General features: G+C 39.9%; 2 protein-coding genes across 2 annotated transcripts; one reads left to right on the forward strand and one right to left on the reverse strand.

Annotated features, from left to right (window-relative positions):
* Window positions 1-21,817: 21,817 nt before the first annotated feature.
* LOC145655604 (uncharacterized) lies at window positions 21,818-96,378 on the reverse strand. The gene is made up of 14 exons (XM_081709096.1): window positions 96,289-96,378; window positions 94,969-95,055; window positions 94,404-94,490; window positions 92,921-92,972; window positions 85,759-86,067; window positions 84,816-85,224; window positions 27,626-27,977; window positions 26,686-27,059; window positions 26,009-26,132; window positions 25,593-25,697; window positions 25,390-25,476; window positions 24,909-25,090; window positions 24,609-24,688; window positions 21,818-22,023 (listed from the first exon to the last, which is right to left on the reverse strand). The coding sequence occupies exons 1-14, from the start codon at window positions 96,376-96,378 to the stop codon at window positions 21,818-21,820; spliced, it is 2,544 nt and encodes an 847-aa protein (XP_081565222.1).
* Window positions 96,379-120,818: 24,440 nt separating this feature from the next.
* On the forward strand, window positions 120,819-124,349 carry LOC145655605 (ubiquitin carboxyl-terminal hydrolase 29-like). Its single transcript, XM_081709097.1, has 10 exons — window positions 120,819-120,864; window positions 121,377-121,574; window positions 121,666-121,705; window positions 121,927-122,097; window positions 122,345-122,476; window positions 122,599-122,725; window positions 122,884-123,020; window positions 123,449-123,542; window positions 123,671-123,750; window positions 123,869-124,349. Exons 1-10 carry the CDS (start codon window positions 120,819-120,821, stop codon window positions 123,996-123,998), a joined length of 1,155 nt encoding a protein of 384 aa, XP_081565223.1. The 3' UTR covers window positions 123,999-124,349.
* The last annotated feature ends 19,830 nt before the right edge of the window (window positions 124,350-144,179 follow it).

Genomic DNA, 144,179 nt, shown 5'->3' on the forward strand with positions numbered 1-144,179 from the left:
ATACAGAACCAAAACAATCAACATTAAAATATATAAAATATATAATGTATAAAAATATGGGTATTGTTAAAAAAAAAAAAAAAAAAAAAAAAAACTAACCCTAACCCTAACCAAACCCTAATCCTAACCCTAAACCAGTAGCACAGACGTGTGTCCCAATTTGTCTGGGACAGCAAGAGATAGATAGATAGATAGATAGAGAGAGAGAGAGAGAGAGAGAGAGAGAGAGAGAGAGAGAGAGAGAGAGAGAGAGAGAGAGCTACTTGAAAAGAAATGTGAGCTATGTCCTATTTTCCTTTCTTTACTGCAACACTGTCATGGGACCCAATGTTAATGCCTTTCTTTTGTTCCACTTTCCCACTGTTCACTTTACTATGTTATGAGATGCTATGAAAGGAAAAATTAAACATGCCACAACTACTGTACGCATAATAAAGCACAAATAGAACATGAAAGTCCAAGCTATTGTGATCTTTGGCGTCCAAGAGCTCGTCTGCGACTGCCTCTTGCCGTAGTTGTGACAAGTCACCACAAGAGGTCTGTTAAAGCAAACACACAAAAAAGACAGGTCTTATGTGACCTACGGCATTAATTCTGCTTACTCCAGATACAAAAACAAGTATACAATTTTGCAAAAGGTGCAGTCTTGTATGTGAGATTTGTTTATAGATCTGGGAAATGTCAAAGTATATGTATCCATACCCTGCCTGTTCAGACACAGAACAAATGTGTAAATATAATAGATAAATGCATTTATTATAATAATTTTAACAGAATTCAATACATATATTTTGCATAATTGATGAGAGAAACATTATCAAATAAAACCAAGACAAACAGCTGGAAAAGAATCGCGAGGATCCCTTTTTTAAGTGCACACTGTTCAAGTTCAAGTTTGGTTTATTCGTCACATACATAGTCATACACAGTATAACTGTTTGCACAGACAGCAGTGCAAGCCACTGCTAACCAGACTGGATCTGCTTCTCCAGAAAATTGGTTATTTCAGTGATCAGTAACATATAATTTTCTAATTTAAGGCATATGTTTTGAACAGTTTGCATACTTTTAGGGCACGCACACTGGCTTTGAAAATTACGTGAACTGGCTTTGATGTGGTATGAATGAACAAACAGAAATAAAATGGATCATTAACAATGGATTGGTCAAGGAATGTGCAGTCATGCAACCCGCAGTCCCTCGCTCGCCCTTGGCCAAAACTAGTCGAGGAATAGCAAACCCATTCCTGATACGGTAGGCTTGGACAAAACTCCAGTTGTTTCTGCACAGTCCGAGTTCGCTACGTCTCAGCGCCACCGAACCAGAGACAGTAAATCCCCTGGCACTGCAGGTACACGGGCATCTCGTTGTTCACGGAAAAAGCAGGATGTGGTTACTTTACAAGTTTTATCACACTAGGTTCTTGTCCGTTATCACACTTTGGGCCCTTAACACTTTTCAGTGCATTCCACATCTGAGAGTGGTGTTGGGGAGGGGTGGATTGTAATTTACAGCTTTTATCTGAAAACCATTTCTTTTTTTCCCACCTACACTTCTTTCTTAAAGCCGTGTTTTACGGTACTTCACTCCTTTAGTTCACAGTCGTAATTGTAAGCGATACATCTAAAAACTTTTGTGAAGACCTCTGAATGAACATGGACATGGCTCATCCGTTTTGAACAGGTAAGCAATTCAGTAATGCTTAACTAATTCATGCTATACTTTATATTAGTATAAGTTACTAAAAAGGCTGACGTGTATCTAGTTATTTATTTAGCTAATGGTTGAAATAATTTATCATGCACTGTATGATTTAACTCGGTAGGCCTTAGCGTCATAATTAATTTTTAGGTCTAGATAAAACATACATCTTAACAAACGATCATTACATATTATGTACATTATGTACGTATCTATTCTTTTTGCGAGCTAGGAAAGGATATTATCTTTATTCTGATTATTTTTGATCAATATCAAATATGACCATTGTGTTTTAGAGTACGTGAAACATTTTGATTGACTGAAACTCGATGGCTATTCTTATTCTCATGGCTAGCTATACAGAAAAACTTGAACTTCGAAGTAGGTAATTCTATTTACTTAAATGAATCATTAAATGATGTAACATCTATTTGTTCTGGTAAAGAAGATACCATCATGATGATCTTTTTATGCTCACGGTTTATAATTCTATTTTATGTATCTCCGTAGGTTCACACGATCACGAGTTCCTTGTTCCTGATAACATTGTATGGTGTTATACATGTTGGCAACCTCTGTATGATGAGCTGATGAACAAAATAAACCCGAGTTACAATTTTTTTCAGTTTTAAAGGCCACTAAAGTCTTTTGCAGCTCCTCTTCATAAAAGATCCCATCTATATTTTCCCCATCAAAATCCCGTAATTTGTATACAGGAGGGTCTCTCCTTAGACATTCAGAAACGGTAAAATATTCATCCATAAAGTGATTCATCCTGCTCGTACCCTTTCTCAAAATGTCTTTTTAATCGTGACATTCTGATGGTATCACCGACTTTAAACTTCAATCTTAGTTTTTCCACCTTTTTCGGTTGAAACAACCCATACAAGGTTTTAAACACCGTGAAGGAATTTCCTTCGTTCACTTCAACGGGTTTCATTTGAATGCTTCTGTGAAAGCTGTTGTTATAAGCATGAACCAAGTCTTGTACCACATCGATGTATTTTCTCGTATTGATGGCTGTGAAGTATCTCCACATTCTGGTTTTCAACATCCTGTTGAACCGTTCACACACTGATGCTTTTTGTCCCGTCCCAGTAGCAAATTGATTGACGTTGTTTTTTTCATTAATGTTTTGAAACCTTTATTAAAAAATTATTTCCCTTCATCAGCCTGAAGTTTTTTAGGAACTCTGCCTTCTTTTAGAATTGAAACAAAGGCTTTGGTAACCTGTCTTGTTTTTCATCATGCATACCCAAGCATACTTGGAAAGTATATCTATACACGTTAGCATAAATTTCATGTTCCCGTTATGTTGGTCATGTCCACGAAATCGGCCTGCCATTGTTCATCTGTGTTTTTTTACAATGACTCTGTTTCTTTTAAATTTCACAGAGATTGGTTTATGTAGCATGTATGCATCCTGAGCTGCTAACCAGTTTTTGATTTCCTTATCATCAATCCGTTTACCGATTTCATCCACCACGGACCTTTGCATACTCTTGACCCCTCCATAGGATCCTGGGTTTGAAGGAGTGTAGTAAATATTTTTCAGCAGACGTTCAGTCATGGCGAAATGATTGAAACACCATGAAAAGAGTGCTAGATTGGATTATGGTTTTATTAGCATCTTTTCGGCAAAAGAGGTTATGTTTACGTTACATTCAATTAAAAATGAAAGCATGCAATCAAAGGTTTTATAGACATCAACCTTTTCATCGTTACTTAGTTTCAAAACACATACATCTATTACATATGTGAATATATATATAATATATGCCCGTTTTTACATTCATCGGGTTTTCAAACATATGTGAAATAACATGACATATATATATATATATACATATACATATGTGTAAAGGATAACATGTATTATTGGCTTCCGATACTAGAGAACTCCACTGACTAGACTCACATACTACACACATCAGCTTTTCCAAATTATATGCGGATTTGATATTATCGGTTTACGGTTCTGACTCTATTTTCAAGGGTTTTACAGAACAGCGTGATCAACTTCGTCCTCAGCACTCTTTTTTTTTTCTCGGTTAAAGGACCAGCGCTGGTGTCCATGCAGATTCCCATTTGGCTCAAGCACCAGGGTTCAGGCTTTTGTGCAGCTTCCAGTAGTACTCGACATCGCCGTGTACCTGCTCCCCACACGCTATCGTTTTCATTGTTCAGGTTTTCATGCAGCTTCCAGTAGTCCATGACGTCGTCATGTACCTGCTCCATGCACATGCTATCGTTTTTTTCATTCAGGTTTTCGTGCAGCTTCTAATAGTCCACAACGGCGTCTTGTACCTGCTCCCCGCACACGCTATTGTTTTTTACTATGAACTCTTTGAGAGTGGATTTGATATTCTGTTCTTCCTGCAGGTCGGTTACCACTACCTCAGCGATTGCCTGAATCTTGCTAGAGGATGGAGGTATCTGAATACCGCACAGCTTCAAAGCTCTGGCTAGAGTATGTATGAGCCACGGCTTGAACAGTTTATTGTATCAGCTTAGGTGCGTTGAGGCTGAAATAGGATTCATCCGGAACGTACAGGCATGTGTGCTGACGCTGACTAGGATGGTCAATAGCACACTTTGGGCCCTTAACACTTTTCAGTGCATTCCACATCTGAGAGTGGTGTTGGGGAGGGGTGGATTGTAATTTACAGCTTTTCTTTTTTCCAACTACACTTCTTCCTTAAAGCTGTGTTTTACGGTATTTCACTACTTTAGTTCACAGTCGTAATTGTACTGAGTAGTGTCCTCGTTGCCTGTAGATTGGCAATTAGTGGAAGAGGCTGGGTGGACTACATTATGCTAGTAAAAATAATTTCAAAGGACTCGAAAATCATAACCAGCTTTCTGGTTTTCCTTAGTCACTTAATGGTTTCTACTGCACATGTATGAATAATATCAGATTACTCTCCATGGTCAAGGCTGTCACCTAAATGAGAAACCACAGCCAGGAGTCTGTGGGTGCCGGTGGGTGCACATTCCTGCAACCAACAACTACATCTGTTTTTTTCATACGATTAACTGAAAATGCATCATGGATCGTTGAAACCCCATCTCTGTATTAACAGGCCTCTTTCATTGTCTCTCATTCTGTCTCTGTGTCTCTCTCAGCCTGTATCTCTCTTCTTTTTGGTCTCTCTCTCCTCACCGGTGGGCTTACGTGCTGTCCTCTAGCTCCCTGTCCTTCTCCTCTCTCATTTACTACTGATGGGTTAAAAGAACTTAGTCATTATGGCAGATACTTATACACAGCTGTATTATCACTCCACTGAAAGAAAATGGCACAACTCTACCTGGCTGGGGACTGGAGTTTTCCCCCAGTTTATCGTTTTGCTTTTCTTTTCATTCAGTCAGCATTTTGTAGCTAAAGGGGAATGGGTGGACAGAGAAGTATGTGGGCACGGGTTGATGGTACGAGCTCACCTCGACTGCTGCCTGAGAGAAGCCACCCCAGGAAGGGCAGAGAGATCCAGCTCGGACGGGACGTCCATCACGTCTGAGAGCTTTTGGCCCAGCATGTCAAACCGCTTAATGTGGAGGATGTGAATACTGTTCCAAGAGGAAAAGTGACTTAAGGACTGGAAGTGTGTGTGAGTGGAGGAGGGTGTGTGTGTTGGACTGGTTTAAAACTCATTCTTTAAGGTCATCTACGTCAGCCGAGACTCACCGTGGCAGTGTGAAAAACTTCACCTCTTCAGTTGCCTTGCAGCCTACTTCACACTCACAAAAACGCTCCAGTAGTGTTGGCTGAAAAAAGAAAGAGACCCTTTCATTGAGAGTGATAAAATCAAAATGGCAGCATGTCATAACTGTATTCTCTCCTTTACAACACAGTAATGAAGCGTTATCCAAAGAGGGTGTGTGACGTGACAGACCTTAAAGTAAGTGTGTAGACTGTCGGTCATAGTAGGGCTCAGATTAACAGAGAGGTAGTTGTAGACATCCACTCTGCAGCTCTGCTGTCCACAGCTTTCACAAAATGGAGAACAGAAATATTAAAACATTTGCACAGAAATAACTTGCTGCATCCCTTATACAGTGTGTGAGTTATCACATGCTAATATGCTTGTGTATGTTTTACTAGTAGATAACAGCTTATCTAATGTGGAGCATCAAAACAGTAAACATGTACACTAATGCAAAGCCAGCAGAGCACGTAGAATGCTCAGTCCATGTCAGTTATGTTTTCCCAAACTCACACACTCTGGGATTTGAAAGTTATGTGATGAATAGAAGCTGAACTGGTGAGCATTTTAAATGTTCACATTTAAGTTATGTATGTTATGAAACTTTCATGAACACTTTAAACAGATGTCCGGAGAAAGCGCCTGCTCTCGGTGAGAAAATGTACACTTTAAACAAACACGTTAAGACTGGTTAAGACCAGTCCATTAACACAAATGAGATATGGAACAGTGATACATAATTACCTGGTGCATGTGAGCACAGACTTGATATGAAACTCAAAAGTTTTCCACAGGGCAGATGTAAGAGAAGAAAGAGGCCCCGAGCCTCTCTTCCTCCTCTTTCAGCTGCAGTAACTCAGGAAGTCATGGGCATCCTTTGGAGGACAGCACAGGAGAACATCAGAGGGGGCTTTGCTCCTGGACTTCAACAGCAGTGAAAACACAAAGGTGCCTGTGTTCAGTTCCTGCAGGGTACTGCGTGAGGTTCTGAGGTGTTCTGAATGGCTGAGGGGGCCGTTTAACTGGACCTGATCATAGTCTTCTTCAAATGCAGGGCAGCGGGCTGAAACACACTCAAGCAGGGCTCCCAGGAGCTGAACCTTCTGCTTTGTGCTCCGACTGGTGAGGCAGGACTGCTGCAGATCTGCAAAACATCTACACCCAGCAACAGGGAGACCAAGTGGTTTATATCTCTGAGCTTCACAGCACCTCCTTAAGCACTCATGATTAAACTGTTCATTTAGACCCATGTGAAGCCTCTGGTTCTGAACAGACATGTGTGCTGGTGTGTGTAGACATGCCTGGAAAAGCAGGATGTTCAAATTTATGGCACAGAAATCCAACCAGAGGGTTCTCGATTGGAAGAATGTGGTTGGACCAAATCCATATAAGAGTCTGAAAGTGTGTGAGTAAAGCGCACTCTTGCGGCAATGAAAGTGTGTAAGGCTCACTCTAGCAATGATGAAAGTGTGTAAAGTGCACTCTAGTGACGATGGTGTGCATAGCTTTAGCAGGCCCGTCCAGAGCGCTCTGTATTTGTCCATGACGTCTGCAGTGTGGATCAGCCCTCAAGGAACAGCTCACATCACATCTAACCTCAGCAGAAAACACCAGACTCCACATGCTGATTGCCTTGCGAAAGCACAGACTGCCTGCATGATCCCAGCAATGTTCCTCTTTAGGACTTTGGGAGCAAGTCCCTCCTACCACACAGTAAGTACAGTGCTCCCAAATTATATAATCATTTCTGCATTAACCTTTGAGTTTTAATTGGGTTTTTCAGCAAAACATATTTACTGAGCTTTTGCTGAAATTTAGGATATTCTATTAGTCATATAATGCTAATGTTCTTGTTGCTGTCCTGGTTGCCGTGCTGGTTGCCATGCTGGTTGCTATTCTTCTTGCTGTCCTGGGTGCCATGCTGGTTGCCATGCTGGTTGCTCTTCTTGTTGCCATGCTGTTGGCCGTTCTTGTTGCCATGCTGGTTGCTTTTCTTGTTGCCATGCTTGGCGCTGTTCTTGTTGCTTTGCTGGTTGCTGAGCTGGTCGATGTGCTGGTTGCCATTCCTGTTGCCGTGCTGGTTGCCGTTGTTGTTGCTGTCCTGGTTGGAGTGCTGGTTGCCGTGCTGGTTGTGGTTCTGCAGAACTGAGTCTTTGCTCCTCCATTTCCTGTACCATGTAGGTATGCTCAGAGATTACCCTGTATGCACTTTCAACATCATTTGGTCTTTGCAGCCTTACAGCTACTTCCAATTCATTCCTCCTGATTGGTGTTGTGTATTTTGAATATGCTATGTCTGCTTTTTCCCTGGCAATTTTCTTCATTTCCTGCAACAAAATGCTGTTGGTTGTCTCAGAGAGGAGTGTATCGTAGTGCTGCTTATAGCTGTTCCATTCACAATTGCATTTAAAGCAAACCTAAAGGCAAAATGAGTCGTGAGTAACACCACAGCTGCTTAAGAGGTACCATAGAAACAATCCACCAGCCATGAGGATCAAGCCATACGTCTACATTTTCTCTTTCATGAGCATAATTTCTTTCTCTGTTTATAAACAGTATAATTACAGGAGGTAAAAGCAGATACAGTACTCCATTTACATGTACACCAGGTTTGCAGGAGCAATGAAATTCCATTTCAAAGATGCTCTGGAGGATGTAGAAACTATGAAGATGAGAAAAGCGTTGGCAGCCGTTGAGAGGAGGCTGAATAGTTTCTGTGGTACATGAGGTTACTTCACTCAATTCACTCAGTTCAACTTCAGATGAAGAAAAATTGTGAGAATAAGTTGATGTCCAGCTGCCCAAAAGCCCTGCATCCCGTCTTTAACTTGTGTGATCGCTTTAGAGGTGTCAGCAGTCCAAACAGAGTCTGATTCCAAAGGCGAATCCCTCGGAATGCTTCAATTATGGAATGTATCATGAGGAGGACATTGGGTATCCACAGGTTCCTCTTGGAAATATTTCCAACCACATTAGCAAGTTTCAGTATAAGTAACATATGTTAGAGACTTATTGTTAATTTCATATTGATGTGTAAAATTTCTTTTTGTTTTCAGTACCTATGAAAGATTTTGTCTGTTTTCTTGCTTTTTTTTTACCAAGTTTATTTTTTTGTATGTCATGTTGTTATTAATTCCATTCTTTTCTAGGCTTATTTACATTTCCATTCACGATATTTAGCAGATGTTTTTATCCAGAGTGACTTACAAAAGTGCTTTATCATTTACTCAAGGAATGAATACATCCTAGCCAGTGCAGTACGTTAGAGTCCAAGATACCATTGAACTAGAATACTGTTGAAATACAGGGATCAGTGCTGATGCCTAGAAGTGCAAAATACTCTATAACAGATATCGATAAGTTCGGAAAACAATACTCTATAATAAGTACCAGAGGTTCAGTTACTCAACATAGGTGTAGGATCAGTGCTCATTTAAATATTCCACAAATAGATGGGTCTTCAGTCTGCGTTTGAAGACCACAAGGGACTCTGCTGTCCAGACAGTAAGCAGACATTTGTTCCACCATCTAGGATCCAAGATAGAGAATACTCTCGATACTTGTCTTCCATGAGACTTGAAGCATGGTGTTTCAAGCCAAGCCATACTTGAGGTTCGACGTACTCAAGGTACAGATCGGGCTTTTAACATTGACATCAAATATTGAGGGACATTTTTGGCTTTGTAGGCAAACATTCAGGTTTTAATCTGATGTGTGCAGCTATTGGAAGCCAATAAAGGGAGACCAGTCGAGACCAGTCTTGCTGATGTGTTTTGGACAAATTGTAGAGGTCTGATGTCTCGGAGGAAGACCAGCAAGTAGCGAGTTGCAGTAGTCTAGCCTTGAGATTACAAGAGACTGCACAAGCACCTGGGTAGCTTCCTGTGAGAGAACGGGCCGAATCCTTCGTATGTTACAAAGGAGAAATCTGCAAGACCGTGTTAGATTAGAGAAGAATGTCAAAGGCTGCTGAAAGGACTAGAAGAATCAAAACACATGACAGTTTGGCAGCTTTAGCAGCAAATTTTTCCGTCACTGCTATGAGGGCCGTTTCTGTAGAATGTGCCGGTTTGTAGCCAGACCGATTGATCACTTTATGCAAGTGCATGTACAACCAATGTTTCAGGAACTGCTTAAATATTAGGTTTCATACCTCAAATGTTAATCAAAATGAAGATTTTGAGGAAAATAAGTTTAATATGTAACTTTTCTCTGAAATATACCACCACTTTACTGGATATTATTGTTACTGACTTGTTCACAAACAGTAAATGTCATTCTTTGCAGTACAAATCTTTGTAAACTTTGCAGAGAATTAATTTATTATGATTATTCTTTATGTCTTTGGTTTGGCCTTTTTTGGGGCAAATATTGTTTGAAACTGGATGTTTGACAAATCACATTATTTTTTTTTACACACAAAAGGGTCTCTATACGAAAAAAAAGTTGATAGTCATATAAGGGTTCTTTTGAAGAAAGATGCGCCCATCTACCAGTACCCATCTATCAGCTACTTACTCGGCTGCTGCTAAAAATAGGGATTTCAAATATTTTTTGAACTATTGACTTATTTTCCCAATAACCAAAATGTCAGTGCAGCATTCTAGAAATGTCACAATTGTCACAATGTCACAATGATTATTCTTTATGTCTTTGGTTTGGCCTTTTTTGGGGCAAATATTGTTTGAAACTGGATGTTTGACAAATCACATTATTTTTTGTTACACACAAAAGGGTCTCTATACGAAAAAAAAGTTGAAAGTCATGTAAGGGTTCTTTTGAAGAAAGATGCACCCATCTACCAGTACCCATCTATCAGCTACTTACTCGGCTGCTGCTAAAAATAGGGATTTCAAATATTTTTTGAACTATTGACTTATTTTCCCAATAACCAAAATGTTAGTGCAGCATTCTAGAAATGTCACAATGCATATGACATCACAACAGCTTTGACGTCACTACGAGTATATAAAGGTGAGCGCAAGCATTTATATGTCATTTCACTTGACAGATTTCAGCAGTTATAAAGTTGGAAGACAATAGAGTGAATTAAACCTAATCGTAGGTCAACTTTCCAGAACAAGGTACGGTTGAATAAGTCAATTTTGTAATTACAGAAGGCTATTTTCCATCTAATTGTATGTGTATGTATCTGTCTGTCTGTCTAAATGTCCGCTTAGCTACTATAGCTAGAGCTTTTCTAATTTTATGATGAACGGTCTGTCTGCTGTAGTTTTATATAGTTATGGAATGCATTGACGTTCCACCTGTTTTCTCACACAAGGCTTTATGTCAAGCATAAGCGACTGCTTTTTATGCTATTTAGATTTTGCTGTTTTAAAGGTACAAGACAAGTAATATAAGTGATTAAACCAAATTTCATCACCATACCCGCCCTTTCTCGTCTGCCCACAATTGGTGACGTATTTCGATGTGGTACGTCCACGCTGCAGGTGCGTATAACGTTCCTAAGTGCGGGCAGTTTGAGACGAACAGCTCTACTTAACAGAGAAGAGTCGATCCACAGTAGCGCCCCTCTCTCTGCGTCTACCTCTGTTCACTCACTAGAGAGAATCTGCTTAATATAAACAATTTAATTTGATAATTTTGACCATTAACACTTTGTGCGCTGTGTGAGCAAAAACAATGTATGTATTCTGTGCTTTCTAACTTTCACAGCAGTTGTCGGTTATGTGTTGATTCTGTCAGATGCCCTCACGGTTATAAAATCATTTTAGCGGTGCCGAGCCACAGGTTGAATATTTGGAAGTGACTGTTGGTTAACACGTAAGCTAGTGTTAATGGGTGCGTTTCAGTCGCTGTCATACTCGTCCCGTTGTCTGAAACGGAAAAAAAATATATGTAATAGAATTATCAAAAAAAAAAGGACTTATTACTTGAAGCAGTGAAGCGAAAACGGGTTTTATGTTAAGAGCAAATTTTTTGGCCCTTAACTCAAAAGAGAGTTCCATTTGAGAGTTCCAAAGTCTAGAGTTTAACAGTACCTTGTTAATGGCTATAAATGAACAGTTTAAATGCGTAAAAAGAGCAGCTGACCTGTTGCTTGCCATATGGGCTAGTTAGCTCACCTTCATATGTACCGCTAACCTGACTGGTTACTTATCTTAGTTTGCCTTCTCCAACAGTCACCATTACGTGGGGTCAGATATTTGTTAGCTAATAAGTTACTTCCATATACCCACCAACACATTCTACAGGTCGACACATTCCTGCTGCCCCTTTTGTGTATGTGTCATGACTGTTTACTTAATGATGTTTAAGTTGTTTGTGACCTAATTATTAACCACTAATAAAATCAGTTTAAACCATTCATAAACTTTTTGTATTCAATGCAGTAAGATTTAGCCTTTGGAACTAATGGTTTAGGGATATGCATACCCAGCTGCTTGCCTGTTGAAATTTGCCTGTAAAGGTGTCCTGCCATTCTGATTGCTTTCTTGCCTGTTTTCTGTCCTCCATGAGTGTTGGTCTGCATACTGACAGTCTTTCTGAACTGACTGCCATTCACATGTATAACTGTCTGCCTTCTGATCCTCAAGCCTGCCTGCTTACATGTTAGATTGCTGTCTGTCCACCAAACTGTAAAAATGATTTATGCTTTTGACTTCATATCGCCTTTTCAGAACAAAGTATTCCAGGAGAGTCCTAAGAAAACTTGGACCAGGACAAATGGAGAAACAGAAGCGTCTTTTTGGCAGGAAGATGTAAGGCCTTTGCACTACAATGTTAAAAAAATCTTAGAATAACAATATTAATTTAAAATGATTCTTATTTATATAGCATATTCCTTATAGAACCCAAAATCTCAAGGTGCTTTACACTGCAATGAACGAACAGTATTCAGTAATAAAACATTGATCAAATAAAACAGTTAAAAGTCACAAAATATAAATGTAGAAAATGAAATTAATTGAAACAGAATTTAAATTAAACCGGCTAAACAAGCTGAACAGTTAGATCAAGCTAAACAAGCCACTCTTTAATCTGTATTAAACACCAATAGAGCTTGCACTCTAAATACTTTCTGGACTATTCCAAAGTATCGGAACGATGAAACATGAAACAGATGAAACATGTTTCATCAGCCTTGTTATTTTAAAAGATTAGGAAGTAATGTTAAAGGAATTAGTCTTATTTTCCTTATAATGTGCTAAAGTAGAATAAAATAATTTTGATTGTATTGTGCAATTAACAAAATACAACATGGACCTGAGCTCTATGAGTGATTCATCCATTAAATAGAGAATAAGAATAACAATCTATAAACTTAGACACAAGCTCTCTCAAAATAATTTTATCATGGATTTTAGTTCAGGCTGTTGATGTTTGAAGAATAACAAACGAACAACATTTCCTTATATATTTTTGTTGTTTCCATAGTAAAATTCCTTCACCTCCAAAAGTGGCACGGGCTTCTTCAGTATTTAAAAAGGTGAGTTTAAAATGGCCAAATTTGTTTTTCATCAGAAAATCGAATTGTTGCTAATAAGTGAGATGTCAGCACAGTTGTTATGTTATCCTGATATTTAATTTCTTTTTATTCAACCTCTTCTATGGTTCTCAAAACAAGAGCAAGTCAAAAAGCACAAGACAAGACGAGAATAAACCTGTGAGGAATGACAGCAAAATGCTCCTTGATAGAGCCAAAAAAATCATCCCAGACTTGGAGAAGCTCGATATTGCACCAATCTTGACCCATTTTGTGATGGATCTGACTAATGAGTATGCCATTTTTAAACCTTTTCTTCTTCTTCTTCTTCTTCTTCTTCTTCTTCTTCTTCTTCTTCTTCTTCTTCTTCTGCTTTTTCAATTTATCATTTTTATTTTTGGTATACTTTTGAATGTATGAGATTTTTAGAATAAATATTAATTGTAGTTCTAAAGAATGCTTTTATTCACATTCTTTTAGGCAGTGGACATCTATCCGGAAAGCAATCCCTAGTCCAGTAAGTCATACTACATTGCTTACACATCAACATATTTTAAATGGGATTCATATTAATTCTAAACCAAACAACCAAAACCATTTTGGAGCAATTTTCAATGTTCGCCTTTCTATGTTATCTCTCCTTTCTTTCACAGGAGACAAAGGTCATGATCTCTCATATGGGTTCATTCATTGCCGACATTGTCAGTGAAGTAACTGTGATGGGTCTTCTTTCATCTCTGGAAGAAATGTTAGATGTTGATCTAAGATCAGTGTTGCTTGCAAATTCCAAGAAGGAAACTGCAGATTTGCTGAATGCTTTCCGTACCAGATCTTGTGAGATAAATCATTCAGCTTCAGTCCACGTGAAGGAGGGGACAGCTCATATAGACTCTCTAAGCAGAGATGTTAGGACTGCAGTTATTGATACGCATCGCAGTTGCCTGGATGACCATGAGAGAGACCAAATTGTGATGAAATTCCACTCGACTATGGAAGATACAAATTCAGAAGCAATGAGTGAGCTTCTGATAGGAGATACTGAGAGTTTGACATCGTTATCCTCAGATGTCCATGACGATGGTACATCTAGACCTATAAGTACCATTCCTATAGCTGGCTCTCCGGTTTCGGATATGCTTCAGCGCTTTGATGATGAGATGGAGGAATTTGCTGAACTGTCGCAAGACATCAATCCCCGCATAAAAGGAAGGACACATTTTTTGTCCCGTCATTTAATAAATCCTGACCTTGAAGGGGTCTCATCTTGTGAGCTCTGTGGTATGGTCATGCCAATCTACCTAGAGCAGGATGACTTGAAATCATCACAGGCATCATCAGAGCTATGCACAGATAGTAGGAACACCTCCTCCGACGTCATGGCAAGCCAAGTTATGGAGTTGGTTGTCCCACCCTCTGTGGAGAAGGCTCAAGAGTCCCCCAGTGTACACAATGACTGGTCTTCCCTGTTCAGCATCGATATACATAGCTCTCCATCACTACAGTCTGAGATGTCTGCTAGGTCACCATGTACTGAGCCTTCTCTGGACAATCAGAGCAAAACCATGAAAGCCCAGAAGGGGAGATTGCATTTCCTATTCCCCTTCAGTAAGGTCTCAAAGAACTTAAAGGTAAAACATTTGACTTATTTCTTATTTAGATTTTGTTACATTATTCATTTTTAAAGTAGTGCATATTTGAATTTCATTTCACACTGAATGTGTATATATCACTTTGCATAAATGACATAATTTGTTCTAAATTATATTCTGTTGCATTATTACTGGTTTGTATCTGTACTTTTAGTTATAAATTTACTTATGCTCTGATATTTTTCTACTAAATCATTGTTTTGTTTTTGTTAGAAACTCAAAAAGAAAAGCAAGGAGCACCCTAACACTGTAGCTGCTGCTGCAACTACAGGTAAGAACATATTGCTAGAAACACATATGACAATTTAGTTGTTAGACAGAATATCACAGTTATATCCATTTTTTAAAAATCAATAACTTTTTTGTCTTATGATAGGTAGTGAAGATGTTTCGCCCATCTCGTCACGTTTCACGAGGATGTTATCGTTCTTTACAAGGCAACGCTCAAATCATCAATAAAGCCTGAAACATCAATTTGCTGAAAATGTGCAAAAATGGCTGGTTTTTGATTACATTTACATTTACATTTACAGCATTTAGCAGATGCTCTTATCCAGAGCGTCTTACAAAAGTGCTTTGTCCTTTACTCATAGAATATATCCTAGTACAGTACAGTAGGTTAGAGTCCAACATACCAGTGAACTAGAATACTGTAGAATACAGGGATCAATGCTGATACCTAGAAGTACAAAACACATAAGGTCTATCTTAAACAATGATAAGTGCAATAAACAATAAGTGATAGAGATGTAATGTGGCCATAATTATCATATTTTTACATTTGATATTGTTTTGCAATACAGCAGAAGTTCAAATTTGGTTATGCTGCTGTGTTGGTTACAGATCATCACAGACTGGTCCCAAACAACAAACAACAAATTAGGGCATAGTTCACAACATAATCTACAAATAGTTTTTACGAAAATAAAGCATCTGCAAGTCCTAAAATGTGTTTTATATTTCTGTTGAAACATGAATCATATTAATTGCCAGCCCTTTTAAAGTTTCATATATTTTTTTTCCTATTTTAAACACACAGAATCCCAAAACGATTTCTCTGTAGTAATACAGTTCACTACTGTAGTTGTAGATTTAGCTCCATTTAGCCCACAGTATCCCTTTAAATGAAACAAAGATTCAAAGTCAGAAGTTAAAATCCTATAGGAGTTAAATAAGAGCTTGATGTTGGATGTGAGATGTGTTCTGAACACATACTGCCAGTAAGTGCCAAAGAACCATTTTTAAATACAGTTACACCTCCCATTGAATTCAAAATACGACAGCCATCTTGTTAAACCCAACACTCACACATTGTATTTCAGATACATTTAATAGAGTTTCTCTGCCCAGAAACTACAATAATCAACTTCAATAATCCATCTGATGTTCAATGCAGGAATCCCTCCTGTCTGTCGCTGTTCCTCTTCCTCTCACAGGTAAGGGTACCAGTTGACTTTCCTCCGGCCGAGCGAGTAGGCTGCGGGCCGGTGGTGAAGAACGGAGCCGCTTCCTGACCTATCGTAGGATGACATCACAGACTGCTGGAACTGTGGCAGGAGCCAAGGCAAAAAAAAAATGGCAACAAGATATCGATAGGCATGTCAATATTCCCAGCACCCAGGTGAACTACTGCCTACCATGGGACTGTTGGAAACCTATTAAGATAGTATTGAGATTTTTATTTTAATTTTTTTACAAATCTATAAACTAAAAACAACATTATCTACTGACATACAACAATGTACAAAACAAGACACAACATATAAGAATTTGAATTTTAAAACATGTAATACATATCGATCTTCTTTCAGCCCTACAAAAGACTTCTTGATGAATCAGAAAAGAAGATCGACGGCCGTGGCCCGACGACGGAGGTGGTCGTAGCAGTGGTGTTGGTTCGGGCGGGCTGAGGACTCACACAGTGGCATGCCCTTGAGGTAATAAGGAGTGTTTACAGGCAAAAGAGACCGAACAATGCATTAGACATATTAATAACATAAAACATAAGGGAGTATAAAGATTCTGTGTCCTTTCAGATTGATTTGCGTACAGGGCAGAGGCATCTGCAGGCTTAAGCAAAGGATCCTAGGTAGGCTTTGGTGGACCTCAGGGTAAGATATATGACCTCTCCACCAGGCTCAAGACCATATAGAAAAACAATCTTCTTTAGGATAAGGTCAAGAGAAGCCTTCTCTTGGAATGTGTTGGAACATATTGATTAATGTATGGTTTGTATATAATAGTGCCGAATGCAAATAACAATATGTAAAAGTAGATTTGGTGAATACATTGTAACATTGGTAGTGGGATGGACAATTCTTTGTGCAAGAATGATGTTATTGGTTCATTTTTCTGCGGTTGCATTTAATATCACTATCCTTATGTATTTATATATCGCTTTTTACTGCAGATGTTGTCACAAAGCAGTTTTACAAATGTCCAAGTCCAAGCCCCCAGTGAGCAAGCCAAGGGCGACAATGGCGAGGAAGAACTCCCTAGAGCATGAGGAAGAAACCTTGAGAGCAACCAAGACCCAAAGGGGAAGCCCATCCTCCTTTGCCTGGCAACGCTCACCACAATAATATCAATTTTAAGAGAGAAATAAATAAAAAATGAAAAAATAAGCAGTTAATGTCCAGTCCAATTTGCTAGAGGCCCTAGTCTTGACGCGATGGTGTGCATGTGTCCAAAGCCCATCCCACAAGAGAGCATCCATTAAGGGCAAGGGAGAAGCAGTTGGCTAGGGTGGAGCTGTGGTGGCCTACAGCAGGGCACATCAGGGGGTGGTGGGAAGAGCCATGGCAGCTGAGACGGGTTGAGGCTCAGTAACATCATGACATCAGGAGTAGGTGTACCTCGGCAGAAAGAGAGACTAGATTATTAGGCATGTCCAGGTACAAGGGTGTGTAAATTAGGGAACTATAATGTGCAAAGATGGGCTCCGGCAGAACTAGCTATGGCAGCACAGCTAAAAGGAAAGAGCCAGAAGGAAACACAGGCACGAGGGCACCCTGGAACATCAGCACTCCGCCGCTCTCAGTCAACACACTCGAGTGACAAAAGAGAGGTGAAGTGACAGCATCATAACATCCCAGTTTATCATAACTCTCAAAACCCATGGACCCCCAAGATGGGAAGTAGTTAATAAAATACCTGACTGTACAGATACTAAAAAGAAATCTAGGATTATTTTTGTTATTTTCTATTGGGCTCAAGAGATAAGATGTTCGAGCAGTAATAAGTGTTTTTCTATAGGTGAGTAGGCTCTCCTTCCATGCAAGCTGGAAGACTACGAGCTTAGTGCGGTGCCATTTATGTTCTATTCTTTGAGTGTTTTGTTTTAAATTGCGAATGAGATCATTATACCAAGGTACTACATTTTTGTAGCTAATTTTTTTATTCTTAAATGGAGCAACATCATTAGGTGCACAGCAGAATACTGATTCTAAGCATTCAGTAATTTGATCAAGTTCCGTTGGGTTTGAGGGAATCCTAGGCGCAAATTATTAGTCTGGGAGATTCCCAATAAATCCAGGTGCAGTGGACGATGTGATCGTGTGTCTGGTATGATAGCGAGGCGAGGTTACGATAGTGTGGCTCATGCATAGTTTAAATGAAATTAGGGAATGGCCTGAGATGGCACCTGACTGGGGTAGTATAACTACCTTCTCCATGTCTACACCGTATGGCAGTACTAAGTCAAGCGTATGTTTACATTTACATTTACAGCATTTAGCAGTACGCTGTTATCCAGAGCGACTTACAAAAGTGCTTTGTCATTTACTCATAGAATATATCCTAGTACAGTACAGTAGGTTAGAGTCCAACATACCAGTGAACTAGAATACTGTAGAATACTGGGATCAATGCTGATACCTAGAAGTACAAAACACATAAGGTCTATCTTAAACAATGATAAGTGCAATAAACAATAAGTGATAGAGTTTGTTAATCAACATCATTGTAATAAACAATACCCTACAATAAGTACTAATTTAGTCAGTCAATATGAGAGCAGGGTAAGAATGTCCACCAGAGTGTGTGGGTTCTCTTTGTACATTGAAACCAATTGATTCTAATATAGAACTAAAGGCCAAGCTCAGAGGGTGTTGGGCACTATCAAAGTGAATATTGAAATCACCAACAATAATGGCACTTTCTACTAGAGCAGATCCCTCTCAGTATCTACAGCTAGACAAAACGCACCTGCCACCTTGTGGTCAGTTGAAGTATTTGCTAGTGATTCTAGACAGGTTTTCCAAGTGGACTGAGGCGTTTCCTTGTTCTAAGGAAGATGCCCGCGCTGTGGTTAAAATCCTAGCCAAGGAGATAATACCGAGGTACGGTGCGCCTCGGGTAATAGATTCAGATCAGGGACCCTGCTTCATTTCTATGGTAACTCAGAAACTATGCACCTACCTAACTATTGACTGGAAGTTTCACATCCCTTACCATCCTCAGTCATCTGGCATTGTTGACAAAATGAATTATACATTGAAACAAAGGCCATGATGGAAAACAGGAAAGAAATGGATAGATCTTGTCCTTCCTAGGTCTTCCTAAGTTCAAGACTGTTAACTCAATACACACTTTAAAACACTCAATACACAATTTAATTTTTTAATAATACTTGTTCAGGTTCCACTATTGTTCTCCAAACCATACATTATTCAATGTATGCATATTAATATTCAATACTTACACCAACCGGTTCTTGGTACCATTATGTTCAACCTGAGCTACTTGCATTTTATTTAAAAGGCGATCCTCTTCCATATCACCGGATGCCCATATTGCTTTTATTACCTCAATCTACTGCCAGCAGTGTTGTGTGAGATCAGAATGATGCCCAGTGCCACCACCAAATTGTCACTATTTGAGGTCGTTTTTGGTAGACCATTTACCACCCCATGGGTCAGAGGTAACCCAGGTGTTTCTCAGTCAGGTGACACAGCCATAACTGATGACTGACAGACAAATCCTCTAAGACTTGGCTTGCGTTGCTTTGGTGTTACAGGAAAGGTTTGAAGCCCTTGTTTTTGTCTGTCTGGCATTCAGATTTCCTGAGCAGCCATGTTGTGGTTCCTAATTAGGAACATGTTCCAGCCTACTCCATGCAAGCTGGAGCACTGGATCCACTCTTTAAATGTGCCTTTTTAAGGTGACGGCTTATAAAAGTCATCTCTGATTATTTTTTTTGTTGTTAGCTTTTTAATCTGTCAAGTCTGTAATTTTCCAGATTTATATCCATTAAAAAAACAGATGCTCTAAAGGGAGGGGGTGGACTCCTTCAGTGGTACAGCAGAAGTTGATAACTTCAAAATCATTTACAGCAGCTTCAACCTTGTACTAACAGAACAAATACGGACACAGCATTAACTAAACTATGGCCTGAGTGATTTAAGTAATTAGTGAAACTGGCACAGCACCACCAACCGTTTATTAAAGAAAACGTGTATGACACATGATTATCTTAATTCTTTTAATTAAAATAGTCCCTTGCAAGGCATATTATTCAATTATGTTCAAAGAGGTACATAGAGCATGCTGGCAAAACTGAACCGTTGAAGATACTACAGGAAATAAGAAATTTCCATAATGTGAATGAAACATTTATTTAAATGTATTGAATGTTGCACATCTCAGAGCCTCCAGAGGTGGAAAAGACCAGGCCAGGTGAGCCATAGGTTGAATTGGACCCCGAATCCGAGGGCCAGGGCGTCCCCGCCAGACGCATGACGCTCAAATTTGATCTTCTTGAAGCAATTAACTAGAGTTAATTGAAAGCGGAAGAGGATGCCTGGAGCTGCGATGCCATACCTTTAGGGAAAGATGAAAAAAGGAACACGAATCAAATAAATGAGACTGTTTGTTCTTCGAGGCTCAATGGGATGTGCCATAATAACCTTCAATTACTATACTGGTGTCCAAGCTGAAATTCAACTTGATTACAACAGCCGCAAGCCATGCAGATCTAGTTATGGGCTTTATTCAAAATTAAAACTAAAACAGAAGTAGATTTTAAAAAACACAACCACAATTCTGTGATTTCTCTAATGCCAGCTAGTTAAATTCATCACTTACTCTCTGTTGATTTTCCCACCCTTAATCTTGCAGAAAGAAGGCTCAAGAAAATCAAGCGGATGTAAATCACAATCATCCATGTTGTTTTGCCTCCACATCACCCTGAAAGCGCTTTATTTAAATAATCTAGCTGTGCTGTATCGACAGGTATGAGAAGATTCCCACAGAATATCAATTTACTACTCTATGGATTCTTCATGACTTGGCAGTAAGGTAATAATAACAGGCAGGTGTAGCATCTAAAAGTGGAAAGTCCAAGTGCACGTGTTATTAGCTAGCCAGTAGACAAGATCAAATACAAGGTCACAAATTTTAACCTGCCCTTTATATGGAAAATCTGCAATATTTTATATTTGCCACATCGTTAGTGGATAGGTAGCTAGCTATAGTAATTAACCTGCAAAATGTGTTCTTAATCTGTTGATTGCAACTGTCAAACATTTTTTAAAAATGTGTTGAATATTACCCACTCACAGCCTACAGAGGTGGAAAAGACCAGGCCAGGTGAACCATAGAACAAGTTGAACCCTGAATCCGAGGGCCAGGGCGACCCCGCCCGAACCCGAGGGCCAGGGCTCCCGCCAGACGCATGACGCTCGAATTTGACCCTCTTGAAGCAGACGAGCCCACTAGAGGTAACTGAAGCGGAAGAGGATGCCTGGAGCTGCGATGCCATACCTTTAGGGAAAGATGAAAAAAGGAACACGAATCAAATAAATGAGACTGTTTGTTTTTCGAGGCTGAATGGGATGTGCCATAATAACCTTCAATTACTATACTGGTGTCCAAGCTGAAATTCAACTTGATTACAACAGCCCCAAGCCATGCAGATCTAGTTATGGGCTTTATTCAAAATTAAAACTAAAACAGAAGTAGATTTTAAAAAACACAACCACAATTCTGTGATTTATCTAATGCCAGCTAGTTAAATTCATCACTTACTCTCTGTTGATTTTCCCACCCTTAATCTTGCAGAAAGAAGGCTCAAGAAAATCAAGCGGATGTAAATCACAATCTTCCATGTTGTTTTGCCTCCACATCACCCTGAAAGCGCTTTATTTAAATAATTTAGCTCTGCTCAATTTCAGCTTGATTACAATAGCCGCAAGCCATGCAGATCTAGTTATGGGCTTTATTCAAAATTAAAGCTAAAATAGAAGTAGATTTTAAAAAACACAACCACTATAGTAATTAACCTGCAAAATGTGTTCTTAATCTGTTGATTGCAACTGTCAAACATTTTTAAAAATGTGTTGAATATTACCCAAGTCACAGCCTACAGAGGTGGAAAAGACCAGGCCAGGTGAACCATAGAACAAGTTGAACCCTGAATCCGAGGGCCAGGGCGACCCCGCCCGAACCCGAGGGCCAGGGCTCCCGCCGGACGCGTGATTCTCAAATTTGACCTTCTTGGAGAGGGAGATCCCACTGGAAGAAACTGAAGGGGAAGAGAATATAACTTTAGCGAAAGATGAAAACTGACCACTAACCAAACGAATGAGAGAGATTGTTCTTTGAGGCTGAATGTGATGTGTCATAATAACCATCAATTACTATAAAGGTGTCCAAGCTGAAATTCAACTTAATTACAATAGCTAGCCAGCAGCCAAGATAAAAGGTCACATGTCACAATTTTAAGCTTCCCTTTATACGAAAGAACTGCAGTATTTTAAATTTGCCACATCGTTGGCAGACAGGTACCTAGCCATAGTAGCTAATTATCCTAGCTAGTTCACACTTCATTCTCCCCCAAATGATCCCATTATCGACTGGTATCCGTGCTTAGACATGAAGACAGTTCAGCGACCGAGGACTGACATGCAGCTGTCACAGCTCTTTTAGAGCAATCCGACGGTTAGCGAGCCAATGCTAGATAATAACGTTAATCGCAGCTACAGTAAATAGTTGGCAGTTAATCTGCTAGTTAACTAACGTGCTCCATCGCCATGAAAATTAGAATCTGTTGCCGCAAGAGATGTGCATAAGTAATGTGTGAACTAGCTAAGTTAACCATCTCAAATAGACAGCTTGTCTGCTAGCTAACCTAGCTAGAGAGCCCAATGTTACCTGAGTCGTTGAATTCAAGTCCGACTTGACACTTTAGCCTTTCCCATTAGGCCTCATCGTCTTTTTAAACAAAATTAACATACTATTCATAAAATCCATATAGAGCAAGTTTTATGGATGATCTGCTCAGTGAAGCTGCATTATTTCTGTTATAATACGGACACGGCAGCATTTTCACGGCATGTTTTCTTAATCTGTTTATTGCAACTGTCAACACATACGAATGATTAATAATTAATGTAAACTGTTATGCAGCGAATTAAAGATACTATATTTTCCTGTTTCCCTAGAAATAATCCAAACTGCAGTGTCTGCTTATTTATGCTGAAGCACACTTAAGTGGGTATATTTTTTGTGGATTCCACATATACATTAAAAGGAAAATGTTGCCCAATCATGTCAGAAATAGCAAAACAAAAAAACACAGGCTCCGAGTTACTGAAAGAGAAGTACGCGATGAGGTCCTGGTAGAGCATAGGCACAGGTTGGTCATACGTGTTTATGAGGAGTTTAATTTAAGCAAAATCCTCATCACACACCCAAGAAGTCAAAGCCTGCAAAATCCCCAAGCAGCAAGACTGCATCAAGTTAGCACTGGCTGAAGCAAAAATAGTGCTGTGTCCTGCTCTGTGGCTCATCCACTCTACCAGTCTCTTAGTATTGGGCTTAGTGTGCTTAATTCATCTTGATGTCCTAACTGACATTCAAAAAGAAATGGATGTGAGAAGACAGTGTAGGAGTTCAAATTTGAATTGGCTTGAAATGTAGGTTGAAGTGCTCTTCTGCAGCTGAGCAGCTCATTTTCTGCTGAGCATCTTCACAGCCCTTACAAGGAGAGCATGAAAATGATGGAGGGGACAAGAAAAATCAGAATAATGCTTTAAGGACTGGACACATTTACAGCTTCTCACACTAAACAAAGTACTCCAAGGTAAAAAGTTCATCAAAGTAAAACATGTTTCATCCATCTTTCTGTGAACTGATATTTTAATGACTGACAGACAAATCCTCCAAGACTTGGCTTGGGATGCTTTGGTGTACAGGAGAGGTTTGAACCCCTTTCATTAAAGAAAACGTGTATGACTCAGGTGCTAGGGTATTATCAGAATGTAATTTATTCCAAATGTAAACACATGATTCTCTTAATTAGAGATTCCCTTATAAGGCATATTATTCAATAATGTTCATAGAGGTACAAAAAACAAAACAAAACAAAACAACAAAACCCTACTGAGTCTGGAAAAGAACATCTTTATCAATAAAAAGTATCAAATGACCTGAACACAGTTGTACCACCATTACAAACTCCTTGCTTGAGTCTGCATGTATACATGTATGATAGTAACATATCAGCCAATGAATGATGGACTCGAGTTTGTACTCGAGGAAAGAAAGAAATTTTCATAATGTCATAAAGAATCAAGTGTTTGGAAAACGTCTAGGAAAAGAAAGAAACATTTATTTAAATGTGCTGAATATTGCACAAGTCGCAACCCTTGAAAAACCAAGAAGAGTTCTCGGTCTGCTTAAGTACTGTGTACTGCAAAAACACAAGTAGAATTGAATTTTCCACAAATACACATACAAGAACCATAGAAGAAAGCATAGTGTTGGTCTTATAGAACGAGAGACACAAAAACCTCAGCTACAATGATCAACAATTACACAATGAAGTTTGGATTCAACGGAATTTCGTTTTGAACTACGGTAGAGGGGCCTCTTTATCGGCTACTCGAATACTAGGCAACAACCTGATTCACCATTTGTGGATCACATTTGAGCAGTAACATGATTTGGTAGAACACTTGCATTTGAAACCATTTTTGTCTTCTTTTATAGGTGGAATCGGAGGCCAGTTTGGTGATGTTTTAAATCTACTTGAAGAATAACAAACAAACAAAAAGCCAACCCTAATGTAACATTTAAAAGAAGCACCAAAGTGGGCATCAGATTTACCATCAAACAGGGTCTTGCTGCTGTCGAAGCCTGTGCACTGCCGCTTGCAGATCTCCATGTTCTGCAAGCAAGATTTCACACTGCAGCGAGAGACACACACACACACACACACACACACACACACACACACACACACACACACACACACACACACACACACACACACACAGGTGGGGGGGGGGGGGGTTACAGTACTAGCAGAGAAACTCTGATGCTATTTGGATTTCTAAATTAACACGGTGTTCCTTAAAATGTTTTTGAAACACTGACATGTAGATTGGAAGGCCTGGAGCAACTCACTGTGCACTCTGAGGGAAGTGGAGGAGGTGGGTCATGGTCAGAAACAGGTGGTTCACGGTCTTCACTGGCGTGATCCTTTTGTGAGCGTCTAGCCTGAGCATCTTCTTTAGTAGGTCGATGAACTCCCGCCGGTCGGCCTTCTCCGCCAAGACGTCGGTGCCTTTCAGACTGGTCATATTGACCTGCGAGAGAGACCCATGGGTGTCATATTATTCACCAGCAGAGGGCGGCAATGCACCCAATACGAACGAAGTTCTGCAGCAAATTTCTACGCACTGCTCTGCCCTTCGCAGATGCCGTTCTCCAGAGCGACTTACATGCGCTACTCATTATGACAGCAGAAACGCTCGACCTTTCAGCTACCACCTTGTTCTACCTGCTCTATAATGTGAGCTGCGGGAGCCCTTTGTCACGTTCTTCAATTTCACATCGCAACACTAAAAGAAATGCGTATAGTTACGCGCACAAAAGCCCAAATAACCTGCATCATGTCGTCAAGGCAGTTTAAAATGTACTTCCGAGTCTCTTTGGACTTGATGCCACGCTCCGCCTCATGCTCCGAAGGTGTCTGGAGAAAGGAAAGAAAAAACAAACCATTCAGCTCCACCATTAAGTTACATGAAGTCATTAAGTTACGTCCCTTATAAAAAACACATGGCATTTGGCATTTGAAGACAGGCAAACCTTGAGTCTCCACAGGGGGTAGCAGTAGAAATAGTAGTGCGTCTTGGTCGCTGCGCTCAACATGCACTCTGCTGGTAGGCCCTGCGTCTCGGAGATGTAACGGATCTGCAGAGACACCATACGGCAAAAGGATTATGACTTTATTTTGAGTTAATCCTTTCATTTTCAAAGTGCATGTCTAAAAAAACAGGCCATAGAAACTCATTTATATTAATCCTAAAAATGAGCGGGCCGACAAAGCAGCTAAAAGGTCAAACTATACACACACAAACACACACACACACACACACACACACACACACACACACACACACACACACACACACACATATCACTACAGCCACAAAACCACTACAGGTCTGCACCACTGATGCTGTACGGGCGTTAAGGCACAGCTCAAAGGACCATGTGCTTACCTGATCATATTCGGAGGCTCCGGGATACAGGGGCCAGCCCAGGAACAGCTCAGCAATGACACAGCCCAGGGACCACATATCGATGGCCTCACAGAATGGGAGACCCAGGATGATCTCAGGCGATCTGGACCAAAAACACAGAGATCGCCATCATGAAATCAGCCTCGGCTGATAATTCCGTGGGGGGGTGTTTGTGTTCCTAGACATTACACACCCACTATTCTAGTGTAACATGGAACCAACACTACAATGCACCAACACTACAATAATGTTCTGTTTTGCATTAAGTAAATACAGAGTACCAATGCAGTTAAACACCCGTTACTCAGTATATTACACTGTTAATTAACAGTGTAGCTACAATGTAATAGCGGTTTTGTACAGACTCGCTAAATACTGATATTACCAAAGCCTGCAGTTCAGCGCATCCTAACTAATCTCAGACACCGAAGACGGTTCATTAGGTGTTTTTGCTAAATAACAGCACTCACATGACCCAATAAAAATAAACCACTTATAAATCAATCGTGCTCCAGTTAACTGTAATGCTCATCATAGGCTTTTAATGTGTAGCAGGGTTATTACAACTGTCCACAACATGCAGCTCTACTCTAAAGCACACTCGAGTGCAACAAGTGCACACTTATTTCTAACACGCCTCAGCACGTGTCCCTCACCGGTAGTATCTGGTCTGCAGGTAGCTGGAGCACACGGCCTCGGAGACGTGGCTAGCTGAGCCGAAGTCGATGACCTTGACGCGGTACGGCTGCCTGACGGGGTCCACCAGCATGATGTTGTCGGGCTTGAGGTCGGTGTGGATCAAGCCCAGGCTCTTCAGTTTCATGAGCGCTTTGGCGACCTGCTGCAGCACGGGCCGGATGCATTTCAGCAGCAGTGGGCTGAACTTGCTGCGCTTGAGGAAGTCGTAGAGGCTCTGCCCCAGCATCTCGAACACCAGGCATATGTGCTTCTTGTGCTGGAAGCACTCGTACGCGCGCACGAAGTTGAACTCGTCGGCGTTCTCCCTGCTCAGCCGGCTCAGGATGCTCACCTGAGGAGGAGCAAAGGAGGGAAGACGGAATACGCGTTAAGCCGAAGCTACGTGGTCACAGCTTCAAAGTTTGATACTGCTGACAAATAGCCTACTTATTTTCAATAGCATCAAGCACTTTGTGTACTTCCCTTCAACCATTCACTTCTACAGGATTTGGGAGATGCAATTATGGAAGTGGTCCCTTGGAAATGAACCCATGAACTTGCTTTTGGTACTCAAACAATGCAGATTAATGCTCTTTCATAACAATAACATTTTTAATGCACATCCAAACAGGCATGGCTTACACAACTGAAGCTAAATCTTCTTTTTAGAGTAAGCTTCAAGCTGTCCGTGTGTTATCCGAACTAGTTCCTACTGAACTAGTGAAAATTAGAACTAGTGTGCCAAACAAGTATTTCTGTGCTACCCTGGCTGTATACAAATTCCACAGTGTGCGTTAGCACATCTGACACCAACAGAACATATGTTGTAAAAACTGAAACAAACAATAACAGAATCAGGGCTACAGCTGATTCTAGGCCATATCAATAGCTCATTTAAAGCAGGCACAACTTTCCCACCTCGTTCTGGCCCTGTCGAGCATAGGACGGATGACTTTTCAGGATCTTGATTGCGACTACTTCACTGGTGCCCCGCTTCCAGCACTTGGCGACCTGGCCAAAGGTTCCACGGCCCAGGGACTCCAAAACCTCGTAGCTGTTGGAGACGGAGCGGAGGATCTCGTTCTGCACCAGTTGGTACTCGCAATCGCTGCCCCTGGCCACACGCTTGGACAACCCAGGGGAGGAGAGCTCCTCCAGGATCTGTACACTGTTGCTGCTGTGTGCCTCCTCTCTCTTCCTCTTGAGGCTGCCCCGCTTCTGATAGCCGTCAGCACGCCGCGAGGTCAATGCCTCGTCTCCGCCCTGCCAGCTGGAAGAGGAGGAAGACGACGACGAAGCCTCGTCCGAGGCTCCAGAGGGGGAAAAGACCATGGCAGGTAAGCCATCGATTGAATTGAACCCCGGATCCGAGGGCCAGGGCTCCCGCCCCGCGCAGGATTCTCAAATTTAACCTTCTTGGAGTGGGAGATCCCACTGAAGGAATCTGAAGGGCAAGAGAATATACCATTATGGAAAGATGAAAACAGGACTACTAACCAAATGAACGAGAGAGATTGTTTGTTCTTTGAGGCTGAATGTGATGTGCCATAATAACCATCAATTAGCTAAATTAGCTAAATCACAGAGCTTTGATTTTTTTTAAAACATCTACTGCTGTTTTAGTTTTAATTTTGAATATTTCTGTCTGAAGCAGAGCAGAGCCCTGATCGATGCCATTGTTTTTTGGGCAGGCTTTAGCAAGTGATTGCTTTCTCTTTACACGCTTCTCAGAAAAGACAAGTTCTTTGTCTTGCGTTACTCAAAGGTGGTTCTGTGTGCTAAAACAACATCTTGACCTTTCAGCGATGCTGCCACACTGAAAAACAGAAGGCCAAGAAAAAAACAGCTTCTATTCTTAGACTCTCTGGCACTCTAAGTGCTTGCTGATACCTTGCTGACTGCAGTATTTCCTACACCTTTCCAACTGAGAGGCTCCTGAACTTGCAGCACCTCTGTCAATTAATCAATTGCATAACAAGAGTTCATCCACTCTATAATTGAGGGAGATACCCCCTCTAATCATTAATGCTCATCATTACAAAGACCATTAGTGTAAACTGATGAAAAATGTTTCAATGTATTTAAAAGGTAAAGAACAGAGTAGCAATGTAAAGATACCATTTATAATGCATTACATTTTAGTCTTTAACACAATCTCTTGCCCTGAAACAGTGTTTAGGGCGATTACAATGCTGTTTCAATATGTTTAAAAGGTAAAGAACAGAGTAGCAATGTAAAGATTCCATTTATAATGCATTACATTTTAGTCTAAAACACAAACTCTTGCCTTGAAACAGTGTTTAGGGCGATTACAATGCTGTTTCAATGTGTTTAAAAGGTAAAGAACAGAGTAGCAATGTAAAGATACCATTTATAATGCATTACATTTTAGTCTAAAACAAAATCTCTTACCCTGAAACAGTGTTGTTGGGCGATTACAATGCTGTTTCAATGTGTTTAAAAGGTAAAGAAGAGAGTTGCAATGTAAAGATTCTACTTATCATGAATTACATTTTAGTCTAAAACACAATCTGGGTTTGTGTGTATATAAATGATGTAATGTTACTGTTGTGGAACAAATTACTTCCATTTCCATTTTTTAAGGCAAAAATATTAAATGTTGGAATTTATCATTACATATTCATATGAATATGACTTTAATTTGTATACATATTTGTTGACATTAGCTATTTTGATCAGTCATTTTTGTGTCTGGTTGTTCTAGCTCATATTTAGCACGTTGTCCTTGACCATGTCCCTCTGTCCACAGGGTGGTGGTGTTGGACTGTGTTACAGACACGCTGCTGTTTTCCTGCAAGGTGCTAGTGGTCGGATTTGTAGGTGAGAAATATAGAGTGAAGTCATGTGTATATTACCCATACTACACTTCATCACATTCTGACCATGATGGCACATGGCAACACACTTTAATAGGTAACTCTGAGGGTTTTTCTACATTCCCTGTAAGGTCTGCTGGCTTTCTTCTTCTTCTCTGGGAGAATCAGGCTGCCATATGACAATTTCCAGCTTCAGCTGCTGCATTATTACTGGTTGCCCGTTATTGTACGTATTGTAACCTCAGAAAAGCTCAAGTGCTGACACTTGCGTCTGTGTGAGAACAAAACATCAGCATATTCAGTACACTGAAGAAATGGTTCTTTCTTTTTTAGATTCCAAAATGCTTATTGACAGTGATTGTAAAGTCACTTTGTTTGTAAATAACCATGATTTACACATTTATTCTGGACAGCAGTTCCTCTCATAATACTGAAGGCCCAGCATGTATATCTACTACGGCTGTTTTTTTAGACGGTGATTGTGGGAGCTTATTTCATCGCGCAGGGCTTCTTTAGTGTGTACAGCATGTGTGTGGACACCCTTTTCCTATGCTTCTGTAAGCTGCTGCACACACACACACACACACACACACACACACACACACACACACACACACACACACACACACACACACACACACACACACACACATACACACACACACACACACACACTCTCTCTCTCTTCATTCCAGCAGTTCATAATGACATTGGGCACACACAGTCGAAAGCTTGTATGGTCTCGTCCCTTTACTTCAGGGAGAATAGAATTATAAAAAACATTATTAGCTCACATTTCACTCTCAAGCTACTACACATATGCCAATCATGAGGACTATATTGGTTTTATTTCCACTATGATGTTTCTGTCTCCTCTAGTGGAGGATCTGGAGCGTAACGACGGCACCGTGCAGAGACCATACCTCCGATTTACTCCTCCACATCAGCCGACTTTAAAAAACTATTTAAAGCTCTACTCTGTAACTGTGTATCAGATCGAAAGCGTATGTGTGCAGAAGGTGTCATAAAAAAAAAAGAAAAGTGTTGTAACGGCCCTAGTGTCGCTGGACAAAGAGCAGGACGGACAGACGTGTATTAACACACGATAAAGACACCGGCGCTCATATGCAACATAAACAGTGAACATAAAACACGAATACAGATAACGAACTATGTGAACACGAACATGGGCATTGACCGACTAAGATGCACACTCCCACAGCGGTTTAAACACACAGACGTTACAAGACTAAACCATGTGCAGTTGCGCGTTAATTACACAGGCGTGGTTACAAACAAGACTATGAACTCCCACTGCACGCGGCGGGCCGTACCACATGGCTAGTGTGAAGGGGAGCGTTCCATGACAACTGTATATAAAATGTGTTAGACAAAATATAGCGTACCGGTCAAAGGTTCAGACACGCGTGACTGAATATATGTTTTTCAAAGGTTTAAATTCATTCTAATGTAATGGTATATACTTAGAATTTATAGAATATATATATTCTTCAATTCTATCTTCTCAGGGGAACCTCCTCCGTATGAGCCCATTTTCAGGCGACCAGTTAACAAGAGGCGAGTCCGGCAATCTCTCAGTGCTTCTCCGATTTACTCCTCCACATCAGCTGACTTTAAAAAACCATTTAAAGCTCTACACATCATGGATCACAGAATGTCTGTTATTAACGCTATACAAGAACTATACTAAGGCCATAGATCTAGACTAAGACTATAAAGTTATTTCACTTAGCTAAATAACTTTAATACATAATTTAAATCATGCAATGTGTAATAATATTTCTTGTTTTTGTTCAGGAGATGTGCAGACATTATCTGCTGTATTATTTTTGTGGCTGCCATTGTCACCTATATTCTTATTCGCTCCCTGGGTAAGAAACATTTCCAACTACACTTTCATGGGGGAAAAAAAAATCATTATTATTGTGGGCTCAAGCGGAAGGTCTTTTACCCATGTATGGCTTGTGAGATATCCTTCTAACGGAGGTTCTAACACAGCGTGGCTGCTTGGAGACTCTCGTCATGTCGTGTTGCCCCAGAACTCCACTGGGATGTTTTGTGGAGCTGGAGTCAATGTGTAAGTCCCCAACATATTGGATAAGTATTTATATCTTCACAGGAATACCAAAACAGCACACCCAGTATGTAAGGAACACCGTCAGTATTCTTTCGAATGGACTTTAGTGAGTCGGACTAGGGTTACAATGGAGCTGTGCAGGTGCAAATCATGTGGAAACATGAAACATCAACAAGACAAGATGGGTTAGACTTTAGCTTTAAGATTTTCATGATTGGCACTGCACAGCAACAAGTGGAACCAATCAAATCACTTGTGTTTAATGATTGTCTCTAAACCAAGGGGTCCAAACTCAGGTCTAGGAGTGTCACAACACTGCAGAGTTTATTGGTTACCCCAGTCCAATTCACCCTCGAAGAAAGAACACTTAGCTGGGTAGTGGTGTGACTCTCCAGCACTGAATCCTGATACACATACTCAAAAAATTGAATAAAAATTGTTTATTTAATTGGCTAATATTCATGTCAAGCTGCATTTGTTTCCTGCATCCTCTCGTGTTTCAGTGACAAACCAAACGTCCTCTACTTTGACCTTCTGAAGTGTGCCAGAGCAACGACAGAAATGGACGCCATTCTAGAGGGTCTCCAGTGTCCAACCACTCAAGTGAGATTTCCACACAAATGTCCTGTTGACATTGTACAGAAACCAAACACGTATGTCAGTAGCCTTTTAGAAATATGCACATGAGACTCATTTATTACAAAACAGTTTAGCATGTAGTATGTGAATGCCAGTTTGTAAGTCTGGGGGCTTGGGTCTCCTTTTGCTGCTTGGTTTGGGAGCCTTTTGCTCTATCATGCAATGAACAATGTGTAAATAGTGTAGATAGAAATATAAAAAGCAACACTGTGTTTAGCTACTCAAATAAGATCTCCTTCACTCTGTGTGTTTGTGCGTTGGTTTGCAGGTCTGTGTTAAAAAATGCCCTTCAGAGTTCTGGAAGTTGCCCCCAGAGGCGTATGCCCCAAATGCCCTGCCTAAAGACTTCTTTCAGCAGCAGTATTGTGACCCTAGACTTGACCTCGCCCAAACCACATTGGTAAAACCTCACACTGCAAATAAGCAATGTAACCAGCTTCATCTCTGAGAAATAAACCCTCACCTCACTCTTGACAGAACAGAATTTGTCGTATCAAAAGTCTTTGCAATATGCAACTCTTTGTACATGTAATTCATGCATTGGCTTAGCCACTCACGCATACATAGCATTTGTGCATACATAGCATTCTGCATGTTAATGAGATTTTCACATGCATTTCCACTACAGAGTGTCCAAGACATCCTCAATCAAGAGCTTTGTCCATATTTCTACACGCCAAGTAAACCAGGTAAAGACAGCAGGATTACACAACTACCTGTTAATTTGTCCATTCTGTTTTGTAACAGTTTGACTATGCTATGTACCAAAACATAACCAAACCACCAGGAAAGTACTTATACCTGCAGTGATAAGTCAGCAGGTTTAATTGTTAGTCATATTATTTTCTGTCTCTCCCTCCACCCAGAACTAGGGAGATGTCTGCCTAGCTTTGACTGGCAGGACGTTCCTCCAGACTTCTCTCTCCCTGGATTCGCTTCCGTTAATGAAACAGTCGAGCACATAAAGGGATATATGGAGTAATCCTTCACACACACTCACACACACATTTCACTCTCAAGCTACTACACATATGCCAATCATCAGGACTATATTGTTTTTATTTCCACTGTGATGTTTCTGTCTCCTCTAGTGGAGGGTCTGGAGCGTAATGACGGCACCGTGCAGAGACCATACCACATGCCCAGGTCTCTGTGGCAAATCCTCCACAAGAGAGACAGCTTTCTCCCTTAATGAATAAACCATCCAGCATATATTTGAGTCTTTTTTCTGTTGTTGTAACTGTAAAACTGTTCTCAACAGCATTTCGACCACTGTTTTGTTCAAAAGAGATCTGACGGGGCGGCCTCTGGACTGATCCAGTTTTGACCGAACGGCAGACACACACTGGATGTTCTGGCAAACATTTACATATCTGGCTGGACCTTAACCATGTTGCTCTGTTTATTTGATACGCCTACTCTTTTCATATACCGCACTGCTTATTGTGTAGGAGTAGGCTTGCTCCTAAATGTGGAGTATATGAGAGGCTTAAGGGGAAGTTGATATATTTAATTGAGTTTTAGTTCTTTGCCAACCTCTCTCATTATGTGTGAAAGATCACATTTCATGGGATGCTACAATATATATTTTTTAATTCCTGAGTGTAATAATGTCAAGATTGGCCACCCTCCTGGACTCCCTCTTTCCGTGGTTTCACGTCTTGCGCTGCAGGCCGCTCCCCCCTGCAGCGTTGGTCAAGACGGGTAGACGCTTACCTGGGATCTCGTCGTTATCAAAATAAACGTGAGCCTGCTTCTTCCGGGAACGACGAGATGCCCGTGTACAGGCAGCCACGACCAAGGCACACAGCAGGGTTTAAATACATGAACTAGAAACGAGGGACAGGTGTACGCAATCAGTGTGAGGACAAAATGAAACCGTGGAACGGAACAAAACACAAGACATGGAAAACACGGAACATGGAAGGGACTGATCGTGACAATCAGCATAGATTATTTAACACAAAGATTCAGAACTGCTGGTGCTGTGTATTTAATCATCTAATATAGACACCAGTACCTCCACTAAAGCCTGCCATAATGATATCAACATCAAATGCAAAAAAAGTAATTTTGTTTCCAATAGTAAAACCAAAAAAAAAAGCCAAACAAATAAAACGTGATGATGGACATGCGCCTCTTTAAAGGATTTTCTCAATAAATATATGTAGAATTTATGACTATAACAGAAAACAGCAAAGAGAAAAATGCAAGAATGCATATGGCGAAGGACGTATGGCAAGTATGGCAAATTCCTCCTAAATGTCTATATGGTTCCATCAATGCAATATTTGAAGCTCTATGAAATAAACAAACCAAATTGTTATCAGAACACTCCACTATATTCATGAAAAACACTTTCTCATGTACTCATGGTATAACTCATTTTTACTGTAGGAATTTGGAATAATAGGATGGCAAAATCCTGTTCATGCCTATTCTGTTCCATATATGCAATAGTTGAAGCACTATAAAATACACAATTCATATTGTTATCAAATCCTTCCAATATATTCTTGAAATACACTTTCTTGTGTATCCATACTATTACGTTCCAATGTTTTTACTTTAATTTGGAGTAAAAGGATGGCAAAATCCTCATAAACATGTATTCATTGCACTATATAATCAGTTTTTGAAACTCTAGAAAACAAACTAGTCAAATTGTTATCAGATCCCTCCACAATATTCATGAAATCCACTTTCTCATGTACCCATGGTATGACTTTCAAGTGTTTTACTGTAGGAAGCTTGAGTAATAGGATGGCAAAATCCTCTTAAACATCTGTTCAGTTCAACATATATCACTACTCGAAGATCTATAAAATACACAATTCAAATTGTTATAAAATCACTCCACTACGTACTTGAAATAAACTTCCTCCTGTACCCATGATATGACTTTCAGTCATTTTTACTGCAGGAATTTGGAATAATGGAGTAGCAAAATTCTGTCGAATGTCTATTCAGTTCCATATATGTAATAATTGAAGCTCTATAAATAAATCAAATCAAATTGTTATCAGATCACTCCACTAAATTCTTGATATACACTATCTTATGTACCTGTGGTATGACTTTCAGTCATTTTTACAGTAGGAATTTAGAGTAATAGGATGGCAATATCCTGTGAAATGTCTATTCAGTTCACTATATATCACTACATGAAGCTGAGTGAAATGCACAAATCAAATTGTTATCAAATCACTTCATTAAATTCTTGAAATACAGTTTCTCTTGTACTCATGAATGACTTTCAGTCATTTTTACTGTAGGAATTTGGAGTAATAGGATGGCAAAAGCCTGTTAAATATCTATTTGGTTCACTACATATCACTTTTCCTTGTACCCATAATATAATGTTGAATATATTTACTGTAAAAATTTAAAGTATTGGGATGGCAAACTCATGTAAATTGCCTATTTGGTTATATACATGCAACTTTAGAAAGTCTTTAAAATAAACAAATCAAATTGTTATCACATATCACTACTATACTCTTGAACTACTATACTATACTACTATTCTCATAGTCAGTGTAGACGTAGTTTAGGTAGGGGACGGGAGACGTTGTCACTTAGCCTCACAGGTTACATCTTGGCGATAAGCCTAAGGTTACATTATTATGTAAAGATTATTTTATTATTTGTGTAGCTTTTTTTGTACGTTAAAAGCACAGTAACCACGGACAGTTTAATCGTATAGGCCTAAATATTCGATACAGGACATGGAAAATTGAGCGCGAGCATCCCATAGCATGGAAAGCAGGTGCTCGTGACCAAGCTGCCTTTGTTGATGAGCTAAGAACGAGAACGTGCTGTGACTTCCAACATCACAATGTGTCAATAACCTGGAATGATGCGTCATAAGAATAGATTATCGAATGCAAGATTATTTTTTACTGAAACATTACACATTGCGGACTCTGTGTGATGGCGCTTATCGAAAGTGCAAGGGAGTGTACTGTAGTCAGCATGCCAGATTATTGCGGTGAGTTTTGTTGTTGTTGTTTTTTCCAGATATAGCCATATGCCAAAGATTTTATGAGAACCCATACGTCAAATACAATGGTTAAAAAAGAAAAAAAATGTACAAAACTAGCTTGTACATTTCATGTTAAAATAATAAATGTTCTTACGTACTTGGTAGGTCTACCTTATATTAAAAACATTTATATAGTGTACGATCTGTAACTGTGTATCAGATCGAAAGCGTATGTGTGCAGAAGGTGTCATAAAAAAAAAAAGAAAAGTGTTGTAACGGCCCTAGTGTCGCTGGACAAGGAGCAGGACGGACAGACGTGTATTAACACACGATAAAGACACCGGCGCTCATATGCAACATAAACAGTGAACATAAAACACGAATACAGATAACGAACTATGTGAACACGAACATGGGCATTGACCGACTAAGATGCACACTCCCACAGCGGTTTAAACACACAGACGTTACAAGACTAAACCATGTGCAGTTGCGCGTTAATTACACAGGCGTGGTTACAAACAAGACTATGAACTCCCACTGCACGCGGCGGGCCGTACCACATGGCTAGTGTGAAGGGGAGCGTTCCATGACAACTGTATATAAAATGTGTTAGACAAAATATAGCGTACCGGTCAAAGGTTCAGACACGCGTGACTGAATATATGTTTTTCATAGGTTTAAATTCATTCTAATGTAATGGTATATACTTAGAATTTATAGAATATATATATTCTTCATTTCTATCTTCTCAGGGGAACCTCCTCCGTATGAGCCCATTTTCAGGCGACCAGTTAACAAGAGGCGAGTCCGGCAATCTCTCAGTGCTTCTCCGATTTACTCCTCCACATCAGCTGACTTTAAAAAACCATTTAAAGCTCTACACATCATGGATCACAGAATGTCTGTTATTAACGCTATACAAGAACTATACTAAGGCCATAGATCTAGACTAAGACTATAAAGTTATTTCACTTAGCTAAATAACTTTAATACATAATTTAAATCATGCAATGTGTAATAATATTTCTTGTTTTTGTTCAGGAGATGTGCAGACATTATCTGCTGTATTATTTTTGTGGCTGCCATTGTCACCTATATTCTTATTCGCTCCCTGGGTAAGAAACATTTCCAACTACACTTTCATGGGGGAAAAAAAATCATTATTATTGTGGGCTCAAGCGGAAGGTCTTTTACCCATGTATGGCTTGTGAGATATCCTTCTAACGGAGGTTCTAACACAGCGTGGCTGCTTGGAGACTCTCGTCATGTCGTGTTGCCCCAGAACTCCACTGGGATGTTTTGTGGAGCTGGAGTCAATGTGTAAGTCCCTCACATACTGGATAAGTATTTATATCTTCACAGGAATACCAAAACAGCACACCCAGTATGTAAGGAACACCGTCAGTATTCTTTCGAATGGACTTTAGTGAGTCGGACTAGGGTTACAATGGAGCTGTGCAGGTGCAAATCATGTGGAAACATGAAACATCAACAAGACAAGATGGGTTAGACTTTAGCTTTAAGATTTTCATGATTGGCACTGCACAGCAACAAGTGGAACCAATCAAATCACTTGTGTTTAATGATTGTCTCTAAACCAAGGGGTCCAAACTCAGGTCTAGGAGTGTCACAACACTGCAGAGTTTATTGGTTACCCCAGTCCAATTCACCCTCGAAGAAAGAACACTTAGCTGGGTAGTGGTGTGACTCTCCAGCACTGAATCCTGATACACATACTCAAAAAATTGAATAAAAATTGTTTATTTAATTGGCTAATATTCATGTCAAGCTGCATTTGTTTCCTGCATCCTCTCGTGTTTCAGTGACAAACCAAACGTCCTCTACTTTGACCTTCTGAAGTGTGCCAGAGCAACGACAGAAATGGACGCCATTCTAGAGGGTCTCCAGTGTCCAACCACTCAAGTGAGATTTCCACACAAATGTCCTGTTGACATTGTACAGAAACCAAACACGTATGTCAGTAGCCTTTTAGAAATATGCACATGAGACTCATTTATTACAAAACAGTTTAGCATGTAGTATGTGAATGCCAGTTTGTAAGTCTGGGGGCTTGGGTCTCCTTTTGCTGCTTGGTTTGGGAGCCTTTTGCTCTATCATGCAATGAACAATGTGTAAATAGTGTAGATAGAAATATAAAAAGCAACACTGTGTTTAGCTACTCAAATAAGATCTCCTTCACTCTGTGTGTTTGTGCGTTGGTTTGCAGGTCTGTGTTAAAAAATGCCCTTCAGAGTTCTGGAAGTTGCCCCCAGAGGCGTATGCCCCAAATGCCCTGCCTAAAGACTTCTTTCAGCAGCAGTATTGTGACCCTAGACTTGACCTCGCCCAAACCACATTGGTAAAACCTCACACTGCAAATAAGCAATGTAACCAGCTTCATCTCTGAGAAATAAACCCTCACCTCACTCTTGACAGAACAGAATTTGTCGTATCAAAAGTCTTTGCAATATGCAACTCTTTGTACATGTAATTCATGCATTGGCTTAGCCACTCACGCATACATAGCATTTGTGCATACATAGCATTCTGCATGTTAATGAGATTTTCACATGCATTTCCACTACAGAGTGTCCAAGACATCCTCAATCAAGAGCTTTGTCCATATTTCTACACGCCAAGTAAACCAGGTAAAGACAGCAGGATTACACAACTACCTGTTAATTTGTCCATTCTGTTTTGTAACAGTTTGACTATGCTATGTACCAAAACATAACCAAACCACCAGGAAAGTACTTATACCTGCAGTGATAAGTCAGCAGGTTTAATTGTTAGTCATATTATTTTCTGTCTCTCCCTCCACCCAGAACTAGGGAGATGTCTGCCTAGCTTTGACTGGCAGGACGTTCCTCCAGACTTCTCTCTCCCTGGATTCGCTTCCGTTAATGAAACAGTCGAGCACATAAAGGGATATATGGAGTAATCCTTCACACACACTCACACACACATTTCACTCTCAAGCTACTACACATATGCCAATCATCAGGACTATATTGTTTTTATTTCCACTGTGATGTTTCTGTCTCCTCTAGTGGAGGGTCTGGAGCGTAATGACGGCACCGTGCAGAGACCATACCACATGCCCAGGTCTCTGTGGCAAATCCTCCACAAGAGAGACAGCTTTCTCCCTTAATGAATAAACCATCCAGCATATATTTGAGTCTTTTTTCTGTTGTTGTAACTGTAAAACTGTTCTCAACAGCATTTCGACCACTGTTTTGTTCAAAAGAGATCTGACGGGGCGGCCTCTGGACTGATCCAGTTTTGACCGAACGGCAGACACACACTGGATGTTCTGGCAAACATTTACATATCTGGCTGGACCTTAACCATGTTGCTCTGTTTATTTGATACGCCTACTCTTTTCATATACCGCACTGCTTATTGTGTAGGAGTAGGCTTGCTCCTAAATGTGGAGTATATGAGAGGCTTAAGGGGAAGTTGATATATTTAATTGAGTTTTAGTTCTTTGCCAACCTCTCTCATTATGTGTGAAAGATCACATTTCATGGGATGCTACAATATATTTTTTTTAATTCCTGAGTGTAATAATGTCAAGATTGGCCACCCTCCTGGACTCCCTCTTTCCGTGGTTTCACGTCTTGCGCTGCAGGCCGCTCCCCCCTGCAAGCGTTGGCCAAGACGGGTAGACGCTTACCTGGGATCTCGTCGTTATCAAAATAAACGTGAGCCTGCTTCTTCCGGGAACGACGAGATGCCCGTGTACAGGCAGCCACGACCAAGGCACACAGCAGGGTTTAAATACATGAACTAGAAACGAGGGACAGGTGTACGCAATCAGTGTGAGGACAAAATGAAACCGTGGAACGGAACAAAACACAAGACATGGAAAACACGGAACATGGAAGGGACTGATCGTGACAATCAGCATAGATTATTTAACACAAAGATTCAGAACTGCTGGTGCTGTGTATTTAATCATCTAATATAGACACCAGTACCTCCACTAAAGCCTGCCATAATGATATCAACATCAAATGCAAAAAAAGTAATTTTGTTTCCAATAGTAAAACCAAAAAAAAAAGCCAAACAAATAAAACGTGATGATGGACATGCGCCTCTTTAAAGGATTTTCTCAATAAATATATGTAGAATTTATGACTATAACAGAAAACAGCAAAGAGAAAAATGCAAGAATGCATATGGCGAAGGACGTATGGCAAGTATGGCAAATTCCTCCTAAATGTCTATATGGTTCCATCAATGCAATATTTGAAGCTCTATGAAATAAACAAACCAAATTGTTATCAGAACACTCCACTATATTCATGAAAAACACTTTCTCATGTACTCATGGTATAACTCATTTTTACTGTAGGAATTTGGAATAATAGGATGGCAAAATCCTGTTCATGCCTATTCTGTTCCATATATGCAATAGTTGAAGCACTATAAAATACACAATTCATATTGTTATCAAATCCTTCCAATATATTCTTGAAATACACTTTCTTGTGTATCCATACTATTACGTTCCAATGTTTTTACTTTAATTTGGAGTAAAAGGATGGCAAAATCCTCATAAACATGTATTCGTTCCACTATATAATCAGTTTTTGAAACTCTAGAAAACAAACTAGTCAAATTGTTATCAGATCCCTCCACAATATTCATGAAATCCACTTTCTCATGTACCCATGGTATGACTTTCAAGTGTTTTACTGTAGGAAGCTTGAGTAATAGGATGGCAAAATCCTCTTAAACATCTGTTCAGTTCAACATATATCACTACTCGAAGATCTATAAAATACACAATTCAAATTGTTATAAAATCACTCCACTACGTACTTGAAATAAACTTCCTCCTGTACCCATGATATGACTTTCAGTCATTTTTACTGCAGGAATTTGGAATAATGGAGTAGCAAAATTCTGTCGAATGTCTATTCAGTTCCATATATGTAATAATTGAAGCTCTATAAATAAATCAAATCAAATTGTTATCAGATCACTCCACTAAATTCTTGATATACACTATCTTATGTACCTGTGGTATGACTTTCAGTCATTTTTACAGTAGGAATTTAGAGTAACAGGATGGCAATATCCTGTGAAATGTCTATTCAGTTCACTATATATCACTACATGAAGCTGAGTGAAATGCACAAATCAAATTGTTATCAAATCACTTCATTAAATTCTTGAAATAGTTTCTCTTGTACTCATGAATGACTTTCAGTCATTTTTACTGTAGGAATTTGGAGTAATAGGATGGCAAAAGCCTGTTAAATATCTATTTGGTTCACTACATATCACTTTTCCTTGTACCCATAATATAATGTTGAATATATTTACTGTAAAAATTTAAAGTATTGGGATGGCAAACTCATGTAAATTGCCTGTTTGGTTATATACATGCAACTTTAGAAAGTCTTTAAAATAAACAAATCAAATTGTTATCACATATCACTACTATACTCTTGAACTACTATACTATACTACTATTCTCATAGTCAGTGTAGACGTAGTTTAGGTAGGGGACGGGAGACGTTGTCACTTAGCCTCACAGGTTACATCTTGGCGATAAGCCTAAGGTTACATTATTATGTAAAGATTATTTTATTATTTGTGTAGCTTTTTTTGTACGTTAAAAGCACAGTAACCACGGACAGTTTAATCGTATAGGCCTAAATATTCGATACAGGACATGGCAAATTGAGCGCGAGCATCCCATAGCATGGAAAGCAGGTGCTCGTGACCAAGCTGCCTTTGTTGATGAGCTAAGAACGAGAACGTGCTGTGACTTCCAACATCACAATGTGTCAATAACCTGGAATGATGCGTCATAAGAATAGATTATCGAATGCAAGATTATTTTTTACTGAAACATTACACATTGCGGACTCTGTGTGATGGCGCTTATCGAAAGTGCAAGGGAGTGTACTGTAGTCAGCATGCCAGATTATTGCGGTGAGTTTTGTTGTTGTTGTTTTTTCCAGATATAGCCATATGCCAAAGATTTTATGAGAACCCATACGTCAAATACAATGGTTAAAAAAGAAAAAAAAATGTACAGAACTAGCTTGTACATTTCATGTTAAAATAATAAATGTTCTTACGTACTTGGTAGGTCTACCTTATATTAAAAACATTTATATAGTGTACGATCTGTAACTGTGTATCAGATCGAAAGCGTATGTGTGCAGAAGGTGTCATAAAAAAAAAAGAAAAGTGTTGTAACGGCCCTAGTGTCGCTGGACAAGGAGCAGGACGGACAGACGTGTATTAACACACGATAAAGACACCGGCGCTCATATGCAACATAAACAGTGAACATAAAACACGAATACAGATAACGAACTATGTGAACACGAACATGGGCATTGACCGACTAAGATGCACACTCCCACAGCGGTTTAAACACACAGACGTTACAAGACTAAACCATGTGCAGTTGCGCGTTAATTACACAGGCGTGGTTACAAACAAGACTATGAACTCCCACTGCACGCGGCGGGCCGTACCACATGGCTAGTGTGAAGGGGAGCGTTCCATGACAACTGTATATAAAATGTGTTAGACAAAATATAGCGTACCGGTCAAAGGTTCAGACACGCGTGACTGAATATATGTTTTTCAAAGGTTTAAATTCATTCTAATGTAATGGTATATACTTAGAATTTATAGAATATATATATTCTTCAATTCTATCTTCTCAGGGGAACCTCCTCCGTATGAGCCCATTTTCAGGCGACCAGTTAACAAGAGGCGAGTCCGGCAATCTCTCAGTGCTTCTCCGATTTATTCCTCCACATCAGCTGACTTTAAAAAACCATTTAAAGCTCTACACATCATGGATCACAGAATGTCTGTTATTAACGCTATACAAGAACTATACTAAGGCCATAGATCTAGACTAAGACTATAAAGTTATTTCACTTAGCTAAATAACTTTAATACATAATTTAAATCATGCAATGTGTAATAATATTTCTTGTTTTTGTTCAGGAGATGTGCAGACATTATCTGCTGTATTATTTTTGTGGCTGCCATTGTCACCTATATTCTTATTCGCTCCCTGGGTAAGAAACATTTCCAACTACACTTTCATGGGGGGAAAAAAAATCATTATTATTGTGGGCTCAAGCGGAAGGTCTTTTACCCATGTATGGCTTGTGAGATATCCTTCTAACGGAGGTTCTAACACAGCGTGGCTGCTTGGAGACTCTCGTCATGTCGTGTTGCCCCAGAACTCCACTGGGATGTTTTGTGGAGCTGGAGTCAATGTGTAAGTCCCTCACATATTGGATAAGTATTTATATCTTCACAGGAATACCAAAACAGCACACCCAGTATGTAAGGAACACCGTCAGTATTCTTTCGAATGGACTTTAGTGAGTCGGACTAGGGTTACAATGGAGCTGTGCAGGTGCAAATCATGTGGAAACATGAAACATCAACAAGACAAGATGGGTTAGACTTTAGCTTTAAGATTTTCATGATTGGCACTGCACAGCAACAAGTGGAACCAATCAAATCACTTGTGTTTAATGATTGTCTCTAAACCAAGGGGTCCAAACTCAGGTCTAGGAGTGTCACAACACTGCAGAGTTTATTGGTTACCCCAGTCCAATTCACCCTCGAAGAAAGAACACTTAGCTGGGTAGTGGTGTGACTCTCCAGCACTGAATCCTGATACACATACTCAAAAAATTGAATAAAAATTGTTTATTTAATTGGCTAATATTCATGTGTCAAGCTGCATTTGTTTCCTGCATCCTCTCGTGTTTCAGTGACAAACCAAACGTCCTCTACTTTGACCTTCTGAAGTGTGCCAGAGCAACGACAGAAATGGACGCCATTCTAGAGGGTCTCCAGTGTCCAACCACTCAAGTGAGATTTCCACACAAATGTCCTGTTGACATTGTACAGAAACCAAACACGTATGTCAGTAGCCTTTTAGAAATATGCACATGAGACTCATTTATTACAAAACAGTTTAGCATGTAGTATGTGAATGCCAGTTTGTAAGTCTGGGGGCTTGGGTCTCCTTTTGCTGCTTGGTTTGGGAGCCTTTTGCTCTATCATGCAATGAACAATGTGTAAATAGTGTAGATAGAAATATAAAAAGCAACACTGTGTTTAGCTACTCAAATAAGATCTCCTTCACTCTGTGTGTTTGTGCGTTGGTTTGCAGGTCTGTGTTAAAAAATGCCCTTCAGAGTTCTGGAAGTTGCCCCCAGAGGCGTATGCCCCAAATGCCCTGCCTAAAGACTTCTTTCAGCAGCAGTATTGTGACCCTAGACTTGACCTCGCCCAAACCACATTGGTAAAACCTCACACTGCAAATAAGCAATGTAACCAGCTTCATCTCTGAGAAATAAACCCTCACCTCACTCTTGACAGAACAGAATTTGTCGTATCAAAAGTCTTTGCAATATGCAACTCTTTGTACATGTAATTCATGCATTGGCTTAGCCACTCACGCATACATAGCATTTGTGCATACATAGCATTCTGCATGTTAATGAGATTTTCACATGCATTTCCACTACAGAGTGTCCAAGACATCCTCAATCAAGAGCTTTGTCCATATTTCTACACGCCAAGTAAACCAGGTAAAGACAGCAGGATTACACAACTACCTGTTAATTTGTCCATTCTGTTTTGTAACAGTTTGACTATGCTATGTACCAAAACATAACCAAACCACCAGGAAAGTACTTATACCTGCAGTGATAAGTCAGCAGGTTTAATTGTTAGTCATATTATTTTCTGTCTCTCCCTCCACCCAGAACTAGGGAGATGTCTGCCTAGCTTTGACTGGCAGGACGTTCCTCCAGACTTCTCTCTCCCTGGATTCGCTTCCGTTTATGAAACAGTCGAGCACATAAAGGGATATATGGAGTAATCCTTCACACACACTCACACACACATTTCACTCTCAAGCTACTACACATATGCCAATCATCAGGACTATATTGTTTTTATTTCCACTGTGATGTTTCTGTCTCCTCTAGTGGAGGGTCTGGAGCGTAATGACGGCACCGTGCAGAGACCATACCACATGCCCAGGTCTCTGTGGCAAATCCTCCACAAGAGAGACAGCTTTCTCCCTTAATGAATAAACCATCCAGCATATATTTGAGTCTTTTTTCTGTTGTTGTAACTGTAAAACTGTTCTCAACAGCATTTCGACCACTGTTTTGTTCAAAAGAGATCTGACGGGGCGGCCTCTGGACTGATCCAGTTTTGACCGAACGGCAGACACACACTGGATGTTCTGGCAAACATTTACATATCTGGCTGGACCTTAACCATGTTGCTCTGTTTATTTGATACGCCTACTCTTTTCATATACCGCACTGCTTATTGTGTAGGAGTAGGCTTGCTCCTAAATGTGGAGTATATGAGAGGCTTAAGGGGAAGTTGATATATTTAATTGAGTTTTAGTTCTTTGCCAACCTCTCTCATTATGTGTGAAAGATCACATTTCATGGGATGCTACAATATATTTTTTTTTAATTCCTGAGTGTAATAATGTCAAGATTGGCCACCCTCCTGGACTCCCTCTTTCCGTGGTTTCACGTCTTGCGCTGCAGGCCGCTCCCCCCTGCAAGCGTTGGTCAAGACGGGTAGACGCTTACCTGGGATCTCGTCGTTATCAAAATAAACGTGAGCCTGCTTCTTCCGGGAACGACGAGATGCCCGTGTACAGGCAGCCACGACCAAGGCACACAGCAGGGTTTAAATACATGAACTAGAAACGAGGGACAGGTGTACGCAATCAGTGTGAGGACAAAATGAAACCGTGGAACGGAACAAAACACAAGACATGGAAAACACGGAACATGGAAGGGACTGATCGTGACAATCAGCATAGATTATTTAACACAAAGATTCAGAACTGCTGGTGCTGTGTATTTAATCATCTAATATAGACACCAGTACCTCCACTAAAGCCTGCCATAATGATATCAACATCAAATGCAAAAAAAGTAATTTTGTTTCCAATAGTAAAACCAAAAAAAAAAAGCCAAACAAATAAAACGTGATGATGGACATGCGCCTCTTTAAAGGATTTTCTCAATAAATATATGTAGAATTTATGACTATAACAGAAAACAGCAAAGAGAAAAATGCAAGAATGCATATGGCGAAGGACGTATGGCAAGTATGGCAAATTCCTCCTAAATGTCTATATGGTTCCATCAATGCAATATTTGAAGCTCTATGAAATAAACAAACCAAATTGTTATCAGAACACTCCACTATATTCATGAAAAACACTTTCTCATGTACTCATGGTAAAACTCATTTTTACTGTAGGAATTTGGAATAATAGGATGGCAAAATCCTGTTCATGCCTATTCTGTTCCATATATGCAATAGTTGAAGCACTATAAAATACACAATTCATATTGTTATCAAATCCTTCCAATATATTCTTGAAATACACTTTCTTGTGTATCCATACTATTACGTTCCAATGTTTTTACTTTAATTTGGAGTAAAAGGATGGCAAAATCCTCATAAACATGTATTCATTCCACTATATAATCAGTTTTTGAAACTCTAGAAAACAAACTAGTCAAATTGTTATCAGATCCCTCCACAATATTCATGAAATCCACTTTCTCATGTACCCATGGTATGACTTTCAAGTGTTTTACTGTAGGAAGCTTGAGTAATAGGATGGCAAAATCCTCTTAAACATCTGTTCAGTTCAACATATATCACTACTCGAAGATCTATAAAATACACAATTCAAATTGTTATAAAATCACTCCACTACGTACTTGAAATAAACTTCCTCCTGTACCCATGATATGACTTTCAGTCATTTTTACTGCAGGAATTTGGAATAATGGAGTAGCAAAATTCTGTCGAATGTCTATTCAGTTCCATATATGTAATAATTGAAGCTCTATAAATAAATCAAATCAAATTGTTATCAGATCACTCCACTAAATTCTTGATATACACTATCTTATGTACCTGTGGTATGACTTTCAGTCATTTTTACAGTAGGAATTTAGAGTAATAGGATGGCAATATCCTGTGAAATGTCTATTCAGTTCACTATATATCACTACATGAAGCTGAGTGAAATGCACAAATCAAATTGTTATCAAATCACTTCATTAAATTCTTGAAATACAGTTTCTCTTGTACTCATGAATGACTTTCAGTCATTTTTACTGTAGGAATTTGGAGTAATAGGATGGCAAAAGCCTGTTAAATATCTATTTGGTTCACTACATATCACTTTTCCTTGTACCCATAATATAATGTTGAATATATTTACTGTAAAAATTTAAAGTATTGGGATGGCAAACTCATGTAAATTGCCTGTTTGGTTATATACATGCAACTTTAGAAAGTCTTTAAAATAAACAAATCAAATTGTTATCACATATCACTACTATACTCTTGAACTACTATACTATACTACTATTCTCATAGTCAGTGTAGACGTAGTTTAGGTAGGGGACGGGAGACGTTGTCACTTAGCCTCACAGGTTACATCTTGGCGATAAGCCTAAGGTTACATTATTATGTAAAGATTATTTTATTATTTGTGTAGCTTTTTTTGTACGTTAAAAGCACAGTAACCACGGACAGTTTAATCGTATAGGCCTAAATATTCGATACAGGACATGGAAAATTGAGCGCGAGCATCCCATAGCATGGAAAGCAGGTGCTCGTGACCAAGCTGCCTTTGTTGATGAGCTAAGAACGAGAACGTGCTGTGACTTCCAACATCACAATGTGTCAATAACCTGGAATGATGCGTCATAAGAATAGATTATCGAATGCAAGATTATTTTTTACTGAAACATTACACATTGCGGACTCTGTGTGATGGCGCTTATCGAAAGTGCAAGGGAGTGTACTGTAGTCAGCATGCCAGATTATTGCGGTGAGTTTTGTTGTTGTTTTTTCCAGATATAGCCATATGCCAAAGATTTTATGAGAACCCATACGTCAAATACAATGGTTAAAAAAGAAAAAAAATGTACAAAACTAGCTTGTACATTTCATGTTAAAATAATAAATGTTCTTACGTACTTGGTAGGTCTACCTTATATTAAAAACATTTATATAGTGTACGATCTGTAACTGTGTATCAGATCGAAAGCGTATGTGTGCAGAAGGTGTCATAAAAAAAAAAAAAGAAAAGTGTTGTAACGGCCCTAGTGTCGCTGGACAAGGAGCAGGACGGACAGACGTGTATTAACACACGATAAAGACACCGGCGCTCATATGCAACATAAACAGTGAACATAAAACACGAATACAGATAACGAACTATGTGAACACGAACATGGGCATTGACCGACTAAGATGCACACTCCCACAGCGGTTTAAACACACAGACGTTACAAGACTAAACCATGTGCAGTTGCGCGTTAATTACACAGGCGTGGTTACAAACAAGACTATGAACTCCCACTGCACGCGGCGGGCCGTACCACATGGCTAGTGTGAAGGGGAGCGTTCCATGACAACTGTATATAAAATGTGTTAGACAAAATATAGCGTACCGGTCAAAGGTTCAGACACGCGTGACTGAATATATGTTTTTCAAAGGTTTAAATTCATTCTAATGTAATGGTATATACTTAGAATTTATAGAATATATATATTCTTCAATTCTATCTTCTCAGGGGAACCTCCTCCGTATGAGCCCATTTTCAGGCGACCAGTTAACAAGAGGCGAGTCCGGCAATCTCTCAGTGCTTCTCCGATTTACTCCTCCACATCAGCTGACTTTAAAAAACCATTTAAAGCTCTACACATCATGGATCACAGAATGTCTGTTATTAACGCTATACAAGAACTATACTAAGGCCATAGATCTAGACTAAGACTATAAAGTTATTTCACTTAGCTAAATAACTTTAATACATAATTTAAATCATGCAATGTGTAATAATATTTCTTGTTTTTGTTCAGGAGATGTGCAGACATTATCTGCTGTATTATTTTTGTGGCTGCCATTGTCACCTATATTCTTATTCGCTCCCTGGGTAAGAAACATTTCCAACTACACTTTCATGGGGGAAAAAAAAAATCATTATTATTGTGGGCTCAAGCGGAAGGTCTTTTACCCATGTATGGCTTGTGAGATATCCTTCTAATGGAGGTTCTAACACAGCGTGGCTGCTTGGAGACTCTCGTCATGTCGTGTTGCCCCAGAACTCCACTGGGATGTTTTGTGGAGCTGGAGTCAATGTGTAAGTCCCTCACATACTGGATAAGTATTTATATCTTCACAGGAATACCAAAACAGCACACCCAGTATGTAAGGAACACCGTCAGTATTCTTTCGAATGGACTTTAGTGAGTCGGACTAGGGTTACAATGGAGCTGTGCAGGTGCAAATCATGTGGAAACATGAAACATCAACAAGACAAGATGGGTTAGACTTTAGCTTTAAGATTTTCATGATTGGCACTGCACAGCAACAAGTGGAACCAATCAAATCACTTGTGTTTAATGATTGTCTCTAAACCAAGGGGTCCAAACTCAGGTCTAGGAGTGTCACAACACTGCAGAGTTTATTGGTTACCCCAGTCCAATTCACCCTCGAAGAAAGAACACTTAGCTGGGTAGTGGTGTGACTCTCCAGCACTGAATCCTGATACACATACTCAAAAAATTGAATAAAAATTGTTTATTTAATTGGCTAATATTCATGTGTCAAGCTGCATTTGTTTCCTGCATCCTCTCGTGTTTCAGTGACAAACCAAACGTCCTCTACTTTGACCTTCTGAAGTGTGCCAGAGCAACGACAGAAATGGACGCCATTCTAGAGGGTCTCCAGTGTCCAACCACTCAAGTGAGATTTCCACACAAATGTCCTGTTGACATTGTACAGAAACCAAACACGTATGTCAGTAGCCTTTTAGAAATATGCACATGAGACTCATTTATTACAAAACAGTTTAGCATGTAGTATGTGAATGCCAGTTTGTAAGTCTGGGGGCTTGGGTCTCCTTTTGCTGCTTGGTTTGGGAGCCTTTTGCTCTATCATGCAATGAACAATGTGTAAATAGTGTAGATAGAAATATAAAAAGCAACACTGTGTTTAGCTACTCAAATAAGATCTCCTTCACTCTGTGTGTTTGTGCGTTGGTTTGCAGGTCTGTGTTAAAAAATGCCCTTCAGAGTTCTGGAAGTTGCCCCCAGAGGCGTATGCCCCAAATGCCCTGCCTAAAGACTTCTTTCAGCAGCAGTATTGTGACCCTAGACTTGACCTCGCCCAAACCACATTGGTAAAACCTCACACTGCAAATAAGCAATGTAACCAGCTTCATCTCTGAGAAATAAACCCTCACCTCACTCTTGACAGAACAGAATTTGTCGTATCAAAAGTCTTTGCAATATGCAACTCTTTGTACATGTAATTCATGCATTGGCTTAGCCACTCACGCATACATAGCATTTGTGCATACATAGCATTCTGCATGTTAATGAGATTTTCACATGCATTTCCACTACAGAGTGTCCAAGACATCCTCAATCAAGAGCTTTGTCCATATTTCTACACGCCAAGTAAACCAGGTAAAGACAGCAGGATTACACAACTACCTGTTAATTTGTCCATTCTGTTTTGTAACAGTTTGACTATGCTATGTACCAAAACATAACCAAACCACCAGGAAAGTACTTATACCTGCAGTGATAAGTCAGCAGGTTTAATTGTTAGTCATATTATTTTCTGTCTCTCCCTCCACCCAGAACTAGGGAGATGTCTGCCTAGCTTTGACTGGCAGGACGTTCCTCCAGACTTCTCTCTCCCTGGATTCGCTTCCGTTAATGAAACAGTCGAGCACATAAAGGGATATATGGAGTAATCCTTCACACACACTCACACACACATTTCACTCTCAAGCTACTACACATATGCCAATCATCAGGACTATATTGTTTTTATTTCCACTGTGATGTTTCTGTCTCCTCTAGTGGAGGGTCTGGAGCGTAATGACGGCACCGTGCAGAGACCATACCACATGCCCAGGTCTCTGTGGCAAATCCTCCACAAGAGAGACAGCTTTCTCCCTTAATGAATAAACCATCCAGCATATATTTGAGTCTTTTTTCTGTTGTTGTAACTGTAAAACTGTTCTCAACAGCATTTCGACCACTGTTTTGTTCAAAAGAGATCTGACGGGGCGGCCTCTGGACTGATCCAGTTTTGACCGAACGGCAGACACACACTGGATGTTCTGGCAAACATTTACATATCTGGCTGGACCTTAACCATGTTGCTCTGTTTATTTGATACGCCTACTCTTTTCATATACCGCACTGCTTATTGTGTAGGAGTAGGCTTGCTCCTAAATGTGGAGTATATGAGAGGCTTAAGGGGAAGTTGATATATTTAATTGAGTTTTAGTTCTTTGCCAACCTCTCTCATTATGTGTGAAAGATCACATTTCATGGGATGCTACAATATATTTTTTTTAATTCCTGAGTGTAATAATGTCAAGATTGGCCACCCTCCTGGACTCCCTCTTTCCGTGGTTTCACGTCTTGCGCTGCAGGCCGCTCCCCCCTGCAAGCGTTGGTCAAGACGGGTAGACGCTTACCTGGGATCTCGTCGTTATCAAAATAAACGTGAGCCTGCTTCTTCCGGGAACGACGAGATGCCCGTGTACAGGCAGCCACGACCAAGGCACACAGCAGGGTTTAAATACATGAACTAGAAACGAGGGACAGGTGTACGCAATCAGTGTGAGGACAAAATGAAACCGTGGAACGGAACAAAACACAAGACATGGAAAACACGGAACATGGAAGGGACTGATCGTGACAATCAGCATAGATTATTTAACACAAAGATTCAGAACTGCTGGTGCTGTGTATTTAATCATCTAATATAGACACCAGTACCTCCACTAAAGCCTGCCATAATGATATCAACATCAAATGCAAAAAAAGTAATTTTGTTTCCAATAGTAAAACCCAAAAAAAAAGCCAAATAAATAAAACGTGATGATGGACATGCGCCTCTTTAAAGGATTTTCTCAATAAATATATGTAGAATTTATGACTATAACAGAAAACAGCAAAGAGAAAAATGCAAGAATGCATATGGCGAAGGACGTATGGCAAGTATGGCAAATTCCTCCTAAATGTCTATATGGTTCCATCAATGCAATATTTGAAGCTCTATGAAATAAACAAACCAAATTGTTATCAGAACACTCCACTATATTCATGAAAAACACTTTCTCATGTACTCATGGTATAACTCACTTTTACTGTAGGAATTTGGAATAATAGGATGGCAAAATCCTGTTCATGCCTATTCTGTTCCATATATGCAATAGTTGAAGCACTATAAAATACACAATTCATATTGTTATCAAATCCTTCCAATATATTCTTGAAATACACTTTCTTGTGTATCCATACTATTACGTTCCAATGTTTTTACTTTAATTTGGAGTAAAAGGATGGCAAAATCCTCATAAACATGTATTCGTTCCACTATATAATCAGTTTTTGAAACTCTAGAAAACAAACTAGTCAAATTGTTATCAGATCCCTCCACAATATTCATGAAATCCACTTTCTCATGTACCCATGGTATGACTTTCAAGTGTTTTACTGTAGGAAGCTTGAGTAATAGGATGGCAAAATCCTCTTAAACATCTGTTCAGTTCAACATATATCACTACTCGAAGATCTATAAAATACACAATTCAAATTGTTATAAAATCACTCCACTACGTACTTGAAATAAACTTCCTCCTGTACCCATGATATGACTTTCAGTCATTTTTACTGCAGGAATTTGGAATAATGGAGTAGCAAAATTCTGTCGAATGTCTATTCAGTTCCATATATGTAATAATTGAAGCTCTATAAATAAATCAAATCAAATTGTTATCAGATCACTCCACTAAATTCTTGATATACACTATCTTATGTACCTGTGGTATGACTTTCAGTCATTTTTACAGTAGGAATTTAGAGTAATAGGATGGCAATATCCTGTGAAATGTCTATTCAGTTCACTATATATCACTACATGAAGCTGAGTGAAATGCACAAATCAAATTGTTATCAAATCACTTCATTAAATTCTTGAAATACAGTTTCTCTTGTACTCATGAATGACTTTCAGTCATTTTTACTGTAGGAATTTGGAGTAATAGGATGGCAAAAGCCTGTTAAATATCTATTTGGTTCACTACATATCACTTTTCCTTGTACCCATAATATAATGTTGAATATATTTACTGTAAAAATTTAAAGTATTGGGATGGCAAACTCATGTAAATTGCCTGTTTGGTTATATACATGCAACTTTAGAAAGTCTTTAAAATAAACAAATCAAATTGTTATCACATATCACTACTATACTCTTGAACTACTATACTATACTACTATTCTCATAGTCAGTGTAGACGTAGTTTAGGTAGGGGACGGGAGACGTTGTCACTTAGCCTCACAGGTTACATCTTGGCGATAAGCCTAAGGTTACATTATTATGTAAAGATTATTTTATTATTTGTGTAGCTTTTTTTGTACGTTAAAAGCACAGTAACCACGGACAGTTTAATCGTATAGGCCTAAATATTCGATACAGGACATGGAAAATTGAGCGCGAGCATCCCATAGCATGGAAAGCAGGTGCTCGTGACCAAGCTGCCTTTGTTGATGAGCTAAGAACGAGAACGTGCTGTGACTTCCAACATCACAATGTGTCAATAACCTGGAATGATGCGTCATAAGAATAGATTATCGAATGCAAGATTATTTTTTACTGAAACATTACACATTGCGGACTCTGTGTGATGGCGCTTATCGAAAGTGCAAGGGAGTGTACTGTAGTCAGCATGCCACATTATTGCGGTGAGTTTTGTTGTTGTTGTTTTTTCCAGATATAGCCATATGCCAAAGATTTTATGAGAACCCATACGTCAAATACAATGGTTAAAAAAGAAAAAAAATGTACAAAACTAGCTTGTACATTTCATGTTAAAATAATAAATGTTCTTACGTACTTGGTAGGTCTACCTTATATTAAAAACATTTATATAGTGTACGATCTGTAACTGTGTATCAGATCGAAAGCGTATGTGTGCAGAAGGTGTCATAAAAAAAAAAAGAAAAGTGTTGTAACGGCCCTAGTGTCGCTGGACAAGGAGCAGAACGGACAGACGTGTATTAACACACGATAAAGACACCGGCGCTCATATGCAACATAAACAGTGAACATAAAACACGAATACAGATAACGAACTATGTGAACACGAACATGGGCATTGACCGACTAAGATGCACACTCCCACAGCGGTTTAAACACACAGACGTTACAAGACTAAACCATGTGCAGTTGCGCGTTAATTACACAGGCGTGGTTACAAACAAGACTATGAACTCCCACTGCACGCGGCGGGCCGTACCACATGGCTAGTGTGAAGGGGAGCGTTCCATGACAACTGTATATAAAATGTGTTAGACAAAATATAGCGTACCGGTCAAAGGTTCAGACACGCGTGACTGAATATATGTTTTTCAAAGGTTTAAATTCATTCTAATGTAATGGTATATACTTAGAATTTATAGAATATATATATTCTTCAATTCTATCTTCTCAGGGGAACCTCCTCCGTATGAGCCCATTTTCAGGCGACCAGTTAACAAGAGGCGAGTCCGGCAATCTCTCAGTGCTTCTCCGATTTACTCCTCCACATCAGCTGACTTTAAAAAACCATTTAAAGCTCTACACATCATGGATCACAGAATGTCTGTTATTAACGCTATACAAGAACTATACTAAGGCCATAGATCTAGACTAAGACTATAAAGTTATTTCACTTAGCTAAATAACTTTAATACATAATTTAAATCATGCAATGTGTAATAATATTTCTTGTTTTTGTTCAGGAGATGTGCAGACATTATCTGCTGTATTATTTTTGTGGCTGCCATTGTCACCTATATTCTTATTCGCTCCCTGGGTAAGAAACATTTCCAACTACACTTTCATGGGGGAAAAAAAATCATTATTATTGTGGGCTCAAGCGGAAGGTCTTTTACCCATGTATGGCTTGTGAGATATCCTTCTAACGGAGGTTCTAACACAGCGTGGCTGCTTGGAGACTCTCGTCATGTCGTGTTGCCCCAGAACTCCACTGGGATGTTTTGTGGAGCTGGAGTCAATGTGTAAGTCCCTCACATACTGGATAAGTATTTATATCTTCACAGGAATACCAAAACAGCACACCCAGTATGTAAGGAACACCGTCAGTATTCTTTCGAATGGACTTTAGTGAGTCGGACTAGGGTTACAATGGAGCTGTGCAGGTGCAAATCATGTGGAAACATGAAACATCAACAAGACAAGATGGGTTAGACTTTAGCTTTAAGATTTTCATGATTGGCACTGCACAGCAACAAGTGGAACCAATCAAATCACTTGTGTTTAATGATTGTCTCTAAACCAAGGGGTCCAAACTCAGGTCTAGGAGTGTCACAACACTGCAGAGTTTATTGGTTACCCCAGTCCAATTCACCCTCGAAGAAAGAACACTTAGCTGGGTAGTGGTGTGACTCTCCAGCACTGAATCCTGATACACATACTCAAAAAATTGAATAAAAATTGTTTATTTAATTGGCTAATATTCATGTGTCAAGCTGCATTTGTTTCCTGCATCCTCTCGTGTTTCAGTGACAAACCAAACGTCCTCTACTTTGACCTTCTGAAGTGTGCCAGAGCAACGACAGAAATGGACGCCATTCTAGAGGGTCTCCAGTGTCCAACCACTCAAGTGAGATTTCCACACAAATGTCCTGTTGACATTGTACAGAAACCAAACACGTATGTCAGTAGCCTTTTAGAAATATGCACATGAGACTCATTTATTACAAAACAGTTTAGCATGTAGTATGTGAATGCCAGTTTGTAAGTCTGGGGGCTTGGGTCTCCTTTTGCTGCTTGGTTTGGGAGCCTTTTGCTCTATCATGCAATGAACAATGTGTAAATAGTGTAGATAGAAATATAAAAAGCAACACTGTGTTTAGCTACTCAAATAAGATCTCCTTCACTCTGTGTGTTTGTGCGTTGGTTTGCAGGTCTGTGTTAAAAAATGCCCTTCAGAGTTCTGGAAGTTGCCCCCAGAGGCGTATGCCCCAAATGCCCTGCCTAAAGACTTCTTTCAGCAGCAGTATTGTGACCCTAGACTTGACCTCGCCCAAACCACATTGGTAAAACCTCACACTGCAAATAAGCAATGTAACCAGCTTCATCTCTGAGAAATAAACCCTCACCTCACTCTTGACAGAACAGAATTTGTCGTATCAAAAGTCTTTGCAATATGCAACTCTTTGTACATGTAATTCATGCATTGGCTTAGCCACTCACGCATACATAGCATTTGTGCATACATAGCATTCTGCATGTTAATGAGATTTTCACATGCATTTCCACTACAGAGTGTCCAAGACATCCTCAATCAAGAGCTTTGTCCATATTTCTACACGCCAAGTAAACCAGGTAAAGACAGCAGGATTACACAACTACCTGTTAATTTGTCCATTCTGTTTTGTAACAGTTTGACTATGCTATGTACCAAAACATAACCAAACCACCAGGAAAGTACTTATACCTGCAGTGATAAGTAAGCAGGTTTAATTGTTAGTCATATTATTTTCTGTCTCTCCCTCCACCCAGAACTAGGGAGATGTCTGCCTAGCTTTGACTGGCAGGACGTTCCTCCAGACTTCTCTCTCCCTGGATTCGCTTCCGTTAATGAAACAGTCGAGCACATAAAGGGATATATGGAGTAATCCTTCACACACACTCACACACACATTTCACTCTCAAGCTACTACACATATGCCAATCATCAGGACTATATTGTTTTTATTTCCACTGTGATGTTTCTGTCTCCTCTAGTGGAGGGTCTGGAGCGTAATGACGGCACCGTGCAGAGACCATACCACATGCCCAGGTCTCTGTGGCAAATCCTCCACAAGAGAGACAGCTTTCTCCCTTAATGAATAAACCATCCAGCATATATTTGAGTCTTTTTTCTGTTGTTGTAACTGTAAAACTGTTCTCAACAGCATTTCGACCACTGTTTTGTTCAAAAGAGATCTGACGGGGCGGCCTCTGGACTGATCCAGTTTTGACCGAACGGCAGACACACACTGGATGTTCTGGCAAACATTTACATATCTGGCTGGACCTTAACCATGTTGCTCTGTTTATTTGATACGCCTACTCTTTTCATATACCGCACTGCTTATTGTGTAGGAGTAGGCTTGCTCCTAAATGTGGAGTATATGAGAGGCTTAAGGGGAAGTTGATATATTTAATTGAGTTTTAGTTCTTTGCCAACCTCTCTCATTATGTGTGAAAGATCACATTTCATGGGACGCTACAATATATTTTTTTTAATTCCTGAGTGTAATAATGTCAAGATTGGCCACCCTCCTGGACTCCCTCTTTCCGTGGTTTCACGTCTTGCGCTGCAGGCCGCTCCCCCCTGCAGCGTTGGTCAAGACGGGTAGACGCTTACCTGGGATCTCGTCGTTATCAAAATAAACGTGAGCCTGCTTCTTCCGGGAACGACGAGATGCCCGTGTACAGGCAGCCACGACCAAGGCACACAGCAGGGTTTAAATACATGAACTAGAAACGAGGGACAGGTGTACGCAATCAGTGTGAGGACAAAATGAAACCGTGGAACGGAACAAAACACAAGACATGGAAAACACGGAACATGGAAGGGACTGATCGTGACAATCAGCATAGATTATTTAACACAAAGATTCAGAACTGCTGGTGCTGTGTATTTAATCATCTAATATAGACACCAGTACCTCCACTAAAGCCTGCCATAATGATATCAACATCAAATGCAAAAAAAGTAATTTTGTTTCCAATAGTAAAACCAAAAAAAAAAAGCCAAACAAATAAAACGTGATGATGGACATGCGCCCTATTTAAAGGATTTTCTCAATAAATATATGTAGAATTTATGACTATAACAGAAAACAGCAAAGAGAAAAATGCAAGAATGCATATGGCGAAGGACGTATGGCAAGTATGGCAAATTCCTCCTAAATGTCTATATGGTTCCATCAATGCAATATTTGAAGCTCTATGAAATAAACAAACCAAATTGTTATCAGAACACTCCACTATATTCATGAAAAACACTTTCTCATGTACTCATGGTATAACTCATTTTTACTGTAGGAATTTGGAATAATAGGATGGCAAAATCCTGTTCATGCCTATTCTGTTCCATATATGCAATAGTTGAAGCACTATAAAATACACAATTCATATTGTTATCAAATCCTTCCAATATATTCTTGAAATACACTTTCTTGTGTATCCATACTATTACGTTCCAATGTTTTTACTTTAATTTGGAGTAAAAGGATGGCAAAATCCTCATAAACATGTATTCGTTCCACTATATAATCAGTTTTTGAAACTCTAGAAAACAAACTAGTCAAATTGTTATCAGATCCCTCCACAATATTCATGAAATCCACTTTCTCATGTACCCATGGTATGACTTTCAAGTGTTTTACTGTAGGAAGCTTGAGTAATAGGATGGCAAAATCCTCTTAAACATCTGTTCAGTTCAACATATATCACTACTCGAAGATCTATAAAATACACAATTCAAATTGTTATAAAATCACTCCACTACGTACTTGAAATAAACTTCCTCCTGTACCCATGATATGACTTTCAGTCATTTTTACTGCAGGAATTTGGAATAATGGAGTAGCAAAATTCTGTCGAATGTCTATTCAGTTCCATATATGTAATAATTGAAGCTCTATAAATAAATCAAATCAAATTGTTATCAGATCACTCCACTAAATTCTTGATATACACTATCTTATGTACCTGTGGTATGACTTTCAGTCATTTTTACAGTAGGAATTTAGAGTAATAGGATGGCAATATCCTGTGAAATGTCTATTCAGTTCACTATATATCACTACATGAAGCTGAGTGAAATGCACAAATCAAATTGTTATCAAATCACTTCATTAAATTCTTGAAATACAGTTTCTCTTGTACTCATGAATGACTTTCAGTCATTTTTACTGTAGGAATTTGGAGTAATAGGATGGCAAAAGCCTGTTAAATATCTATTTGGTTCACTACATATCACTTTTCCTTGTACCCATAATATAATGTTGAATATATTTACTGTAAAAATTTAAAGTATTGGGATGGCAAACTCATGTAAATTGCCTGTTTGGTTATATACATGCAACTTTAGAAAGTCTTTAAAATAAACAAATCAAATTGTTATCACATATCACTACTATACTCTTGAACTACTATACTATACTACTATTCTCATAGTCAGTGTAGACGTAGTTTAGGTAGGGGACGGGAGACGTTGTCACTTAGCCTCACAGGTTACATCTTGGCGATAAGCCTAAGGTTACATTATTATGTAAAGATTATTTTATTATTTGTGTAGCTTTTTTTGTACGTTAAAAGCACAGTAACCACGGACAGTTTAATCGTATAGGCCTAAATATTCGATACAGGACATGGAAAATTGAGCGCGAGCATCCCATAGCATGGAAAGCAGGTGCTCGTGACCAAGCTGCCTTTGTTGATGAGCTAAGAACGAGAACGTGCTGTGACTTCCAACATCACAATGTGTCAATAACCTGGAATGACGCGTCATAAGAATAGATTATCGAATGCAAGATTATTTTTTACTGAAACATTACACATTGCGGACTCTGTGTGATGGCGCTTATCGAAAGTGCAAGGGAGTGTACTGTAGTCAGCATGCCACATTATTGCGGTGAGTTTTGTTGTTGTTGTTTTTTCCAGATATAGCCATATGCCAAAGATTTTATGAGAACCCATACGTCAAATACAATGGTTAAAAAAGAAAAAAAATGTACAAAACTAGCTTGTACATTTCATGTTAAAATAATAAATGTTCTTACGTACTTGGTAGGTCTACCTTATATTAAAAACATTTATATAGTGTACGATCTGTAACTGTGTATCAGATCGAAAGCGTATGTGTGCAGAAGGTGTCATAAAAAAAAAAAGAAAAGTGTTGTAACGGCCCTAGTGTCGCTGGACAAGGAGCAGGACGGACAGACGTGTATTAACACACGATAAAGACACCGGCGCTCATATGCAACATAAACAGTGAACATAAAACACGAATACAGATAACGAACTATGTGAACACGAACATGGGCATTGACCGACTAAGATGCACACTCCCACAGCGGTTTAAACACACAGACGTTACAAGACTAAACCATGTGCAGTTGCGCGTTAATTACACAGGCGTGGTTACAAACAAGACTATGAACTCCCACTGCACGCGGCGGGCCGTACCACATGGCTAGTGTGAAGGGGAGCGTTCCATGACAACTGTATATAAAATGTGTTAGACAAAATATAGCGTACCGGTCAAAGGTTCAGACACGCGTGACTGAATATATGTTTTTCAAAGGTTTAAATTCATTCTAATGTAATGGTATATACTTAGAATTTATAGAATATATATATTCTTCAATTCTATCTTCTCAGGGGAACCTCCTCCGTATGAGCCCATTTTCAGGCGACCAGTTAACAAGAGGCGAGTCCGGCAATCTCTCAGTGCTTCTCCGATTTACTCCTCCACATCAGCTGACTTTAAAAAACCATTTAAAGCTCTACACATCATGGATCACAGAATGTCTGTTATTAACGCTATACAAGAACTATACTAAGGCCATAGATCTAGACTAAGACTATAAAGTTATTTCACTTAGCTAAATAACTTTAATACATAATTTAAATCATGCAATGTGTAATAATATTTCTTGTTTTTGTTCAGGAGATGTGCAGACATTATCTGCTGTATTATTTTTGTGGCTGCCATTGTCACCTATATTCTTATTCGCTCCCTGGGTAAGAAACATTTCCAACTACACTTTCATGGGGGAAAAAAAAATCATTATTATTGTGGGCTCAAGCGGAAGGTCTTTTACCCATGTATGGCTTGTGAGATATCCTTCTAACGGAGGTTCTAACACAGCGTGGCTGCTTGGAGACTCTCGTCATGTCGTGTTGCCCCAGAACTCCACTGGGATGTTTTGTGGAGCTGGAGTCAATGTGTAAGTCCCTCACATACTGGATAAGTATTTATATCTTCACAGGAATACCAAAACAGCACACCCAGTATGTAAGGAACACCGTCAGTATTCTTTCGAATGGACTTTAGTGAGTCGGACTAGGGTTACAATGGAGCTGTGCAGGTGCAAATCATGTGGAAACATGAAACATCAACAAGACAAGATGGGTTAGACTTTAGCTTTAAGATTTTCATGATTGGCACTGCACAGCAACAAGTGGAACCAATCAAATCACTTGTGTTTAATGATTGTCTCTAAACCAAGGGGTCCAAACTCAGGTCTAGGAGTGTCACAACACTGCAGAGTTTATTGGTTACCCCAGTCCAATTCACCCTCGAAGAAAGAACACTTAGCTGGGTAGTGGTGTGACTCTCCAGCACTGAATCCTGATACACATACTCAAAAAATTGAATAAAAATTGTTTATTTAATTGGCTAATATTCATGTGTCAAGCTGCATTTGTTTCCTGCATCCTCTCGTGTTTCAGTGACAAACCAAACGTCCTCTACTTTGACCTTCTGAAGTGTGCCAGAGCAACGACAGAAATGGACGCCATTCTAGAGGGTCTCCAGTGTCCAACCACTCAAGTGAGATTTCCACACAAATGTCTTGTTGACATTGTACAGAAACCAAACACGTATGTCAGTAGCCTTTTAGAAATATGCACATGAGACTCATTTATTACAAAACAGTTTAGCATGTAGTATGTGAATGCCAGTTTGTAAGTCTGGGGGCTTGGGTCTCCTTTTGCTGCTTGGTTTGGGAGCCTTTTGCTCTATCATGCAATGAACAATGTGTAAATAGTGTAGATAGAAATATAAAAAGCAACACTGTGTTTAGCTACTCAAATAAGATCTCCTTCACTCTGTGTGTTTGTGCGTTGGTTTGCAGGTCTGTGTTAAAAAATGCCCTTCAGAGTTCTGGAAGTTGCCCCCAGAGGCGTATGCCCCAAATGCCCTGCCTAAAGACTTCTTTCAGCAGCAGTATTGTGACCCTAGACTTGACCTCGCCCAAACCACATTGGTAAAACCTCACACTGCAAATAAGCAATGTAACCAGCTTCATCTCTGAGAAATAAACCCTCACCTCACTCTTGACAGAACAGAATTTGTCGTATCAAAAGTCTTTGCAATATGCAACTCTTTGTACATGTAATTCATGCATTGGCTTAGCCACTCACGCATACATAGCATTTGTGCATACATAGCATTCTGCATGTTAATGAGATTTTCACATGCATTTCCACTACAGAGTGTCCAAGACATCCTCAATCAAGAGCTTTGTCCATATTTCTACACGCCAAGTAAACCAGGTAAAGACAGCAGGATTACACAACTACCTGTTAATTTGTCCATTCTGTTTTGTAACAGTTTGACTATGCTATGTACCAAAACATAACCAAACCACCAGGAAAGTACTTATACCTGCAGTGATAAGTCAGCAGGTTTAATTGTTAGTCATATTATTTTCTGTCTCTCCCTCCACCCAGAACTAGGGAGATGTCTGCCTAGCTTTGACTGGCAGGACGTTCCTCCAGACTTCTCTCTCCCTGGATTCGCTTCCGTTAATGAAACAGTCGAGCACATAAAGGGATATATGGAGTAATCCTTCACACACACTCACACACACATTTCACTCTCAAGCTACTACACATATGCCAATCATCAGGACTATATTGTTTTTATTTCCACTGTGATGTTTCTGTCTCCTCTAGTGGAGGGTCTGGAGCGTAATGACGGCACCGTGCAGAGACCATACCACATGCCCAGGTCTCTGTGGCAAATCCTCCACAAGAGAGACAGCTTTCTCCCTTAATGAATAAACCATCCAGCATATATTTGAGTCTTTTTTCTGTTGTTGTAACTGTAAAACTGTTCTCAACAGCATTTCGACCACTGTTTTGTTCAAAAGAGATCTGACGGGGCGGCCTCTGGACTGATCCAGTTTTGACCGAACGGCAGACACACACTGGATGTTCTGGCAAACATTTACATATCTGGCTGGACCTTAACCATGTTGCTCTGTTTATTTGATACGCCTACTCTTTTCATATACCGCACTGCTTATTGTGTAGGAGTAGGCTTGCTCCTAAATGTGGAGTATATGAGAGGCTTAAGGGGAAGTTGATATATTTAATTGAGTTTTAGTTCTTTGCCAACCTCTCTCATTATGTGTGAAAGATCACATTTCATGGGATGCTACAATATATTTTTTTTAATTCCTGAGTGTAATAATGTCAAGATTGGCCACCCTCCTGGACTCCCTCTTTCCGTGGTTTCACGTCTTGCGCTGCAGGCCGCTCCCCCCTGCAGCGTTGGTCAAGACGGGTAGACGCTTACCTGGGATCTCGTCGTTATCAAAATAAACGTGAGCCTGCTTCTTCCGGGAACGACGAGATGCCCGTGTACAGGCAGCCACGACCAAGGCACACAGCAGGGTTTAAATACATGAACTAGAAACGAGGGACAGGTGTACGCAATCAGTGTGAGGACAAAATGAAACCGTGGAACGGAACAAAACACAAGACATGGAAAACACGGAACATGGAAGGGACTGATCGTGACAATCAGCATAGATTATTTAACACAAAGATTCAGAACTGCTGGTGCTGTGTATTTAATCATCTAATATAGACACCAGTACCTCCACTAAAGCCTGCCATAATGATATCAACATCAAATGCAAAAAAAGTAATTTTGTTTCCAATAGTAAAACCAAAAAAAAAAAGCCAAACAAATAAAACGTGATGATGGACATGCGCCTCTTTAAAGGATTTTCTCAATAAATATATGTAGAATTTATGACTATAACAGAAAACAGCAAAGAGAAAAATGCAAGAATGCATATGGCGAAGGACGTATGGCAAGTATGGCAAATTCCTACTAAATGTCTATATGGTTCCATCAATGCAATATTTGAAGCTCTATGAAATAAACAAACCAAATTGTTATCAGAACACTCCACTATATTCATGAAAAACACTTTCTCATGTACTCATGGTATAACTCACTTTTACTGTAGGAATTTGGAATAATAGGATGGCAAAATCCTGTTCATGCCTATTCTGTTCCATATATGCAATAGTTGAAGCACTATAAAATACACAATTCATATTGTTATCAAATCCTTCCAATATATTCTTGAAATACACTTTCTTGTGTATCCATACTATTACGTTCCAATGTTTTTACTTTAATTTGGAGTAAAAGGATGGCAAAATCCTCATAAACATGTATTCGTTCCACTATATAATCAGTTTTTGAAACTCTAGAAAACAAACTAGTCAAATTGTTATCAGATCCCTCCACAATATTCATGAAATCCACTTTCTCATGTACCCATGGTATGACTTTCAAGTGTTTTACTGTAGGAAGCTTGAGTAATAGGATGGCAAAATCCTCTTAAACATCTGTTCAGTTCAACATATATCACTACTCGAAGATCTATAAAATACACAATTCAAATTGTTATAAAATCACTCCACTACGTACTTGAAATAAACTTCCTCCTGTACCCATGATATGACTTTCAGTCATTTTTACTGCAGGAATTTGGAATAATGGAGTAGCAAAATTCTGTCGAATGTCTATTCAGTTCCATATATGTAATAATTGAAGCTCTATAAATAAATCAAATCAAATTGTTATCAGATCACTCCACTAAATTCTTGATATACACTATCTTATGTACCTGTGGTATGACTTTCAGTCATTTTTACAGTAGGAATTTAGAGTAATAGGATGGCAATATCCTGTGAAATGTCTATTCAGTTCACTATATATCACTACATGAAGCTGAGTGAAATGCACAAATCAAATTGTTATCAAATCACTTCATTAAATTCTTGAAATACAGTTTCTCTTGTACTCATGAATGACTTTCAGTCATTTTTACTGTAGGAATTTGGAGTAATAGGATGGCAAAAGCCTGTTAAATATCTATTTGGTTCACTACATATCACTTTTCCTTGTACCCATAATATAATGTTGAATATATTTACTGTAAAAATTTAAAGTATTGGGATGGCAAACTCATGTAAATTGCCTGTTTGGTATATACATGCAACTTTAGAAAGTCTTTAAAATAAACAAATCAAATTGTTATCACATATCACTACTATACTCTTGAACTACTATACTATACTACTATTCTCATAGTCAGTGTAGACGTAGTTTAGGTAGGGGACGGGAGACGTTGTCACTTAGCCTCACAGGTTACATCTTGGCGATAAGCCTAAGGTTACATTATTATGTAAAGATTATTTTATTATTTGTGTAGCTTTTTTTGTACGTTAAAAGCACAGTAACCACGGACAGTTTAATCGTATAGGCCTAAATATTCGATACAGGACATGGAAAATTGAGCGCGAGCATCCCATAGCATGGAAAGCAGGTGCTCGTGACCAAGCTGCCTTTGTTGATGAGCTAAGAACGAGAACGTGCTGTGACTTCCAACATCACAATGTGTCAATAACCTGGAATGATGCGTCATAAGAATAGATTATCGAATGCAAGATTATTTTTTACTGAAACATTACACATTGCGGACTCTGTGTGATGGCGCTTATCGAAAGTGCAAGGGAGTGTACTGTAGTCAGCATGCCACATTATTGCGGTGAGTTTTGTTGTTGTTGTTTTTTCCAGATATAGCCATATGCCAAAGATTTTATGAGAACCCATACGTCAAATACAATGGTTAAAAAAGAAAAAAAATGTACAAAACTAGCTTGTACATTTCATGTTAAAATAATAAATGTTCTTACGTACTTGGTAGGTCTACCTTATATTAAAAACATTTATATAGTGTACGATCTGTAACTGTGTATCAGATCGAAAGCGTATGTGTGCAGAAGGTGTCATAAAAAAAAAAAAGAAAAGTGTTGTAACGGCCCTAGTGTCGCTGGACAAGGAGCAGGACGGACAGACGTGTATTAACACACGATAAAGACACCGGCGCTCATATGCAACATAAACAGTGAACATAAAACACGAATACAGATAACGAACTATGTGAACACGAACATGGGCATTGACCGACTAAGATGCACACTCCCACAGCGGTTTAAACACACAGACGTTACAAGACTAAACCATGTGCAGTTGCGCGTTAATTACACAGGCGTGGTTACAAACAAGACTATGAACTCCCACTGCACGCGGCGGGCCGTACCACATGGCTAGTGTGAAGGGGAGCGTTCCATGACAACTGTATATAAAATGTGTTAGACAAAATATAGCGTACCGGTCAAAGGTTCAGACACGCGTGACTGAATATATGTTTTTCAAAGGTTTAAATTCATTCTAATGTAATGGTATATACTTAGAATTTATAGAATATATATATTCTTCAATTCTATCTTCTCAGGGGAACCTCCTCCGTATGAGCCCATTTTCAGGCGACCAGTTAACAAGAGGCGAGTCCGGCAATCTCTCAGTGCTTCTCCGATTTACTCCTCCACATCAGCTGACTTTAAAAAACCATTTAAAGCTCTACACATCATGGATCACAGAATGTCTGTTATTAACGCTATACAAGAACTATACTAAGGCCATAGATCTAGACTAAGACTATAAAGTTATTTCACTTAGCTAAATAACTTTAATACATAATTTAAATCATGCAATGTGTAATAATATTTCTTGTTTTTGTTCAGGAGATGTGCAGACATTATCTGCTGTATTATTTTTGTGGCTGCCATTGTCACCTATATTCTTATTCGCTCCCTGGGTAAGAAACATTTCCAACTACACTTTCATGGGGGAAAAAAAATCATTATTATTGTGGGCTCAAGCGGAAGGTCTTTTACCCATGTATGGCTTGTGAGATATCCTTCTAACGGAGGTTCTAACACAGCGTGGCTGCTTGGAGACTCTCGTCATGTCGTGTTGCCCCAGAACTCCACTGGGATGTTTTGTGGAGCTGGAGTCAATGTGTAAGTCCCTCACATACTGGATAAGTATTTATATCTTCACAGGAATACCAAAACAGCACACCCAGTATGTAAGGAACACCGTCAGTATTCTTTCGAATGGACTTTAGTGAGTCGGACTAGGGTTACAATGGAGCTGTGCAGGTGCAAATCATGTGGAAACATGAAACATCAACAAGACAAGATGGGTTAGACTTTAGCTTTAAGATTTTCATGATTGGCACTGCACAGCAACAAGTGGAACCAATCAAATCACTTGTGTTTAATGATTGTCTCTAAACCAAGGGGTCCAAACTCAGGTCTAGGAGTGTCACAACACTGCAGAGTTTATTGGTTACCCCAGTCCAATTCACCCTCGAAGAAAGAACACTTAGCTGGGTAGTGGTGTGACTCTCCAGCACTGAATCCTGATACACATACTCAAAAAATTGAATAAAAATTGTTTATTTAATTGGCTAATATTCATGTGTCAAGCTGCATTTGTTTCCTGCATCCTCTCGTGTTTCAGTGACAAACCAAACGTCCTCTACTTTGACCTTCTGAAGTGTGCCAGAGCAACGACAGAAATGGACGCCATTCTAGAGGGTCTCCAGTGTCCAACCACTCAAGTGAGATTTCCACACAAATGTCCTGTTGACATTGTACAGAAACCAAACACGTATGTCAGTAGCCTTTTAGAAATATGCACATGAGACTCATTTATTACAAAACAGTTTAGCATGTAGTATGTGAATGCCAGTTTGTAAGTCTGGGGGCTTGGGTCTCCTTTTGCTGCTTGGTTTGGGAGCCTTTTGCTCTATCATGCAATGAACAATGTGTAAATAGTGTAGATAGAAATATAAAAAGCAACACTGTGTTTAGCTACTCAAATAAGATCTCCTTCACTCTGTGTGTTTGTGCGTTGGTTTGCAGGTCTGTGTTAAAAAATGCCCTTCAGAGTTCTGGAAGTTGCCCCCAGAGGCGTATGCCCCAAATGCCCTGCCTAAAGACTTCTTTCAGCAGCAGTATTGTGACCCTAGACTTGACCTCGCCCAAACCACATTGGTAAAACCTCACACTGCAAATAAGCAATGTAACCAGCTTCATCTCTGAGAAATAAACCCTCACCTCACTCTTGACAGAACAGAATTTGTCGTATCAAAAGTCTTTGCAATATGCAACTCTTTGTACATGTAATTCATGCATTGGCTTAGCCACTCACGCATACATAGCATTTGTGCATACATAGCATTCTGCATGTTAATGAGATTTTCACATGCATTTCCACTACAGAGTGTCCAAGACATCCTCAATCAAGAGCTTTGTCCATATTTCTACACGCCAAGTAAACCAGGTAAAGACAGCAGGATTACACAACTACCTGTTAATTTGTCCATTCTGTTTTGTAACAGTTTGACTATGCTATGTACCAAAACATAACCAAACCACCAGGAAAGTACTTATACCTGCAGTGATAAGTCAGCAGGTTTAATTGTTAGTCATATTATTTTCTGTCTCTCCCTCCACCCAGAACTAGGGAGATGTCTGCCTAGCTTTGACTGGCAGGACGTTCCTCCAGACTTCTCTCTCCCTGGATTCGCTTCCGTTAATGAAACAGTCGAGCACATAAAGGGATATATGGAGTAATCCTTCACACACACTCACACACACATTTCACTCTCAAGCTACTACACATATGCCAATCATCAGGACTATATTGTTTTTATTTCCACTGTGATGTTTCTGTCTCCTCTAGTGGAGGGTCTGGAGCGTAATGACGGCACCGTGCAGAGACCATACCACATGCCCAGGTCTCTGTGGCAAATCCTCCACAAGAGAGACAGCTTTCTCCCTTAATGAATAAACCATCCAGCATATATTTGAGTCTTTTTTCTGTTGTTGTAACTGTAAAACTGTTCTCAACAGCATTTCGACCACTGTTTTGTTCAAAAGAGATCTGACGGGGCGGCCTCTGGACTGATCCAGTTTTGACCGAACGGCAGACACACACTGGATGTTCTGGCAAACATTTACATATCTGGCTGGACCTTAACCATGTTGCTCTGTTTATTTGATACGCCTACTCTTTTCATATACCGCACTGCTTATTGTGTAGGAGTAGGCTTGCTCCTAAATGTGGAGTATATGAGAGGCTTAAGGGGAAGTTGATATATTTAATTGAGTTTTAGTTCTTTGCCAACCTCTCTCATTATGTGTGAAAGATCACATTTCATGGGATGCTACAATATATTTTTTTTTAATTCCTGAGTGTAATAATGTCAAGATTGGCCACCCTCCTGGACTCCCTCTTTCCGTGGTTTCACGTCTTGCGCTGCAGGCCGCTCCCCCCTGCAAGCGTTGGTCAAGACGGGTAGACGCTTACCTGGGATCTCGTCGTTATCAAAATAAACGTGAGCCTGCTTCTTCCGGGAACGACGAGATGCCCGTGTACAGGCAGCCACGACCAAGGCACACAGCAGGGTTTAAATACATGAACTAGAAACGAGGGACAGGTGTACGCAATCAGTGTGAGGACAAAATGAAACCGTGGAACGGAACAAAACACAAGACATGGAAAACACGGAACATGGAAGGGACTGATCGTGACAATCAGCATAGATTATTTAACACAAAGATTCAGAACTGCTGGTGCTGTGTATTTAATCATCTAATATAGACACCAGTACCTCCACTAAAGCCTGCCATAATGATATCAACATCAAATGCAAAAAAAGTAATTTTGTTTCCAATAGTAAAACCAAAAAAAAAAAGCCAAACAAATAAAACGTGATGATGGACATGCGCCTCTTTAAAGGATTTTCTCAATAAATATATGTAGAATTTATGACTATAACAGAAAACAGCAAAGAGAAAAATGCAAGAATGCATATGGCGAAGGACGTATGGCAAGTATGGCAAATTCCTCCTAAATGTCTATATGGTTCCATCAATGCAATATTTGAAGCTCTATGAAATAAACAAACCAAATTGTTATCAGAACACTCCACTATATTCATGAAAAACACTTTCTCATGTACTCTTGTTTTCTGTATGGCTTTAGCCACTCCTGCTGCATGTTGGGTGTCTTTTTTCCATGTTGTCTAGCTGTGTGCTCACATGCATGAGTACTTGTCTCTCTCCCCCTTTCTTAGCTCACAATCTGATTCCAGTTTTCGAGTGCAAAATACAATCCTTGCTGTCACGTAGGAACCCAAACCAGGCGAAACTCTCTCTCCTGGGGGCTACGTGTTGACATACAAGCTGACAGCAGGGCCCAAACTTCGGGAATTAAACCTTAACAAGCTTGCCTCTCTAGGTAACTCAATTAGCGAGTAGGCTTAGTTAAAATAACAGCTTTAGTGAGCAAGGCTCCGATGAATAACGCAAGTTATGATGGCCATTCACACTCCAGACACATTTTTTCGTAACTCAACAATGACTCCTAAGTTCTTTCAAACTTCTCAGTAAGGAATTCAAATCTGAAAAAGGACGTTCAAGAATAGTTTTGAGATGTCATTCACCTGGTTCTGAAAACTTGACTTGTAGAGTAACATACCATGCTGATGAGGTTACAGTGTCAAGCGTGAATGTGTGGAAGCTTGACTTGGAAAAAAGACAATGAATTGGCCATCAAGTCTACAACAAAAGCATGCCAGCTAACATTGGTACTCACCCCAACCTGCCTTTGCACTGTGCAATTCCAGCAGTCTTAAACATTGTTTTGCATTTCAAACTGTACAAGACGATGCATCTGAAACCTTGACCAAACTCCATGGCACAGTGCTCCATCGATAGTTGTTCTCAATATTGGACTACAGATTTTCTGGAAACTATCATGCTAGATCATTAAGATATTGTGCTTTTGTCACAACAAATGTGAAATCAAAAAGGCATTCTATCTGCTGCCACAACTGCACAAAATATTTTTGTGTCCCACATACTTCATGCTCATTTCGCTATACCGCTGTTATTTGTAGTTGGCATGTGAGCTATGGCAGGCTGTTTCCTATTGGTTGTTTTTATACGCGTGTTGCGTATATGTGTACTGCGAGATTTTAGAGCAAAATTTCTGACACTGCATGAGGAGACATGAGATGCTCAGTCCAACATTTCAGTAAAAAAAAAAAAAAAAAAAAAGTCAATCATTCATATTTTGAAGCACTATAGACTTTTTATGGTCTGAAGCTATAGTGGAATGGTTTTCCAGGCTGGACGAGGTATGAAGTGAAAACACGGACTCGATCATCTCCACGTGTGGACTCTGTGTCCAGCAGGGCCTCTCCAGGAGCCTGGATAGTGACCGATTTGTCCCCTCTGCTGTCCCTGCTCTTAGAGCGGTGCCTGTCTCTCCGATCCCTGAAACACCACCACACACGCACGCGCACACAGATGTATATAAACATTTATATACACAGTATACTCCAAGTTGGTACATAAAGCAACATAAAATGGATAATCGTTAAATAACGATACGGTGGTACCCTCAGTGTTTGCAGTAGTGTACATTCACATTTGTATGTTCTAGACAAAACATCAATGCCCGCCCACATTTAGGCAAAAGGGAAGAATGTCGGGAAATGGCATACGCACCTGTGCTTGCGAGAGCTACGGGAATGGGAGGACTTGTAGGAGTAGCCTGAGTACTGTGACTCGTTGTCCATGTCTGGGGCCAGTGCCTGGGGTTTGTGGACCTCAGCTCCGCCCCTGGAACGTTCTGTTGCTCTGCGCAGTTGAGTTTTGCGCTCTGAGATAGATTTAGAGGATAGCGCCAGCGGCAGCTGCAGCAGTTCAACCTTACTCCTGAGAGAATCTATTTTGAAGGCTGAAGAGGAGGAGGACTAACCTGAGGGAGGAAGAGAAATAAGTATACCTTTAAAGCAAATACCATAATCCAGAGCAACACATCTCAGAGTGAACACGCTCCCTGTTAATCAAACCAAAGACTGGTGGTGTCAGCACAAAGCTCTATCTGCTCTTAAAGGTGAGCTACAAGTGCCCACAATTTCATTACAATCTGTTCTCATTCAGAATGAACAAGTGTATATAAAATCAGAGCAACACCATAATATGTAGAGATCTATAAAGATCTCTTTTTATATATTTCAATTAATCCATTAATGTCCCGGAACAGTGATAGTATAAAATTAAGTCACATTTTGAAAATGAACATCTTGAATACACACTGAAAATTCAAACAAAGGTTGTAGTCTTCATCTATTAATTGAACTGTGCAAGAATAATGAACAAACCAGAAAATAGCATTACACACTACTTCACCTTCAAGGTATTAAATGTGTTTCACCCTAAGGAAGCAATTTACAAAAACAGGCCCATCATTCAACAACTTTGTGAATCAGTGCTTTCACAATTCTCACACTCACCACAAGGTCTCATCACACACACACACACACACACACACACACACACACACACACACACACACACACACACACACACACACACACACGCATTCCCCAGCCATCTCCCATCATCTCCAGGGTTACCAAGCTTGGCTCTTACCAAGGGAATGAATAAGGGGGTACAGGAGCAGTGAACAGTGTGGGGGCTACGTTTCTATGGTTACATGACCTTTAACCACACAACCCTATTTCTGGGGAGAGCAAAAATATGTCAGTGAGCTGTTTGTATGTTTACCTGGGTCTTTGTGTGTGTGGTCAGCTCTAAAATAACAGCAGCAACTGTCATTGAAGAAGCTGTTGTGTGTGCCTGAGTAGGTACTAAACACATTCTTAAGAATAGTGACTCTTAATCCAATTCCTTTAATGAAGAACCACAACTTTCCTCACTTTCTATTTCTAAATGTCTGTCCCCTTCTCTATGATTGGCTGTATATGACGGGAACGCAAACTTGATTAGGAAGCCAAAAACACAGACCTCCTCTTTCTGCTGTGTCTATGTGCATGCACTTCTCACTCACCCACTTGTCAGGGATTGTTTACAAAACTGATAATACAGTCAAGGATACTATTTGTCGAGGGCAGACTCCCAACACATGCCACTCATCAATCTCAAATAGGGGCTCTTGGATTCTCTCACACACACACACACACACACACACACACACACACACACACACACACACACACACACACACACACACACACACACGCTTCTTACAGGAATTGTAAAAACAGTAGGCCTACATTTGAACAGAATAGAATGGGACCATAACCCCATACATTTTATGATAAAGTTTAAAATAAAAACTCATATATAAAAACATAACTCTCGAAGAAAATTAAGAGATCAGTCCAAATTAGTATCTCTGCGTTTGGCAATGATTTCAATTCCACAGTCTGTTGAATTCCACCACATGTACAGCTCTTTGTATTTAATGAGATTCTGATTAGGTAATCAAAGCTTATTTAACAAGCAGTGTGAAAGACTGGTGGAGAACACCTCAAGATGCATGAACAAGCTGCAATCAAAATCTGAGATATTCCACCAAATACTGATTTCTTAACTAATCCTAAATTAAAACATTAGTACCATAATCCTTAGTCCTTAACACTGATCTTAGACTATTTCATTCTTTTTTGAACCATAACATTAGCCATTATACAACAAAGGCCAAACTGGAGTCAGTGTAAAGGAGCCACTTCTACCAACATCTTAACAGATCAAAGTATAAATCCTTTCATATGTGTAAAAACCAACCCTGGCATCACTGAGCCATTTCAAGAGGTGAGGGACGAGCTTCACAGAATTTACACTACACAGAATGTGCCTCTTCATCGGTAATGACATGATATCAGACAACAAATATGTTCCTTTTTGTCCCCTGCAATGTTGACAGGAGTCAGTCCAGAACAGGGCTGCACAAATAAGTATACAGTAATGAGCAGTGAAGATGATATCTTGCCACAACACAATGGCAATCCCAGTAAGCCCTGCCTTATCCATTGTGCGTAAAGAGAGGCCAAACCTTTATTTTCTATTCTGTAGAACGCTTAAAGAAATAAAATAAACTCCTTCCACACTCTTTATTCTTTGCTCTCGCATAGTGTTAATTTATAAAATAAAGGATACAACATAGACATATGATGATATTAATGCAAAATACCCTCTTGGAGCCCATGTGCCTTGCAGGGGTCCCAGTGCAAAAGAACCTGAATTTGTTTAAGTCACCCATCCACACATTCCATAAGGCGAAGAGAGATGAAGACCACCATCTTGCCTCAAGTTGACATGGGCACATTATGGGTTCTCGAGCAAAATGGCACCTGTTGGATTGCCAGTTTGTCACTGATGGCGTGAGTGAGTATTAACATACATGTATTGGGCAAAGTGCTTGGGGGGGGGGTCCCTTTAGTGGGCAGATTCATTTCCTCAGCCATACATTTTCAGTCTCATTTTAGTTCCATTTCTTCATCTTCACTGACTAATTTTTTTTTTAAACTGTCACCTCAGTTCCCTTGTTCCAACTTTAGCTTTACCTGATAAAAAAAAACACCTCACATATCTGGACTTTCATTTGAATGCTTTTTATTCCAACTCGGTGCATGTGCTGAAGGTTCGTCTGTCCTGTCTCTTTCTTCTCAGTTGCAGACAATACAATATTTGCAGGTTTCTCCCAGGAGAAAGGCATGCTGGGATTCTAGTAAAGAGCTACACCGGATGTATGAAATGGCAGGAATGCCACACCCTTATTGTGTGTGTTCATGTTTCAAATGTGTAAGTAAAACTCTTTACAATGTCTCGTGTAATAAATCAGAATCCTGTAGAATGGATCTCGGGCTGAGCTGGTTCTGTTGGCCCTTCTTCGTTACCTAAACAGGTTGGAAAGATGACCATACAATTGCCACAGTCTGCAGGGGTAGTACACCATAAGCAACATAATTACACCAACTCCAAAATCAATACTAAACATTATTCAAATACATACATAAAATTCTTAAAGTTGAAATTAGGAATTGCTACAGGTTTGAAGGCCAGTTTTCAGTCTGGCAATAGCAAGACCCAAGATCTGCGGTGATGTTTTAATATTCAACTGTGTGCTCCATTTAAACTCAACCCCAAATTATCCCAGTGATTCCAGATTAGTTCTTTTTGTTTGGTACAATCAAAAAGAATTGTGCTACAGCATTAAACAGGTTTAGCCCCAGTATTTATAAATTGCTTCTTTGACACACTTACCATCGCTCGACCCAAGATAAATAGATGGTGCCCTGATAATGGAGGAAGACCCATGGATGGTGTCATCTGAACTGACTGACAGGTGACTTTTTTCTCACCATTGTGAGCAGTCTACACTGGTCTGCTTCAATCTCCTATGAAAATGAAAACAAGGAGTTAACCAGGATCTCACAAGTGCACAAAGCCATTCTTTTAAAACATAACATGAAAGTGCTAGCTAGCTGCAATGATAGTGTGTGTGTGTGTGTGTGTGTGTGTGTGTGTGTGTTTGAGAGAGAGTGAGTAATATATCCACTTTACCCTAAGCTGATGCAGGTTTTTCATCAGTCCCTCCATTCTTTGAAAGATTCCATCCACATTTTTTATCATGCGCTGCCGTATGCTTGCTCGTGATTGGCAGGGCCTCGTTTCATGCCTCAGCATCTCCAGGTGTGAACGGCCTTTTGGTGACTGGCAAGGCATCTCCTGCCCTTCTTGCTGTGAGGACAATGATGTCACTTTCTGCTTCTGACTGGCAGCCTCTAAAGGATCCAAGGATCCAAGGATCAACAGTCTTAGTGTCCTGACTGGCAGAACACAAAGGGTGCAAAAAAGTTGGTAAATATCTGAGCCTGCTAAAATTCTATTTATAAAAACACCACCACCACCAGAAATATACTGTTTAACTATCATAGTGCAACAATGACTGTGTAACGGAGTGTAACAAATTCTTACCATCTTGAAAAGCAGCATCAGCCACTTTAGCTTGTCCTCCCACATAACCCTGCCCACCAGTATGCATGTAGGCTTCTGATTGGTCAGTTGGGATAGTAGGTGTGAGAACATTTTCATCATCACTCTGTGAATCTCTCTCTATAGAATCAGACTCTTCTGTTAGGGAGCCATCTAGGGACCAAAGGCATCAGCCATAAGTACAAAGAGAGCAAATCCTATGACATTGTATACAAACAAAAACAAACATGGGCTTACCTAGACGACCGACATGATTACCATGCAACCGTAGAACCGCAGACCTAGAGGAGATGTCAGGAGTCCAATCATTGTAAGTGCATCTTTGAAATTCTGCCTTCTCTTAACAGCATTACAGCAGCATTAGAAAACTTTCAAAATCCTGAGTACTTACGGAGCTGTTGATCCTTGCTCGGTGGCTTCAATGCCTCCAGAGGCCGAGGAGATGGTCTTTTCTAACAGGTTCTTCCATCTGTGGAAACATCGCTAAAGCCATCAGGTCCCAATTTCTACAACAGCACAATGTTGTTAAAATCATCTGAACATAAATGGCCTGACACCATAAATGTTATCACAAAACAGACACAGCAGTGCTGACTGGTTGACCTTGATGAGAAGATGGTGGGTCAGAGAGAGACAAAAAAACAAACACGTGTTTTTCTCAGAGGAAGTCCCAGCCACCAGCTCGTATATCTGTCTCTCTGATGTACTGATCACATACAAGGCCTTGTTATCTGATAGAGAAAAGCAGGCTGTCAAACAATGTATTCAAACTAACCCAAATGCAATTTGTAACTGGCTTCTTAATTTTTTAAAAATAAAATAAAGACATAGTTATTCCAGACCCATTCATCTATTCTGGCTATTCACAGCTGTAAGAATAACTACAAATATACCTGTAGCCACAGATCTGACAAGAGATGAATCCAAGCGAACAACGGGGCAAAAGGGGGTTTTGAGGTCCGTGTTCCTACCCCAAACCCCACCCAGTGAGCGCGCAGGACATCGCAAGATCAAACGGTCACCTGAACCCCTTTGGAGTAGCACCAACAGGTCTGAGAGAAGCAGAGCATGAATGTCTGAAACACACACACACACACACACACACACACACACAGAGTGAGAATGGACCTGTCAAGTAATCATTTGCAAGAGGAAAAACAAAAATGTGATTTGTTCAGCTGTGATGATCTCTTACCTATAGCTTTATCTTTACTAACTTTCCAAGTCAACGGTCCTTCGTGGATCATTTTCTTAGTGGTCAGGTCCAGATTCTACATAGAAAAAGAATATAGTTAATAATTCATACTCTGGATCAGGTGCTCCAAGACCAGAGAAGCTGTTTGGAAGGCAGATGGTGGATACATAGTAAGGCCGTACCTTGAACTGAGCAGCGACAGGACTGGCCTGCCTCTCCAGAGGGGACAAGTCTAGCCTGCGCTGATAACGGCTGAGCAGTCGCCGGTGCTCCGTCTCCCTGACGACCTCATTGACAGCTCGTAGTATCCCACGGCAGCACGCCTGTGCCCTCACCAATGTCTGCAGGTCTGGAGAACCAGCTGTTGTGGGGGCACATACTAGTGTTAATCCAGGAGAAAGGGTGTGTGTGCTTGCCTCCTTGGTAAACTGGTATGTGTGTGTATACTGAAGTGTTTTCATGGTTCAATACATTGTGTGTGAGTGTTTCTATACATGCCTTCTGTGTGTCTGATGATGTTATCCAGCAGCAAGGGGTATTTGGTGAGTCTCTGCATCTCAGACACTAGAAGGTCCTTTAATTGTAGTCGGCGGCAGTGAGGGCTGGCTTCACATTCCTAACACACACACACACACACACACACACACACACACACACGAATGAGCCAAGGACATCTAAGTCCAAATGTGGATTCTGTTGACTGCAACACCAATTTATACCTAAAACAGCATCACTAGAAGTTATGTGCTGCAATAAAAGTCAAATATAAAAGACTGGATAGTCTCCAATTCAAAGTATGGGTCAACCAATTCACAACCCAGCCCACTAACAAATATGGCAGAAGCTCTAGTGTTTGTAGGTTTGTCCAAAGGCTTTATACCTCTAAAAAGTGTTACCTGTATAAGGTGCGCGAAACGCGGGTCTTTGCATTTATTTTTAATGAGCTCCAGTGCCTGACTCTGCTGACTGCACAGGTGAGACACCTGCTCCTGGAACTCCTCTCCTGCAGCGTCTTCAAACTATCACGCACACACACAAACACATGAGCTACTGACATATCAAGTAAAGCAACAAGTATATCCCACACTGCACAGAACAATCCCTTCATTTTAGACAGCACCAAAAGATGATGTGAACTAGAAAGGGAGTAACACTAGCCAGCTCTCACTCTAGACACCATGATGTCTCCGATGCCTTGAACTATAGAAGAGTCCCTCAGCCTCTTCATGGACTCACACAGATTCGCTGAAACACAAATGCAACACCACAAAACAGAATCTGTTTAAGCGAGCCAGTGTATATGTGGTTTGTTAGAAAGTTGTGTCAGTGGGCAACAGAACTCTACTTGTGTCATGAAGGCCACCGCAGAAACAACATGTACAGCCTCCAGTCCATACCTGCTCACAGTAATGGCATGGTGCCGATAGCTGATATTGTTCTGTCATTAAATTCTCAGTTTGGGTGGGTTTTACACTTCTTTAATCTTGATTATGATTTAGACACCAAGTAGGCTTCAGAAATTTAGGTTTGAAAACACACTAAGACAAATGGAGCAGATTTACACGCACACACACACGCTCGCACACAGAGAGACTGACCATGAAGACTGTAGACCTGGGGCAGGTTGGGGAAGATACAGGAAAGTTCTTCGACGGTCAAAAGGTTCCTCATCTTCCGGAAGAACACCTGATCGAGAACCCTGAGAGTCCGCAAGTGAGATGCTTCCGTTGTGAACAGCTCTGAGGAAGAGGATATAGCAAAGTCACTACAATTTCTTACAAACGTTACACAATTCAGAATTCCACATTTTCATGAGTCAGGATAGAATTATCATATGTGCATAATAAATAGAATACTGTATGTTCAAAAGATTTAGTAGCTATTTAGTTTAAGTTAGATCAGTAAATAATTTTTTTTCATTTTACATGTTAACTGTGTACTGGGAGTTGTCTTTTATAGTCAGTTGCTGTGCACCACATTTGCTGTTTTACCATATATGACAGCCTGCCGTTCGATCTCCCGGGAGCCGAGAGAGGCGAGTGTGTGCGGCTCCACTGTCTCCTGCCAGTTCTGACAGTGGACCGTGTCCTCTTCCAAAGGAGGTGCATCAGGCAACAACGCCAGTGGTGTATCCACACTCCTACAGGAAGGGAAGGAGGCATGGGGAAAGAGAGAAAGAGAGACAGAGCTTCAGCAGCAACTTACTAAGATAAATCAAGGTGACGGATATGGATGTTAAAGAACTGGACGGCAGGTGTGCATGTGTGCTCATTAGCATCAGACTAATGAGGTGTATATAGTTATAATTACATCTCAGTCATGCTCACGGATCTCTGCGTCCTGGTGCAAGGCGGTGACATACCTGTCCAGAGTAGATGCTGGAGGCCGGACATTCATGGCTCAGGAACCTCAGCAGCTCTTCCACTAGTGTGTCTACTGAAATATCTTGAATGTTGGATGATCTCTTTAGTGTTCGTTTCAGTATCTGTTCATTCAGCTGAAGAACACCTTTTCTGAACGGGTTATCAGACGCAACAATGGTCCTTAAAAATTCCACATTACCTATTATGATGTAATAAACCGAGGTGTGAGAGCTGCAGTAGTGATCTAAGCCAGTTAGCTAGCTAGCTATGTTCTTGTCCAGACACTTTAATGCCTCATGGCTGGTGCAATGACACAATATTCAACATTTCCGTCTGATTCTACTTTTAATTCTGTGACATTAGCTAAGCAACTATAAAGCTACTCTTGTCCAAAAATGCCAGTGTCGTTAGACGTATCAAAACGTATTAAACATAGCTTTAGCTAGGCTAGCTAATCAGACCTTCTATGAAACAATCACAACTTAGTAAATTCATAGTTGTTAATCACAGTAAAGTGTTTTTTCTTTTTGTTGTTTAAAAAGAGTTACCTTGTTACCTTGCTAGCTAACAGTTAGCTAGTAACAATGCCTTCAAAAGTAGTTCTCCACTGATACAAGATACCTAAGAGAAGTTTGGCTTGGAATGTGACTGATTGAAAAACAAAAATACATCACAAATAGCGTTATGCAATAATACCTAAAGTGCATGCATCAAATACAAACAGTCCCCAATGCAAACCTCTTTTACAAGGCAGCTATTTAGCATCTGCTACTTCTGCAAAACAAACCCAGTCTTGCATGTTAGTGTTAGCTATCCAGCTAGCTAGGCATTGCTCCAGGACAGGTTTTAGTATAGGAAAAATAATTTGATTGCCTGTTAATTTTTTAAAAAAGTTGATGTAGAGATGTGACGTTTTACTAAGCGTGCCCTGATAAAAAGCTAATAAAATAGCTAAGGGCCAGATTCTGTTATATGATTAGTTAGTGTCGTGTCCGTTGATGCAGGAAAGAAGAGACAGGAAACAGTGCGTTACCCTGTGGCCTTTTATTAATGCAGAGCTCTGGAGATGTCACTTCACAACTCAGTGCGAGTGAGATCTAAATCATAACTTTGCAACAGACAGACTTATATTTCTCTCGCCTTGTGCCACTTCTGCTTTTGTGTTTTTCCATCTCAGCCGTCACCTCTGTTTGACCGTCTCGTACACATGTCTTCTTGCATAATCACACATATGCATGGCTAGGGCATTTCCTGTTATGTCTGGACATACAGTAATTATTTTATTTATTCAAGCATTAGTCCTATTCCATTCTGCACATTATTCTCTACTAGTGTAAGCTTAGCATTCATTTCATTTCTGAAACTCCACAATTCCCCCTTTTGATCTCTACAAAGAGATCACCAATCACACTCCTTTATTCTGGCATCTCCTGTCTCTACGTCCCTTTCCCCCTGTATCAATGGCATCATCGTGGTACCCTCATGCACATCTTTCCTTTCTATCATAGCTGAGATTAGTCTAACCATTAACGCCCTAATACATGGAATACAGCAGCACCCGCATGTCACAGCAATTCCTGTGAATGTGGCTAATGAAACCATCAATGACACAATTAAGTCTTTCCACTGACCGAACCGGCTCACCATCCAGGATTCCAACTGGTTGTTTATGCCTGAATTCTCATGCATTTCCTCTGATAGGGTCTTCAAACCATCCAATGCTCTACTAACTGACCCATCCGGAGCGGTATTATTAGGAATGAATGTACAACACACATCCTCAAGCATAGCGCAGACACCCCCCTTTTCCGCCAACAACATGTCTAATGCCATACGATTTTGCACCGCCATCAGTGAGGTTGGTCCCAGCTGATCTCTAAGTCCTTCCACTGCATCCCTAGTCAGGTTGGCTAGCCTGAGGACATTATAATGTACATAGTTAATCCGATCCACATTTTTATTTGGAGTAATGGGGAATAATGCAGAAAGTATCGGAATATTCTCAAATCCCCCTGCTATCTGGTCTGCTAACTTATATCTGTCCGGAACTCCGCGAGGTATTCCTATTGCATCTATGTATGTGGGGGTATTCCTTGTTAAATCAAAATGGTATGCCTCTCGCTACTGTCTTGCTGCATCAGTTACCGGGTCCCTGTGTAGTTTTTTGCCTATCAGTAATAAAGGAGCTGCTAACCTGACCATGGCGCATGTCCCCTCCGAGTTCTCTGGCATGTTAACAACCAAAGTCATCCTTCCACAATAATCATGCAATCCTGCTCGTGCCCATGAACCCACAGACTCGTTCCCAGTGACCGTGCGGTTACACCATTCCGCCGGGATGTGCCCCAAGCGTACTTGAGGTGTGCTTGAACTTCTAACGAAGCACGTGTAGTTCCCCTCCCCCTTTTCAGGTGAAAATAGTCCTGTCCTGGTTCTGTTACTGATGGGGGGGAAAATAACGCTCAAAGTGTCACAATTCTTAGGGTTTCTTTCCTTAGTCAGGCCAATCATGCACGCATAACCCTTGGGGTCTTTTTGTGGGAATAGGGGTGCCGGGGTGGTTATAAGTCTGGGTCTTGCGGCTGCACATGCTACACATCCACCAATCTCTACCCCCATTCTTCTTCACCGTCTTGTTGTTAATGTTTTAATCCTTTCCTACTGCCATGCTATTATTTAACCCAAGCGTGACCAAACTGTAAATGGAAACACACAACACAATACACCAACAAATAATCAAACAACACAATTGTCCAGAAGTCATCACTGGTGTTCTGTTCTTCTTACTTCGGGGTCTAAGGGTGGACTACCTTGACCCTTTTGCTCCCGGGGATTATTCTGCCCCTTCCGGGTCAGGTGAGTTAGGTGATGTTTCAGCAAGGTCCCTCGCTGTCTCTTGCAGAGTCCTCTGCGGTGACTCTGCGGCGGCGCACTGGCTCAGATGAAACCACGTTTCCCCTGTACCGTTCTGGCGTACGGCGTGGCTGGTTCTTTCTGTCACCTGGAATGGACCTGTCCACCTCGGCTCACTCCATTTTCTCTTGATGACTCTCAGCAGCCCCCAGTCCATAACGGGTATCGTCTGGGTTTGTCTGCTCCCCGTCCGGTCCCCCTCCTGCATGGAGAAAGCTGAAACGATACTTTGCAATTCATTAAAGTATGATGTGTGTGTGAGATGTTTTTCTTTTCTCATTTATTGTTAAGGGTCCCTGGGGTCCTGGAAATCCTCAACCTGTCTGCAATTCAAAAGGGGTAAAACCAGTTGTTGCATTTACTGAACATCTAATTTGCATTAATGCCAAAGGTAAGGCATCAACCCAATTTAATTTTGTGTGTGCACAGATTTTGGCCACTTTGTTTTTCACATTTAGATTCATCCTTTCCACCTTACCTTGAGACTGAGGATGATACACTGCCCCAAATGAATGTTTCAGACCCAACATTTTCTCTAACTCCTGCAAATTGCGCGCTGTAAAATGAGTGCCATTATCTGATCTCACCTTTCTCTGAAACCCATGGTGAGGAATGTACTGGTTCACCAGGAACTTTACCACTGAAGCACTGTCTTCCCGTTTTGTTGGCCACGCTTCCGGCCACCCTGTGTAGTTGTCTACGCACATCAATTCGTACGTGTACCCCTGTGCTGAGTCCACCATGTCTGTGTAGTCAATTACTATCTCTTCCCCTGGTGTTAATGACAACGGATACTTACCGGGTGCCACCTTAATTGTAGGTTTGGGATTGTACTGTTGACATACTCTACATGTCCCCTGCACTCTATGATAGCTACTCTTTCTGGTCCCTGCAAGGCCTTTGCCAGCTCCCTCATTTCTGCCTCATGTTTAATTGGTTTGTTTCCCGCTGTCCTAAACCCTGCTCTCATCCATTGTCTTAGCTCCACATGTGCTGCCCCTACCGTGTAAGCAGAGTCAGTATAAATATTCACTTCCTTACCCTTTGCTAACTTCAAGGCCTCCACTACTGCCATTACCTCAGCTCGCTGTGCTGATTGCTAACCTTTCAGCCTTTCTGCTTTCACCGTCCAAAATTCATCTACTTCTCCCTGTGTTTCTGCCACCACTGCATACCCTGCTTTTATATCCCCATCTGGTCCTCTAAATCCACACCCATCAGTGAACATGTTCCCTGCTCCTGGAATTGGTTCTCCTTCTAGGTCTGGTCTCACCTTCTCCTGCTTTTTGACTTCCTGTTCGCACTGATGAGGCTCTCCTCCTCCCATCATGTCTGCCATGTTGATTCCTTCATGTGTGTACGTGATGTGTGGTGCTTCCAAAATTTTGCTGATCCTCTGTTGCCTTAGTGCTGTCAAGGTGAAGGCTTGTGAGTTCACGTATGCTATTACACTGTGTGTGGTTAGTACCGTGATTGGATGTCCCATTACCAGATGCGTTGTTTTCTGTATGGCTTTAGCCACTCCTGCTGCATGTTGGGTGTCTTTTTTCCATGTTGTCAAGCTGTGTGCTCACATGCATGAGTACTTGTCTCTCTCCCCCTTTTCTTAGCTCACAATCTGATTTAAGTTTTCCAGTGCAAAATACAATCCTTGCTGTCGCGTAGGAGCCCAAACCAGGCGAAACTCTCTCTCCTGGGGGCTACGTGTCGACATACAAGCCGACAGCAGGGCCCAAATTTCGGGAATTAAACCTTAACAAGCTTGCCTGTCTAGCTAACTCAACCAGCGAGTAGGCTTAGTTAAAATAACAGCTTTAGTGAGCAAGGCTCCGATGAAAAACGCAAGTTATGATGGCCATTCACACTCCAGACACATTTTTTCGTAACTCAACAACGACTCCTAAGTTCTTTCAAACTTCTCAGTAAGGAATTCAAATCTGAAAAAGTACGTTCAAGAATAGTTTTGAGATGTCATTCACCATCAGGTGTTGGAGCAGACCCTGGTGACCCTGCCAGACCCCGGCAGAGCAGACCTCGGTGCCGCTGCCTTTTTACCTCCCCGAGACTTAGGCATAGGTCCTCGCCCTAGGGGGAGGAATGTCCTCCTCTGTTGATGATGCCATCTCTCCACCAGTCACCCAGGGCTGCTTGCTGACTCCAGAGCGCCTAGATTCCCCTGAGGTACCTCCTCCACCTCCATCGACGGGTCCTCCTCATGATCCGACCCCAAGTCTGACTCTAGGATGACGTTACGGCACTCCCCTCGCTCGCCATACTCCGCATATCCCTCTGTAAGGTCCATGTAGGACTCTGCGGATTCCACCTCCAAGTACCTGTCCTCATAAATAGGTAGGTCTCCGTAGTACCCAGCAGGTCCCTGCTCTGTTGTGATCCCATGGAGCGAAGACAGGATGAGTGAAGGCCTCACCCTGGTACAGGAAAAGTCCGCGGTGTCCGACTCCGAGGACTGGAAATAGTTATACCAGTCATTATGGTCAGACGTAATCCCGTGTGACTCCTCCACCTCTGCCCCCAGACCACGCTCTTCTGCAGCAGGAGTCAGGAGGGTACCCAAGAGCACGGAGGGATTGCAGGCACTATTTGGGGAAGTGCGTCTTTTCCCCTTCTTCCCCTTCTTCTTGCCCTTCCCAGGCATCCTTCTTTGGTTGGTGTTTCTGTGATGATTCGAGGCTAACAGTATGTGGAGTAGGGGCACGTTCAAACACACATTTTTATTTAACACAGATGACACATCTAACACCGCACACCTCACTAAACACCGTTCAAACACCAACAACACGTACTACAACACAAGAGACATATATACACACACACGAGGATTACACATAATACAGAACAGGTGGACGACACGAAAGGGCGCGGCGACATGGACGAACACACACACGTACACACCAAGACGTTTGAGGAGGGGCGGGGCTGCAACGTGACATAACCAAATCTAATAAGGCACCCTATGCATAGTTTTTTTTTCTTTCTTTAATCACTGTTGTCATCTTTTAAAGGTTAAACAACATTAATAATTTTTACACCATTTAATTGATTAGATACAAAACAATATACCTGCAAGTGCATCAGTGACGTCAAAGTGAACAGGAACTTCTAGACCTCCAGTGGAGCACCAGTACCAGCCAGCATCAGTCTTCTTCAGTCCAGTCATCAACACCGTGAAGGTGCCTTTCCCATCATCACTGATCTGCACTGCTGAATTCTGGGATGTGTTGGTCCTCCCCACTGTGTAGCAGGTCCAGTCTATAGATCTGCACCACTTCTTCGCCTCTTTCTTATATGCAGCGCTGTAGAGACACTGGACACTGACGCTGCTCCCCTCCTCTCCACTCACTCTGCTCTTGGTCACAGACACAGCAGGAGCTGGAAACAAAGAAAGGCACTTTTGTATGAATATGTATGGATGAAATATATGCAATATGAAAAATGTCACTAAACTGAATATTCAATATTCATAAAGAATTTGTAATACCTGATTTCACAGTGATATATAGCTGTGTTTTGACATCTGGTTGAAATATTCCTGAAATCTCCACTGCACACCAATATGCTCCAGTGTTTCTCTCCTGTAGATCCCTCACAGTGACAGTAAAGAGAGTCTGAGCTGGGTTATCAGTTACTGTCACTTTCTTGTTTGTATTGTTGGCATATGCCATAATCGTGCAGTAATTAAATGCTGTTACATGCTTACAGCACCAGTATTTCTTATGTTGTTTATATTTCAGATGTTGACAGATGCTCCACTCTGAAGAGTTAACTGCCTCTGTGACCAATTCCATTTCTCAGTGCCTGCATATACAACCCAGCACCACTGTTACTGGAACACAAGAATTCTTGTTTCTGCTAAGGAATTAAAAAATGCTACATATGAAAAAAATAAATAAATAAACTAACAATGTATATATTGTAGTATTGCATAGAAAATAACTTACATCAAATGATGAAAACGAAAATGAAATGCCAATTCATGTTGAATAAAGTGAGAAGCTTATTTGAGAAGCCTCCTCACATCTCTTTAGTCTTGTTGCCACTGTGGTTGAAGCAATCCAAACAGTTCCTGTTTGCTAAGTTTAAAGTCATGCTGTCGCTGGGCGCCCAGCAAGAGGGACAGGCCCACTGTAGTGGTTTGACACACTAATCAGTCCCATTAAATCATCTCAAATATTGAAATCACAATCTTTCATTTTTAACAAAGAAAGTAACATTAATGATTTGATCCCTGAAAGATTTAAATTACAGTCATTTGTTTGAGGATATTGGCTACAAGCACAATCTGAATGATATCAAGACAGACAACTTGGTGAGAATAAATGATAAATTTATTAATGCAACTACTCTAAATCACAAACAATAGCATAAACAATCTGTATATTTACAGAAAAACAAGCTAAAATATAGCGAGCATGTGTTTATGTGTGTGAGTGTGTAAAAGGAGAGGAGAGCGAATGCTTTCATGCAGGTCGGTACACGCTCGCGAGAGCGAGAAGGAGGCGGACATGCTATTGTGCCAGCAATAAAATGGTGCAGAATTTAAACAGCAATGTGACTGTATGTTAATGAGCTCAGCTGGCTTGTTCTCACATGATGTTAGAACAAAGGGTAATGGCAGGTTTACTAACTGAACAATAAGGTCAATGTGTCTGTGCCTATTGAAGTGACATGATGATACCTATGTTTGCTAGTAAAAAGCAAGACATAGAGAGATTGTATGCAAAGAGGAAAAAGAACTTCCAGTCTGTACAAATATTACTTAAGATTATCCAAACAAAATGGTATGTACACCAAGCCCAAATACTTTCAAGAAAGTACTAGGATCTTGATTAAACTTTACTGTTTAATTCAAGCAGTGGCAGCTGTTACTTGAGTTACTTGAGTTATAATCAGAAGGTTGCTGGATCAAGCTCCACTGTTGGGCATCGGAGCAAGGCCCTCAATTGCTCAAGTTGTACTCAGTTGCTTTGGATAAAAGCGTCAGCTAAATGTAACCTATATACTTTTGCCCAGATATGCCTGACTATAAACTATGCCCAGATGTAAAAGTCTCACATGTTGATGATTTTTGGTGATTATCTCAGTTGGTCATCCTCACTCAGTTTGTCTACAATTAGGAGGGAATTTCCACCCCTGGTTTCTTGTTGATAAAATGTGACGTCGTCAAGGTATGCTGGGAATATGAGTTCCATCCGCAGTTTAACAAGAGGGAACTGACCGCATTTGCAAGCTTGCTTGAAGAAATTTGGTGAACCTGTTGCTGTGGTAATGTTGATCAGATTTCTGTCTGTAAGCGTGTGTGTATGTGTTTCCTTTCTCTAGGTGTATCTCAGAATCCAGATCCGGTGCCAGGTTTCCTCACCTTTTCTGAACTTGACTCTGCTCTGTTCCTCCCCAGGTCTACCTGCCTGCTGGCCACTCCTGGCCACTCCTATATAAAAGCCCCTCCCGAAGGCAGAAGAGGAGGGAGGCAGTGAGGCTGTTGGAGGCAGTGAGGCAGTTGGCGGCAGCGGGGGTGGCGGCAGTGGCAGCTAGTTCAGCAGGCGGTTTTGGCTTGTTTGTAATTGTATCATTTGTGTGTATGACCTTCTTTTCCCTGCTTGGACCTCAATTTTCTTTCGCTGGTGTGTGTCTTATTTATTGTTTTGGCCTGGGTCACTTCAGAAGAAATTGCACCAGTGTGTTTATTTGTAACTTCTGTATTATACAACAATACACTAAAAAGAGTCTACCATTTGTGCTTATGTTTCTTTCTGTTACTCTTTAACAGTTGCATGTTCCATTCCTTTAGCCGTTTATCATTCTTTTTCCTTGGTATGGTGCCATAGCCTAGACGGGGTGGTAACAAGACATTAGTCTAGATTCCACCATCTCTTGGATCAATTAAATGGAGAAATATGATTCTCAGCTGTTTGCTGTTAACTGTCCACATGGTGCTGAGTGAAGAAAGTATCTGAGAGAGAGATGACAAAGCCCCTCTTTTAGGTCTAACCTTGATGGAGGAAAAACCAGGGAGAGAGTAAAGGTCTGTTGATCAGGGTATTTAAGACACCTGAATTCCACCTGCTTTTAGGCACACCCCCTTTCTTCCATTTGATGCAAGTTTGCTCAATGCGGTGATGATGGTGCTGCTATCTGCTGGATTGGCATGGTACCTAAATTTCCCCCCTTGGTCTTCAGGCTGGGGCTGATGTCATAGTCCTGAAGAGCACAAACGGTTATCCATGCAGTCCAGGTTTACTGTAATATCCACTTGCAGGTGATCAATTCCACAAGTCAACTTGTCCATCCGGTTCATAGTGTAATCCTTGAGATGTCCTGACATCATGATTACATATGTGCAGCTCTTTGGTAGTAACCAAGGCTGATTAACCAAACTACCTAAAGCAATGTAAGTGTACTATTGTAAGTCTTAGATTTTCACTTGATTTTAAAATGATGATACAAAGAAAACAAACTGGGTATCACAAATCATTGACAGGATTAAACGGCCTTTTGTTAGAAAGGAGGAAGTACATCAGGCCTGAGAAAAGAGGACATTAGCAAGTGTTAGCATTAGCTTGTGTAGCTGGAGTAAACCCATCATCAGTGTTTAAGATGCTAGATTAAAGGAATGACATTATGTGAAGTAATGTCCCTCCAGAAAGTTGTCCCTTGTGAGATGTAGGAAGATGTGCAATTACAAGGGTTGGTTGAGCCCAGTAAATTTTACTAGGTATGGTGGTTTCGAATACAATTGTCAAACATGGTGTCTCAATCTAAGTCTACCCTGTGATAGACAATCATTTAAAATTGTACCAAATTACAATTTCTAATGTGGCTATTTGAGGATCTGGATTTCTTATATGCTACTGAAGATTATAAATAGGGTTATTCAATCTATACCAAATTTGCACCATGGAGGAAGCAGAATTGCTTACCTACATTCTATACACATTTGAGATATCTTATATGGATATGGCAAAAAACAGTTTTAATAGTTTTGTAAGAGAGTGCTGGAATGCCTTGCAGGATTCCACCAATATCCTGCTCCTGCTGTGCAGCTAACAAAGATGATAAAGGGTAGAAACCGAAAGGTATGAGAAGGGATGAAAAGTAGTAATGAAGTTTGGAAAGTAATGTCGTTCCTAAATACCCAGTCAGTTAGTTTTAAAGTTAAACATTCAAACATAACATGAAGAGTCAGCCTTCAGAATTAGTTAAAGAGAATAGCTGGTCCCATCCTTTATTGCCGGTTAACCTTAACAAGCATTATTGAGGCACCCTTCGTGAAGGTCTAACTGTCAAACAGAGAACCCATATTTTTATACACTTTTCAGAAGTGGTTATGTATTCACCCCACCTTCCTTTACATATTAGTGTTTGCATTCACCACCATTACATCTGAACCACACAGTAGTCAATATATGCAAACTGCTATTCAATACCCACACCAGTTGGAAGCCATTACCACTACATTCCAAGAGAAGATTTGTATTAGCCTTGTCCTAAAGAAGATTGTTTTTCTATATGGTCCTGAGCCTGGTGGAGAGTTCATATATCTTACCCTGAGGTCCACCAAAAGCCTACGCAGGATCCTTTACTGAAGCCCTGTATGCAAGTCATTCTGAAAGGACACAGAATCTCTAAACTCCCTTATGTTTTATGTTATTAATCTGTCCAATGCACTGTTAGGCCTCTTTTCCCTGTAAACACGCATGTTATTACCTCAGTAATAACAGGGACCACCTCTTGTAAAGAATTTATTGCATTTGAAAGTATGGAAATGTGGTCAAAGGTGATGCTAGAAACATCTCCCTTTAAAGGTTAGAAAAGGATATGGAAAGGTGGCTACATGCTTAAAAGATAAAATGTTACATGTAACTAAACTGTGAGAGATGCCTTTATAAAGAACAGTGTGTGAATCTACAGGGGATGCAGTGGCTGATGTGATCGTGCGTCTGCTATGATAGCGAGGTGAGGTTATTATATTGTGGCTTGTATGTAGTTCAAATGAAATTAAGGAATGGTCTGAGGTGGCATCCGACTGGGGTAGTCTGACTATGTTCTCCGTGTCCACCGTATGTCAATAGTAAGTCAAGCGCATGTCCATCAGAGTGTGTGGGTTCTCTTATACATTGGATGAAACCAATTGATTCTGATATACAGCTAAAGGCCAATCTCAAAGGGTCTTGGGCATTATCAAGGTGAATATTGAAATCACAAAAAATAATGGCTCTTTCTGCAAAAGTGACTAGATTAGAAAGGAAATCTGAAAATTCCTTAATAAATTCTGAGTAGGGCCGTGGTGGCCTATAGATACCAAATAGTGAAACAGGCTGGGTGGGCTTCATATCGCTGGCTACATCATTCATTTTAGAAAAAAAAAACAAAATTTCCCCTTTTTTCCTCAATTATCCTGTTATCTTCAATTCCCTGCTCTAGAGCGATTACTCACGTAATACTAGTCAGAGTTTTAGGGTGCCCCAAAAGGGTGCATTAGGTGCATTAAAGTTACTAATAAAGACATCAGAATATTCCCTGTCTTTCAAGTAGAAAATAAATCACAATAGCACAGAAATGTATTTGCTATTAAGTAACCTAGAGCCTTAAAGATTATTTTGGACTTCAGTGGACGTAAGAACAATAGCAGGTAAATAAACTTTATTTATTTATTTATTCCTTAATATGGCATTCTCTAAAATGATGTAAATACATTGAAAATATGCAGTACAAGTGCAGTAAAATAATTCAATGTTGTACTTCTTCTTCTTCAAAGCAGAGCATTGGGTACTTAATACCATTGAACTGTGTCAAATCAATGTGCCCTATTACCATTGAATTTTTACTATTACTATTGCAACAGTAATGTAAATAATGTGATACAAATAGTTAATGAAGTACAAATTCATGAAACTCATGCTGCTAGTATGTTAAAAGTTGTAAATGTAAATGACAATTAATTATTCATACTGTTGTTGGTGGGGAATTCAGTAGATTGACTGATTTAAACAACTCCCAAAGTATTTGCATAACCTGAAACACACATTAGACTTCCATTAAAATTAAATTTATTTCAAGATTAGACTAGGAATGGAAAGAAGTACAATGTAAGAAAGAATTAAATAGGTCCTCTGAAAAAGCTGAAATTGTCAGTCATGTAAAGCTTTTACAAGATGAAGCATAATGTCACGGAATGTTAGCCTCCCCTGAGTCATGTGGTTTGGCCTGAGGGCTGTGTTTGTAACCACACCTGCACCTTGTTCGTCTCAATGTATATAAACCCGTGTTAAAGTGTACAGGGTGTTGGTCATTGTCGGTGTAATGTCTGAATGTAACGTGTTTATGTTAGATGTATTCTTGTGTATCATGTTTGTTTAACTTCATTTGTTTCAGGTCCATGTTTATTGTTTCTAATACGTGAGTGCCGCTGTCATTTATGTTAATAAATGTTCGTCCCAGTCGGTGGAGTCTGTGCGTCCTGCCCCTCGCCCTACGACACTCGGGCCGCCACAAGTAATCACAGTGCATTATTTCTTTATTATATTAAACTTTTGTACTGGTGTTAAAGCAGTCCAAATATTATACATTGATTCATATACTAAGTACTAAAAGTGTTATACATTGATTGATGTACTATACATCAACTTTTTTATGGCTACTAAATAAAGGTACAACACTGAGCCTGATAAGTATAAACATTTTAAACAGCTTTTTATCGTTTAGTTTTTTTTTTTTCCTTTTGTGCAAGTCTAAATTAGTCCACTGGGACAATGACACACAAACACTAACACCAACACATCAATGGTCCCTCAATTTAGAGTATTTTTTATTTGAAATGGAGCCGAACTGAGCATGACAACACTGGGATGGAGCAGCGGGTAGGAGAGCCTCATCTTCAGCGTTGCTTGGAGGTGCTCTCCATGGAAGTGATGGCCCAGGGGTGGAAGAATGCCATTCTGGTGGAGAAGGCGGGGTGCCAATGAGACAGGTGTGTCATGCCTGCAGAAGACACTGTCAGAGGCAGATAAGCAGAAGGACAAGGTGAAGTAACATAGCTCAAGGTCCCTACTTAACTGCACCATTTAGAAAGCATGCATAACTTAAAGATAGTTGTGAAAGCCTGAAGGTCTACAACAGGCAGTATTGAACTTTTCTAAACTGGATTTATGGGTTTTACATTGCGCAGAGGCTGAACGATTATTAATTTCGACCTTTTGACAGTGTGTTTACAGTATTTACTTACTGTAGCCCAGTCCTTGAATGAAGTATTTCAAGGCTTCTGCCAGCTTGCCAGGCTATACGGTAAGAACAGGACACAATAGATTACACAGTGCATCACTCAGTTTGAATGCAAGAGCATTATTTTAATGGGTAACGACAGACCTGATCAAGCTGTGGTAGACCTCCACAGTCAGCCATCTTCATGAGGGACAACATGAAGGACAATGTTATTCACCACAAGTTTATCACAAAGTTCTAGATTTATAAGCCCCCAGTGACATATAATGACTTCTGCATTTATAATGAGAGTCAAATAAAAAAAGCAAAACATAACATTTTAAGTATCGCTTTGCTGAGGTTTGAAGGTCACTAACTTTGAGGAGGGTTGTCTTTGAGGGATTCATTTTGGAATTGCAGTCAACCTACGACGGAAAACAAAAACATTTGCACGCAGGCTCCCAGGTACATATAGAAGTTTGATTTGAATGCTGGGTTGGATTTTGAATGTTGTTTTTAAACTTCTGCATGTAAAACAAGCTGTACATACCACAGCATCCACCACAGGAGAGTCATCTCCTACCACCAGAAGAGTGTGACACCTACAGCAACAAAACCTTTCAGGCATGTGGTGGCACAGGGGCATTTTACATCAAAAAATAACATGGAATAAGGATAAAAGAGAAACAGTTTCTCACTTACTTTAGAGTCTTTCTACCCAGAGAAGTTCTCTTAATGTTCAGTTTACTTCGTCTGAAAATTGATCAGATCTAATAAGACTGGGAGCTGTTCATATGACAAACAAGTCTAGAAGCAGAGAGCTCAGAAGATTCCATAGAATGCAGATGTCAGTCATACCTGTTGTAGGACTTCATAAAATGCAGAAGGTTGGTCTGGTTAATCCTTTTGCTGATGTTGTGACGGAAGGTCTTTACAAATTCTGCCTTCTTCTTAATCTCCTCCTGCCACGGTGCCATAAAGGAGTCAGTCCAAGACGCAATCAGTCACAAAACATCAAAACTTGATGTGAATATGAATTTAAATGTCTCTTCCTCTATATGCACAGTCTGCACAGGCACTCGAGACAGAAATGTATAATAAAAAGAATATGTAAAAAAAACCAAAACATTGTTGACCTTTTGATGGACAATAATGTAGGCATCTGGTTCTTTAGTTACGAAAAGGACACAGTCTAAATTCAGGACAGCTCATTTGGAACACTCATCTTTAGTAATAAGGCATTTAACTTTTAAATGTTCTAGTTCAGTGTTTAGTGACCCAGTCCACAGTACACATGAAATGGCCCACATGTTTATTCTAACCCAGCCCAGTACACCTGTACCAGGTGTTCATTTTCCTAATGGCTTGGTTTAGGAGCTAGGATGATGTTGTCAGGAGCTGGGATAGAGGGAAAATGTGGGATGTCAGATGTATCACAAGGACTGGGTTGACAAGTACTGCTCAATAATACATACAATATACATTTCATTTTAGGCGTTATTTCGTACCTGACCGAACAGGTGGGAGATGACAACACTGGGGGGACCAAGGGCCCAGCTGGAAATCTGTGGAAAGTGTGGGTTGATCTTTAGTGGCTGGAGTACACATAAGCTTTGATCAAATACATTACTTTATTAAAAGAGGCTTGACACTTTTCTAAGGATCCCAAAAGAATAAAAATATAGGGTCGATTGTCACCATATGATTGGCATGAAAGGTTAACTGGAAACTGCAGAAAACTAAGAGTAATATGCTGAGAACTATTTGTTATCACATTGAAAGTTATATGGGTTCAGTGAACAGCCAAGACACAGGGAACAAGACGGTTTAAATACATGAAGTAATAAGAGTTAAACAAGACAGGTGCAAATAATAAGGAGCGGAGAAAATGAAGCTAAGGAACGGAACCACAACAAGGAAGTAAAGCAAAACAAAAGACATGAGACAGGGAAACCATAGACATGGACGCTAGGTGGGACCAGCTAAATGACATAATTGTAGAGATACAGGGATCGTGATGATTAAGCAGGGTGTTAACAGAATGATAATTACTATTGCATTAGACTGTGATACCTTGGATGCTGCCCGGTCTGCCCAGCCCTCTGCCTGAGCATTAATGTTCATCAGGACAAGGCCCTCAACCAAGTCTGGGTACTTCAACTGCAAGACATTTATGCATGAGCAGTCAAAGGGAGATGAACCTTCAGGGCAAAATTACTTACTATATGTCAAACTGTTGTAGTTAAATGAGCAATTAAGAGTCTCCATATTTGGCATTCTTGCACTTTACATTGCACTTAGAAAAAGGTTTGTTTACATGTGCAAGCAGAGGAACAATAGTGAAGTGTCAGTATTCTGGAGAGTTGATGTCTAGCTAGCTTGACAGTGTAATGATTAGGATTATGCTGCAAGTATCAACACTTTGTTACAAAGCAAGAATTTCACCAAGGAGTAATCCTTGTTTGATCATTGTGTTAAAATCTATTGGGAAGAAAGACAGTGCTACAACTCACAGCGAACCGTGTGAGGATGTTTGCTCCTGCTCCAACACCCATTCCAATAACACTCTTAATTCTGTGGAGAGAAAAAAATGTACATAACTTTAAACCATTAAAGCGCAAGGTTTCAGATTAGAACAAGGATTGACAGTTTAATCTCAGAGTAAATGGCTAATCTGGTTCACTCACTTAAAATGCTTGAGCACAATTGGGAGGGTCTCGGAGAGCTTGTCCATTGAGGGATATGTGAATCTACAGGAAAAAATTGCCCTGAGTGAGTTATAATTCTAAGGGACGCCACTGATTCTTCAGGATTTGAACCTGCTAAACCTAGCTATGATGTACTGGGAGCCACAGCCATCAATGTAGCATATGAACGCTAAGAAAAAAGTTAATGAAAGAAACCCTGGTGCATGACAAGCCGGTGCCAGCTAGACATGCTGACAGTCAGGGCCTCCAGATGTTAGTTTAGGTGGGCACCAACACCATGGCATAGAGTCGTCCTGTCTGACTGCCAGGAAGGAGTGGTCTGAGGGCAGACGGAGGGCTATGGAGTAGGTTCTGATAAATATACATTCTGGAAAAAATTGTATGGGGTAGCTGAAGGTCACATTTTAGATTAGATTTAACCTTGGAATGTCTTTCAGCCCCTGAAAGAACATTGTGGCATATGGTGCACTCACGCTCACCCTGCAGGGAAGGTGCTGGCACCCTCATGTTGCCCAGGAGCGTTGACCTGACACACGGCAAAGTGTCGCATGATTTCCTGCATGTCCTCATCATAGAAAAGAACGTCGAAGCAAGTTTTGTCTGCAGACATGCATTCCAGGGTCATTACAACACAATAAATGACGCTTATGCTAAGTTTTAGACTTTAGAGTAATCAGCTACGTGCCACAAGCAACAGTATCAGAGTCTTACGGTTCATTCCGATGTCATGGTAGGTGAGGATGACCGGTCGGTTATCCCTGGGGATACCTGCCATGGTGCAGCATACAGTGCCAAAGGGGGTCTCCACATTGTCCTCCTATAAGACCCAGGTGGAGTATAAAGGTCTAGGTCTAGATGTATAAGAAAAACCTCTAAAAAGAGGTCTGATTCCACTGCAGTGGTTTTGTGTGTCAGGACATTACTCTGTCACACTTAGAACTACTTCTGTGGAATGAGCCTCTTATCATGAGGAATGTCAATCATTTATTTATTATTTATCATTAACCAAGTTAATTTGTTTACAAAAGATCATGTTTGACTCAGAAGACACATGACAGTGCTTGAAAACATGCTTTATGGGTAAAAGCTTTAGCCTATTGAAACATCTGTGAAAAGGTAGTGCTACTTACCACAACTTGACCCCAAAATGCCCCCTTAAAATCCTTCAGACAAAACACAGAGAAAAATAGATTTTGGAGTGGTAACATTTCATTCTGGATGTGAAAAGATCCATCCTATAGACTTTATTCTATTAAGAGTACTCAATGTCTGAAAATACAGCCTTATTTTACCGGACACAACGGGTCCATACAAAAGGCATCATCAGATGTTTCTTCATCATCCTCCAATAGAGGGTTATAGAGGGCCTGGGGGTTAAGAAGCAAAAATTCTCAGTACAAAGTTAGATAAAACTTGGTTGTAAGGTAGTATTAAACAAGTATTCTCTTTTTAAAACATTTGCCCAACCTACCCTTTTTGCCATTATCCCAAAAGTTGACGAGCAAATATTCCTCGCTAAATCGATTCCCTGTCTGAATACCGTCTGCATTGCTGGTGCCACTGTAAGGGTCGTTTCCTTTTGGTCACAGAGATTCAGTACAGACTTATTTGGATATTAGGCTGTGCAGTTCCAATTTAGAATATTTGCAGCTCTCCTGTAATAGTAATATTATGACATCACTAAAATACTTTTGAGCAGTTTAATGACAGATTCCCTAAAATCTATATGACAAGAACACCATGCCACTTTTTAATGCTTGATGAAGTATGTTTTGGATGTTACAGCTGTTTTTCTGACAGACCTTCTCTGTTTGAAATGCATCAAAATGATCCCTAAGAGACTAAAGATTCCACTGTACCTTGTTCTGTAAAATTCAGTAGTAATCCACCACCTATGGTTAGGTTTAATTCACCCTATTGTCTCCCAACCTTTGAACTGCTGAAGTGTGTCAAGTGAAATAACATATAGATGCTTGGGCTCACCTTTAAAATAGATGTAGTGATGTCGTAGCCATTGTGACGTCATAGACATTGTGATGTTACTACAGGGTTGCGCTGACATTTTGGTCATTGGGAAAATAAGTCAAAAGTTTAAAAAATATGTGAAATCCCTATTTTTAGCGGCAGCTGAGTACGTAGCTGAAAGATGGGTACAGTTATATAGACATTTATTACAGTTTTCCAATACAACACGAAGTCCCTCCATGCAGGCACTACATGGGTTTTTGATAAAGATCAAGACATTAACTGTAATACAGAGAGAGGTCGGTAGAGTAGGCAAAACTGTCATCAAGTAAAATTACTGTTACTTTAAAATAATAACTACTGAAGTAGAAGTAAAAGTAGTCATTTAAATTATTACTTAAGTAAAAGTAAGAAAGTATCTGTTACAAGAATACTCAAGTAGCAAGTTACTTCACTGGAACTCATTTAATAGCAGTTTAATGCCATTGAACTGTGTCAAATCAATGTGCCCTATTACCATTGAATTTTTACTATTACTATTACAACAGTAATGTAAATAATGTGATACAAATAGTTAATGAAGTACAAATTCATGAAACTCACATGCTACTAGTATGTTAAAAGTTATAAATGTAAATGACAATTAATTATTCATACTGTTGTTGGTGGGGAATTCAGTAGATTGACTGATTTAAACAACTCCCAAAGTATTTGCATAACCTGAAACACACATTATGAAGACTTCCATTAAAATTCAATTTATTTCAAGATTAGACTAGGAATGGAAAGAAGTACAATGTAAGAAAGAATTAAATAGGTCCTCTGAAAAAGCTGAAATTGTCAGTCATGTAAAGCTTTTACAAGATGAAGCATAATGTCATGGAATGTTAGCCTCCCCCGAGTCATGTGGTTTGACCTGCCACGTTCAGTGGGAGGGCTGTGTTTGTAACCACACCTGCACCTTGTTCGTCTCAATGTATATAAACCCGTGTTAAAGTGTACAGGGTGTTGGTCATTGTCGGTGTAATGTCTGAATGTAACGTGTTTATGTTAGATGTATTCTTGTGTATTATGTTTGTTTAACTTCATTTGTTTCAGGTCCATGTTTATTGTTTCTAATACATGAGTGCCGCTGTCATTTATGTTAATAAATGTTCGTCCCAGTCAGTGGAGTCTGTGCGTCCTGCCCCTCGCCCTACGGCACTCGTGCTGCCACACGTAATCACAGTGCATTATTTCTTTATTATATTAAACTTTTGTACTGGTGTTAAAGCAGTCCAAATATTATACATTGATTCATATACTAAGTACTAAAAGTGTTATACATTGATTGATGTACTATACATATATGAAATGTTTTCTGTATCCTTATGTCTATAAATTAAAAGAATTAAAACATTTAAATGATAAATAAATTACAATAAATGTATAAATGTTCACAAATAAGAAACTACATTGGTCTGCACTTTTCTCCACAGATTCAAGGAACTCATGAAAGTTGGAAGCTATAGAAACACATAATACAGAATTATAGACTGACTGATGTGTGAGCAGAAAGATCACTGTGATGTTCTCATATCTAAAGCACTCAAAGCATTGATGTTATGTAAATGAACTGTGATCTGATTGGTTTAAGGAAATAGATTCACCTACTTTGAAGTTCAAGTTTTTATCAAAAGGTTAGAACTGGTTGACTATACTTTGTCTGTTCTGCAACAGGAAATTTAAACATTTATATCCGAAGTATTACGCGATAGAAATCAGTTCAAGACTACCCGTTATTGACCGCTAGATGGCGGAAGATACGAAGAAATAAATGAGTCCAGATCCTCCTGCCCGACTTTACGGTGAGACTCTGCTTTTACGTCATTAAAACGCTAAAGAAAAAAGGCCGCCATATTTGTAGTTCCAAAACGTGAAAAGGTGTCATTTTGTATGCCAAAGAATGAATAAACACCATGCCATGCCTTGAAGACGACGAAATTGCAATCAATTTAGCTAGCCATAAGAATAAGAATAGCTGTTTGATTTACATAATCACAAATATATTGCATGTACATACATCTACATTTCAGTCGATCAAAATGTTTCACGTACTTATAACCGCAACTTTATGTTACAGCGGTCATATCAGATATTTACCAATATAAAACGCAACAGGTGTCGTGTTCTGTAATAGAACATTTTAACATTTATATCCATATTACACTGCATAAATCAATTCAAGACTGTAGAGTCGTCGTACCAAATGACGTAAACTCAATATAAACCGCTGACTTAATTTAATGAACAGTATTAAGATAATGAGTGAGTACAGCGAGTCTTGTCTTACTGATGCCTGTTCTAACTGAACATAGGCAGACTCCTGCATGCTGACTGGTCTAGTCACCAAACACCTGCAGCTATGGCAGCTCGTAGCAGGCAAACAGAACAGTAATTTATTCAAATGATCTACACTGACAACAGTTCTGGAATGTTACCCCTGCCATAGAATTAAAAAGATTCAAGTTCAGCAAATGTTAGCGCATTTGACAATGGGACAGAGACACAGCAGGACGAAAATCCACCCTCTGCCGACTGAACAAGAGCGGCGGAGGATGAGCAATGACTGGCCCATTAGACCAATCTTGAAGCGGATAGATTTCTGGGCAGAACGTGACCAAAGCTGGAGGTTCCCTGCTCGAAGATCAGGCACTAGCAGGCAAACCGAGCATTGCACAGGCCATATTTGAAATTCCCACAATGCTTTTCTCACCGGGCGTATGTCGGGGCAATAACGTTGTCAGTTGGTCCTACCAGACAATTATCAGCATGACGAGAGCCTTTCATATCAATAAATTCTGACAACACTTTGAAAGTGATAAGCAGTGGTTAGCTCGAAAGTTATTCATAAACAAGCACGTTGAAAATTACGAAGCAAGAGACTTAGATCAGCTGTTGTCTCTATCGATGGTCTGAGTGAACCATGTGTTCTTAGCATGCAGGTATGGTCTAACGCCTTATGTGCTGAGTTGCTGTTTCCATATTTTAAAAATAGAACATTGTTAAACGGCATCTGTAATAGTTAAGGAAAGTGTGTTATAAGTATAAAGTGTTACAGTAAGTGTTTTGGCCCCTGACTGCCATTAGGACAAGCCAAGACAACCGCTCACTACGTTAGCTTATCTACTTGTTAAATCAGCCTGAAATTAAGATACAGATAAAAGTGTTGATTTTTATACTAAGATTTTAACAACTTCAGCCAAAGTATTCAGAATGTAAATGTTTGGTCTAGCAGGTATGGCCCACAACTGATGCAGAGAGTGCATGACATGGCAGAGGGGATTCATGTTGGCAAAATGCCCTCCTACGAATTAGTCCCAAATACTGAAGCAAAAAAGAGGCCGAATTCATCTGATGGAAGTAAGTCTAAAAGGGCTTCTTGATGATGTTACCCTGGTGACTTGCATTCTTTCCAGATGCTCAACAACCACTAAAAGTAGTGCATTGCTAAAAACTGCTACTTGTGCTGGAGGTGTTGAAAATATGGTTTCCTTGTCATTGTCAGTTTGATTTTATAAGGTTCTACGTGGGCATCGATAGGAGCTGAAACTGTGCATGTGTTGCCCCTCTGAGGAGATGAGCCAATGAGGAAGATGCCCGTGTTGAAATTTGGCTCTAGACCACGCTTTGAGCTGGTGCACTTTGTCAGCGGTTGAAGTTGCAGCAGCATTGGCGGAGTGGGACGCAATGGGGAGAAGGAGAACGAGAAGGATCTCAGGAGTGAGAAGCTGAACAGCGGCAAGCAGCGGGAGGCTGGAGACAAAGCCTCTCCTCTCCCTTCTCTGACACAAACACAGTCACGTGTTATATACTCACATAATCCAAAATCCAGCATCTTTTATTTGCTGTTAGCTGGCAAAGAGTAATCAGTATAGTCAGATTCCTTTAATGTAAACACTTGGGAAAATTCCTGCCATGATATCACTTTGGAGACAGGGAAGATCTGATAGTAAATATTCTGGCAGGGACAGGCCATGACGACTAAGGAAAGTTTATAATGAAGGTTAATTACACCATTCCATAAAATATAGATTCAGTTAAAATGATCAAACTTTTAAGTCATTCACTTTTATTTTTATGTAGTTAACCCTTTCTTACCGACTTAGTACAATGACAGGAGTTCATCAGAAACACTCTCAGTGGCATTTCTGCTTGAATTGGCTTGACTTAGAAATGGTTGGCTAGAAAATTCCTGCCATGAGATCACTTTGGACACAGGGAAGATATGATAGTAAATATTATGACAGGGTGAGGTCATGACTGCTTAGAAAAGTTTATAATGAAGGTCATGAAAGGTCAGTTTTGACTAATTGCAAAAAACGCCATGTAAACATTAGAATGGGAAAGTCAAGTGGTCTGAGCGAAGCGAACTGCGAACGAGGCATGGACCAGACTAACCAGGACCAATATTTTGAAAGGGATCAAAGGAGGATGACATCAAGAATAATTCTGATGATCAAGTGGTGCACGGTCAAGCAAATTGCAGCCAGATACAATGCTGTTGCTCCAACTAACATGTCTGAATGCACAGGTCATCACCTTAGCACATTTGGATGACCTGTTCAGATGATCTGTTCGAGTGTCATTGCTGTCTGAGGCAAACAGAACGGCAAGACTCCAGTGGGCAGAAGAGCAGAAAACTAAACAGTGGAACATCATCTTGTCAGATGTATCCAAAATTCTGTTGCACTATGATGATGGGAGGGTAAGAATTTGGCATAAGCAGCATGAATTAAAGAGTCCTTCCTGTCAGGTGTCAACAGTTCATGCTGGTAGAGGTGGCATAAAGGTGTGAGGAATGTTTTCTTGGCACACCATGGGTCCTCTGAAATCAGTAGACGTTTGAACAGAAGGGCTTACCTATGTATTGCGACCGAGTGCATCCCTTCATGCAGCTGCTTAAACTATGGCAGAAGGACACTTTCAACAAGACAAGAAACCCTGCCGCAAGGGTTGTATAATCACGGATTTGTTCCAGTATCAAGACAGCAAATTTTCAATGTTTCCCTGGCCTTCACAGTCCCCAGATCTTAATCCTATAGAACATCCCTGGGTAAAGGTATAACAGGCAGTTTAGAACATGTCAGTCCCTCCATGTAATTTGAGAGAAAATATCCTATGAAGATTGGACCAAGATTCCTGCAGAGTATTTTCAGCATATAGTGGAAACTATGCCAGAAAGAATTGCTGCAGTTCTGGAGGCCAAAGAAGGTCCAACATGCTATTAAATGGGTGTACTTAAGCCAGATACACTGTGTCCTATAATAGGATGTTGCTGGAATGTATGTGGATGTTGTTGGAATGGCCGCAGAGTTGCAGCAGCAGTACAGGTAGTCTGTGATCCTTTCCCCGATCCGAGTGAGTTTGCCCTATTACACGGTGTCGAGTTATGATGTGAATGTTTAATTACACAGGATGGATTGTGGGCGACGGAACCGAACAGCCTTCAGGATTCAAATAGAGAAAGGTGAAACTTCTCCAGCCTTTGAGTTAATCACAGGACTATTGCATAGCAATTAGGGATAACAGAACAGCTTTCGGGGGTTTGGGTGGGGTGCCTTATCCGCCCCTTTAACAGAGTAGTCACAGTTCAAATTTCCCTTCTTCCATTGTTTACAAGGCATTATACATGTGGTTTATTTATAGTGCACAGAGTAATATGCAGCGAGTCTGGTCTGTCTGCTTTGGAAGAGAAACATTTGGCCAAAAGAGCAAGACACAGCCAGGAGGATGATTGGTAAGAGCACATCATAATATGCACCTTAAAGCTGTGCTCTACAGCTAGGTCCTGTTCCATGACTGCATATATAAATTTACTACTGACATTGCCATTTATATCTGGCCATTTACAGTGCACTCTTGCTCAATGCAGCACTTGAAGCTGATTTTCCATTGTGTAGTTATTATGTTCAAGAGATGTTTGACCCGGTCAGGTTGACACACTTTAGTGAGGGCAGAAGTATCCTAGAGGACACTACAGACAGTGACGAAGACATCTCAGAGCGCGAGGTGAGAGGTTGAGTTTTTTGTTACTCTTTCTACGACATACTTTTCATGCCAGGTACTATTGTCCAGTTCAGCCAAATTTAATTTACTGCCTTGTATTATCATATATAAATTGCTGAACATCTTATCACTCAGTTTCAAACATCCGCTCAGCTGTTTTAAGCCATTTCGGTTATTCAGAAGTACTGCTAAATGGATGTGGTGGGAAAATGAGAGCACATCAAACACAGACAGCTTTATGCATTGAGTAGTAAAGAGTAAAAGTTTATTGAGTTCTGTCCCCTGTATAACAGAGTAAGAGGACTGACCCGCAGTACGGTCCCCCTCCCCTTATACACAGAACAGAAGAAAGAGAAAAAAAGAAAAACGACTCCTACAGAGTATCTGCTAATTCATGTTTTGGTTAGCCTGAGCGCTGAAGGCTTCTTCTATCTCTATGGTTAGAACGGTATGTGAGCAGCTGGAGTCCCTGACTCACACGCTTATCTGCAGACTGTTATGCTGTGACTATAGAAACATAAAGCAAAGTAAAATAAAGCAAAGTAAATTTCCACAAAATGAAGCAAAGTAAATTTCCACAACATTTCCCCCTTTTATTCTATATCACACATTATCACACATTTATTCAGCAAATAGCACTACGATGTCTTCATGTGGATCACCGGCACCGCCCATCTTGGGGAGCGGAATGTCTTCACAGAGCTGGGGTTGGTCATTGGCATGACCGCTGAGCGCTGGCATGGTGAACACACTAGAAAGACGTCTGACACGCAATGACAAAAAAGGAGGTAAACACAGAAGAAGAAGAAGAATGGGTAGCAGAATGGGCAACGCTACAGCTGCTAGGTTCGCTGCCCAACTGCCCAACCAGGCCGTCAGCCAGTCCCAGAATCCACCTGGAACTGTAGGCTGCGGAGTGAAGGCAGATAACACATGATTCATATAATCAGCAATATTAGCGCTGAGATCTGGAATGTAAAAACAGCAGGAAGTGTTAATCATTTTGCACACTCCTCCTTCCTTCATGGTTAGGAGATCTAATACCAATCTATGTTGAAGCACTGCTGCCCTTATCACTTGTTGTTCTATCTTTAAGGCACCTATTGCTGCTAAGGTGTCATTAACTACTTGCAGTAACTGATAAGCTAAGCCATTGATCTTTTGCAGGGCTGCTACTGTGCCACCGCCCAGGAAAAGGGACCAACCAATGGTTTCACCCGGAGTGGTCCATGGGTCCCTCAGAATTCTACCACAATAGTCTGTGCTGGTTATGTCTCTCCTCACCCTGTGCTGCTTGGCATGGGGAAGTGTATACACCTGTGTCCTTGGGCGCACTACAGCTGGATAACAACAACCAATCCGGTTCTGTGGCAATTCACCATAGGCCACCGAACCACAGACCCACATTACATTCCAATATCCCTGCAGGGTTGTCATGGAACAATTCCAGAGGGAACTGCTATTGGAGTCACTGCAAGTGCCGTTGCTGTGGACCTGCACATAGTCGACGCATCTGGACCAGCCTTCCGGCACCTGCTGCTTCATCTGCTATACAAATATCTCACCCTTACTAGCTGCCACATGCAGCATCATTTTCGGTGGTGCAGGGTTAGTGGGACTGGGACAGTTTGAGGTCTGGTTAATAACCTGGCACATAGAGATTGTCATATTCACTTCTCCTACGTCTGCGTTTTTCAGAGGGATTACAGTCCATGGAACACTGGTATGCTGGCACACCAGGCACTCTTGCTCGATATGTTGGGCATGCACAATGACTGACATACACGCTGTATTTTGCTGGCATTTAGCTGCTAATCGTTCTGCCTCAGTGGCGTTGGGACCCTGAAATGGTAACAAGTCTTCTGATAAGTCGTGGGATTCTTCATCCATGTTAATATGCAGTCTATGTTCTGACTGTGTTAGCTGTGTCTGATTTTCTCTATGTGGCAGTGCTACATGTGTCAGTGGCACACAAATGTCAGCCCCCACCCTTTCTATACAGCACAGATAGCTACCATTGGGATTGTTCCAGTTTCCTCGTAACTTTACCTGAATGGCATTTCCATCCCCGGGCGCACTGGCAATAGTAAGATTGACTGTTTAACTTCACTATCAGTTCTGATGTCCCATACATATTTTCTGTTTGCAGAATAATCATAAGAACCAGACGGAACCCTAATGATTTGACTCTGCTTTGTGGTGTTTTCTCTTAGGTGACCTGTAATTGTCTGCTGCACTGGCTTATTGAAGGCTTGATACCATGGGATTTGTTCCTTGTTAGAGGTGCTAAAATAGCCGTTGTTTAACCTGGTCCAATAAGCGGAGGAGGAGGTATCCCAGGTTATACGTTCGGATGTACTCAAGTGGACACTATGCCAGACCCCAAGTATCACAAGCACCAACACACCCATCTTATGGGTTTCTTGACGGTTCCGAGTGTCGAAAGGGTAGGCCTTGCCTTTAACACCCTACTCAACACAGTTCCAACTCAACCAGTACTTTAATATGCTGTCCACGATTCCCCCTTTGCTCACATGGCTACGCCCATGAGCAATTCTGATTAGGCCCTGCACGTATGATTTGGGTAGGCAAGGTTTGCCCGTAGGTGTGTGTGTCCAAGCACCATTGTACACTGTGCAGTCTAGTTATCTCCACCTGGTGCGCTCGGTGGCGGTAGCCCCTGACTGAATCTCCCGTAATGTGGCCTGCGGGGTAGCAGCGGTTTCCTGTATTGCTTGCACAGCGGTTTTAGTTGCAGCTGCCTTTGCTACTCTATCTGCAAAATTATTCCCCTTGCTGATTTGGTCTTCTGTAGTCTTGTGAGCTGCACACTTAACAACTGCAATTGTCTTTGGCAGCAAAATGGCTTCTAGCAAGATGGCGATGTCTAATATATTTACCCGAGCTTGTCAGGAATTGCCTATGTTTCCATATGGCTCCAAAATCATTAACAGTTTTGTCTGCAGCTAGTTTGCATGCTTCCGTCAGTGCTATTAGTTCAGCAGCCTGCGCTGAATAGGAGGATGGTAATACTTCTGTTTTAAGTATTTCATGATCTGTTACTACCGCGTATGCTTCCCTATTGACCCCTGTGTCGTCCCTGCTTGCTGACCCATCCACATAGAGGCATAGGTCTGGGTTACTTATGGCTTCTTCAAAGAGATCAACCCGCGGTATATATACTTCAGCTAAGATTGCTGTGCAGTCTTGTGGATCTCCATCCTCCTCCGTAGGAAGGAGTGTAGCTGGGTTCAGTGTTATACACCTTTTGACAGTTATATTAGGCATATCTAAGAGGGTGGTGTGGTATCTCAGCTACCACTGGGCTGAGAAGTGTGACACTCTTTGGTCCTGCAGTATTCGGTGTACTGCGTGTGGGACTAAAAGAGTAAGATGGGAGTATGCCACTATGGTTTAGGTAGCGAAATTATGGCTTGTGGTCGGTTTTGAGACAGCTTGTGTGTATTTCCCTTAATGATATGCCCCAAGAACGTCACTTCCTCCTTAAAATTCTGTAATTTTGCTCTACTAGGTCAGTTACATGTATGTTACATCTGAAATATTTCCATGAGCTTTTACGCAACATACTAAACAAAGGTTAGGAACAGGCTAAATCAAATCAGGCTAACTCTCAGCAGGTCAAAAGTACTTCAGACTGCAAACTATGATCTTGTATTTTATCAAATTTTATCATAATTGTAACGCAGGGAGGATTGGCAGGATACAAAAGAGGAGCCATGATGCATACAACGATGTTTATTTAGAGACATGGAAGACAACGTAGCAATAAGGCTATCGTGGGATCAAACACTGACAACGTTAACGTTTACACAAAGGACTTATATACGCAAACAATAACAACATAACGAAGGGCAGGCGTGAAACACAAGGGAGCGTGGCCACACGGATGAACACACACACACACACACACACACACAAGCAAACGCACACGGGGAGACGTTTGGGGGGAGGGGCCGTACCGTGACAAGAATATGTTCACACATGCTCTCTCTCTCTCTCTCTCTCTCTCTCTCTCTCTCTCTCTCTCTCTCTCTCTCTCTCTCTCTCTCTCTCCCCATCCTTTCAGCCTTTGGGTTTCAATAATACCCCCAGGGCAGACAGAGCCACTATTCAAGCAATGTAATATTCTGCTCTGGCTCCTCCTACCTCTGCAATGACATCCTCAGCTTTTATTTCAGTGGGTGTTGCATAGCCACTCATAAATATAAGTATGCCCCTGCCTGAGCTCCTGAAATTACTACAGCCTATTAAAAAAAACCCCCTAATGAGTAAGCTTTTACGTAACATACTAAACAAAGGTTAAGAACAAGCTAAATCAAATCAGGCTAACTCTCAGCAGGTCAGAAGTACTTCAGACTGCAAACCATGACCTAGTATTTTGTCAAACATGTTTGTTATTACATTATCAGTGACTTAGCCTTGTTAAAGTAGATGAGGGCTTGTGGTCGTGAGAGAGTGACAATAAGCAGCAGCATAACCTTGTAGAGCAGCACCTGCTCCGAGTTACGCATACGCACCAACGGGTCCGTGCATCTCTGACTACAGGTGAACAAACCGGTACAGTGCGCTGGCGTAAGTGCCATTAACCACTCTAAACTGGAGTTTTCAGTGTATATACGTGGAGGAAGGACAAGTAGTTAAAGAGCATTTCGTCTCCACGTGTTGTGGTTGCTGGCGGTACTGGTCAGCGCAGGGCACGTGTGTCAAAGCTGGACATACTCCTGTCCATTGATCTGGCAATGCAAAACAGAGAGACTGAGCTGCAACAGAGTTCCAGAGTTTTAACAAGAATTTTGACTTATTGACAACTCGCATATAAGAACAAAGTGAAAGATTTAAGATCATGCTTTTATGTTTCCAGAAGATTAACTCACCTGCCTTTCAGAGACGTGCAGAGCGGAACTTTCAAAAAGCTTATCAACGTGACGAGAATGCGAGGTTTAGGTTCATCTATAGTGTTACAGTAACAATGTGAAATATGGATATTGAGGTCAGCATCACTTAAGAGTGTATGTGTGAAACATCCTTGTCACCATAAATGTTGTGTTGTTACAAAATTAAGCAGTCCATCCAGTTTCATTTACCTGATTTATTAGCAGCCTGTGCCCACGGTCTGACTCAAGTATTTTTATTTTAATTTCCTCCATGTTGTTTATAATAGGCCTACAGTAAGAAATCCTTTTAAAGGTGATCGATTTCTCCCATTGTATACCGTTGAAGCATACGAGTTTTTATTCACTGAGAGATATGTCATTTATGGGGATTAGGTACAGCCCGTTTTATTCAGGACATTCACGACGATATATGGGCTAAATGGGATTGTAAAATAACTAGCTAGCTAGCCATGTATTTAGACAGAACCTGAATTGTGTTACATGGGGATTTTTATCCCATGTTTTTAAGGCTGCGTTATGTACAGCCTAGCATAAATAAATATGCAAGAATGCAGAGCACAAATAGTCCATAGTTTATTTTCCCTTCTATATAAGCCTGCAGGTTCATAGGTGACTAGCTTTTATAATTTCATTTGTAATTTGAGCATAATGGTGGAAACTTCAAAGAACAATATGGAAAAAAAGGAGGGTTGTTTACATAATTGCCCTTGAAAAAGTTTATAAGAATTAAACTCTTGTGTACCCCTCCGACATTCTCCGGAGGGTCCCTCAAAAGCATGTTTATATTTAAGTTGCAATAAAGGACGGGACCAGAAATTCTCTTCAACTAATTCTGATATCAAGTGGAAACAAGTTGTCAGGTTCTGGTCCGCACCGAACCAGGAACGCAGACACAGACACGTACACACATATCCGCACAAATCACCCACGACGACCACTGCTCGGTTCACAATCACACACTTATCAACCATCACGATCACCTGCTTCTAATTAACTCTCTCCCTATTTAAACCCCTCATGTACCATCCTCCAGTGTTTCCCATTTAGCATACTGTGGACTAAAGCTGAGCCTGTCTTCATGAGCTTCCACACAGCTGTTTTTAAAACTTTTTGGCAGTGCTTTGTGTGACTAATATCCTGCCTTTTTATCCCTCACTCATGTCTTGCTCAGGTGTCAATATGTCACATAACTAAATTAGTGTTCTATTATTTTCTTAGTTTGTACAAGAAGTACAAATATGTAGCTATCTAACATTTATAATGTGTATTGTTTCTTATTTTGTTAACATTAAAATGTAAAACCAAGTGAAAACATTTAAATGTAAAAACAGGTTTGACACTGCTTTGGATCTAGTGAAAATACTAGAAGCTGTCAACACCATGACCTGAGCAGTCTGCATTTAACACAGAGAGAGCCAGAGACGATGTACGACAACAACCAAAGGTATTCAGATCTTAAGGGAATCCTTTTACTTAGTCTTCAATTATGCACTCCATAGATGTCATGAGGGACAGCCTCACAAGAAAGGAGGCCTGGTGCATGGCATGCAGTGGTGCCTATCATGCGAACACAGAGAGAGACAGAGACAAGGTAGCAGACAACAACCAATGGTGTTCAACTGCTGTCAGGTCTTTCTCAGTAAACTTCAGAGAATGAACATGCACTTGAACATGCACATGTTCTTCCCTGGATACAGACACTTTGCCTCAAAGACAGTTGCCTCACAGGTTTGTTCCAAAATGACTTCCCTTGTCACTTATTCCCTTATGCAACAGGAATCGAAAAGAAAGGTGTGAGCAAGTACACCCTCCACTGACAAGCTCCTGTTGTTTAAGTGTAAATGGATTTTGTGACTTGAACAAGTCTGCTCCTTCTCTCATCCAATATAGAAATTGCTCACCGAACTACAATGAGTGAACAAGGTCTAATGAACTTGCTGTGAGAATGATCTCAGTAATTAACTCAAAAAGGATAGGCTCAGAAGTGATGATTTTTTTTTAAAGTAGGAAGGATTTTGATATTTCAAGCTTGCCAGCAGAACTAGCTAGCCTGGGATGACAGCCAATGCACAGCATCACAGCTGGGGGAAACGGATGTGAAATGTCAGTTTAATCGGCAAGGCTCAAGGCAACAGGGTCCTGTCCCTTGACTTAGGTTGATCTAGAGGTATTTCAAGAAACTTCTCAAGCGCACTTTAGTGGCAAAGAACAATATTTTCACTTGAACAGGGACCACAGATTAAAAGTCTGATGCTGTACTGACTGAGCTATTCAGGAGAGAAGCAATATCAGAAACATTACAAGTGCAATGTACATGTATGCAAAGAAAATTGAGTTCATGTGTATCGCATTAAGATGTCAATCTGCCTATGGAACATAACACCTCTTACGAGGCTCGATTTTTGCTCTCAAGCTGCTATGGTTTTGTCATGTTGTCTAAGAGAAGAGGCTTTGGTCGGTGGAGTGAGTCTTTGATAACTAAGATTGTAACTAAGATTGAAACTGCTCACCGCACTACATCGAGTACACAAGGTGTAATGAACTTGCTATGAGAATGATCTCAGTAAGTAACTCAAAAAGGATAGGCTCATCATGATGCATTAGCTAACAGTCGGCACTCATACACAAGTGTGAATGTTCAACATTCATTCAAGCATCTCGAGGTCACAGTCTGTAGTGTGTACAAAAGGAATCTAAAGAAAAGGTTTGAGCAAGTGCATCCTCCACTGATAAGAGATATAACTTTAGACTCCAATTGTAACATTAGAAAAAAGATGTACATACAGTCCATTTGTTTAAAATGTTCTTTGATGTGAAGCTCATATTATTTTGCCCCCACTTACGCAGAACTTGATTGTTGGAAGAATACAACAGGGGAACTTTCAGTTGTACTTCACATGACTGACACTGTGTAGACTTTAACTAATGTACAGTTGTGTAGCTTTAGAGTTGTGTACAATTAGAGCAAGTGACCTAAGCAACATGTATTGCATACACAGTTTGCCTTAACAAATCTATCACTTCATCATGGTCAGAATATTTGTTATAGATACATGTAATGCTTCAGCATTGCTACTAGTTCTAATACACTCAAACTAGTGCACCAGAGTGGGTGATGGTAATGGTACTGTTAGAAGCAAAGCTATATGACTGCGGTTGGGCTTCCACACACTGTCCCTTTCTCCCAATTCACAGAGCGGAAACGACTCGTTTTCAGCCTGTCATTTTTTTTTTTTTACAGAACCAATTTCCAACCTCTATATATATATCGCTTGGAATTCAACAGGCACCTGTTGCTACTGCACCTTTAAGACGGATGTAAGATAAATGAGCTCCTTTATGATTGGCTGCCCTGTATTGTGCTTCATTCAAAAGGTACTCAGAGCTGAAATGCCTGAGAAAGGCAATTTAAGTGGGTGTGCTAAACCTCTATAGGCTGAATAGGCAGAGATAGGTCAATAAAGTGTTCTTGTGACATTAGAAATACAAATTTCAAAAGGGGCATTTTTGGCATCTTAACTGACATAGTTAAGAATTTTAACATTTAAAATATATATATTAAAAGGAGAATGTTACTTATTTCACTCTGACTGTAAAACAGTGCATATTGTGTTAAATGGGATTTCCATCCCATGTTTTTAAGGCTGCCTTATGTATAAATAAATATGCAAGAATGCAGAGCATGAATAGGTCGGTCTTCCATTCTGTATCACATACCTACCCTTGATAACACCGTGGTAACTGGAAAAAAAACCAACCCTTTTTACTCAGTTGTCACTACTTCCAATAGACTTCACGCTAATCTCATAGAAGTCCACCCCTTTCCGTGTCCTCCGGAAACAGCACTTCCGTTGTGTTGTGACAGGATTTGTTCCTGAAGTTGTATGCGTTTTCTAAATTTGCACCGCATTTCTAAAGTGTGTTACCACTTTGATGAATATGCTTTGTGTATTTGCAGCACGATGGGTTTTCCAGGACACCGTAATTTATGCATGTTTAATTCCATCTTTTATTCACGTACTAAGCCCAACTCTATAGGCTAATATTTATAAAACCGAGATAACCATAGAAACGTCTTCATCTGTGCTTGATACTTTCACGGAAAAACGGAACTGCTGCTTGTCAAGCTTGTTTCATCAGGTTTTATATCATCGTCATGACGTGTTTGAATTGATCCCAGGCATATGCAGTCCTCATCAAAATCCATTCAAGTCCTAGGCTGCGAGTAAGGTAGCTAGCTATGTTCTCTCTCTGGTCACAGTTGGCAAATAAATTATGCATATAGATTGTGGGGAAAACACTTTAGCACGTGTTCTCCAAAGAAGTGTCTTAATATGAGTTATCTAGCTAGTTCCAATGTCAACTGTAATCATAACACTGGGTTTCTCTCTGTGCTCAGGTGTCTTATTCGCATGCCAGTAACATGTTAGCGATATTGCAGTAGTGTGAATTTTTATGTTGCCCGTGATGAAAGGTGACAGGAAACAAAAATCCAAACATTTTTTTTGTTCAGGTCTTTTTAACGGTCATAACCGACACATATTTATCTAACAAAAAAATCAGGTTCCTCTAAATGTGTGGAAGAACTACTGTGTATATTTTTGTTTCCAGTGGCCTGAGTACCTAAAATATGTCACCATTTTAGGAAGCAGGAAAGCAGGGCTGCTTACAAACATGACATTAGTAAATTATTTTTGGGATATTTTCATTTATGATTTTCCCCTTTTTGTTGTTTGTTTGCTTTTTTACTTTCATTTTTTGTAGGAACTGTGATATATATTTTGTTATTTGAATGCATAATATAGCTTTGGGGCTCCCACAGACACTTGTGTATATAAACATATTAGGGGAGATTTTTTCATTGATTTGTATATGTTTGTGAAGGAATGCACATAGTTCTCATGTTTGACCCACTTTAAAGATATTTTTTGACTTGTATCAGAAAGGAATACAAGCATTTATTCATATCAACATTTTCCTTGCAGAGTCATTTCAAAGATGATGCAACAGAATAGTTTTGCTTATCTATTCTGTACTTTGTTTATTGACAGGTAATTCCACCCTCAACTTTTTAGGGTGCCTCCCTATAATTGCTCAGCTCTTCTGTGTAATAAAAGCAGGATTGGTTTGTATATCACATTGGTGTAGGTCGTTTTCACCTGTTATATAAAGAACATTCTAATGGCTTTGGGCGAGACGAACCAAATTAGTCCTTTATAATTGTAATTATATATTACTTTGCTTCATTAGAAGTTTGTGATTATTCCTGTTATTCATCAAGTTAGGTACCGTGATTTACTGGGGTAGGTCAAATTAAAAGATAATTGCCTGCTTATATTAGGTAAGCAAAGTTTTTTATGTCATAGTTTTCACTTACTATGATTGGCACAATACATATTTTACATGAGGATGGATTTTATCAAAGCTTATATGGATCTGTATGCCATGCATAGGACGCTTATGCTTTATTTAGTTCACTAAATACAAGCAGTTCATTTTTGTTTTAAATGTTGATGTTCCACTTGCTCCATCAGACCCTCTGCTTTGACACTATGTCCACCTGGTGTACATCAGTAAGCACAGCCTATAACAAGGTATGTCTTAGCCACTTGTAATCTTCTAAGCATTAACTTTCACAACATTTTTATGACAATGTTAGTCTTTATAGTTTCCATAACTAGGTGCTTAACTGAAATCAGCTCCAGTGTTTCATGTTGATGTCTTTCATTTTTCATACATATTTATGTATATATTTGTGACATGCTACATTTGTTACTGTTTTCACTTGAACAAGGAAAATCATACTCAAAACAGATATATAAGTGGACAGTCAGGGTGAAATAAGTAACATTCTCCTTTTAATGTTACATTTTAAAAAAATATTAAAGGTCTTAAGTATGTCAGTGTTTTAGTTAGTCTTTTGGCCAATGTTTTTTTTTAAAAGAGATAAGGAGATACCAGAACAAAATAGAAAAGCAAATAATAGAGGAAGATGGAGGGATGGAGGGATGATAAAAGACAGGGGTAGTAACGGATAATTTATTCTATTCTCTCAGCTATTCTCTTTAACTAATTCTGAAGTCTGTATCTTTATTTTCTATTTGAATGTTAACTTTACGACTAGCTGATTGGGGATTTAGGAACGACACTAGCGTTGATTTTGATTCTAGCCACAGTTCTAGTAATAAGCAGTGTTACAACTCTACATGCAAAGTCACTGAACAGTTGACTGTTAATTCTGTAGTAAGCATAATGCAAAAAATACAACAACATATTTTGTTGTGATTGAAAAAATTACGTCCTAAATACATGCGTTGTAAATACATTGACATTAGTATTTTTAATTAATTTCTAACATTCAGAGACATTCAGAGGTGTTTCTATTAGGCCCAGAGTCAGCTAGGTCTCCACTCTCTAATTACTCAATGAACCTCAATGGTTTCCCAATCACATCTTCTCTAACAGTTAAAGATCTTGGAGTTATGGATCCCAGTCTCTCGTTCGAAGCTCACGTAAATAAATAATGTTTCTAGGACCCCCTTTCTCCACCTTAGAAACATTTCAAAGATTAGGAACATGCTCTCCACACATAATGCAGAAAAGGTAGTCCATGCATTTATTACTTCAATATTGGACTACTGTAATCCCTTACTATCTAGCTGTGCTATTAAGTGCCTAAAGTGCCTAGCGAGTTCAAAATGCAGCAGCCATAGTTCTTAATAGAGCTAGAAAATTTAATCACATCAATCATATCTTAGCTACTTTACTTTGGCTCCCAGTAAAATTTCGTATTGATTATAAACTACTTTTAATAATTCCAAATGTGCATTAGACTTTACAGTAACCTAAGACAACCCTTTTGCATGAAGGGAACTGGTAACTATGCTCACACTCCATAATGTGCAAAAGATATTTAAAGTGTAGGACAGTCGAAGCATTATGTGTGCGTGATGTTATTAACGTGACAGTAAAAGCTTACCATTTTTAAATGGGGGCTGATCGACTTTCCACTTATGCAAGACTTATGTCAAGAGTACATGTCAAAAATTAGAGACGAAATGAGGTGCTAAATGCCGCAATTAGGCATACAGCAGTCAAAGGCAATTTGGAAACACACTTAGAAAACAAAGATCATGATCTTTGATCATGATCAAACTTTCAAAAAGCTTATCAACGTGACGAGAATGTGAGGTTTAGGTTCATCTATAGTGTTACAGTATCAATGTGAAATATGGATATCGAGGTCAGCATCACGTAAGAATGTATATGTCTGAAACATCTTCGTCGCCATCAATGTTGTGTTGTTACATAATTAAGCAGTCCATCCAGTTTCATTTACTTGATTTATTAGCAACCTGTGTCCACTGTCTAACTCAAGTATTTTTATTTTTATTTCCTCCATGTTGTTTATAATAGGCCTACTGTTTTCACTTGAACAAGGAAAATCATACTCAAAACAGATATATAAGTGGACAGTCAGGGTGAAATAAGTAACATTCTCCTTTTAATGTTATATTTTTAAAAAATATTAAAGGTCCTAAGTATGTCAGTGTTTTAGTTAGTCTTTTGGCCAATGTTTTTTTTAAAAAGAGATAAGGAGATACCAGAAAAAAATAGAAAAGCAAATAATAGAGGAAGATGGCATGGGATGGAGGGATGGAGGGATGATAAAAGACGGGATAGTAACGGATAATTTATTCTATTCTCTCAGCTATTCTCTTTAACTAATTCTGAAGTCTGCATCTTTATTTTCTATTTGAATGTTAACTTTGCGACTAGCTGATTGGGGATTTAGGAACGACACTAGCGTTAATTTTGATTCTAGCCACAGTTCTAGTAATAAGCAGTGTTACAACTCTGCATGCAAAGTCACTGAACAGTTGACTGTTAATTCTGTAGTAAGCATAATGCAAAAAATACCTAGCATAAATAAATACGCAAGAATGCAGAGCACGAATAGTCGTTGCTTACAATCACTAGACAATCACTAGCAACTACATTTGCTAATCATTTTCTCTTTAAGGTTGGTGTAAATTGAAAACTATTGCAGACGTGACGTGTGATGTCATAATGCAGCCGCATCAATTATGCGATTATGATGTAGTCAACAGATTTTTCAAATGAACAATTTCTGTGAACCATTTTTAGTCTACAGATCACAGATAACGGTTACACTTGGATTTTCAAAACTAAATTTATTATGGGTCAGTCCGGTAGTTACGACTGCAATCCAAGACGCAAGGAACCTGTTCTTTCTGACAAGTATGAAAAGGAAAAGCACGGGATATTTGGTAAATATAGGAAAAAGAAGAACGAAAAGACACGAGCCCAGATCCCTGCCAGAATATTCACGCAGCTTGTGCTATTGTTCACTTGCTGTTGTCGGAAGGGTGTTAAGAGAAGGAACACTACCTCAGTGGATGACTTCTTTAAGGGTAAGTTCTGACCACAGCCACCACTTGGATGAACTGTGTGTGTGTGTGTGTGTGTGTCTGAGAGAGAGAGATCTACGTAGAAGTGTTCTAAGTATCTATACAACGCTAATAAGACATTTTCTGTTACTTTTTAAACAGATACTAGACCAAAGTATTTATTGAAGAATGACTTGCCTACTGAGAGAACTGAATCAGCCATGGTAAGTAAAGTAGAACCAAGGCAAATGATTTAAAGCCATACTGAGGCAAGGGACAAAAGCCACAAAAAATGGAAAAACAGCTATGGTGAACAGTGATTCTAATTTAATGCTTGTACTTAAGTACACTGAAATGTCTTTGAATATAAATTACAAATGCATTTCAACAAATGTTGGAGAAATTAATTAAAAACACTAATGTCAATTTATTTAGATTATATTTAGGACACATACATTTAGCATATGCAATCTTTGTCAATTACAGGAAAAAAAAAAATTGTTGGTGGGTTTTTTTTTTGTTTGTTTTACATTCTCCTTAATATAGAATTAACAATCGACTGTTCGGTGACTTTGCATGCTGAGTTGTAACACTGATTATTAGTATAATTGTGGCTAGAATCAAAATCAACACTAGCTAAAATGACCGAATGCATTGGAATTTATTATTCCAATAGCACAATTTGAATGGGTCTACGGTACCTTAGTGTGTCAGGTCCTGTTATTTCTGTTGAACATTTGATATTTGGGGGCACATTTTTACATCATTAGGCCTGCAGGCTATGTGATAACGGCTATGCGATAAAAATTGTATTTGTTTCCTTTCCAGTCCAATACAAACTATAAATTCCAAATGCATCAAAATGTAATTAAAGTCATATTTCAATTCAATGTATTTAAATACTGTTCAACAATATTTCTACTTATATCTACAGGTGGAACTGAAGTCTTTCAAAAAGATAGAACCTCCAGATATGAATTTCAAGATGATGCTTCCTGAAAAGACTCCTTTGAATCAGATTTACGATCACAATGACTGGGATGAATGTATTGAGGACCCGGAAGCCATGTTTGCTAGAGTGAGAAAGTCTGCAGTGGAGCAGAGCAATCCTAACACTTGTTTTCCATAAATTCTCACAATGCTATGAACTATACATTTCAAGTAGATGTAATTAAATATTGCTTAACACTGTTTCTCTTCATAGCTGGAACTGAAACTGAATTCTTTCATAAAGATGCAATATGATTTCTGTGAACATGATATGGACCAACTGATTGAGGAGATGGAATCCACAGTTGTTAGAGTGAGAAAGTTTGCAATGCAGCAGAGCAATCCTAACACTTGTTTTCCATGAATACTAACAATGCAATTAAATATGCATTTCAAGTAGATGTAATTAAATATTGCTCAACACGGTTTTTGTGTCTGCAGGTATTAGACGCCGTACTTGCTAGGGAGGATATGGCTGCATAACCTCTGACGACAGCAATAAACAGCATTAAAAATACTCTGACATTTTTCAGTCTAATCTCTGCCTATGTTGTCTGCAACACAGTCAATTAAACCATGGATAGTAATTATATCTTTTTTTTTTGTCTCACAAACATTCTGAATGTAACATTTCCTAGAGCTTTTAAGATACAATCACCATACTTGGCACCCACACTATTTTTTCCCTTGATGTCCACTTACATCTATGTGGCTTAATAATCACAATTCATTTTTACACAACCAATTTCCAACCTCTATAGATATCGCTGGGAATTCAACAGACACCTGTTGCTACTGCACCTTTAAGACGGATGTAAGATAAATGAGCTCCTTTATGATTGGCTGCCCTGTATTGTGCTTCATTCAAAAGGTACTCAGAGCTGAAATGCCTGAGAAAGGCAATTTAAGTGGGTGTGCTAAACCTCTATAGGCTGACTAGGCAGAGATAGGTCAATAAAGTGTTCTTGTGACATTAGAAATACAAATTTCAATATGGGGGCATTTTTGCAGCTAACTAAAACACTGACCTAGTTAAGAATTTTAACATTTAAAATAAATAAATATATAATATACATTAAAAGGTGAATGTTACTTATTTCACTCTGAATGTAAAACAGTCCATATTGTGTTAAATGGGATTTCCATCCCATGTTTTTAAGGCTGCCTTATGTATAAATAAATAAGCAAGAATGCAGAGCATGAATAGGTCAGTCTTCCATTCTGTATCACATACCTACCTTTGATAACACCGTGGTAACTGGAAAAAAAACAACCCTTTTTACTCAGTTGTCACTACTTCCAATAGACTTCACGCTAATCTCATAGAAGTCCACCCCTTTCCGTGTCCTCCGGAAACAGCAATTCCGTTGTGTTGTGACAGGATTTGTTCCTGAAGTTGTATGCGTTTTCTAAATTTGCACCGCATTTCTAAAGTGTGTTACCACTTTGATGAATATGCTTTGTGTATTTGCAGCACGATGGGTTTTCCAGGACACCGTAATTTATGCATGTTTAATTCCATCTTTTATTCACGTACTAAGCCCAACTCTATAGGCTAATATTTATAAAACCGAGATAACCATAGAAACGTCTTCATCTGTGCTTGATACTTTCACGGAAAAATGGAACTGCTGCTTGTCAAGCTTGTTTCATCAGGTTTTATATCATCGTCATGACGTGTTTGAATTGATCCCAGGCATATGCAGTCCTCATCAAAATCCATTCATGTCCTAGGCTGTGAGTAAGCTATGTTCTCTCTCTGGTCACAGTTGGCAAATAAATTGTGCATATAGATTGTGGGGAAAACACTTTAGCACGTGTTCTCCAAAGAAGTGTCTTAATATGAGCTATCTAGCTAGTTCCAATGTCAACTGTAGTCATAACACTGGGTTTCTCTCTGTGCTCAGGTGTCTTATTCGCATGCCAGTAACATGTTAGCGATATTGCAGTAGTGTGAATTTTTATGTTGCCCGTGATGAAAGGTGACAGCGAATAAAAATCCAAACATTTTTTTTGTTCAGGTCTTTTTAACGGTCATAACCCACACATATTTATCTAACAAAAAAATCAGGTTCCCTAAACTATCCCACATGTCATACTGAAGAAAAAAAAATCACTTGTTGCTAAGAGATAGTAGAAGCACAGTAATCCTCTACCTGTAAAAATAACTGAACGTTACAACTCTTATGGATTCTATTTACAGTGTGGTTATACAATAAAATAAGTTGTACATTAAAATTATTGTAATTATTTACAGGTGCACACGTTTGCCAGAGCGCAAGACTAATTGCGTCTTAAAGTAACAATGCTTATAGATGTATGTCTAGAGAAATTAGGGCGCAAATGTAACTTTGTAGCCAGTTATCTATGATAAAACGTAACCTGTCATATTTGAAACATTTCTCCTTACCACAGGGCGAGACAGTGAGGATTTTAGGAAAAAACATTACGCTACCTGAATTTACCAAACTATACTGCGGAAGTTAAAGAATCTTAACGTTTGAAACGCATACACACACACACACACGTAAATAATATTTATTTTCAAGAGGGTGACAACGTATGAGAACTGAGAACTTGCATCAGTAATGACAAAATAATACATATTCATAACATCTAAGAGTCAAAACTCCGTTTTAAAACAAAACAATGAGGTGCGCTGTATCGCGAATATCAGTTAAAGGACCTGTAAAAAACATATTTGATATTTTACTTAATTCTCTAATCGAGTAGATCACAGATTCGAACAGGATGGGCTGTGTTTGCTCGTGTATGAAGGTATGTATGTTTTTTCCTACACTTTGGGAACGATTTTAAATACGATAATCTGAAAAGGATTAAGATTTATTGTGCATGTCACGGAACGCTTCCACTGGTCACGTGGTATGGCCCGCCGCGTGCACTGGCAGTTCTTCGTTGACTGTCTCGTGTGTAACCTTGCCTATGTTGTTCAGCACACACCTGCATCGGTTTACTCTTGTCATGTTTGTATGTATTTAAACCCTTGTTAGTGTGTGCCTTATTGTCAGTCGTTGATCATGTTCGTGTTCACGGTCACAGTTTGTGTTATACGTGAGTGCCGGTGTCTGTATCGTATGTTAATAATCGTTAATAAACGTCTCCGTGGAGCGAGTCTGTACGTCCTGTTCCTTGAGCAGCGGCACTCGGGCCGTTACACTGCGTAACTAATTAGCATTTTCCTGTTAAAAAAACTAGCGCAAATGCAGATGATTAAAAAGTTTTGTTTTGTTTTGTTTTTTAAATCAAAATGAGATTCTTGTAAGAATACCGAGATATCGCTAAGTCGCGATAATACTTCATATACAAATCAATACGTTTCTACAATGCTTTTCTACAGAAAAAGAAGAAGGAGAAAACGAATAGAAGTTGGTGGAGACACATAATCTCATCCTCCAAAGTGTCTGACTCCTGCGTGGCATTAGATGGTCACGCCGCGAATGTGACCACCTCCACTTCTTGCCCGTCTTCCTCTGAGGGGTCCCTGATCTTCAGTACTGCTTCTTCCTTTTCACCTGTGGACATATCCCACAATGCCTCTTCTACCCAGTCGTGCCTTCCTGGTCAAGCCTCCTCCTCCTCCTCATATGAGTCGCTCAGGACTACAGCAGTGATTGTTCCTGGTTAGAGCTCAGCAGATTTGATCATGTTGTTCAAATGCATAGTCTGTTTTTGGTTAAGGACATTTACTCCAAGTTTCTGTTCTCTATACAGAGGCTGCAGATAAAGATGTGGACTCCGTGCGCATTGAGAGGTGGGTACATTATCAAAATTCATCTTCGTGGCAGAGAAAAGTGTGGCATGGTGGTTACCCAATGGCACTGCCATTGTAACTTCCTTGGGGCATAAAACGAGAAAAAACATCATTGTATTTTTCATTCTTCACACCTTTATCTGTCTAAGGGTTGCTATGTGAACATTTTGTGCATAACTGGCCACTGTGTATTCATCTCTCCCTTCTTTTCTGTCTCTCAGGTTTCCGGCTGTTCTGATGCAAGCAGACACTCGTGTTCAGCCGCAGAATTTATTGGGACAGCTGCTGCACGTCCTCAGGAGTAAAAGGAGGCGTCAGATTGGTCAGGGTGAGGGCCAAGGCCACACCCCCATCCATTCCGCTGTCGAACACCTCAACATTCGGCAGCTCGGGTAAAGACGAGAATACACACCGCGTTTTACTACACAGCCTATTAAGAGTAGATGATTTTACAGTTTACACAGGTGAAGCTCAGTCTTTTTCTCCTATACAAATACAAACATATTGTAATTAAATGAGCAGTAAGTCATTTAGCAGTTCTTCTTCACATTATTAAACAGCCATTATACTGACATGTAGTGGCCTGGATGTTTCAGAGCTTGTGCACTAAATCTATTTTTAACATGGATGACCTGTTAGGTTTCCCAACATTGGGAACAGCTGCTATATGAACGCCACTCTGCAGTGCCTACTGAGTATCTCCTGCTTCTGGAGACCCATCAGAGCTCAGTCATCCTGCTTGACGGATCCTTCTAGTTGCCAGATGCTCAGGTACCCGTTCAGAACCAGAGGCTTCACATGGGTCTAAATGAACTGTTTAATCATGAGTGCTTAAGGAGGTGCTGTGATGCTCAGAGATATAAACCACTTGGTCTCCCTGTTGCTGTGTGTAGATGTTTTTCAGATCTGCAGCAGGCCCAGCTCACCACTCGCAGCACAAAGCAGAAGGTGCAGCTCCTGGGAGCCCTGCTTGAGTGTGTTTCAGCCCGCTGCCCTGCATTCGAAGAGGACTATGAACAGGTCCAGCTAAATGGCCCCCTCAGCCATTCAGAACACATCAGAACCTCACGCAGTACCCTGCAGGAACTGCACACGGCCACCTTTGTTTTCTCACCGTGCTGCTGTTGAAGTCCAGGAGCAAATCCTCCTCTGATGTTCTCCTGTGCTGTCCTCCACAGGATGCTCATGAGTTCCTGATGCTCTGCTTACTGCAGCTGAAAGAGGAGGGAGAGAGACTCAGGGCCTCTTTCTTCTCTTACATCTGCCCTGTGGCAAACTTTGAGTTTCATATCAAGTCTGTGCTCACATGCACCAGGTAATTAGGTATCACTGTTGCATATCTCCTTTGTGTTAATGGACTGGTCTTAACCAGTCTTAACGTGTTTGTTTAAAGTACATTTTCTCACAGAGAGTAGGCGCTTTCTCCGGACATCTCTGTTTAAAGTATTCATGAAAGTTTCATAACATACATAACTTAAATATGAACATTTAAAATGCTCACAAGTTCAGCTTGTATTCATCACATAGCTTTCAAATCTCAGAGAGTGTGTGAGTTTGGGAAAACATAACAGACATGGACTGAGCATTCTAAATGGTTTCTGCTCTGATGCTTCACATTAGATAAGATGTTATCTACTTGTAAAACTGAGCATATTAGCATGTGATAACTCACACTGTATAAGGGATGCAGGAGATTATTTCTGTGCAAATGTTGTAACATTTCTGTTCTCCATTTTGTGAAAGCTGTGGAAAGCAGAGCTGCAGAGTGGATGTTTACAACCACCTCTCTGTAAATCTGAGCCCTGCTACGACTGACAGCCTACACACTTACTTTAAGGTCGGTCACCTCACACACCCTCTTTGGATAAGGCTTCATTACCCTGTTGTAAAAGAGAGAATACAGTTATGACATGCTACCATTTTGATTTTATCACTCTCAATGAAAGGGCCTCTTTCTTTTTTCAGCCAACACTACTGGAGCGTTTTTGTGAGTGTGAAGCAGGCTGCGAGGCAACTGAAGAGGTGGAGTTTTTCACACTGCCACGGTGAGTCTCATCTGACGTAGATGACCTTAAAGAATGAGTTTTAAACCAGTCCAACACACACACCCTCCTCCACTCACACACACTTCCAGTCCTTAAGTCACTTTTCCTCTTGGAACAGTATTTTCGTCCTCCACCTTAAGCGGTTTGACATGCTGGGCCAAAAGCTCTCAGACGTGATGGACGTCCCGTCCGAGCTGGATCTCTCTGCCCTTCCTGGGGTGGCTTCTCTCAGGCAGCAGTCGAGGTGAGCTCGTACCATCAACCCGTGCCCACATACTTCTCTGTCCACCCATTCCCATTTAGCTACAAAATGCCGACTGAATGGCTTTGTGGTTTGTCCTCAGTGGAGCAGCGGGAACCCAGGACAAACCGCAAGAAATGCAAAATGATAAACTGGGGGAAAACTCCAGTCCCCAGCCAGGTAGAGCTGTGCCATTTTCTTACAGTGGAGTGATAATATGGCTGTGTATTAGTATCTGCCATAATGACTAAGTTCTTTTAACCCATCAGTAGTAAATGAGAGAGGAGAAGGACAGGGAGCTAGAGGACAGCAAGTAAGCCTACCGGTGAGGAGAGAGAGAGACCAAAAAGAAGAGAGATGCAAGCTGAGAGTAATTCTGCTTACTCCAGATACAAAAACAAGTATACAATTTTGCAAAAGGTGCAGTCTTGTATGTGAGATTTGTTTATAGATCTGGGAAATGTCAAAGTATATGTATCCATACCCTGCCTGTTCAGACACAGAACAAATGTGTAAATATAATAGATAAATGCATTTATTATAATAATTTTAACAGAATTCAATACATATATTTTGCATAATTGATGAGAGAAACATTATCAAATAAAACCAAGACAAACAGCTGGAAAAGAATCGCGAGGATCCCTTTTTTAAGTGCACACTGTTCAAGTTCAAGTTTGGTTTATTCGTCACATACATAGTCATACACAGTATAACTGTTTGCACAGACAGCAGTGCAAGCCACTGCTAACCAGACTGGATCTGCTTCTACAGAAAGTTGGTTATTTCAGTGATCAGTAACATATCATTTTCTAATTTAAGGCATATGTTTTGAACAGTTTGCATACTTTTAGGGCACGCACACTGGCTTTGAAAATTACGTGAACTGGCTTTGATGTGGTATGAATGAACAAACAGAAATAAAATGGATCATTAACAGTGCATTGGTCAAGGAATGTGCAGTGATGGAACCTGCAGTCCCTCGCTCGCCCTTGGCCAAAACTAGTCGAGGAATAGCAAACCCATTCCTGATACGGTAGGCTTGGACAAAACTCCAGTTGTTTCTGCACAGTCAGAGTTCGCTACGTCTCAGCGCCACCGAACCAGAGACAGTAAATCCCCTGGCACTGCAGGTACACGGGCATCTCGTTGTTCACGGAAAAAGCAGGATGTGGTTACTTTACAAGTTTTATCACACTAGGTTCTTGTCCGTTATCACACTTTGGGTCCTTAACACTTTTCAGTGCATTCCACATCTGAGAGTGGTGTTGGGGAGGGGTGGATTGTAATTTACAGCTTTTATCTGAAAACCATTTCCTTTTTTCCCACCTACACTTCTTTCTTAAAGCCGTGCTTTACGGTACTTCACTCCTTTAGTTCACAGTCGTAATTGTAAGCGATACATCTAAAAACTTTTGTCAGGACCTCTGAACGAACATGGACATGGCTCATCCGTTTTGAACAGGTAAGCAATTCAGTAATGCTTAACTAATTCATGCTATACTTTATATTAGTATAAGTTACTAAAAAGGCTGACGTGTATCTAGTTATTTATTTAGCTAATGGTTGAAATAATTTATCATGCACTGTATGATTTAACTCGGTAGGGCTTAGCGTCATAATTAATTTTTAGGTCTAGATAAAACATACATCTTAACAAATGATCATTACATATTATGTACATTATGTACGTATCTATTCTTTTTGCGAGCTAGGAAAGGATATTATCTTTATTCTGATTATTTTTGATCAATATCAAATATGACCATTGTGTTTTAGAGTACGTGAAACATTTTGATTGACTGAAACTCGATGGCTATTCTTATTCTCATGGCTAGCTATACAGAAAAACTTGAACTTCGAAGTAGGTAATTCTATTTCCTTAAATGAATCATTAAATGATGTAACATCTATTTGTTCTGGTAAAGAAGATACCATCATGATGATCTTTTTATGCTCACGGTTTATAATTCTATTTTATGTATCTCCGTAGGTTCACACGATCACGAGTTCCGTGTTCCTGATAACATTGTATGGTGTTATACATGTTGGCAACCTCTGTATGATGAGCTGATGAACAAAATAAACCCGAGTTACAATTTTTTTTCAGTTTTAAAGGCCACTAAAGTCTTTTGCAGCTCCTCTTCATAAAAGATCCCATCTATATTTTCCCCATCAAAATCCCGTAATTTGTATACAGGAGGGTCTCTCCTTAGACATTCAGAAACAGTAAAATATTCATCCATAAAGTGATTCATCCTGCTCGTGCCCTTTCTCAAAATGTCTTTTTAATCGTGACATTCTGATGGTATCACCGACTCTAAACTTCAATCTTAGTTTTTCCACCTTTTTCAGTTGAAACAACCCATACAAGGTTTTAAACACCGTGAAGGAATTTCCTTCGTTCACTTCAACGGCTTTCATTTGAATGCTTCTGTGAAAGCTGTTGTTATAAGCATGAACCAAGTCTTGTACCACATCGATGTATTTTCTCGTATTGATAGCTGTGAAGTATCTCCACATTCTGGTTTTCAACATCCTGTTGAACCGTTCACACACTGATGCTTTTTGTCCCGTCCCAGTAGCAAATTGATTGACGTTGTTTTTTTCATTAATGTTTTGAAACTTTTATTAAAAAATTCTTTCCCTTCATCAGTCTGAAGTTTTTTAGGAACTCTGCCTTCTTTTAGAATTGAAACAAAGGCTTTGGTAACCTCAGCACCTGTCTTGTTTTTCATCATGCATACCCAAGCATACTTGGAAAGTATATCTATACACGTTAGCATAAATTTCATGTTCCCGTTATGTTGGTCATGTCCACCAAATCGGCCTGCCATTGTTCATCTGTGGTTTTTTTACAATGACTCTGTTTCTTTTAAATTTCACAGAGATTGGTTTATGTAGCATGTATGCATCCTGAGCTGCTAACCAGTTTTTGATTTCCTTATCATCAATCCGTTTACCGATTTCATCCACCACGGACCTTTGCAGACTCTTGACCCCTCCATAGGATCCTGGGTTTGAAGGAGTGTAGTAAATATTTTTCAGCAGACGTTCAGTCATGGCGAAATGATTGAAACACAATGAAAAGAGTGCTAGATTGGATTATGGTTTTATTAGCATCTTTTTGGCAAAAGAGGTTATGTTTACGTTACATTCAATTAAAAATGAAAGCATGCAATCAAAGGTTTTATATACATCAACCTTTTCATCGTTACTTAGTTTCAAAACACATACATCTATTACATATGTGAATATATATATAATATATGCCCGTTTTTACATTCATCGGGTTTTCAAACATATGTGAAATAACATGACATATATATATATATATACATATACATATGTGTAAAGGATAACATGTATTATTGGCTTCCGATACTAGAGAACTCCACTGACTAGACTCACATACTACACACATCAGCTTTTCCAAATTATATGCGGATTTGATATTATCGATTTACGGTTCTGACTCTATTTTCAAGGGTTTTACAGAACAGCGTGATCAACTTCGTCCTCAGCACTCTTTTTTTTTTCTCGGTTAAAGGACCAGCGCTGGTGTCCATGCAGATTCCCATTTGGCTCAAGCACCAGGGTTCAGGCTTTTGTGCAGCTTCCAGTAGTATTCGACATCGCCGTGTACCTGCTCCCCGCACGCTATCGTTTTCATTGTTCAGGTTTTCATGCAGCTTCCAGTAGTCCATGACGTCGTCATGTACCTGCTCCATGCACATGCTATCGTTTTTTTCATTCAGGTTTTCGTGCAGCTTCCAGTAGTCCACAACGGCGTCTTGTACCTGCTCCCCGCACACGCTATTGTTTTTTACTATGAACTCTTTGAGAGTGGATTTGATATTCTGTTCTTCCTGCAGGTCGGTTACCACTACCTCAGCGATTGCCTGAATCTTGCTAGAGGATGGAGGTATCTGAATGCCGCACAGCTTCAAAGCTCTGGCTAGAGTATGTATGAACCACGGCTTGAACAGTTTATTGTATCAGCTTAGGTGTGTTGAGGCTGAAATAGGATTCATCCGGATCGTACAGGCATGTGTGCTGACGCTGACTAGGATGGTCAATAGCACAGCCGTGACAGTTTTCTCTCATATCTTCATCAATATTTCTATACATCAGATTCCTGATCACAGCTCGAACGACGACTGCTAGCACCGGTGGGTTGATGCACCCATCGGTTTCATTGTTATTCATGTTTTCACTAAAGCTTGTTTCAGAGGGTCCGCTCTCACTGTCATTCACACCTGCAAGAGCCACTTTATTGTCATGAGTTCATTGTTGGAGTATAAAATATCGGACCTGTTTCTAGACTCATCGTTTCAAGCTGTAATATTTCGGCGGGTCCATGCCCCCCCTATGCATATTAGATGGGCGGGGGTGTGTGAGGTGGGGGTAGGAAATGTTTCTCTTTGTCTGTTGTTCGTAGGTAGTTGGCTAGGCAGAAGGAATCGTGGGTCTGACCAGGTGGGACCACAGACAAGTTCAAGTTCAAGTTCGGTTTATTTGTCACATACATAGTCATACACAGTATAACACGCAGTGAAATGGTGGAGAGTGCTCTGTCCAAACTGAGGAAGAGAACCAGGGGTGCATAGAGAAAAAAATATATATACAGATAAATATATATATTCTATGTATGTACAAAAATATATTAACAATGTATGTACAATATATGTATATTATGATTATATACACAATGTACAATGTACAATGACAGCACAAGGGACCTTGCATCAATAGATTAAAAATTGCTTCACCAGAGCACTAAAGAATCAAGTTCATTTGCGTTTTTATTACATTTTGCTGTTACTTCAACCCAACCCTGCTGGAAGCAGCTTTTGTGCATTGCCAATGGGGGGAGCCTTGCAATGCCATCCATGGTTGAGCACTTGTTCACCAACCTCTGACATTCAGAACTCTAAGGATTGGAGACACCATTCTTTTACTTTGGGAGGAGAAATTTTGAATGAATGCAATTTTAAATATAATCAGTAAATTAGTCAGCCTGTGATATTGCTGTTTCTGTCCTTTTCTATCCACCTGTTTCCTGTAGGATGACTAAAGAAAGTTTCGTTCCTAGAGCTTCCTAAGTTCAACACTGTTTAGTCAATACACAATTCAATTCAATAGAAATAAAGATCCAGACTTTGAAATAATTGAAGAGAACTGCTGGTCCTGTCTTTATTCTGAGCTCAATGTTACAAATGAGGCATTGACAGGAGAATGTCTAATAGTCTCAGGTGGGCACATCTTTTATACATTTTCTTCAAGGACCCTTACATAACCATTTTTATTTTTTCATAATACTTGTCCAGGTTCCAATATTGTTCTCCAAACCATACATTATTCAGTGTTTGCAAATTGATATTCAATACTTACACCAACCGGTTCTTGGTACCATTATGTTCTACCTGAACTACTTTTTTTTTTTTTTAAAGGCGATCCTATTCTATATCACCGGATGCCCATATTGGTTCTTCCAGTGATGTCCATATTGTTTCTACCAGTGTATTTTTCCGCTTAAGATATCTTTATTACCTCATTTCCCCTCTTTCATGACTTTTGTCATGAACCCATTATAGTCAGCGTTTTTGTTTGCAATCTATCGATATATTTTTTTGATAGTGTTTTAATAGTTTGTTTATATACTTAATATAACTCAATTGGTTAATTGACTATCCCCAACCTTTCATTCCTTCTTACCTATACGTTGTGTCCAAGGTGGCTATCTCTGCCAGCAGAGACCCTATCTAATCATCATCAGGCATGGGGCAGGATAGTTGAGTTGTTCCTTCTACTAAGATATTACACTTCATAATTTTACTAATACTGTGAGTAACTGTAACCTATTGATATGAACTACTGTATGTGAGCTCACTAATACATTCCTAACCATCTAGGAAGTCAGGAAGGTTCTCTTGCTGTGCTGATTCGGTACACTGGATGATTAGACATAATGTATAAAGCAAAGTAAAAGAAAACAACAAAAGTAACTGGGAAATGCGAGATAAGTAGGAACAAAAAACAAAATTGGATAAAATAAAATAAAAACATAAACCGCCATCAAGTAGGAGCTGAATTTATATCCTTACCCAGCAAGACAAGACAGTATTACCATCGCTCTAATTTAGAACGAAATCTACTGCATCACCATGAATGGTCATGCTAAACATTTTATCCAGCCTCTACCTTAAACAAAAATGACCTAATGTCAATCAAATAGAAGAAGACTAAAACAAAGAAAGTCATCATGTAGTCAAACAGTAAAGAAATGATAACAAAACAAAAAACAAGAAAAAATAAATAAAACCATAAAAGCGAAAAAGCCATCATGTAGCCTCCATGCTCCTCCTCATTTCCCCGAATATCAAATACACAAATTTAAAGACATAATTTATGCTGAGGCCTAGAGAGGTCTTTCCTCTATGAAACCAGTTTATTCCGGACCATCCACACTTTTCTGATACAATATCATTTTATTACCTCAAGAGGGCCCCCAGTACAAATGTAGAAATGTGTCTACATATTTGATCTTTTTATTAACCACTGCTCCTCTAACACACATAGACACATATTTCTTATTGTTTAATTTCTTTCTACTGGACAAATTTGTAACTTGCTATGTTTTTCTCAGAACGACGACTGGTTTCCAAAGTTCTGTCCAGGCAACGAGCAGCTTTTACCTTCTCCTTACCGTCATTACTTGGTCTTAACCATCAATATTTGCTCCTTTTCTCACTCACATCCATATCACCCACTCTCTCTGACCTGTCAACATCCTCATACTTTCCGAATGAACCAGAGTGAACAGGAAATAAAAAGTATAGAACGAAATCTAAAAACATTAACGTTGTCTGAATATGACCGAGACCATTGATGAACACTGCATGAATGTGTGACTATTTAACTTTCCAGGAAACTTAGACATGATAAGCTAAAGTCAGTAGTAATGGTTGATTGATTTCGCATTTACAAACTGACCCATTCTCACCAAAAATGTCTGTTTCCACTTAACACAATTACTGACACTTTTAAGTAAAATATTTATTTCTACAACTACAGTTTCAGCGCGAAAGGCCGTATTGACGTTAAGGTTGCCTTTTCCTGCAAATCAAGCGTTAGATAGTCAGTAATAGTGAGTGTTATAATAAAAAGTGAATCATTAGCAGATGAGAACACTGATGCATCCTAACACAGCTGGTGAGTGGAATATTTAAATGTATTACCTCGATATAAAAGGGGGGGGGGGGGCTAATTTGAGCATATCTGAATATCTGGGGGGGATGTGTCTCTCACAATATGGATTGTGACTACAGTCTTGCATAACATTCATTTTTGCAGACTTGCCCCTCAATTAAACGATACACAAAATCAGCTAGCTAGCAAGATATAGAGTTAACCTAGCTAGCTAATTCTGGTTCATACTGGGTCATTTGACATACAGCTGGTCATAACGACATAGCTACAAGTTTATCCTTCGGTCATACAGTTTGATGCATTAATGACATTTACCATCTCCAGTTAACATTTTACTTCACGTTTTGGCATTTTTACCACAGGTTTTTACCATAGCGTTTGTGTACTCAAAGTTTCGTTGAATAGTTAGCTAGCTGGCTAGCCTAGCTAGCGCTAGACCAAAGGCAGTGATCTAACAGAAAGAAACAAAGCAGAACAAAAATGGATTTTCACATGAATCATTGAAAAATAATTAATCATATTGGTGACCCTTGTTAATAAAAGGGGACAGAATAGCCTCGCCATTACTGGAATTTTCTATGTTTACATTGTGTTTTAGTGCCATTTCTGACGATTTTGTATCATGGCAAGTTTTAGCCACCTACCGTTAGCTAACTGAAGGCTAATCGGTTAATGTAGTTATAACAGGAGGAAAGCAGCATAGGCTACGGTGAAATTTAGGTTACCTTCACATTACGATATATTAATTAGTTAACGTTAGTTTAGTTTGTTTAAGATCAATAAATAATACGATTAGTTTAATTTTAAGTAATTAACATGTCACTGGCCAAATGAACACAGAAGTATCAAGAAGACGTGGGCGAAGTAATGTTAGCTTTATTACTGGCTTGGCCCACAATGTGAGGAGGGTCGAACTGCTGGCGTGTGGTTCAGTTTAACATCAATATTAACGAAAAGGTAACCAGTATTCTGGTTATTCGATGTATCCTGTTTTGTCGAAATGTCATTTTACTTTTTATGTTATGGTTAAGCACAACATCGAAAAGAACTACGCGGGTCCACCAGAAACCTGACCTGATGGTGATTGATGTACCTGTGTGTTAACGCGTGGTTGCACCGCTCCGTAGGTAATAGAAATCGACCGAACACTGGCGCTTTATGTGGACATAATTTAAGCCCTGCCCTTGAGAGAAAGCAAGATATTTATAACTTGGCTATAGAGCAAAACATCCGTAACCCAGTCCCGTAAGTAGCATATTTTAATCACGATAAAACGAGACAGTCGTGTGTATATTTATGGCATTTGGCGGAGGCTATTATCGAGAACGACTTACAAAAGTACTGTTGTCGTTTACTCATAGAATGAAAACATTCTAGCCAGTATAGTAGGTTAGATACCAATGAACTAGAATACAGTATATTAGAATACAGTAGAATACAGTATATTAATGTGATGCCTAGAAGTGCAAAATACATATAATCTCTCTCAGACAACAATCGGTGCAATAAACAATAAGCACTAGAGCTTCCTTTAGTCAGCATCAGTGCAAAAAACAATACCCTATAATAAGTACTAGAGTTTCAGTTAGTCAGCATAGGAGCATGGAAAGTGTTCATTTAAATATTCCACAAATAGATGGGTCTTCAGTCTGCGTTTGAAGATTGCAAGGGACTCTGCTGTCCAGAGAGCAAGCGGACATTTGTTCCACCATCTAGGATACAGGACAGAGAATAGTCTCCATGCTTCTCTTCCATGAGACTTGAAGCATGGTGTTTCAAGGCGAGCCGTACTTGAGGTTCGAAGTACTCGAGGTACAGATCAGGCTTTTACCATTGACATCATGTATTGAGGGACTGGTCCATTTTTGGCTTTGTAGGTTAACATTAAGTTTGTAAATCTGATGCAGGCAGCTACTGGAAGCCAGTGAAGGGAGCGCAGCAATGGAGTAATGTGTGAACCTTTGAAGACTGAAGACCAGTCATGCTGCTGCATTCTGGACAAGTTGTAGAGGTCTGATGGCTCTTAGAGCAAGACCACCTAAATGCTGTCACCTAAATGAGAAACCACAGCCAGGAGTCTGTAGGTGGGTGCACATTCCTGCAACCAACAACTACATGTGTTTTTTTCATACGATTAACTGAAAATGCATCATGGATCGTTGAAACCCCATCTCTGTATTAACAGGCCTCTTTCATTCTCTCTCATTCTGTCTCTGTGTCTCTCTCAGCCTGTATCTCTCTTCTTTTTGGTCTCTCTCTCTCCTCACCGGTGGGCTTACGTGCTGTCTTCTAGCTCCCTGTCCTTCTCCTCTCTCATTTACTACTGATGGATTAAAAGAACTTAGTCATTATGGCAGATACTTATACACAGCCATATTATCACTCCACTGAAAGAAAATGGCACAACTCTACCTGGCTGGGGACTGGAGTTTTCCCCCAGTTTATCATTTTGCTTTTCTTGGGGTTTTTCCTGGGTTCCCGCTGCTCCACTGAGGACAAACCACAAAGCCATTCAGTCAGCATTTTGTAGCTAAATGGGAATGGGTGGACAGAGAAGTATGTGGGCACGGGTTGATGGTACGAGCTCACCTCGACTGCTGTCTGAGAGAAGCCACCCCAGGAAGGGCAGAGAGATCCAGCTCGGACGGGACGTCCATCACGTCTGAGAGCTTTTGGCCCAGCATGTCAAACCGCTTAATGTGGAGGATGAGAATACTGTTCCAAGAGGAAAAGTGACTTAAGGACTGGAAGTGTGTGTGAGTGGAGGAGGGTGTGTGTGTTGGACTGGTTTAAAACTCATTCTTTAAGGTCATCTACGTCAGACGAGACTCACTGTGGCAGTGTGAAAAACTCCACCTCTTCAGTTGCCTTGCAGCCTACTTCACACACAAAAACGCTCAAGTAGTGTTGGCTGAAAAAAGAAAGAGACCCTTTCATTGAGAGTGATAAAATCAAAATGGCAGCATGTCATAACTGTATTCTCTCCTTTACAACACAGTAATGAAGCGTTATCCAAAGAGGGTGTGTGACGTGACAGACCTTAAAGTAAGTGTGTAGACTGTCGGTCATAGTAGGGCTCAGATTAACAGAGAGGTAGTTGTAGACATCCACTCTGCAGCTCTGCTGTCCACAGCTTTCACAAAATGGAGAACAGAAATATTAAAACATTTGCACAGAAATAACTTGCTGCATCCCTTATACAGTGTGTGAGTTATCACATGCTAATATGCTTGTGTATGTTTTACTAGTAGATAACAGCTTATCTAATGTGGAGCATCAAAACAGTAAACATGTACACTAATGCAAAGCCAGCAGAGCACGTAGAATGCTCAGTCCATGTCAGTTATGTTTTCCCAAACTCACACACTCTGGGATTTGAAAGTTATGTGATGAATAGAAGCTGAACTGGTGAGCATTTTAAATGTTCACATTTAAGTTATGTATGTTATGAAACTTTCATGAACACTTTAAACAGATGTCCGGAGAAAGCGCTTGCTCTCGGTGAGAAAATGTACACTTTAAACAAACACGTTAAGACTGGTTAAGACCAGTCCATTAACACAAATGAGATATGGAACAGTGATACATAATTACCTGGTGCATGTGAGCACAGACTTGATATGAAACTCAAAAGTTTTCCGCAGGGCAGATGTAAGAGAAGAAAGAGGCCCCGAGCCTCTCTTCCTCCTCTTTCAGCTGCAGTAACTCAGGAACTCATGGGCATCCTTTGGAGGACAGCACAGGAGAACATCAGAGGAGGCTTTGCTCCTGGACTTCAACAGCAGTGAAAAAACAAAGGTGCCTGTGTTCAGTTCCTGCAGGGTACTGCGTGAGGTTCTGAGGTGTTCTGAATGGCTGAGGGGGCCGTTTAACTGGACATGATCATAATCTTCTTCAAATGCAGGGCAGCGGGCTGAAACACACTCAAGCAGGGCTCCCAGGAGCTGAACCTTCTGCTTTGTGCTCCGACTGGTGAGGCGGGCCTGCTGCAGATCTGCAAAACATCTACACCCAGCAACAGGGAGACCAAGTGGTTTATATCTCTGAGCTTCACAGCACCTCCTTAAGCACTCATGATTAAACTGTTCATTTAGACCCATGTGAAGCCTCTGGTTCTGAACGGACATGTGTGCTGGTGTGTGTAGACATGCCTGGAAGAGCAGGATGTTCAAATATATGGCACAGAAATCCAACCGGAGGGCTCTCGATTGGAAGAATGTGGTTGGACCAAATCCATATAAGAGTCTGAAAGTGTGTGAGTAAAGCGCACTTTTGCGGCAATTAAAGTGCGTAAGGCTCACTCTAGCAATGATGAAAGTGTGTAAAGTGCACTCTAGTGACGATGGTGCGCATAGCTTTAGCAGGCCCGTCCAGAGCGCTCTGTATTTGTCCATGACGTCTGCAGTGTGGATCAGCGCTCAAGAAACAGCTCACATCACACCTAACCTCAGCAGAAAACACCAGACTCCACATGCTGATTGCCTTGCGAAAGCACAGACTGCCTGCATGATCCCAGCAATGTTCCTCTTTAGGACTTTGGGAGCAAGTCCCTCCTACCACACAGTAAGTCCAGTGCTCCCAAATTATATAATCATTTCTGCATTAACCTTTGAGTTTTAATTGGGTTTTTCAGCAAAACATATTTACTGAGCTTTTGCTGAAATTTAGGATATTCTATTAGTCATATAATGCTAATGTTCTTCTTGCTGTCCTGGTTGCCATGCTGGTTGCCATGCTGGTTGCTGTTCTTCTTGCTGTCCTGGGTGCCATGCTGGTTGCCATGCTGGTTGCTCTTCTTGTTGCCATGCTGTTGGCCGTTCTTGTTGCCATGCTGGTTGCTTTTCTTGTTGCCATGCTTGGCGCTGTTCTTGTTGCTGTGCTGGTTGCTGTGCTGGTCGATGTGCTGGTTGCCATTCCTGTTGCCGTGCTGGTTGCCGTTGTTGTTGCTGTCCTGGTTGGAGTGCTGGTTGCCGTGCTGGTTGTGGTTCTGCAGAACTGAGTCTTTGCTCCTCCATTTCCTGTACCATGTAGGTATGCTCAGAGATTGCCCTGTATGCACTCTCAACATCATTTGGTCTTTGCAGCCTTACAGCTACTTCCAATTCATTCCTCATGATTGGTGTTGTGTATTTTGAATACGCTATGTCTGCTTTTTCCCTGGCAATTTTCTTCATTTCCTGCAACAAAATGCTGTTGGTTGTCTCAGAGAGGAGTGTATCGTAGTGCTGCTTGTAGCTGTTCCATTCACAATTGCATTTAAAGCAAACCTAAAGGCAAAATGAGTCGTGAGTAACACCACAGCTGCTTAAGAGGTACCATAGAAACAATCCACCAGCCATGAGGATCAAGCCATACGTCTACATTTTCTCTTTCATGAGCATAATTTCTTTCTCTGTTTATAAACAGTATAATTACAGGAGGTAAAAGCAGATACAGTACTCCATTTACATGTACACCAGGTTTGCAGGAGCAATGAAATTCCATTTCAAAGATGCTCTGGAGGATGTAGAAACTATGAAGATGAGAAAAGCGTTGGCAGCCGTTGAGAGGAGGCTGAATAGTTTCTGTGGTACATGAGGTTACTTCACTCAATTCACTCAGTTCAACTTCAGATGAAGAAAAATTGTGAGAAAAAGTTGATGTCCAGCTGCCCAAAAGCCCTGCATCCCGTCTTTAACTTGTGTGATCGGTTTAGAGGTGTCAGCAGTCCAAACAGAGTCTGATTCCAAAGGCGAATCCCTCGGAATGCTTCAATTATGGAATGTATCATGAGGAGGACATTGGGTATCCACAGGTTCCTCTTGGAAATATTTCCAACCACATCAGCAAGTTTCAGTATAAGTAACTTATGTTAGAGACTTATTGTTAATTTCATATTGATGTGTAAAATTTCTTTTTGTTTTCAGTACCTATGAAAGATTTTGTCTGTTTTCTTGCTTTTTTTTTTACCAAGTTTATTTTTTTGTATGTGATGTTGTTATTAATTCCATTCTTTTCTAGGCTTATTTACATTTCCATTCACGATATTTAGCAGATGTTTTTATCCAGAGTGACTTACAAAAGTGCTTTATCATTTACTCAAGGAATGAATACATCCTAGCCAGTGCAGTACGTTAGAGTCCAAGATACCATTGAACTAGAATACTGTTGAAATACAGGGATCAGTGCTGATGCCTAGAAGTGCAAAATACTCTATAACAGATATCGATAAGTTCGGAAAACAATACTCTAGAATAAGTACCAGAGGTTCAGTTACTCAACATAGGTGTAGGATCAGTGCTCATTTAAATATTCCACAAATAGATGGGTCTTCAGTCTGCGTTTGAAGACCACAAGGGACTCTGTTGTCCAGACAGTAAGCAGACATTTGTTCCACCATCTAGGATCCAAGATAGAGAATACTCTCGATACTTGTCTTCCATGAGACTTGAAGCATGGTGTTTCAAGCCAAGCCATACTTGAGGTTCGACGTACTCAAGGTACAGATCGGGCTTTTAACATTGACATCAAATATTGAGGGACATTTTTGGCTTTGTAGGCAAACATTCAGGTTTTAATCTGATGTGTGCAGCTATTGGAAGCCAATAAAGGGAGACCAGTCGAGACCAGTCTTGCTGATGTGTTTTGGACAAATTGTAGAGGTCTGATGTCTCGGAGGAAGACCAGCAAGTAGCGAGTTGCAGTAGTCTAGCCTTGAGATTACAAGAGACTGCACAAGCACCTGGGTAGCTTCCTGTGAGAGAACGGGCCGAATCCTTCGTATGTTACAAAGGAGAAATCTGCAAGACCGTGTTAGATTAGAGAAGAATGTCAAAGGCTGCTGAAAGGACTAGAAGAATCAAAACACATGACAGTTTGGCAGCTTTAGCAGCAAATTTTTCCGTCACTGCTATGAGGGCCGTTTCTGTAGAATGTGCCGGTTTGTAGCCAGACCGATTGATCACTTTATGCAAGTGCATGTACAACCAATGTTTCAGGAACTGCTTAAATATTAGGTTTCATACCTCAAATGTTAATCAAAATGAAGATTTTGAGGAAAATAAGTTTAATATGTAACTTTTCTCTGAAATATACCACCACTTTACTGGATATTATTGTTACTGACTTGTTCACAAACAGTAAATGTCATTCTTTGCAGTACAAATCTTTGTAAACTTTGCAGAGAATTAATTTATTATGATTATTCTTTATGTCTTTGGTTTGGCGTTTTTTGGGGCAAATATTGTTTGAAACTGCATGTTTGACAAATCACATTATTTTTTTTTACACACAAAAGGGTCTCTATGCGAAAAAAAAGTTGATAGTCATATAAGGGTTCTTTTGAAGAAAGATGTACCCATCCACCAGTACCCATCTATCAGCTACTTACTCGGCTGCTGCTAAAAATAGGGATTTCAAATATTTTTTGAACTATTGACTTATTTTCCCAATAACCAAAATGTCAGTGCAGCATTCTAGAAATGTCACAATTGTCACAATGTCACAATGATTATTCTTTATGTCTTTGGTTTGGCCTTTTTTGGGGCAAAAATTGTTTGAAACTGGATGTTTGACAAATCACATTATTTTTTGTTACACACAAAAGGGTCTCTATACGAAAAAAAAGTTGAAAGTCATGTAAGGGTTCTTTTGAAGAAAGATGCACCCATCTACCAGTACCCATCTATCAGCTGCTTACTCGGCTGCTGCTAAAAATAGGGATTTCAAATATTTTTTGAACTATTGACTTATTTTCCCAATAACCAAAATGTCTGCAGCATTCTAGAAATGTCACAATGCATATGACATCACAACAGCTTTGACGTCACTACAAGTATATAAAGGTGAGCGCAAGCATTTATATGTCATTTCACTTGACAGATTTCAGCAGTTATAAAGTTGGAAGACAATAGAGTGAATTAAACCTAATCGTAGGTCAACTTTCCAGAACAAGGTACGGTTGAATAAGTCAATTTTGTAATTACAGAAGGCTATTTTCCATCTAATTGTATGTGTATGTATCTGTCTGTCTGTCTAAATGTCCGCTTAGCTACTATAGCTAGAGCTTTTCTAATTTTATGATGAACGGTCTGTCTGCTGTAGTTTTATATAGTTATGGAATGCATTGACGTTCCACCTGTTTTCTCACACAAGGCTTTATGTCAAGCATAAGCGACTGCTTTTTATGCTATTTAGATTTTGCTGTTTTAAAGGTACAAGACAAGTAATATAAGTGATTAAACCAAATTTCATCACCATACCTGCCCTTTCTCGTCTGCCCACAATTGGTGACGAATTTCGTTGTGATACGTCCACGCTGCAGGTGCGTATAACGTTCCTAAGTGCGGCAGTTTGAGACGAACAGCTCTACTTAGCAGAGAAGAGTCGATCCACAGTAGCGCCCCTCTCTCTGCGTCTACCTCTGTTCACTCACTAGAGAGAATCTGCTTAATATAAACAATTTAATTTGATAATTTTGACCATTAACACTTTGTGCGCTGTGTGAGCAAAAACAATATGTATTCTGTGCTTTCTAACTTTCACAGCAGTTGTCGGTTATGTGTTGATTCTGTCAGATGCCCTCACGGTTATAAAATCATTTTAGCGGTGCCGAGCCACAGGTTGAATATTTGGAAGTGACTGTTGGTTAACACGTAAGCTAGTGTTAATGGGTGCGTTTCAGTCGCTGTCATACTCGTCCCGTTGTCTGAAACGGAAAAAAATATATGTAATAGAATTATCAAAAAAAAAAGGACTTATTGCTTGAAGCAGTGAAGCGAAAACGGGTTTTATGTTATGAGCAAATTTTTTGGCCCTTAACTCAAAAGAGAGTTCCATTTGAGAGTTCCAAAGTCTAGAGTTTAAAAGTACCTTGTTAATGGCTATAAATGAACAGTTTAAATGCGTAAAAAGAGCAGCTGACCTGTTGCTTGCCATATGGGCTAGTTAGCTCACCTTCATATGTACTGCTAACCTGACTGGTTACTTATCTTAGTTTGTCTTCTCCAACAGTCACCATTACGTGGGGTCAGATATTTGTTAGCTAATAAGTTACTTCCATATACCCACCAACACATTCCACAGGTCAACACATTCCTGCTGCCCCTTTTGTCTATGTGTCATGACTGTTTACTTAATGATGTTTAAGTTGTTTGTGACCTAATTATTAACCACTAATAAAATCAGTTTAAACCATTCATAAACGTTTTGTATTCAATGCAGTAAGATTTAGCCTTTGGAACTAATGGTTTAGGGATATGCATACCCAGCTGCTTGCCTGTTGAAATTTGCCTGTAAAGGTGTGCTGCCATTCTGATTGCTTTCTTGCCTGTTTTCTGTCCTCCATGAGTGTTGGTCTGCATACTGACAGTCTTTCTGAACTGACTGCCATTCACATGTATAACTGTCTGCCTTCTGATCCTCAAGCCTGCCTGCTTACATGTTAGATTGCTGTCTGTCCACCAAACTGTAAAAATGATTTATGCTTTTGACTTCCTATCGCCTTTTCAGAACAAAGTATTCCAGGAGAGTCCTAAGAAAACTTGGACCAGGACAAATGGAGAAACAGAAGCGTCTTTTTGGCAGGAAGATGTAAGGCCTTTGCACTACAATGTTAAAAAATCTTAGAATAACAATATTAATTTAAAATGATTCTTATTTATATAGCATATTCCTTATAGAACCCAAAATCTCAAGGTGCTTTACACTGCAATGAACGAACAGTATTCAGTAATAAAACATTGATCAAATAAAACAGTTAAAAGTCACAAAATATAAATGTAGAAAATGAAATTAATTGAAACAGAATTTAAATTAAACCGGCTAAACAAGCTGAACAATTAGATCAAGCTAAACAAGCCACTCTTTAATCTGTATTAAACACCAATAGAGCTTGCACTCTAAATACTTTCTGGACTATTCCAAAGTATCGGAACGATGAAACATGAAACAGATGAAACATGTTTCATCAGCCTTGTTATTTTAAAAGATTAGGAAGTAATGTTAAAGGAATTAGTCTTATTTTCCTTATAATGTGCTAAAGTAGAATAAAATAATTTTGATTGTATTGTGCAATTAACAAAATACAACATGGACCTGAGCTCTATGAGTGATTCATCCATTAAATAGAGAATAAGAATAACAATCTATAATCTTAGACACAAGCTCTCTCAAAATAATTTGATCATGGATTTTAGTTCAGGCTGTTGATGTTTGAAGAATGACAAACGAACAACATTTCCTTATATATTTTTGTTGTTTCCATAGTAAAATTCCTTCACCTCCAAAAGTGGCACGGGCTTCTTCAGTATTTAAAAAGGTGAGTTTAAAATGGCCAAATTTGTTATTCATCAGAAAATCGAATTGTTGCTAATAAGTGAGATGTCAGCACAGTTGTTATGTTATCCTGATATTTAATTTCTTTTTATTCAACCTCTTCTATGGTTCTCAAAACAAGAGCAAGTCAAAAAGCACAAGACAAGACGAGAATAAACCTGTGAGGAATGACAGCAAAATGCTCCTTGATAGAGCCAAAAAAATCATCAAAAAAAATCAAAAAGCTCGATATTGCACCAATCTTGACCCATTTTGTGATGGATCTGACTAATGAGTATGCCATTTTTAAAACTTTTCTTCTTCTTCTTCTTCTTCTTCTTCTGCTTTTTCAATTTATCATTTTTATTTTTGGTATACTTTTGAATGTATGAGATTTTTAGAATAAATATTAATTATAGTTCTAAAGAATGCTTTTATTCACATTCTTTTAGGCAGTGGACATCTATCCGGAAAGCAATCCCTAGTCCAGTAAGTCATACTACATTGCTTACACATCAACATATTTTAAATGGGATTCATATTAATTCTAAACCAAACAACCAAAACCATTTTGGAGCAATTTTCAATGTTCGCCTTTCTATGTTATCTCTCCTTTCTTTCACAGGAGACAAAGGTCATGATCTCTCATATGGGTTCATTCATTGCCGACATTGTCAGTGAAGTAACTGTGATGGGTCTTCTTTCATCTCTGGAAGAAATGTTAGATGTTGATCTAAGATCAGTGTTGCTTTCAAATTCCAAGAAGGAAACTGCAGATTTGCTGAATGCTTTCCGTACCAGATCTTGTGAGATAAATCATTCAGCTTCAGTCCACGTGAAGGAGGGGACAGCTCATATAGACTCTCTAAGCAGAGATGTTAGGACTGCAGTTATTGATACGCATCGCAGTTGCCTGGATGACCATGAGAGAGACCAAATTGTGATGAAATTCCACTCGACTATGGAAGATACAAATTCAGAAGCAATGAGTGAGCTTCTGATAGGAGATACTGAGAGTTTGACATCGTTATCCTCAGATGTCCATGACGATGGTACATCTAGACCTATAAGTACCATTCCTATAGCTGGCTCTCCGGTTTCGGATATGCTTCAGCGCTTTGATGATGAGATGGAGGAATTTGCTGAACTGTCGCAAGACATCAATCCCCGCATAAAAGGAAGGACACATTTTTTGTCCCGTCATTTAATAAATCCTGACCTTGAAGGGGTCTCATCTTGTGAGCTCTGTGGTATGGTCATGCCAATCTACCTAGAGCAGGATGACTTGAAATCATCACAGGCATCATCAGAGCTATGCACAAATAGTATGAACACCTCCTCCGACGTCATGGCAAGCCAAGTTATGGAGTTGGTTGTCCCACCCTCTGTGAAGAAGGCTCAAGAGTCCCCCAGTGTACACAATGACTGGTCTTCCCTGTTCAGCATCGATATACATAGCTCTCCATCACTACAGTCTGAGATGTCTGCTAGGTCACCATGTACTGAGCCTGCTCTGGACAATCAGAGCAAAACCATGAAAGCCCAGAAGGGGAGATTGCATTTCCTATTCCCCTTCAGTAAGGTCTCAAAGGACTTAAAGGTAAAACATTTGACTTATTTCTTATTTAGATTTTGTTACATTATTAATTTTTAAAGTAGTGCATATTTGAATTTCATTTCACACTGAATGTGTATATATCACTTTGCATAAATGACATAATTTGTTCTAAATTATATTCTGTTGCATTATTACTGGTTTGTATCTGTACTTTTAGTTATAAATTTACTTATGCTCTGATATTTTTCTACTAAATCATTGTTTTGTTTTTGTTAGAAACTCAAAAAGAAAAGCAAGGAGCACCCTAACACTGTAGCTGCTGCTGCAACTACAGGTAAGAACATATTGCTAGAAACACATATGACAATTTAGTTGTTAGACAGAATATCACAGTTATATCCATTTTTTAAAAATCAATAACTTTTTTGTCTTATGATAGGTAGTGAAGATGTTTCCCCCATCTCGTCACGTTTCACGAGGATGTTATCGTTCTTTACAAGGCAACGCTCAAATCATCAATAAAGCCTGAAACGTCAATTTGCTGAAAATGTGCAAAAATGGCTGGTTTTTGATTACATTTACATTTACAGCATTTAGCAGATGCTCTTATCCAGAGCGTCTTACAAAAGTGCTTTGTCCTTTACTCATAGAATATATCCTAGTACAGTACAGTAGGTTAGAGTCCAACATACCAGTGAACTAGAATACTGTAGAATACAGGGATCAATGCTGATACCTAGAAGTACAAAACACATAAGGTCTATCTTAAACAATGATAAGTGCAATAAACAATAAGTGATAGAGATGTAATGTGGCCATAATTATCATATTTTTACATTTGATATTGTTTTGCAATACAGCAGAAGTTTAAATTTGGTTATGCTGCTGTGTTGGTTACAGATCATCACAGACTGGTCCCAAACAACAAACAACAAATTAGGGCATAGTTCACAACATAATCTACAAATAGTTTTAACGAAAATAAAGCATCTGCAAGTCCTAAAATGTGTTTTATATTTCTGTTGAAACATGAATCATATTAATTGCCAGCCCTTTTAAAGTTTCAGATATTTTTTTTCCTATTTTAAACACACAGAATCCCAAAACGATTTCTCTGTAGTAATA

This window comes from Electrophorus electricus, unplaced genomic scaffold (assembly GCF_041902795.1).
Source record: "Electrophorus electricus isolate QZ-2024a unplaced genomic scaffold, ASM4190279v1 Scaffold29, whole genome shotgun sequence".
Lineage (NCBI taxonomy): Eukaryota > Metazoa > Chordata > Actinopteri > Gymnotiformes > Gymnotidae > Electrophorus > Electrophorus electricus.

Excerpts from the sequence above, each read along its gene's own strand:
- LOC145655604 (XM_081709096.1), bottom strand. The coding sequence starts at position 96,378 with ATGGCAGGTATCCCCAGGGATAACCGACCGGTCATCCTCACCTACCAT. Across the intron at positions 92,973-94,403 it reads TCTCCCACCTGTTCGGTCAG|CCTGGCAAGCTGGCAGAAGC; the intron begins GTACGAAATAAC and ends CTTACCGTATAG. Across the intron at positions 22,024-24,608 it reads CAGCAAGACCCTGTTTGATG|TTTCTTCCAGTGGGATCTCC; the intron begins GTAAATCTGATG and ends CTTCCCCTTCAG.
- LOC145655605 (XM_081709097.1), top strand. The coding sequence starts at position 120,819 with ATGGCCCGCCGCGTGCACTGGCAGTTCTTCGTTGACTGTCTCGTGT. Across the intron at positions 122,477-122,598 it reads TCTAGTTGCCAGATGCTCAG|ATGTTTTTCAGATCTGCAGC; the intron begins GTACCCGTTCAG and ends TGCTGTGTGTAG. Across the intron at positions 123,021-123,448 it reads TCTGTGCTCACATGCACCAG|CTGTGGAAAGCAGAGCTGCA; the intron begins GTAATTAGGTAT and ends ATTTTGTGAAAG.